This window comes from Gossypium hirsutum, chromosome A07 (genome assembly GCF_007990345.1).
Source record: "Gossypium hirsutum isolate 1008001.06 chromosome A07, Gossypium_hirsutum_v2.1, whole genome shotgun sequence".
Classification (NCBI taxonomy): Eukaryota; Viridiplantae; Streptophyta; class Magnoliopsida; order Malvales; family Malvaceae; genus Gossypium; species Gossypium hirsutum.
This window is the reverse complement of record NC_053430.1, coordinates 9,214,381-9,327,502: the sequence shown is the minus strand read 5'-3', so window position 1 is coordinate 9,327,502 and position 113,122 is coordinate 9,214,381. Positions and strand designations below refer to the sequence as shown.

The 113,122-nt window shown below is 31.6% G+C and overlaps 7 protein-coding genes, 3 long non-coding RNA genes and 1 pseudogene across 13 annotated transcripts; 6 read left to right on the top strand and 5 right to left on the bottom strand.

Moving 5' to 3' along the window:
• Positions 1 to 12,766: 12,766 nt before the first annotated feature.
• Positions 12,767 to 14,517, bottom strand: LOC107941250 (40S ribosomal protein S7). The gene is made up of 6 exons (XM_016874807.2): positions 14,353 to 14,517; positions 14,057 to 14,131; positions 13,892 to 13,965; positions 13,682 to 13,805; positions 13,282 to 13,464; positions 12,767 to 13,088 (listed from the first exon to the last, which is right to left on the bottom strand). The coding sequence occupies exons 2-6, from the start codon at positions 14,129 to 14,131 to the stop codon at positions 12,969 to 12,971; spliced, it is 576 nt and encodes a 191-aa protein (XP_016730296.1). The 5' UTR covers positions 14,353 to 14,517; the 3' UTR covers positions 12,767 to 12,968.
• A 1,429-nt stretch (positions 14,518 to 15,946) lies between these two features.
• Positions 15,947 to 17,282, top strand: LOC107941251 (uncharacterized). The gene is made up of 2 exons (XM_041117506.1): positions 15,947 to 16,263; positions 16,735 to 17,282. The coding sequence occupies exons 1-2, from the start codon at positions 15,951 to 15,953 to the stop codon at positions 16,914 to 16,916; spliced, it is 495 nt and encodes a 164-aa protein (XP_040973440.1). The 5' UTR covers positions 15,947 to 15,950; the 3' UTR covers positions 16,917 to 17,282.
• A 274-nt stretch (positions 17,283 to 17,556) lies between these two features.
• LOC121232084 (DNA-directed RNA polymerases II, IV and V subunit 3-like) lies at positions 17,557 to 19,014 on the top strand. The gene is made up of 3 exons (XM_041117508.1): positions 17,557 to 17,573; positions 17,664 to 17,706; positions 18,490 to 19,014. The coding sequence occupies exons 2-3, from the start codon at positions 17,668 to 17,670 to the stop codon at positions 18,760 to 18,762; spliced, it is 312 nt and encodes a 103-aa protein (XP_040973442.1). The 5' UTR covers positions 17,557 to 17,573; positions 17,664 to 17,667; the 3' UTR covers positions 18,763 to 19,014.
• Positions 19,015 to 25,726: 6,712 nt separating this feature from the next.
• LOC121232083 (MYB-like transcription factor EOBII) lies at positions 25,727 to 27,594 on the bottom strand. The gene is made up of 3 exons (XM_041117505.1): positions 27,273 to 27,594; positions 26,820 to 26,949; positions 25,727 to 26,753 (listed from the first exon to the last, which is right to left on the bottom strand). Exons 1-3 carry the CDS (start codon positions 27,412 to 27,414, stop codon positions 26,237 to 26,239), a joined length of 789 nt encoding a protein of 262 aa, XP_040973439.1. The 5' UTR covers positions 27,415 to 27,594; the 3' UTR covers positions 25,727 to 26,236.
• Positions 27,595 to 32,973: 5,379 nt separating this feature from the next.
• Positions 32,974 to 34,068, bottom strand: LOC121232082 (uncharacterized). The gene is made up of 2 exons (XR_005930299.1): positions 33,605 to 34,068; positions 32,974 to 33,288 (listed from the first exon to the last, which is right to left on the bottom strand). It is a non-coding gene; the product is annotated as an uncharacterized lncRNA (long non-coding RNA).
• A 7,205-nt stretch (positions 34,069 to 41,273) lies between these two features.
• LOC107926665 (transcription factor BEE 1) lies at positions 41,274 to 43,133 on the top strand. 2 transcript variants are annotated; one of them, XM_016857558.2, is made up of 6 exons: positions 41,274 to 41,717; positions 42,064 to 42,183; positions 42,267 to 42,332; positions 42,429 to 42,497; positions 42,615 to 42,692; positions 42,800 to 43,133. In XM_016857558.2, the coding sequence occupies exons 1-6, from the start codon at positions 41,328 to 41,330 to the stop codon at positions 42,908 to 42,910; spliced, it is 834 nt and encodes a 277-aa protein (XP_016713047.1). In that variant the 5' UTR covers positions 41,274 to 41,327; the 3' UTR covers positions 42,911 to 43,133. The 2 variants fall into 2 exon arrangements, with proteins under 2 accessions (XP_016713047.1, XP_016713048.1); XM_016857559.2 differs by having other exon boundaries at positions 41,275 to 41,711.
• Positions 43,134 to 60,150: 17,017 nt separating this feature from the next.
• LOC107926696 (glycine-rich RNA-binding protein RZ1A) lies at positions 60,151 to 63,417 on the top strand. 2 transcript variants are annotated; one of them, XM_016857592.2, is made up of 4 exons: positions 60,151 to 60,383; positions 61,604 to 61,722; positions 62,217 to 62,749; positions 62,855 to 63,417. In XM_016857592.2, exons 2-3 carry the CDS (start codon positions 61,612 to 61,614, stop codon positions 62,733 to 62,735), a joined length of 630 nt encoding a protein of 209 aa, XP_016713081.1. In that variant the 5' UTR covers positions 60,151 to 60,383; positions 61,604 to 61,611; the 3' UTR covers positions 62,736 to 62,749; positions 62,855 to 63,417. The 2 variants fall into 2 exon arrangements, with proteins under 2 accessions (XP_016713081.1, XP_016713080.1); XM_016857591.2 differs by having other exon boundaries at positions 60,290 to 60,436.
• Positions 63,418 to 66,917: 3,500 nt separating this feature from the next.
• Positions 66,918 to 69,798, bottom strand: LOC107926717 (malate dehydrogenase, chloroplastic). Its single transcript, XM_016857621.2, has 2 exons — positions 69,563 to 69,798; positions 66,918 to 68,444 (listed from the first exon to the last, which is right to left on the bottom strand). The coding sequence occupies exon 2, from the start codon at positions 68,436 to 68,438 to the stop codon at positions 67,200 to 67,202; it is 1,239 nt and encodes a 412-aa protein (XP_016713110.2). The 5' UTR covers positions 68,439 to 68,444; positions 69,563 to 69,798; the 3' UTR covers positions 66,918 to 67,199.
• Positions 69,799 to 71,064: 1,266 nt separating this feature from the next.
• Positions 71,065 to 71,864, bottom strand: LOC107926660 (uncharacterized). Its single transcript, XR_001692230.2, has 2 exons — positions 71,668 to 71,864; positions 71,065 to 71,421 (listed from the first exon to the last, which is right to left on the bottom strand). It is a non-coding gene; the product is annotated as an uncharacterized lncRNA (long non-coding RNA).
• Positions 71,865 to 89,223: 17,359 nt separating this feature from the next.
• On the top strand, positions 89,224 to 90,404 carry LOC107926668 (uncharacterized). The gene is made up of 2 exons (XR_001692231.2): positions 89,224 to 89,709; positions 90,087 to 90,404. It is a non-coding gene; the product is annotated as an uncharacterized lncRNA (long non-coding RNA).
• An 18,322-nt stretch (positions 90,405 to 108,726) lies between these two features.
• On the top strand, positions 108,727 to 112,395 carry LOC107926710 (uncharacterized; annotated as a pseudogene). The gene is made up of 5 exons (XR_005930298.1): positions 108,727 to 108,898; positions 108,998 to 109,219; positions 109,809 to 110,039; positions 110,836 to 110,984; positions 111,761 to 112,395. The product of XR_005930298.1 is annotated as an uncharacterized protein (transcript).
• The last annotated feature ends 727 nt before the right edge of the window (positions 112,396 to 113,122 follow it).

Here is a 113,122-nt window from a genome sequence, read left to right as displayed (position 1 = left end):
CGGTTTAGTGGGGTGTTTAATTTGGGCTGGTTTGATTGGGCCCGGGCAGAAATTGGGCTTAACAGCTGCCGCTCTTTGCTCGTTGTCATGTAATGGGAACAAAGCAAAGATTACAAAGGCCAATTTTGCCCGATCCTGTCAAATCTTGGCTTCTCGGTGTAACCTTATTGCAACACACTGCATCCTATTGCTTCTAAATGAAGATACGATTTGTTGGAACTTTATCTGATCCGCTCTTGCTCAACGAAGATAAGATCTGCAATTTTAGCCTGTTACCCTACTGCTTAGGGGGTTATGGCGATTCTTCGACCTGCTCCACCACTGCTTGGAGAGCCAGGATCTGTAAATTTTAGTCTGTTACCCTACTGCTTAGGGGGTTGAGGCGAGTCTTTGACCTGCTCCACCACTGCTCGGAGAGCCCAAGTCTGTAAACTTTAGCCTGTTACCCTACTGCTTAGGAGGTTAAGGCGAGTCTTCAACCTGCTCCGCCACTGCTCGGTGAGCCCAGATCTGTAAATTTTAGCTTGTTACCCTACTGCTTAGGGGGTTAAGGCGTGTATCTTTGATCTACTCCACTATTGCTTAGGGAGATAATATCTATAATCTTTAGCTTGTTACCCTATTGCTTAGGGAGTTAAAGCGTGTATCTTTGATCTGCTCCACTATTGCTTAGGGAGATAAGATCTATAATCTTTAGCTTGTTACCCTATTGCTTAGGGAGTTAAAGCGTGTATCTTTGATCTGCTCCACTATTACTTAGGGAGATAAGATCTGTAATCTTCAGCTTGTTACCCTATTGCTTAGGGAGTTAAAGCCTGCTGTTTTTAATCTGTCCCACTATTGCTTAAGGAGACAAGATATGTAGTTTTTAGCCTGTTACCCTACTGCTTAGGGGGTTAAGACTGGTGGTTTGAATCTGCTCCATTGCTGATACATTGAGATAAGATCCGCTGAAATTTGATCTGTTCCACTCCTGCCAGTGGAATGAGATCTGCTATATTTAGCCTATTCCACTCCTGCTCAGTGAAGATAAGGCTGATGGCTGAAATCTACTCCATTACCGATACATGGAGACAAGATCCGCTGAAATTTGATCTGTTCCACTCCTACCAGTGGGATGAGATCTGCTATATTTAACCTGTTCCACTCCTTCTCAGTAGGATAAGGCTTGTGGCTGAAATCTGCTCCATTGTCGATACATGGAGATAAGATTCGCCAAAATTTGATCTGCTCCACTCCTGCTCAGCGAAGATAAGATCTGTCGAAATTTGATATGTTCCACTCCAGCCAGTGGGATGAGATCTGCTATATTTAGTCTGCTTCACTCCTGCTCAGTGAAGATAAGGCTGGTGTCTAAAATCTGCTCAATTGCCTATACATTGAGGTAAGATTCGCCAAAATTTGATCTGCTCCGCTCCTGATCAGCGAAGATAAGATCTGTCGAAATTTGATCTATTCCACTCCTGCAAGTAGGATGAGATCTGCTATATTTAGCCTGTTCCACTCCTGCTCAGTGGGATAAGACTTGCCGAAATCTGTAATTTTAATCAATTTTACTACACTGTCCATTGGGGAATCCATCTGTAGAAGTGATTTCCTGTGATTTATGCTTATGCTAAACGATTAGGATGCTATGATCAACATGAATCAAATGCCTCTAACTAAATGTATTATGAATGACATTTGTACGAATGCAGAATGTCATGAAAATAATCCCATTTTAATGCTTGGGCTACCATAACTCGCTGTCTGTTAAGGCTATCGCTTCACTGACATGAGTATTTCTTGTTTAGCTGCTACTTTCCGACAGAAAACTCATAGAAACAATCCATTTTCTTCAACTGGTTTGCCCCACTATAATTTCAAGGTCCAGTCCACTGTACTTCATGGGATATAAGGCTTGCACCATCTTCAAACTCTCCTACTGCAACTCGGGGGAATATAATCTGATTCCTCTTCAATTCATTCCCCCCGCAATTTTAAGGGTACAGGATTTGACTCTTCTTCCATTAATTTGGTCTGCTACACCATTCCTTGGGTGTCATGACTAGATGTATATGCTTGATATTTGCATGGATGCAAAATACCATCTTTCTCTTGAGAATGATCCCCTTTTAAAGCTTGGGTTGACATTGCTTGCTATTCGTCAAGATTGTACCTTCGATGCAATATTTGTCTCTGATATATTTGACAGAAAATTTTAAGGGGTAGTCCCTCAGACAATTCCAACCCTTAGGCTCGGTAAATTCTAAACAACAGTCCTGTTTCAGGTTCCCGTATTATTTAGAAACTTCTAGAGTCATAAGCAGAATCTCCTTTGTGGAAATATTTTAATCTATATTTCAATCCGAAATGCTTGAAAGAGATCATGGCAAGGGATAAGAATGAAATTAATTAAGAGCATAGCTCGCAACAATTAAAGTAATCGGAGATATCCAAGGTAATAAAATAAAAATGATTGGGGCGTATCTCGAAAAGAATAAGGCAGCCAAGGATAGTAAACATGGGTAAGATAAAAAATTAAGTGCCCCAGATATCGCAGCTTGAGCTTCTCTGTGCAAACTTCTTGATGACCATTTGAGCTCAACATGTGTTTAGATGATCCGAAGTACTTTGTCAATGCCTCAAGATGTAGCATACTTCCTCATTGTTAACTCAGGCATAGTAAGACTACTGTATGCCCCACTTTTGATCCAAATTTGAGCCGCCATTTTCGGGTTTTCAACTCAAATCCCCTTTGGTCTCAAAGCGCCCTTTACGGGTTTTCGCATTGGCCTTTCCTTTGCTTTTCTTTTCTTTCTCTTTTTTTATTTTTCTCTTCTTTTTCCTTTTCCTTTTTTCTTTGTCCTTTTTCTCTTCTATTTTTTTTGAAAGTGAAGTATTCTTCGATTAAATCCAAGTTCACAGGGTTAAGCAAGTTCTTGCCATTTATCTTAATCAACATCAATGCCCCCACCAGGGATAAGGTCATTCCCAATTTAACATCCATTTTCACTGAGATCCTTTTGTATGGGAAAGATCCTTCTCAAAACTAAGTTTTGTTGATGAAATTTTCTAGAATGATCTTTCCGACATCACTTCGTATCATTTGACCGTAACGGATAATTTTTGACCTCCTTTTTCAATCAGGTTCACTTGATCATCAGAATCGGATTTACTTAACTCTGACGAAACTCGTGGAGAAGAGACCTTGCCAAAATTTCATTCATTCCATAAATCAACGAAAAATGTTGCCCCAGTAGAGGTTCTGATAGAGGCTCCAATGATCTCTTTTTTTTTGCACCGTTCATTTTCGGGCGATATGGTATTTAATATTGAACAGCCCGGATGCTTCAGATATCGTACTGCTATTTAAATTTAGTACATCGTCAGATATGGTCCCTTTCGGTACTCCATACTAACATAGAAAATGCTGGCTATTGACCTCGCATCATTGACATATGAGGCAGCTTCTATCCACTTGGCAACATAATCGACGACCACAAAAAAAATCGATACTCGTCAGAGGCTTTTGGCGAAATCAGACTGACGGCACACATGCCCCATATAGAAGAAGATTATGGGTTTAACTGATTCTTTGCAACATGAGGTTTGCTTCTCATCTTGTTTACCGTCATCAACAGATCAGGAGATAAGCTACAATCTTAGTCATCTTCAAAGTCTTGAGGTCCCACTAAACACATATCTCACTCAAAAGGAGATTCTAAGTTAGCAATAGTGTCAATCATATCATTGATATCTGGAGACCTGTTATAAGGATGAAAGAAAATTTGAAGAACAAGAGAAACCAAGAATATTTACTCGTGTGGTATAATCATGAATGAAATGGTAAAGAACAGATGTTTGAAATAAGAAACAAAAGAATGTATTTCATTGAAATAAAGATGCTAGACATAAGCCTATTTCATAAAAGGATTCTTATTGCCTCTATGCTTAAAGCAACAAGTGTGTTTTGAATATGACTCTAGATTAGCCCTAAAAAATACAGGGATCTCTTCCACCGTCCCATCGTTTAAAACACTCCCAAGTATGTAAAGGTGAATGCCTATCAAAATTTTTTCTCCGCATCATAATTATTGCATTTACCCCCTCATCAGCATGGTTGGGTAACAGATTTTCTACGCCAGACCTGTTGTCGAACTTCACAATACCCATTTCAACGAGCCTTTCGACTAACTTCTTAAAATGGATACAATTTTCTATCGACTTCCCCGTGATTCCCGCGTGGTATTCGCATTGGGCGTTTTCATTGTACCACTTAGGGCATGGAGGTTGCACGGGTTTTGAGTAGAACGGTGCTACAACATGTGCATCAAATAATATTTTGTATAGCTCCTTATATGTTATTGGGATAGGGGTAAACTGTATCATCTCCGTATTTCTTTTTGTGCTGGACTCCTACCTTGGTGCAACTTGTTGGCCTGTGACTACCGTTCTTGATTGATTAACGGTGACAGGTTTTGAATAGCCTGAGCTTACATTGCTTACCTCGCTTTCCTTTTTCTTTAGGGCTGACCTTCTCGTGCTTTCCCCCGTTTTTATCTTCCCGCACCTTATTGCATTTTCTATCTTTTCACCAGACATCACTATGTCTGCGAAACTCTTAGTCGCGCTCCCCAACATATGATTAATGAAAGGTGCCTTCAAGGTATTAATAAACAGCATAGTCGTTTCTTTTTCCAACAGTGGTGGTTGGACTTGCGTAGCGACTTCCCTCCACCTCTGGGCGTATTTCCTGAAGCTTTCACCTGACCTTTTCTCCATGTTCTGTAATGTCATCCTATCAGGCGCTATATCGGTCACATGGCCATACTGTTTCATGAATGCATGCACCAAATCCTTTCATGATTTGACCTGAGCCCGGCTCAACTAATTGTACCATTTGGCTGCGGCCCCAGTTAAATTATCCTGAAAACAGTGAATCAACAATTGGTCATTGTTGACATATTCCGTGATTCTCCGACAGAACATTGTAATGTGAGCCTCAAGGCAGCTGGTTCCATTATATCTTTCAAATTCTGGCATCTTGAACTTCGGAGGAAGTACTAAGTCCGGGACCAAACTGAGTTCCTTTGCGTCAACTCCGCAATAATGATCAGCACTTTCTAGCTCCTTGAACTTCTCCTCTATCCATTTGCACTGATCCTCAAACTACTTTGGGAGCTCCGCCTTTACTTTTTCCCCTTCAACCTCATTGAAATCAGGGATCGTGGGATTTGCCATATTGTCTCCAGGGTTAGAGCATGAGCCCGTTGGGAAGTTTACCGGTGCCGAAGTACCGGCTTGATACAGAGGTTTAACATTAACAGACACCCTTGGTGGCTGTGTTTGAATGTTTACTGGGGCAAAGCTTATAGGACAAGCAGAGTTATCATTGTCATTCCCAGTATCACCCATAGGGCCCTTTCCTTTGTCAAACCCTCCCTTCAGCAGCTGTGTCTGGTGGCTCATCATGTTGTCTAGCATGTTTTTCTAGGACTCCAGCATTTGATCCCTCATCTCCTGCTAGATCCTAGCCAGCTGTTCTTGCATCTGAGCTTGCAGTTGCTCCTGCATCTCCTTTTGTATTTGTTCTAATTTCTCTAACCTCTGATCCATATCCCTTGTTTTCCTCCGTGTATAGTAACGATGTTCCAGGGTAACTAGATAAATTATCACTAATTAATAGGGTTCTTTTGTGAAACTTAATTTTTATGATGCTATGCAATGCAAATGCATGACATGAATGCAAAAAGGAGACGTCGATTCGAATTCAATTTCATTTAGAAAACTTCACTGAAAAACAAAATCTTTTATATAAAATGAATTACATATACGGTCTTGCCCTAGCACCCAAAGCTTTTACTTTCCTAAGAAGGTAGGCTAACTCTCGCCTCCGATCTGACTCTAACTTATATTTAACTCCTAGCACATCTGCTTGGACCGCCAAAGTCTGCAACTGATCAGCCACCTCTCGTATCTGAGCTATAGCTTTGCCCATGAGGTAATCTCTATCTCAGACCTGATCTTGAGATCGATGAAGCTGCTCCCCTAGTTGCTCATTATTTGCTTCCAATAAATCAATTTGATTCTCACAGTTCTGAAGTGTAGTCTCAAGTTCTTCTACTTTCTCCTTCAAATTCTCGATCTTACTTAGGCTAGCCCTTAATTCAATCACTGAGTTACGACTCCGATGTTGTTGTAGTGTCATTTCTAACTCTGTCACCCGAGCTCTTAACATCTGTTTTTCATTCTGGCTATCATCCAAACTCTTTTTACAAGTGACTTCTCGAGCTTGAGCATCATAAAACTTTTTCTCCCACCAATCAGCCCTAGCCTTTTCCTCTTGGATTTTTTGCCTCTATTGTTCAGACGTTTTACCCAAGCCAGCATTTCTCATTAACTTATATAGCTGCTTGTAATCAGTCTTCAGACTATCCAGGTCCTCCTCAACCTCTCTTTTTCTCTTCTTTAAATTCTCAGCCTCGGATTTTTGAACATCAACATCCAGCTTTAAGTACACTTTTTCCTCCTCCAACTACTCTATTTTCCTTTCTAACTCTGAGGTTTTCTTTTCGAAGTCTTACTTTATGATTTCTAATTCGGAGGGGACCACTCGCAGATATTTCTCTATTGGTCGAGCTTCTTCTAAATTTGGCCTCGGGATATTATCGTTAACCCTTCTACTCCACCATTTATTATATTCAGGAGTCACCATTAGATTTACAGCAACTCTCTTTATCCGGCAGGTTTGGTTCCAGGCATTATAAATCTCGCGGCTCTTTTTCTTGGAGTCTTTCTCCCCATACGAAAACCCACTCTGAGCTAACCCATGCATCATCGGTATAAATTATCTCGATCTATATTGTCTCAATACAAGTAGAGGGGCGTATCCAATGGCACCCCAAATCCCCAACAAAAGGATCCAATCATAACTCCCACATCGGTAGAAAATCTCATCGGAAACCATCCAAGGGGCTTTCCATTCGATATCTTCCTCTTGGAGATTTTGAAGTATCGTCATTCATTTTTCCTATGTTATGTCATCTCTTCTTGATATGGTCACTATCTCCTTCAAAGGTGAGTAATCTCTGAGAAAATGTCGGTAAGAGGCATTTTCTACCTTCCAAAAGTGGCTATGAAACCATACTAACAAGATTTGTGCACACCCAATAAATCTGCCTTCACCTGCCCTCCGACATGCACTCAAAGATCTGAAAGTCTCAGCCAAGATTGCAGGAACAGGAGTGACTCCTTTACCAAGTCGGTCAAATAGATCGGTGACTGCTTCATCTATATACCTTAAAGCCTTAGGGAAAATAACCAAACCATAAACGCTTAAGGCGAAGACATTAACTCTTTTCTTCATATCAGGGTGGGTCAGGATCAGATCTCTCTAATTTTCCCAAGAGATGCACTTTCTATTGCCTTTCTGCTGGGCTCGAGTTGCAACCCACTGCTCACTCATCCCAGTGATGTTCATCAACCTCTTTACAAAGGTTGGGGTATTAACAGCTCTAGAATAAATCTTATCAACTTGAAACCTCGGACAACGAAGCAAGGCTGTATATTCCTCGACAGTAGGTGCTAAATCCACCTTTCCGAAAGTAAAACAACTGTAGGTGGAATTCCAAAATTGAGCCATGGCGCAGAACAAATACCTATCTACCTTAACATCGAGGAGATAAGGAATATCACCATAATTACAGTAGAGTAGCTGCTTCATCTCCTCATTCTAGTAACTCTATAATTCTTTCAACTCCTGAAGATCATTCTGAACCACACTAATACGGGTAAAGTCCCATAACTCCTACGTGTACTCCTTTATCAAACTGTCACCTTTCTCTAACTTGCATTTTCCAACCATCTTTAGACAAACACGTTGTCTTTCACTTTATCAAGGAATTCGTTCTTCATGGTAAAACTTTCTATTAGTAACCGAACCGTATATCGACACCTCCTTTTATGATGAAAATGTTATGCAATCACTATTAAAGAAAGAAGGAAAAACACAAGTTAGAATTATGCATAAGAATAGAAATCAAAGCAATCAAGAAATTATCAAACGCCTATTCGGGAAACCACTAGGGCTAGGTGTAATTCTACCTAAGGCGGGTTCCTACAGCTTACTATATGTGGTTTAGTTATAGAGTAAAGGCACCTGAACCAGCAGATTCCTCGATCCTCACCCATTATAGGTTCATATGGATCAAGTTCGGTTCAGGGGAATACATTTCCCTATGCCCATGCGGAGGTGAAAACCTCACGAAGACATAAGTACGGATGTATTCCGAAAGCGATCCCCTAGCCCATGCGGAGGGGAAAACCTCACGAAAGCATAGTTTCTCACTCCCACTTAAAAGGTGTGACCACAACGGTCATGCGATATGATGCGAGAGTATATAAAGAAATTCAACGAAACAACAAACTCAACAAGAACACAGAAAATACAAAGCGAGGATCGTGTATTTTTAAAAAAACTGAATTTCTAACTTTTGACAAGAAGACAGAAAAAAATCAATTTACAGCTCGACTCTCTTATTGGTCCCTAGTGGAGTCGCCAAGCTGTCGAAACCATTTTTTTGAAAACGGGAAATTGACTTTTGAAAATGAAAAGTTGGGAGTCGCCACCAATCATTTTTAATAGGATGTGATTGGATCACCTCAAAACACGGTCGTTTTTAATAAATAAATAAATTTTTCAAAACGACGATTTTGGTCTGCGAAAATAGAAAACCGGTTCGGGAGTCAGTTACGTACGAGGAAGGATTAGCACCATCGACACGCCCAAAATTGGTACTTGATTGATTATTTAGTGTCTTAATGTTGAAAATTAAAGATTTGGACAGAGTTCAAAACACGATCCTCCTTTTATTGGCTTTTAAAACATTTAGGTAAGTCAAATGTGTATTAAAGACCATCTCACCTCAAGGTAAAATATTACATCTAGTACGTTAGGACACAACATTTTTTACCCTCAATTGTGAGCTTGCAGTTAAAACGTGCGTTTTAGCTTTAAGAGGATATTCGAATATTCAAAACAAACAAAGAAAGCGAAACCCAGTACGTTAGGGCACGATTTTTCGAATTCTTTAAATACCGAACATTACCTTTATTTTGAAAATTTTTTAGAGTGAACTGGTAAGAGGATATTCGAATATTCAAGACAAACAAAGAAAGGGAAACCCAGTACGTTAGGGCACGATTCTTTGAATTCTTTAAATACCGAACATTGCCTTTATTTTGAAAAATTTTGAGAGAAGATCAATGGATAAATGAATTAAGGACATAGATTTTTTTAAAAATGATGATAATGACAACATGAAAATAATAATATGAGAATAATGCTAACCATATATAAATAATAAAAAATAATAATAATAGTAATTAATAGAAATAACTAATAAAACAGCAATAATAATAAATACAATAATGTAATAAACATTTTGCTAATAGTATTAATAATAATATTAAAAACATGATGATAATAACAAAAAATATGTTGATGATAATATTAAAAATGGGGGATAATAGTAAAAAAAATTGGAATAACAATGTTAAATTAGTAATAGTGAGAAATAGTAAATAATAATAATTTGATATAAAAATGGTAACCGATAATAAACAATGGTATAAAAAATTTATATAATAAGTCTATGTATAATAGAAATTTATATTTAAAATAATTAACTTCGCTTAAAAATATATATTTACATAATAAATATATAATAATAAATAAATAATATAATAATATGAAACATAACTCAAATTAATTAAATTAATAGAAAATAAAAAAACAAATATAAAAATAATGAGAATAAAGCTCAAATTAATTAATTTAACAGTAAAATAATAAAAATAAAAAAGGGGTTAAATTGAATTAAAAATGAAAACTTTAGGGTCAAATCAGAAAAGAAATAAAATCAGAGGTAAACTCCCTCTCTTTTTCCTTCTTTCGTTTGTGTAAAGAAAAAATATGAACGCCAAAGGAAACAAAATTGAATAATATAAAAAGTTACCTTAAAAATCTGATTTGTATTCTCTTTGATTTCGTATGTGTATTCTCTAAAAAATTTCCCCCTTACGATAGTTTTTCCATGGCTTTTATAGCCAAATTTTACAACTTATAACAAGTAGGGTGATGGAGTTAGTGGGGGTGATGGAGGTAGTGGATGGTTTAGTAGGGTGTGGGGGTGATGGAGGTAGTGGATGGTTTAGTAAGGTGATGGAGTTAGTGGTCGGTTTAGTGGAGTGTTTAATTTGGGCTGGTTTGATTAGGTCCGGGCAAAAATTGGGCTTAACAAAGCAAATATGACAATAACCAACAAATTGCTTTTATTTTCCCCTAGTTTTATTTAGATTACAAAAACAAAGTGTTGAGGCAAGATAAGCTGATTGTTGTTGAGTGGCACTCAATAGTGCACACTACAAGCTATTACTAAGGTAGTTTAAATACTTGTCATATTTGAGTTGGTGATTTGATGAAGAAAATTTTTGGACTCAGTTATGTGATGATATATTGAAGATATTTTGGTTCATCTATGAAAACCAATCCTTGGAGTTTGAATATTAGATTGGATTTGAGTAAATCAAATCAATCCTTGCAATGTGAAGGATCGATCAAGATTGTGTGATGTTTTGGAAATCATATCTTCAATTGATTGTGTTTGGTTGTTAATAATGTAATAGCTATTTTCAATGAGTTACTTTTGTATTCACTAAAATTCTATGTTAGCAAGCCGAAATTGATATATGTTTTGAGGCTTGTCTAGGTTTTGTATGAGATCTTATTGAGTGCATTCTAATCTATTCATTATGGAACTGTTTTGTGAAATAGTGCAAACTGAATTGTAAAACCTTATTGAATGTTTACTGCCAAAGTTCTTAGGACGAGGATTTGGACGTGAGTGTTCTAGTCGTTAGGTACAAATGTGAGATATCTATTCTTGGGGAGCGATAGAGTGTGAATCACTTGTTGTATTGTGGATTAAATATAACGGAATTACTCACTGGGTTAGGCTCTGTAGACATAGGGAAACCAAACTGTGTAAACAAACCTTTGGTGTTCTTTATTTTGTTTGCACAGTTTTTGCAATGTTAAGTCGTAGCGGCCATTTTAGTCAAGCACTTACATTACAATTTTCATTTTAAGCAAATAAGCAATTTAAGGTAGCAACACAAATAAGTTTAGAAAGACTTAAGAGAGATGAAAAATTAAGATTTGATGTTGCTCTATTGATCAAATGACGTCTTAATCTCTTGATGTTCAACAATGTTCCATCCTTGTTGAAGTGTTGGAAACTTGTATGTATAGCTTGAAAGAGTTTTAAGACTATTACAATGGTTTGAAGGTGAGAAGAGTCATTCAACCTACAAAAGTGGAGTTCTGGAAGCTGCCCAGTCATAAGGGAATAAATCCTCTAGTGTCTAAAGGTCATATTTTCTTTACTGTTGTGAATGAGGGATCAATCCTCTAGTGTTCTAGGAATGATAAAACTCAAAATCATTCTAAACATTTATGTTACATTTGAAAAACCAAAAAGTTAAAGTTCACTTTTATTAAAAAGGAAAAAATTAAAAAGCAATGATAGAAACATATAAATTCAAGTTATTTGAATGGAGTGATAGTGAGAGATTTAGTCGGGTATTTAGATAACATCTTTACTCTTAATATTGTGTTTATACAAAAAAAAAAGGCTTTGTTATGTCAAAATAGGAATAAGTTCAAAGTTAATAAAGTTAACAATGACCTATTAATAGAATGAGCTCGATCAGGATCCAACATTTTTTATTCTTTATCTAAACCTATTTTTAAATCAACTCAACCAATCTAACTCAATCTAACTCGAAAGCCTAAATCACTATTCATTTCATATTAAAAAATTAAAAATAGTTCTATTAATATTTACTCGATTATGACCAACTCACTATGTAGATGAAAAAAATATGCTAAAAATATATTTATTAAATGGTTACATAAAAATCCTTGATTAAAATGATAAGCCAAAAATTGAGATACTATGGTATTAGATTAAAACCTCAGTGAGTTTTTAAAATTTTATTGATTTTATATTAAAATATATAAGAAAAACATTTACATTATAGTTACCTTAGAAATGTATGGTGTGTTAATATTTTTTAGAAGAGTGACGGATGAAATCATTTAAAATATAGTATAAATAATTTAATTTGACAAAAATCTTCTAATTATTAGATAATAATTTAGACTATTATCAGATTCATTCGAATCAAAATTACCTTAAATAAACGTAATTTGAAGGTATGAAGTCGGTTTCACGTAAAATACCTACGACTGCTCAATACAATGATACTTGCAAGCAGTTGTCTCAAAATAAATTCAACTCGATTTGATAATAATCAAGCTAAATTCAAGCTAAAGCTATCAATTGAGTTAAATTTGAACTTAATAATATTCAATTTGAACAGCTTATAATCTTATCTAACTTTTTATATTTTTTATATTATTACTCTTAATATATCATTAACCCTAAACTTAAATATGGAACTCAACTCAATATCAAATTAGAGCTTGAGTACAAAAATTAGTAATCGAACTTAATTCCATTGAACTTGATTCAAGCTTGAGCTTAAAAATAGATATTCGATTGAGCTCAACCCGAGTATCGAGCTCTGAATTTTAAGTCAAGCTCAACTCAGACTAATCTTGTTTACCTAATCTAATCGTTTTCGATTCATAGTTTCTAGTATATTCCATTTCCATGTATCTTGTCCCTTTGCTTCAATAACAAAGCTGATGAGAACCAAATTAACAAAACCTTTCTAAAACTCATCTTACACCATCAAAAGCAATACCACATAATCAAAACAAATCCATCCATCATTTCTCTGCTTCCTTAACAACTCCTAAATGTCAAAATTTTAAATACCTCCATAAAAAGCAGTTTCCAGGACAGAAAGGTGTTAAAACACTTAAAATACACACACACACACGCACACAAAATACTTATCTATGCCTCTGTAACTGGGAACTCAAACACAACATCCTTTCCGGCAAGCTTCCGGTAAACCGCAGAAAACGTCTCGAGCTTATACTCAGTGTTGTTCCTTTCTTTTGGGTCCAAAAAGACCTGCCAAAAAGGCAAAGATTGTATGAAAAATGCCCTTTGAAAAAAGCAATTGATGTATGAACTAGGAAAGATGACTACAATCATAACAAGCCTCCTAATATACGTTTAGTTTTTCAACATCACATTGCTTTTTCATCAACACTTAGAAACCTAATTCTAGTATTACTAAGTAGTATGACATTGGAGGTTCTACCTTCATTATCTTTGATCCATCGATTCTATATCTAGTGCGCTTTCCAACAATCTCGGCAGGTAAGACGATATCTTCTAGCATTGCCTCATGTACAGCGGTCAATGTGCGGCTACGCGGCCTCTGAACAGCAGAACCTTTCTTTGGAGGCCTCAGTATCCTCCGAGTGGCAATGAGAATCACATCCTATCATATATGGATAAACTACATTAAAGCTTAACACCAAGAGCATGTACTTATCAATCAAACCACTTGATAATCAATAAATCACCACCACAAGTACAAACTGAAATTTATGTAACACAGTAAAACCATTGAGCTAAATTGTTATTGAACTTGGAACAAAACCTCGATCCCTCAATGTAGAAAGGAGGAAGGAATCTCTTATTAGTCTTTATCATACCTTGCCACTGAACTTCTTTTCAAGTTCCCTCACAAGCTTAACATGAACCTTGCGAAAAGCTTTCCTTAATCTGTAGGGAACATGGATAACAACAGCTTTCCGGCTCCCGGAAACATCAATTTGGCTGCAAGTGAACAGATTTGTATCAATCATATAATGGAAAAATACATATGTGACATTATTAAGAATCCCAGTGAATCATTTTCTTACACTGCTGAATTAATGTAGAGATCTTTGAGGTCACTTTTCAGGTCCTGGTTGGTATTCTCCAAATCGAAGAATGCCTGTTACAAAGAAGCATAATGAAATCATACCCAGAATTTCTATCAACTTTCCAAGTGCAACAAACAAACAAACAAAAGAGCGTTTTAAAACCTGGGCAACCGACTCCTCAAATTCAGTTGGTTCAACATCCTTATCCTTGTGGATCTTCTTCATTGATGTATACATCTTCAAGATCAGCAAAAGAATGTCATTACAAATTAGCTATCACAATTGTTGAACCAATAGTTTATACTTGATGAGACAGAGTAATCAGAGAGCGTATAGATGAAACAAAGCAACATGCAGTAGGAGCGAAAACAGAGAATCAAATCTAGCAGAGTGAAGCAGATAACTCAAAATCTAATGTCTCAAGTAGAAACCAATCTTCAAGTTAAGTTTAAAGTTACCTTATTTGAATTACAGGCTGGCCTGCTCAGGGACCGGAGAAGGGGAGAAGGAGAAGAAGAGAAAGAAAGGGCTGCTGAGAGGCTTGTTTGACGGCGGGCTGTGTAAAGAGACTGCACAGTGGGTCGTTAAATTTTTGAAAACCTAATTTTATTTGCATAATAAAACATTTTAATTTAACAAAAAAAAATAGAACTTAAATTTGTGTAATTTAGAGAGTTAATTGTAACAAACATCCCCAAACTATGAGCTCATTCTAAATTGATCCTTAAACTTTAAATCACTCTAATTACATCCCTAAACTATCAATGTTATATCAATTAGACCCTTACATTACTAACATTGTTAATTTAACCGTTAAATGACAAGTCTGATCTTATATGATATAATTTAAAATGAAAATTTTAAAGAAAATGAATATTGTAAAAATAGATGTTTTTGAAAATTTAGTTATGAGGTTTTTAAAACTTTAATAGAAACTTTGTCGTTCACCCTTTCTCTTTTTCTTTTTTCCAGTTATACTTTATTTTTAAATTTTACTTTTGAAAATTATGCGAAAATGTTATATTTTCTTTAAAGTTATCATTTTAAATTTAGTTACGTAAGATTTGAAGTATCATGTAATGATTAAATTAACAGTTTTAATAACAAAATTAAGGATCTAATTGATATAACATTAATAATTTGATAATGTAATTAAAATATTTTGAAATTTAAGAATCAATTTAAGAATAATGATTTGAAGATGTCTTGTGCGATTAACTCTAATTTAGATGTTGTTGGTGTTTATATTTTGATTTGTATTTGTTATTTTATGTGTTATTCAATAATAATGAGAAACAATTTATACTTTTATATTTTTTTATTGTATAACATTTATTTATTTTTTACAGTTGTATAATATAAAAGTAAATAATTTATTGTACAAAAAGGTTAAATTTTGTGATTAATCCCTCAAGTAAATCAAGTATAAAACATGCAAGTACACGATCATTAACAAAATATATCAAAAGTTCATTAGTCAAGCAAAAATATAAACTATAAACCATGCACTCATCAAATAAATTCACTTTCAAAATCTAAAGAAATGCTCAATATATCAAATATATCAAAAAATATTAAGATATACAAAAAAAACATACCCAACATACTCAATATATCAAATATATTGAAAATACCAAGATATACAGAAAAATACCGAACATACTCAATATAGCAAATATATCAAAACGGTAAAGAAATGTACTCAAGACATGAAAGTTCCCCTAGTGACCTAGAGACATGCCCAAAACTAATTCAAAGAAAGGAATTACAAAACATCAATGGATATAGCTAAGACTCGAGAGGTCGAATGTTGCAATTGACTAACCACTACTTGAATTCACTTCTAAGACTTAGGCACCAAACAAACAATCCACACATTAACACCATGTTTGGTTGGGTGTATTGGCTATGCCAATACACCCCTAATCGGTGAGCCCCACTAATCCCTCTTTATTCCGTCGTTTGGTTCAATGTATTGCTAATACGCGTGTAATACATTACTTTTCTAATCGATGAAAACCACCGATTTCTAATCCCTCTCTTTTGCCCAGATTAGATGCCTCTTCAGTTTCCCCTCCCTGTTTTACCCTCTGCCTCAACCCGAGTCCAACTCCATTTTCTTCTTCACTTTCAACCCAGATCAAATCTGCCTCTATTTCTAAAACTAAAGAGAACCCTTTTTTCTTCTTCACCATCTTTCATCTTTGTATCAATCTTTTCCCTTTCGATTTTCTTAAATTCTGTGGTTTCAATCTTTGATGCTTTCAGTTCAAAAGATCGGGTGGGGACGGTGCTCCAGTTACAAGTGCTCTCACTTGCTCTGCTCTTCTTGCTTTACTCTGCTTTGGGTCTTTTAAATAATAAGAAAGGTTCATACTTTTGGCCTGATCCTGTTCTTGAATTAGTTCTGCTTTTAGCTTTTGTTGAAGAATTTTTGTTGTATTACTTGCAAAGAAAGGATACAAGTGGGATTGAGAATAGATATTTTGATCCTTTATGTGTTCCCATAGCAATTTGTGTGGTTTCAACAATGTTAGAATTGAGATCTAACAGGTCCATTTACTCGAAATCGGTACGAGGTATTGGGTTGATTTTACACGGAACATGGTTTGTGCAAATGGGATTTTCATTTTACACTAATTTGATGGTTCATGGATGTAGCTTACATGAAAAAAGTAGAGGGAATTATACTATTAAATGCAGAAGTCACCCTGATTATCATAGAGCAAGGTTTATTGCCACATTGCAATTCAATTGCCATCTTGCTTTGCTTGTGGTTCTGGTTGTTGGGATGTTATCGCTTATTGGCAAAAGAAACAGTGTTGTTGTTGGTGCTTCAGGGGATGGTTTGCGGTATAAGCCATTAGGGGCTGAAATACAGCTAATGGATAGTAATGGGGGGAATTTCACTTTGGATTCCGATGATGATCTCGATAGTGGGATTAAAGAAGAAGATGGTTTGGTGAAAGAGAAGTCGGCTGTTGTGGAATTGGGTGGTAATGGCCATGCTTCACATGTCTGAGGTAAACATTTAGTGGTTTCTTTCGGATAGCTGGCTGAAAAGCATTGTAATTTTATTCTTTTGTAATGATATTAGTTAATAAGTGATGATTGACTTTGCATAAACTAAAATATACCCGTTTGTTTGTTGTTTTGGTCAATGAGATTTGAGTTCTATTTCGTGTTCTATCTGATTTTGATTCTCGTATGTTAATGCAGTTTTCGAGTTTAAAAATTGTATTGAGTGGTTGCCTATATCATAGTATTTGACATGATTGTAATTCCTTTGGATAGTTGAACCTTTTCCAATATCTAGTCATACTTTGGATAGTTAAATGGCATTCGGCACTTGTATATATTTGGAGAGTCATACTTCATAGTTCATGCCCATATTTGAATGATGTTTATATTTTAAAAACTTCTAAATAATGTTTATTTTGCACTGGTTTGTCATACTGGTCGGGTATTTGTTCTATTCTCATTTCCTGACAATTAAGTATTTAAGTCGTATCTGCTCTCAGTAGGATGGCTATCTTATGTAGAACAAATCGGGATGTTCATCTTGCAGTTCTTTTTCTTTTCCCTCTATATTCCACTGTTCTTTTATTTCCAAATAAATGGCATTTACTTTGTTGCAATTAACTCGCAGATAACTAAGCAAATTCAGGCTGTTAACGAGGTTTACAAGTTTCACAATCTTCCCGAGTTCTATAAGGGCTGTGCCGTTATAATTAATTGCCAAGTCTAATCAATACTTCATAAAATGCAGAGCAATGATCTTATTCTTTGACATTGACCCAAATACCCAACAGGTATGCTATGCCTTTACTTTCTACATCATTACATCTATTCTAACAAAGAAATTGTTTGGGATTAAGCTTTGGGTTGTGTTGGCTATCACTAGAGCTTCTGGATTGTTAAAGCAATTGCTGGTTTTGATTAATTACATCTATGGTCTGTCCAATAGGAGGATTGAATTGCTTTGCACGTCATCAAGGTCTTTTCTTTTAGAGTTTCTAGTTTGCTTGAGCTTAAAATGTGGATGTGTTTTAGTAGCATTTTGTCTTTATATGTTTCTTACAAAAGTTCCTCTTATGTGCCTTTTACTTTTGTGAATCATGAGGATATTGATGGAACTTGAGCTTCAGTTTAGGTTTCTGGATTGGAGTGTTTCTCCTTGTATTAGGGCTGTTAATACCACCCTGTGTTTATCTCAAAGCTAAAGATACGAGGTGTCAAACTACATTTCTTTCTGCTTTCATTTAAATGGGGCCTGCTTGCTACTGCTGCCATTACTGTATTGAAAACCTTGTTTCTATAGGAAGTCTCCAATGATACCGTAATGTTGTTACTGACTATTATTGCAGTGAGTGTTGGAGCATTTCGGAATTAGTTCGTTTGATTAGTGCTTTTTTTTTTGCCTCATATTTTGTGTAGATAGCTGTTCTGACTTGCTTGAGCATCATATGTTTCATGTATGTTGAGTGCATTCGTTCAGTCCCTATATTGTGAGCCAAAAATTGGAGGTTATGCTATTTCACTGCTGCTGCTGTTGGCGCTGCTAACTATGAATTCTATTTTTATCTTGAAAACAGGTTGTGGTGGTTGATCCAGAGGCGTATACCTATGACGATGAGGTGCTAAAGAAAGCTGAAGCTATGGGCAAGCCAGGTCTTGTGGAGATATATGCCAAAGAAGACAGTTTCATCTTTACAGTTGAATCCACTGGTGCGATCAAAGCTTCTCAGTTGGTTCTTAATGCTATAGAAATCTTGAAACAGAAGCTGGATGCAGTTCGCCTGTCTGAGGATACTGTGGAAGCTGATGATCAGTTTGGTGAACTAGGTGCCCATATGCAAGGAGGATGATCTGCTTGTAATTAAGAACTAGCCATTGACATTTGTAGGTTTCAGAAAAGGCGTGTTTACATCTAACTAACTACCTTTTGTTTAAAACTCTTGAGATATTTTGGGTAGAACAGACTACTTGTTTTCCTCGATGAAAATTGTCAGTTATATGCCATCTGTTTTAAACTTAAAAGCCAGCAAAGCATGGACTGGCAAATCTTACTTGTTTTGAACCGATACAGTTGAAACTAAATTTTACTTAATTTATGTAAATCTTGGCGGTCCAAGAATTCTCTTATCAACTTAAACATGAAACAAGCCAAAATAATACAATGACGCGTTTAATAATCGTCTTCCTTGGCACGTATGTTTGGAACTCGGATTGAGTGTTTATGCAGATTATAATTCTCAAGTTATATTTTGATTTTAGTAAATTCATATAAGAACATTTTATTATTAAGAATTTTATGAAATTATATATCATTATTAAATTATATTTAATATTAATTATTTTAAATTGTATAAATTCATATAAGAAAATTTATTATCAAGAATTTTATGAAATTATATATTATTATTAAATTATATGTAATAATAATTATTTTAAATTATACAAATTCATATAAGATAATTTATTAGTTATAATTATTTTAAATTTTATTAAATCATATATTTTAATTAAAATATATTTAATATTAATTATTTCAAATTATCTTTTATAGTATCATATATTATGATTTGAGTAAATTCATATAAGAATATTAATTATTAAGAATTTATTAAATTTTATATTTTAATTATAATATATTTAATAATAATTATGTTAATTTATATTTTATAGTATCATATATTATGATTTGAGTAAATTCATATAAGAATATTGATTATTAAGAATTTTATTAAATTATATATTTTAATTAAAATATATTTAATAATAATTATGTTTAAATATGATTAAATTATTTATTATTGATAATAATAATATTATTAAAATTTAAATAACAATAACAATAATCATTTACCAAAACAAATTTATGCTAAGGGTATTCTAGTCATTTTAGTTTTTTCCATTATGCTATTACACCTCTATTCCATTCAACCAAACACAAGATTACTATTACGCCTCTATTCCATTACATTCAACCAAACAGTGAATTAGCTATTACACCTCTAATCCAATACACCTCTAATCCCAATACACCTCTAATCCAATACAGCGAACCAAACGCACCCTAAGTATTATAAAACTTAGTGGTACTAATAACCAATCTCCTAATATAAAATCATTAAGCAATAGTGAATGCTACCACAATAATAAATCAGTGATTAGACACATTTCCTAGGTTCATTATAACATCAATCATTACCCCTTTTTATAATTCTAAGTACACAATTCAAAACAATTGACATGTTCAAAACATATATCGCGAAATCTCGATATTACATTTCTCTTTTCCACACATTATAGCAATCATCAAATTCATTTAACAAACATCATTGTCATAATAATTATTATTAAATTAAGCCTCTTTAACCAATTATGGATCAAGAATGAATACTTGAATTAATCCCCAAACACTCCACAAAATGCGCACAAACACCAAGAGGCATAAATGTACTAATCTGTGTAAAAACATGACTTCCCCTAACACTTCAAAAATGTACACAAGTATCAAATGTAAGCGCACACAAACACCAAATCTTCATTCATCACAAAACAAATCTTATAGCATGCAGACTATACCTGAACTATTTCTAAATTGTTTAATAGGATGTTTAACAATGAAACATATTATCAGAGCAACAAAGATGTCATCATGATAATATCTCATTAAATTTTAGTCACTTAATTATTGCATCAATTCCAATACAAAACAAGCTCATGTTTTTTTTTCCTAAAACCATCTCAACTCACAATAAACATGTATATGACATAGAATAGATTATGCATTAATAACACATGTAATAAAAAACTCATCACCAATAAAACGATGCTAAATTACTTAATTGAATCTATATTAGAAAATTAAGTCAAGTTAACACAAGCTAAAATCATCACATTTTAGTTATCTTCTTCTTCTCCATAGTCTTGGAGGATTCAATCACTTTTTTTGCTACAATAGTCAATCGAAATAATGAAATAAAGTTAAAAAAACATAATCAAGAATTAAAATCACTTATAACTATCAATGAGATGCAATTTAATATAGTGAGAATTTTACTGCTTCTAACTCAAAACTCAAGAGAATGCTAAACTAATCCATTCAAACTTGAAAATTTTTAAAATTAAAATTAAAAATTCTTAAATACTCAAAATCCACCAACAATACTAGTTCTTACATACACTCTCTCTAGAACAACTTAAGCACAACAATGAAATCTCAATATAACTCCATTAAAATTAAGAACAAACCTTTATTTCTGCCTTCCCATTCCACTCTAAACATAAAACTAAAAAGAATCTAACTCAAGAATATCATAAAAACATTAAATCAAATCTTTCTCATACTATTTTGAAAATTGCTAAAAAATGGGAAAAAATGGAGAAAAATCAAATATCATCTTTTATTGTTTAGAAATCATAGATTAGGATTAGAAAACATGTCACCTTGCTGGAAAATATTGAACAAAGAAATCAAAAAATGTTGAAATTCTTATTTATGAAATCTTGTAATGAAAGGATTTAATGAAAAGTGAACTTACCAAATAAAAGTTGATTGAAAGAAAATCAAACTTGAGAGAATTTTAGAAATAATATTTGGAAAACTACTCTTGCAAAAATGTACTCAACCATTCTCTCTAACAACTAATTCAAAATGTGATTTTTTTTTCTATGAGGAGCTTAGGTTATTGACTAGTTAAAGACCTCCCCTCTTCTAATTGCTATTTTCTAGTTTTCTCACATTAACCTCACTAATATTGCCAACCTTACAATTTAGTCTATAGGCCTTAATCTCCTATTTACAAATTCTCACTAATTTAATAATTTTAATTCATAATCATTTACTAATTCATTATCGTGCCTATTATGGGAAACCTCTTAATTTAACTTCTCGGAGCAACTTAGTTTAAGAAATCCAACCTAAAATTGAACTTCCAATACACTTGATAGATTTTTTTTAGTCATACAATAGTTCAAAAATAAGGTCGCATTGATTGGGATGTTTACAAAGATCATCCCATTTCACAAGATGAATTCTTTTTTTTTTTTCTCAGTGTATCCCTATATGAAATGAAAGATGATTTTCTTCATCTCAAGGCATATATCTTTAGTAAGGACTATAGATTGCATCACGTAACTAGAAACGCCGCCAAGACTACTCTGGTAAACGTGATTTTGTCTACTAAAAAGAGAGTTTTCGCCTTCCAACATGTCAACTTCTGTCTCATGCTTTGAACAAGATGCTGACATGTATCCTTCGTGACATATTGGTGTAATAAAAGAACCCTTAGACACTTTCCCAAATCATCAACATGAAAAATTTTAAGACCACAACTGAGAGATCCTTTTAGAGATAAGGGACACATTATTGGAGAAGAAAATGTGCATCTTTAGTGCACTAATCCAATGTTTAGAACTGCCACAAAAATCATTCAGCACTCTCTTAATAGCAGAAGATTCAATAAATAAAACTAAATCATCAACAAAGAATAGATGAGATAAGCTAAGATCATCCTTGGCAAATATTCCATATTGATACATTGAGCCAAATATTCCATACAAAGAACAAATAGACAAGGTGAGAGAGGGTACTTTTTAAAAAAAAATTTAAATCATATTGTTTAATGTATATTTTCATATTATTATCATTATTTTATTTTGTTGGATTGATTTCTTAAATAGATAGTACCAAGTTTGTTTTTCAAAATAAAAAAAAATTCAATATTTTCAAACAAGTCAGGTACTTACTATTTAATCATTAACATTTTATTTTTATTTTTATTTTTTAAATAATAAATAAAATATTTCAAAATACGTGGATGCTATTTAATTATTAATATAGTATTAATTTCTTCATATACGAATACTAAATTAACTTGTAAATAAGTTTGATCTGACTCCTTAAATACGATTTTGTTTCCAAAATAAAGTTTTTGGAAAAGTAATTCTGAGAAAGTATTTTTTTTAAATATTATTTAACCTCGCCATCCATGTCCGTTGAGGTGTATAGGAACAATTTAGCCTAGACTCCGATGCATAGGGGAGGTGAGGTGCATTTATTTCTAGACTTTCTCAACTTTTAGAATCAATTTTGTCAACTGAACCTTGCCACTTTTTTCACTAATTTTGGTCTTATCATCCACCCAAAGTAAGTGATTGAAGCTTTAGTGCCCGAGGTGTTTTAATTTTATCTAAATTTTTATTTCATAATAATATACACATATTATTCATTATTCATTACTATTATATTGTTAATGATTTGCATGTTAAGCAAATGGTATAAGGAGACATGGCTCATTGATTATCTATGAGAAAATAGCATAAGAAAAGAGTTTTGTATGCGAAAGACAATCAATAATCTAAACATGTTAAAGTAAATGGTACAAAAAATAATGACTTATTGATTACCGGCATAACAAAGGAGTTTTTGTGGGGAAAAGATACTATAGTTGGTAATCTTAACATAATCATTTTTAGTGGGATTATGAGGAGCAAGTAACTCATGTAAGAACTATTAGGTCACTTAAAGTCTTTACAAGAAGATAGTTTGTCTTAGTTATCGGATTGTTATGAGCTTAGCCTCGAATTAGTCTCAAGCTTGGATCTTTTTGGATTTGGATCATTATTGGCTTAGATTGGCATGGTGGGCTTTTGGATTTGGCCCTAGTTTGCTAGCTCTACATTATGCTTTTAACTTTTGAACAAAAAAATATAAATAATAATTGTTATCCTCAAAATACATCAAGAATTGGGTGAATTGGTGTTAAAAAAACTAAAGAAAAAAAAAAGCTCAAAAACTTTGCACAATGATATTAGGGTGATTCGTCCTCAATTGTCTATTTTTACTACCTTAGCATCCCTCAATTAAGGATTTTTCTTAATTCACTAATTGATACCTTACAAGAATAAAGTATAACTTTTACAAACTTTATCTTTTAATTTGGTTATATAGCACCATAATTCCCTTCAAGGTTTTCTACTCAAAACCTTATTTAAACTCTCAAATAAGATAAATAAGAATATGAAACAAATGAAACCTCTCAATGGTGAATATACAAAGTTTAAGAACTCACAAATACAATTAAGCACTTGCATAATGAATAACAAATTAACCCAACAAGTATTTTTGAAAGAAAGATGAGAATAACAAATGAGGGATTGGATTTTTTGCTCTTTGATCTTTATAAGATTGTTTCTTATCGTCATTAAAGTGTTTTCAGACCTTATTTATATACTCTCATTGATTTGTAGTTGTTCGAAGCTATTAGAAAGAGTTTCTAACAGTTGAAAGCATTAAATCTACTCATTAATGATAGCCTGCAAACATAGGTATTAGTATCTAAAAAGATATTATTGATACCTAGCATAAAAATAACCATTGGAATTGTCTAGGTATTAATACCTCCAAGGAAAGTACCGACCTCATGGGTAGGTATAAACACCTAATTGCCCCCTCTTTTAAAATATTGGCTACCAATTCTCAATGTATTGATACCTTAAGTTAAGGTATCAATACTTTACCCTTTCAGAAAATATTTTTATTAATGAGTTGCAATGTATCGATACATTAGTCTTGGGTATTGGTGAACAAAAATCTTTTGCTCCCACCCTATGCCGAATTCGTGCCCCTTCCATTATGTTAAGCAACACACTATTTTTTTTTCTTTTTTTAAATTTTTTTTGCAACTCATTTTTTTATTTTATATTAATTGTAGGACTAAAATTGGTAAAAAGAATAAGATTAAAAAATGCAATAATAAATAAAAATTAAATCAATTCATTATTTTTAATTATAAAATAAAAAAATAATCAAATATTGATATTGAGTTTTGACAAGATAGTTCTTGAATTAAATTTACAACATTAAACTAAGAGTAATTATTTGATACACAACTTGTAAAGTTTTTAGACTCATGGTTAAGAATATGACAAGTGTCTCATTTGTTTATATATTAATTTTTTACTATACCCAATAGAACACATGTCATATCCGTAACCCACTTGTAGAGTTTTAAAAAATCCATAAACTCATTCTAGAATGGTTTTCCTTAAACTAAATAATTAAACTAAATTGAATTAAATTGCAACATTAAACCACATGTAATTATGTATTTGCCAAGGATAAATCTTATCGATTCTTCATCTGCTATGCTTTGTATTAATTAGATTTTGTTTTATAATTGTTTGAATTTATATTTATAATTGTATTGTAATGTATTTATTACATAATAAAAGCTTTGAAAAAGTTATTGTCAAAATTCATGTATAATTGACTAATTGAGTGTGGTTTAATTTTATTTTTATTTTTTTATGAATTTTGAAGGGTCTTGGGATGGAGTACTCAAAAATATTTTTGAATGTTGAAGGTATTTTAAATATTTGTTTTTTATTGAAAAATTGTTTTTGAGTTTTTCAACATTTGAATTTTTTTAAAGATTACAAAATTAATTTTCATTACTTTGATTAAAGGAATGAAAAAAAAAATCAAAACTAACTAACATAACAAGATTAAACTTGGTATTCTCATGGATGAAATATTGTTTAAATGGGTAAAATATTATATGAATGAACAAAAATTGTCTCTCATTTAAATCATGTCATTAAATGTTTATTTTGGAGTTTTATACGTAAGACATGATGATAAATGTAGTACTAAAACTTTATATTTTATTTAGAGCAAATTGACCCGCAACCCTTCATTACTAATGTAACATTATTATTATTTTATTTTATATGACATGCCAATAAATGATTTTAAAAATATAAAAAATCATAAATAAAAGATATTAATTCTCAAAATTATGAAATAAAGCTCTGAAAAAATTTATAATCAAAATACATACTAGTCATTTAACTCCATTAAAGTTATTGTTTTAGTACATATATATTCTTTCCTATTCCTATTTTTTGAAGAAATGCATATATCTAACCAATGATACATAAAAAAGAAAACCTCAAACGATTGGCTATACATGTACTCATGAATCTCACATTGATCTAGATTCATCTTTTCCTTGGAGAAACCAGAAAATAGAGAAAATATGTGAGTTCACTAAGAAAAACAATATGAAACAGCATGATACAACCAAGATCTTAAGCAAAGATGGTAAGCAACAAGGTCGGTTATGTGATTATCAAGCCAATGGGATTGTTAGAGAGAAATGAAACAAATATGAAGGTATTGTTGAAAAGCAATGAAAATATGAGGTAGACTAGTATTTTTTATGCTGAGAAGTTTGGGACCAAAATGCAAAATAGATACTTTTAGCTGCTGAAAAATTATATATAAAAAAAACATGGCAGGGTTCCCCTTCAATGCAAGTCCCTAAGTTTTCATAGTTCCCCCATGCTCCATAGACCATCTGCAAAGCCATCATTAACACAAGTATAATCTTGCTTGTGGCCGTCGCCATCCAGGTATGGTAAATCCTCAAATGCTGATGTGGATGCCAAGTTGTAATAGCAACCGTTTTTATCAATATTGTCATCATGGTAGCAATACTTTGCAAGTGTGTAGTCATCATTGCTACTAATGATGCTAAAAGGACTTGTTTGAGAGTCTGCAACTTGGGATATGGTTGACATGATATCCGTAGATCCTGAAATCTGCTCCTGTACTGGCACTTGTTCCATTGTCATTAATTCTTGATCATGCTGAGAAGTTTGGTTTAGTGATTCCATTTTTGGAAGCAGTCTTGGCATCCAATTACAACATCGAATAACATGTTGAAATGGTGTGCTATTAGCATCAATCTTTAGATGACGTGCTTGTTTATGAACACGGGTTCTCCAGTAGTTTTTTATCTCATTGTCTGTTCTTCCTGGTAAATATTTTGCAATCTTTGACCACCTACAAATCAATATCATATAATGTCAACTAAATAGCAGAATGGGAAATGGTAAAAGAAGTTATTACCTGTTACCCCACTTGGAATGGAGTTGAAGAATCAAACACTCTTCTTGTGGAGTAAGGTTTCCATGCTTAACATCTGGTTTCAGATAATTTAGCCATCTCAGCCTGCAACTCTTTCCAGTTCTCCTCAACCCTATCCCACAAAACCAGCAATTTCTTATTAAGACACACACATATATAGTTCAACTTAGTAGATTTTATTTTCATCTGACAGGTGAATGGTGATTTTGTGTTTTAAGTTTCTTTTTTTTTCTTTTTTTTTGTCCTAATCAGTTATCCATGAAAGCAGTGATTAACCCCTCGTTGTGGTTACAGATGCTTTTTAAAGGGGTTAATGGCTAACAATTAAATGTACTCAATTATCATGAGTAAGAATCGAAACCACAACCCTATTATTAAAGGATAAGATAAGTAATCACTACAATACACCTTATGATGATTCCAAGTTTAATTTACCTGCTCGTTTTGCGAGCAAATTCCAGTGGCCTTCGCCATGGCGAGCAATATAATGAATTAGGAGAGAGTCTTCCTCAGCAGACCAAGTTCCTCTTCTAAGCTGCTCAGCATCGCCTTTACTAGAATTTGTATAGGATAACATGACTCTATCTGACAAAATATAATATTTGCTGAAGAACTTTTGGGTCTGAATCTACAAGTCACGGCCGAGGGAAAGATTTAATATATATATACTCAGTGAACAACTTTTTGAGAAGTACACGTGCAGACACAAATTTGATGCATTGAATTTACTCAACTGCTTTAGGAATGGTCAAATTTTCTCCAGTTTACTTATTGAAATGAAAGTCGGTGGTCTTACGGGAAATGGGTTTGATTCAGTCCCTATTTGTGTTTTTGGTTTCAGTGTTTTTATCAGTAGATACTTCAAATATGCTAAAGCATGAAACGTGCTTTGACTGAACAAAGTATATGTATTATGCCAGCAGCATATATAGAGGAAGACGTGGGAAATTGGTGTTGAAGAATATTGAGGCTATATAAGGAAGTCAAAAGCACGATCTGTTCTTGGTTGCCAAACACACACAAAAGTGTCATTTCCATGTGGTTCCAGTTAGTGTAGAATGCCAGCAATATGAATTGGAGATAAAAGAATTTACAATGCTTTAGTAGTGCATAAGCAGCTAATTTTGACTATAAATATGACTTGTTTGTCGCCACATTATGTGGCGCTGCATCTTCTCCCGATTGAACTTGTTGTGCAGGAATCAGGATGGTGGTGATCAAGGTCAAAGGTTTCATTGATTTTCATATTTGGATGGGATTCTTCAATGGTTTTTAAAACAGAACCATGGAACCGATCAGAATATCCCAGTTTCGGTTTCAATGGTTTTAGGTTTGGTTTTAATTAAATAAATTTTTTAAAATTTTATAAAACTTTTTTAAAAAATAAAAATTTATTAAAAATAGAAAAAATGGATCAACCGATTCAACATGTTCCGAGTGCTTCACTCAAAATTCAGTTCAAACTTTTGTCCAGACTAGTATTATCGATCGGTTCTCAGTCCAATCAATCCAATCAATCAATTCTTAATCTAATTGACTTGACCGATCATTTTGGTCCAATTCCAACAACTATCCAATTTAGATTTTTTTATTTTTTTTTAGATTTAGATTATTTCAAATTTGGATCCATTTTAATTGAAATGGATTTTCATATAAAATATAATAATTAAATCGATTTTTTGAATAGTTAAAAATTGAATGGATCCATATAAAAATATAATAATTATTACATCAACTTTAATTTGGATCCATTTTGAATTTCTTCTCCATGTTTATCAACTACTTTCTTAGTGTTGACGCAGTGGACACTGGTTCAAGCACCAGTTATGACACTCTTTCACCTTCATTAGTAGCACCCTTCTGAATGGATTCATCATTAATAATAACATTAATAGACTCTATTATCTTTTGAGTTTGTTTGTTATATACTTGAAACGTCTTACTTGAACTTGAGAACTCCTCATTCTCAAATTTTCGACTATGATCGCTTTTGGTTTTTACAAGTGTGTCATTGGTGCTTCTGTTCTCATTTATCTGTCTTCTACATAGCTTCTTGAATTCTCAAAAAGCATCTGATTTTTCATTGAGAAACCTTACCCAGGTAAGTCTACAATAATCATCAACAGATACAAGAATGTATCTATTACCACCAATACTCTCAATTAGCATTGGTCCAGTCAGAACCATTGCAGCAACTCTAGTAAAGTAGTTTGCACCAATTGTAACCGCTTGTGGGACTCCCTATGTTGCTTTCCTTTGAGACAGTTTCCACAAACTTTAACTTTAGGCATTGCTCCCCTAACTCAGGCATTCTTCTTATTGCTTCATATTTGACCAAACAGTTGAGCTTTGTAGTGAATTTGTCCAAGCTTTTCATGCCAACTTTACTGCGCCGAGATGGCTAAATCACCCTGTAGCAATTGTCTAATGTTCTTGCTCATTTCATGACACTATCACCCAATTTAGTGGTCACAAACACTTGTTTTTGGTGAAGCTGACATACATTTTCTGATCACATAATTGACTAATACTGATTAAATTTTCCTTGACTCCATCAACAAGAAAAACATTTTTCAATTCAGGTAAACCAGGGACATAAAGAATTCCTTTGCCAAGAATTCTTCCTTTCTTGCCATCACCAAGTGTTACATGAACTCCATGGTTTTCATCAAAGTCAGAAAGACAAGTAGCATTCCTAGTCATGTGACACAAACATCCACAATCGAACTACAATATATGATATACAATAGTCTTTAAGGAATGATGAGCAACAAGCAAACATTTTTTATCCTTCTTCCCCTAGACAAGATTTTGCTTCTTTCTTTGTGCAGTGCTTGGACAAGTGGGCACTGGGGTTGAAACTACTCGCTTCCATCTCAAGTCATGCAACATTTTAAAACATCTTGGCCTGATATGGCCTGGAGTACCACAATAATGACAAATGATTTTAGGTTTAAAGTATACCTTCCTATCAACACTGATGATCGTAGGCTTCTTCGAGCTTTCACCGTGATTTTCATTTGTAGCTCTAACAAAGGCCGTAAGACCTTCAGTAATAGTTTTACCTTTTTCCTCAACATACCCTAGTGTAAGAAAATATAATATTAATATCATATGTAGTATTAATATGTCAATAACAATAACAATGTAATACAATGCAGTAGCAATAACACAACAGAATACTTATAATCGGATAGAGTTGAAAATAAGAATAAGAATTTTGTTAAGACCTACATGAATAGTTTCCTTAGACAGATTTGACCTCTCTTCGGTGCTTTGAGTAACGTGGGACGTCTATCTCCCAGGATACAATAATAAACATTCACAGTAGTAGCACAATAACAGTGATTGATCAAACACAATCTTGTCTTTCTCAATCACCAAAAAGAATGAATTTAGAAGGAATTTTTTATATTAATGGTTTTTGATGATGTGTTTTGAAAGCCTCTTAACTTGGCTTTATATAGAGAAGAGGAAATGAATGAAGAGATTTAGACCGATTTATGAAGAGTTTTGTTGAAAAGTTAATAGATATAAGTGAACAAACACAATAAACGAAAAGATTAATATTAAACCAAAAGCAATGAATTTGTTCACCAAGAGATACAATTGTTCATCAAGAGACATAATTATTGTTTAATTTGAGTATCAATTTATCATTTATCACTCAACAATTTTGAACATATTATATATAATATAAATCTATAATTTATTATTCAAACCTTCAATTTTATCAATAAAATAATATGCCTCAAAGTTTCAAAATATTCATTATTTTCCAACACCCAGTCCTCTTTTTCCAGGGGTCCTTCTTCCTACAGCTAAAATTTCATCTAGTTTTCCACTGCTAGAATTGAATTTCTCTAGCATCTACTTTGTTGACTCAATCTCCATCTGAGTTTTCTCTAGATTTGCTTTCTCAATAGCAAGTTGAAACTCCTTTGCTTCCGCTTTTTTGATCAGCTTCGAGTTTTCTTTTTCTAACTAGTTGTTCTCAATGATTAGTCTAGAGTTTACATAACACACCATTTCTCACTTGTCAAGCATTGTTTTGTAAGTCTTCAAGAACTGAACGTTTGAGTTAACTTCAAATGCTTCATTATTGTCACTTTCGAACTAAAATTAAGGCTTCATTTAAAAAAAACTTTCGAAAAATAATTTTTGAAAAATAGATTTATTTTTTGGAAAAATTTATATTTTCTAATGTCTGGATGATTCTGCGTAAAATACTTTTTGTTATTTGATAAATTTTCCTGAAATCATTTTCTAAAAATTACTCTTAGTAAAACAAACACAACATAAATATATTTCTTGCAAAATATTATAGTAAATTTCTTTTTGACAATCGAAATTTATTTTATAATAATATAATATTGGGTAACAATTAATAACATCTATAAACTTAATAATAAATAATACTTAATTAAAACTTAATAATATTACATATATTACATATATGAGAGTGAATATTAACACATTAAAATTAGAAGGGATAAATGAAACTAAGAATGATTTAAAGAAATACTTATATTTATATAATTAAAATACTCATATTTTATTAGGTTAAAATATGTCATAAGTCATCATACATTTTGAAAATTTAGAATTTTGTCCCTATACTTTTATTTTTTAGGAATTTAGTCAAACTTTTTAGATTTTAAATTTATGTCCAACTTACAACATATTTTTTAGTTACATGACTACCAGGTTAGATTTTTTTTAAAAAAATGACACACCAACAATTTAAAAAAAAAGCTTTAATAGTGTTAATAATTTGACCTGAATTTTGAAATTTGAAAAGTAAAGGGACTAAATTCCTGAAAATAGAAATACATTGACTAACTCCAAATTTATGAAGAGTACATAAATTTACGATATATTTTAATCTTCTACTATAAAACATTTATTATTAATATATTTATAATTGTAATATATATTTATTATTATAATATTAATATAAATATTTTGCAATAATATATGAAGAATATTATTTAAACTTCAAAATTATTATTTTAAATTTTATTATAAAAATAAAAGTTTTAATATTAAATTATTTAATAAAATAGTAAATTATATTAATTATATTAATAATTTATTATATTATTAAATATAAATAATTAAATATGTATGTTTATTAATATTGAAAATTATAATATTTAATATTAATATTTTAAATATTTAAAAATTAAAATTAAACAAATTATTAATATAATAATATTATATTGGATTCAAGTTAATTTTTATATAAAAATAAAACTACTTATAAATGAGCTCTTTTTCGAAAAATGACTTATTTTTCGTTGTGTAGTAAATTATTTTCTGTTGACCAAGCTGATTTTCATTAAAAAAATACAAAAAATGCAAAAAAAAAATATTTTTCATTAAACAAACTCACCCTAAATTGAGTTATGCTCTAGTTACTTTTAATCTAAACCCGACCTAATTCTAACCAACTTCTTGAATATTATTAATAAGTGTTGAACGTAACGACAAAACGCATTGCATTCTAAAAAAAAACATAATAAAAGTATATTATTAAAAAGAGTAATCACAAAGGTTGATAATAATAATAATAAATTGCTAAAAAATTTAAAGGAAATATCTAATTATTGAATGTGTCTTACAAATCTAACCCATACTATTTAAGCCCAAAATTGAAGTTCAAGGCACTCCAACTAAGTCAGTCCATCAATTTGTAAGCCTAGCAGACAAATGATAAAGTAGTCTTAATTTTGATACTTAAAATTGGGTATACTTAGGAATTTTGCTGAAGGTAAAATGTAGATTTCAGAGGAAAGTTGTACCAAGTCTCTCAGTTATAATTTGTAAAGGTAGGATTTAAGATATAAAAATTTAATTTAAGTAATTTAAAAATAATTAATATTTTTAATTATATAAATATAAAAAAATTATTTTTTAATTTTTAAATATGATACCATACTTTTTACTTTAAAATTTCAAATGAAATTGATTACGTATATTTTTAATTTTTATTTTTATATATAGTTTTTTAAATTTAAATTTTTTAATATATGTTCATTATTTAGGATAATTAAAAATTAATAGTTAGTAATTGTAATAGGCCCAATTCGCCCGGCCCATTATAAACCAAAAATAATAAATATAAAAAACAAAAGAAAATAAATGGCCTAAAATTAGTCAAAGTCCAAGTTCTTTTACAAATAATAAAATAACCTAATTAACCCAAATAAATCACCAAACCCAATAAATAATGGCCCAAAACATTAACCCAAAATCCTATTACACCCAAAACCCCTAATTTAGTCCCTGACCCAATTCCTAAATGGCCCAAAGGAGCCCAATAATGTGATAGCACCAGAAACCCTAGGGGTTTCTGGAAGACGCTAGAGCAGCAGCAGATTGATCCCACGAGTGATTCCCACACACGGCTTCCACGAGCGGATTCCTCCGTATTGCCATTTCTCCACACCTGCAAATTGAACACATGAGAAGGAGCAAATAACAGGAATAGGCCAGCAGATGACAGCAAAAATTAGAGTTTTTCTCTATTTTATTTATTTATTTATTCTGTAAATCGGTCATAAAAAGGTCAAAAAAATCAGTGTAAAGTGATTTACGAAAAGATTGAATACGAAATCAAAAAAGAGAAAATTCCACAAAAATTAGAAGGTGATAGTTTACTTTATTTTTTGGTTTTAAATCTCTATTTTCAGTTTTTTCCTTTTTTGTCTTTGAAATACTTTTCTTGTATGCGAATAAATAAAAAAGAAAAGAGAGAGGAATACCAAAGTGGATTCACTCTTCCCTCGTCAGAAACTCTCCCTCTATCGTCAGAGTTGGCCTTTGGGGGGAGAGTAAAGGTCCTCCGATCTTCTAGCAGAGGCGCGGTTGAAACCCTAGAAATGAGGGTTAAAAGAACAGGGAATTAGGAGTTAATTTCGGCAAAAAATGGCAGACTGCCATTTAATTTTTCTTTGATTTTGACCACAAAGCGAAACGACGCCGTTTAGGGAGGGGATCCGCGCGTCAACCCGCTCCCCAACTCGGATCCGCGTTTTTGTGCGTCAAATGGAATATTTACGAAACTAGTCCTCCTATTTTTCACGTTATTTTTAATTGATCCTTATTCGCATTTATTTTGTTTTAAATTTTTCCTAGAATTTGCGTGACACGTCAATTTGGCCCGCACCTAAACGTTGTGCTGTGAGGTCTGGAATATTTTCAGTTCTGACCCCTGCATATTCAAGCGCGTTGCGCTTTAGTCTTTTACGATTTCAATGGTTTAATTTATTAATTATCCCTTTTAATTTTATTTTATTTTAACTGAGTTTTTTCTATTTTTTATAAATTCATAATTATTTTTAAAAAAATCCACTTAACCTTCATTTTTAATTCTTGTTTATTTATTTTTATAGTTTGAGCTACTTCAATAATTTTATTTTGTTTTTTGAAATCATTATTGTAAAGTCAGTATAACATGCTCTTTTAATATTTTGTATAATATTTCATATAAATTTTCTTATGTATTGTTATACATAAGTAGTTCAAGGTAAAATTAATTTTATTCTATATACATTATTAATTTTATATTATTTTATACATGTGATTTCTTTTAAGCCTATCCCTATGTTTTGTTATATATGTTTTTTTTAAAGAAAATCCACATATTTTATGTATCATTTAAACAATTATTATTCACATACTTGGTACATATAATATATAATTTTAAAAAAAAAAAGAAATCTATTAGTCTATATAATTATGTTGTTAAAATATATTACATATATAGCTTATGATAAAGTTAATTTAATCTTATAATTTATATTTTAGTTCCATGATTTTATATAATTTCTACTTGTATTTCCTTTCAAATTTATTGTGTACATAACTTATTCTTTAAAAATACATATATTATTATTTCTTTATTATTTAAGATTCTTTCATGTATATGTAGTTTCATTGTATATTGGTGTGTTCTTCTTTCATGTATATTGTTTATTCTCTGTTATTACATTATATTTTCATTATATATTGTTTTATTGATTTTTATTATTGTATGTACATTAACACCTTTATATATATAGCTTCCGTTTTTAAAATATTCTTGCATGTTATTAGCTCCAAATGTCTTCTTTCACAATATTTATTTTCATATTCATTTACGTATTCATAGTTTTATTTTATATATATGCATCCTTTCAAACCCAATCATGTGTTGATTCATTTTGTAAGTTTTCATATATTTAATAGTTTTCAAATTATTTTCAAATTGTTTTGTGTACTATGTGTCGCTTAGGTTTTCATGTTATTTCATGTATTATTGTTTTATATTGATTATTAGCCTTTTGCACTATTATTTAAATTATGTTAATTTGTTCTTTTGTTTACTTGTATAATATTTCGTACAGTAATCCATGTTTGTAACTTTGATTTTTTTCTATATTGTTGCATCGTGATTCAAATTTCAATATTTTGATTGATATTATTTGTTTCGTTGTTATTTCAAGAAAAATAAAAGCGTTTTGAGCAAATTCTCAATTTTCCTTATTATTCAAAAATTCTGAAATAAAGCAATATCCAATATTTGGGAATTCGAGAAATCGTACTCAATCGTGCTGGGTATGATTTTTTTCGGTGAACTAAATATTTGGGATAACCTTTTATAATGTTAGTGTACGAGTTTTTTGAAAGTCAAAAAATCGATCTTATTCTTGAAAGTATAAAGGATCGTATCCAATCGTGCTGGGTATGATTCTGCATATCTATGAAACGAGAGAATTTTGACAGCTAACTTGAACTATTTACACATTTTAAAGAATCATGCTTTGAAAGATCATTTTTTTTTCTTAAAATCTTTGATATAAGGATAGCATCGAATCAATTTGGTACCAATTTTTGGGCGTAATGAGGGTGCTCACCCTTCCTCATACGTAACCGGCTCCCAAACCTATTTTTAAACTTTTGTGGACCAGAATTGTTTTAAAATGTTTTATTTGGTGATCCAATCACACCTAAACAAAAGATTGGTGGCGACTCCACATTTTTGTTTTCAAAAGTCGATCCCCATTGCTTTCAAAATAAAAAGGGTTTCGACAGTAATTTTTAAAAAATAATGTGTTTGTTATTTAGGTTATACAAAAAATATTTTTAAATTTGAAAGTGTATTTTTAGATAAATAAAATGTTAATTTTGAAATTGGTTATATATTTTTTAATTTTAAGATAAAATGTTTCAATTTTAAATTTGATATATATGTTTTTAAATTTTAAAATTAAAAATTTTAATATATTTAAAAAAATTTAAAGGTTAAATAACTATATAAAAATTTTAAACATAATATTTGAAAATGTTGGAAGTTATTTTTATTTTTAAAAAATTAATAAATAGATAATTATTTGATAAAAAAATTGCCACTAAACTTTTAAAATACATTTTTACATGCAAAATTGTCACCATATTTCGCTTTAATTGATATTTATCATTGTACTTATAAATTAAACGTAAATTTTCCACTTTGCTTTAACTCTATATTAAAGTTTGTCACTTTACATATATTTGATTGAATTTTGTCTCTAAAATTTAAGTTTTTTATTGGAATTTTCTACTCAATTTTAATTTTAAATAACTTAAAAAGAATTTAATAATTTTTTATATTTTATCTTAATATTTAACATCAATAAGTAAAACAATATAATGTCAAAATTAATAAAGTAAAATAATATAATGTCAAAATTAATAAAAAGGGTTATTTTATAAAAATAAATATAGTTTTTACATACATATATATTATTTTTCAAGTAGTTATTTCATTAACTTAAAATTTCTAAGTTAATTTATTAATTTTTGATATTTTATAAAATAACTTATTATTAACTATTGAAAGTTTTATTATTAAAATTTGTTTTCAAAATTTTAAAATTAATATCGAGTGATAGAGTTTAACTAAAAAAGAAAGTTGGTGGCAAAAATTAATTAAATTTAAAGCTTAATGGTAAAATTCAATAACATAAAAATTTAGTGTCAAATTTACTTATATTAAAAAAAACAATGGCAAATATCAATAAAAATGAAGCATAGTGGGGAATTTCAATATTTATGAATTTGCACTTTAACACTTTTTTAAAAGAAATTATTTGAATTTTTTTAAAATAGTATGGTAAAAAAAATTTGTAAAAAAAATAGAATTTTAAAACATAATTATCATACCGGTTGTTTTAAATTTTTTTAGATAATTTGGTAAAAATTTAATTGTATTTTAATTATTAAATAGTATAGCAATTTAAATAGTTTTAGTAAAAAAATCATATATATTTAGAGAAATGATTTAGTACATTAGCAGTGGAGTTTTTAGACTCTACAAGTAAGTTCAAAGAGTTGGCAAACGACCTATAGAAGTATAGTAAACAATTTTTTAAGATTGTTTGTGGAATAAAAAAAATACTCACCCATATATTTAATATAATTACTCTCATTATTTTGAATTTATTTTAAAAAAGTAATTGAAATTAATAAATTTTACTTATAATGTTGATTAATAAATAGAAAGTCTTTCATTAACATTATGAGTATTATATAAATTAGTATAATTAATAATATTAAAATATAAAATTAAATATTATATAATGCTGATAATGTTATATAAAAATTCTTTCATTTATATAATAATCACATACCCGTATTTGTTAAATAATTTACTATATATTATATACACATATTACGTGTACTAATTAAATTTATATAAATTTATTATGAGTTAATTTATTATATATATTTGGACTATCTAATTATTCATGTTGTGCTGGATTGTATTTTAATTATTTTTCTTATATTTGTATTATTTAAATTATTTATTTGTAGGATTCATTAGAAATATTTAAAGCGGTTTTACAAATTATATAATTATTTTAGGTTTTGGTTTATTATTTTATTTTATTTTATTTTAATATATTTCTAAATTTATTTACATAAATATTAAAATATAATCAGATTTTGTCACACCCCAATGTGTGTGAAAGGAAATATTTTTTTCTTTAAAATATTTCCTTTAAAAAATTATTTAATAATGAATATAGATGGATTGATAATAAACTTGTACTTTAATGTTACGAACACAAGTTTAATATTTCGATTTGTAATTTTTATTTTTTTATATTTAAAAATGATATAAATTTATGGAAAGTCAAAAAAGACATCATAGTAATATGTGATATTTTTATAATTTCATAATTGAGTTGGTAAGCATTATAAATAGTATAAATAATTGTTTAAAATAATTATAAGATAAATTTAGTTATAATTAATGGTTGACATCTCAGGGGTGCAAAATCTAGTTATTATAATTTTAAGATCTTCTATTAATTTAAAAATAGATTATAATTTTAAAATATTATTTTCTATTAATTTAAAAAAAATGGATATATAGATGGATTGTGTTACCATGTGTCGATAGGATAAGTATTTCACATGTCAAAAAAATAGGTTGCCATGTCAATTGGAACTCTAGGACTAAATTTGTTTATGGGTAGGCCTACCCGCCCCAAATTTGGAAAGGTTTAGATAAAAATATTAGGCCAAATAAATGGATTTGGGCAAAAAAAAAATTAAGCTCATTTGAAATATATATATATCTCAAAAAATTTAACTATTGAAGTGTTAAAATATTGATTATAAGAAAATATATGACAGAGTTTAAAATTACTTTAGTTTTACACTAATGTAATATGAGGAAGGATCCACTTATATAACTAGTAGTTTTACACCCTTTTGTATCTATTCTTCAATTAATATTTTAACGATCTAACTATTAAATTTCATATTTCATTCATATATATATCATACATGTCAAATTTTACATAAATTAATTTTTTAATTATTTATGTTATATAAAAACCTTTCAACTGTTGAATAAATATTAATATATATAATATTTTAGATTATTATGATAGATATTGGATTGATTCAAAAATTTACATGCAGTATTAGTATAATTATATGCAATTCACGTATATGCTACGTCAAAAAAATTTGTAAATATTAACTTTTCAATTCATTTTAAGGTGATTTGATAAACAATACAAGTTTAAAAGATAAAATTGAAGAAAATTAAATAAATAAATTTTTTTATAAAATTAAAAAGTTAAATGAGTGATAATGCTATATATATTTATAATAGATTGCAGAAGAATCCAATTAATTAATGCATGCCAATATATATAATATCAATCATGCAAGCAATATAAATAAATGAAGTTAAGGTTGGGATTCAGATGATGCGCGGATATGAATGTTTGTAAGCACTATAAGCTAAGGATATGCCCAATTTTTTTTTGTCTAAAATGCACTTAGCCACAATATTAACAGTGATTTTATGAGTCAGGGTGTGTGGTGGTGGTGGTGATAAGGTCCCCCAAAATCAATTTTAGTAATAATTATATATTGTAAAGAAACAGTCGCATTATAGGTCAAGTCCAAATTCTTCCATCCTAATAATTGCATGCATCCTATGCTGAATTACTTTTAGATTAACAATAGAAAAGCATAACCCCACTGGTCTAGGTTTTATATTTTAGATGCTTCTGGCTAGTATTAAGAAATTTCAAAATAGAACCGAATCGAATCAATTGGATGAGAAATTGATTATAGTATCAGTTTAGAATAAAAGATCAGATTGGTTAATTTATGAACGGGTTGAATCGACTGATCAAATAAATTGAAATAATTTTCTCTATTTTCAATATATAATTTTATTTTTTTAATAATTTATTCAATTACACCGGAAAAAACTGATTGGATTGAGAATAGATAGTTTGAATGGTTCGACCATCAATCCACTTTTGAAAACTAGAAAAATTTCAAGAAGAGATGAAGCTCAGATCAACATTTCTTGAGATATTCATCAGTGAACTTAAATATTATTTTGGTTAGCTTCATTACTTTTTGTTGAAGGCAGAGCCACTCCTCGAGAGAAGTCTATAGAGTGTCATCTTTGGGGACACCGATATGGTTCCTCAACAATAGAAAGTATTGTCTCTTAGAGAGGATTTTGTGCCCCTTTGTAGAGAGCCTTGTACAGTTCACGAAGGAGGCGTCTTGATTGTAAGTGGATGTATAACCACCCACCAAAAGGTAACGTGAGTGTCTCGCCCTTTGTGGGATTTGAACCCTTGACCTATGGTACATAGGTACCATATATCCCAATAAATGACCTATATTCCATAGGTCAGGGGTTTGAATCCCACCAAGGCCGAGACACTCATGTTGCCTCTTGGTGGGTGGTCGTACGTCCACGTACAGTCGAGGCGCCCTCCTCCATGAACCGTACACGGCTCATCGTGAATAAGGGACAAAACCCTCCCTTAGGGACAATACCTTCCATTGTTGAGGGGTCGGGTTGGCATTCCCAAGGATGACACTTCGAAGATTTCTCCTGTAGAAGCTAAACCCCCTCAACAAATTTACAATTTTTAAGTTAAAAAATGAAGTTGCATAATATTCATTTAATTTAATTAGTTAGAGCCCTGAGAGGTTTAAAAAGCATAAAAAAAAATTATGGCACATCAGCTATGGGTGGAAAACAAAATTATAAAATAAATATATATATATATTAAAATGAAACAAACTGAATGGTAAAGTACAAATGTTGAAATTCATAAAAGCTTAGGGTTAAAATCTTAGGGTAAAAATTTTATTATGTATATATTTATTAAAAATTTTTGTACATAAAGATATAAAATGATAATAATAAAAAAAACACCCTCAAAATAAACAATTTACTTTGTAAAATAAGGGTATTTTTGTTATTATCTAATTAAGTTAATACTTGACTAACTCGTGACACTAACTTAGTCAAATGCTTAATATATGGTACATATAAACATATAAGAAAAGGTTAAAATATGCTCCAAGTCCATGTACTCTTACATTGAAATTTAGTCTCTTTTATTTTTATTTTCAAGAATTCAGTCCTTCTACTTTTCAAATCTCAAAATTTAGATTCAATTGTTATCACTATTAAAATTTCTTTTGTTAAATTAGTTTATGTGATATTTTTAAATAAAAAAAATACTTAATGGTCATGTAACCAAAACATGACATTGTTATAAACCTAAATTTAACAGAAAAATTTAACGATATCAATATCTAACTTGCTATTTCAAATCTAAAAGTAAAAGATTGAATTTTAAATGTAGAAAGAGTGCAGGGATTTATAGCATTATTTAACCATAACAAAAAAAATTATTGATGGGACCATTCTATTATTGGACATACGAGTGTATCTGCTGAAACATGGGGCCGAACCAGGGAGCAGAATCACAGAAGCCTAAATTGCCACGTGGTCCTCTCAAAATACATCTCTTATTTTATTCTTAAAAATAATGTAAACTTAAAAAATATATATATAATTCTTTTTTACATGGATATTAAAAATTTATCCCTCTCTATAAATACTACTCTCATCCCATTCTTCATCACCCAAAATCAAGAAAAAAAAAATACCAACAGATTCCAATGGCTGATTTCTCAGCGCAAAGTTATAGGCAACCATTTCCTTTCTTGGATATTGATCCTACCATGGAATCACTTACCCAATTTGCTGAGTTAAACCCCCAAAGTTTCATATTAGACAACTCAGCCTTCAATTTCCAAACCTTCTTCCCTCTCTCCATTAATGACAGCTTGTTCAGTAACCAAGCATCTCAAGGAGAAACCATGTCTGGTTTTATCCATAATAGCAACCAAAGTTCAGTGTCTGCTCAGCCCATTTTCAGTGCTAAAACTGAAATGGAGGAGATTAGCAACAAGAGAAAAGCATTGGATATATCAGAGAGTAGTTCCGGGAACTCATCATCAACATCTCCTCAGGTTTCTGAAACTGGGATCAAGAGAAGAAATGTATGTGTAATGTTCAAACTTTTTTTCTTTTAAAAGTTTTGGATTGTATTTTTTTATTTTTATACTCAAAAAAAGTCTAAAAAAACCCTTATATTATATCAAAGAGTAAAATAATTTTTTATTAAAAATTTTATCTATTTTTACTATAAAAACCCATCTCAACATATCAACATGACAGCCTTTATTGGTATAAATGGATGAGATTTTAAAAAAAATATCAATTTATTCTTTACAATGACGTAAATGATTAATTTATCCATTCGGCCTCCACCGTACTTTTACTTCTATTTTCTTTTATGGCTTTTGAAGGGTAAATTTCAACTTTTTTTTATTTGGTATGATTGTTATGCAGAATTCAGGAAGAGGGAAAAGAGCAAAAAGTAATGAGAAGGAAATGGAGAAACCTAAAGAAGTGGTTCATGTCAGAGCTAGAAGAGGTCAAGCTACTGACAGTCACAGTTTGGCAGAAAGGGTATATACATACATACATCTTTATTTGATTGATTTAGCTATGCCAACTTATTGGAAACGACGTATATTTCTGTCAACCATCAGGTCAGAAGAGGGAAAATAAATGAGAGATTAAGATGCTTGCAAGACATTGTTCCAGGCTGCTACAAGGTAAAATGGCTTCTTTTTTTTAAAGTACTGAAAGTAGCAAAAACGACGACGAAGTTTTCACTTACATTTCTCAATGGTGGTTGATAATATGTGCAGACCATGGGCATGGCATTAATGCTAGATGAGATAATCAATTATGTGCAGTCCTTGCAGAATCAAGTTGAGGTGAGTTTGTAACATGTATACACATGTATATATATAAATGAATGCATGATTATATGGATTGTATATGGACATGTTGGTAAAGCTTTAACACTAATTTACTATTTGGAAATGTTGTAGTTTCTTTCAATGAAGTTGACGGCAGCTAGCACATATTATGACTTCAACTCAGAGTCAGATGCCATGGAAAGAATGCAGGTGCTTTCCCAACTCAGAATTATACATATACATATACATATACATATACATATATACATATAAGCTCAAAAAGCTTATGGTTTGTAATGTGTAAAATGGCATTTCAGAGGGAAAAAGCAGAGGAGGCAAAGGAGCTTGAAAGATTGATGAGAGAAGGATATGTTGGAATTGGAGGAGTAGCTTGTTTCCACTCATCATCAACATATGGTCCTCTTTGACTTGAAAATCTAATTGCCTTACAACACATGATCATGAAGATGCTCTAGTTTCAACACTTTTTCAAGTTTAAAAGTATATAAAAATGTACCCCACTACTTCACGATGTGCCTACCATAAGTGAAAAATATTTTATACTTTGTATTTTATTTCCCATCACAATGCATTAATGGAATTGTATTATGTATTTACAAGAGATTAACATAAAAGTACACATTTCTTCAATTCCTCTTCTGCTTTCTACTTAATCTCTATTTGGTTAATTTCCTTTGATTAAATCCAATTAATTTTCTTAAGTGAGTAATATCATCCAAATCTTAATAAAGCATCATTCAACGTGTGCAGTAAAGATGATCAAAGTGAGAATTAGATTTAAAAAAAAGTTACAAATGTGCTAATGCACTTGTTCAGCTAGGGAATCATTTTCAACCTCCTACTCCCTCGGATGGCTTTCACTTTTCCACTTTGTTTAATGTTTATAATACTCCTAGTAGTTTGGACCCTTTATTATTAGTTGATAAGCAAAGGTGTATTATTTACCAAGCTTGACTCTTATGATATGTTTGTGAATTTAGTTTCCTTTCGACCATATATATATAACATGTTGTACTTGGATTAAGTGACAAGTAAAGATAAAAGTAGATATAGATATAGAAAATTTAGTTATGTAGTTCGGTTTCTTCCTATATTTGTGGGATTTTATTTAAAGAGTTAATCTACTTCAACTAAGTACAAACTATAATTTAAGTTCTACAATCTCGCCATGCAACACCTATATTCTAAATTGAATAGCTCTCATCTAAAATTTTTCCATGAAAATTTAGATGTAAATTAAGTGACTCACCTGTACTTTCTTACTTATCATTTTTACACTCAAAAGATAGTTCCTAAAATGGCAAAGGTAAAGTTCTCTAAGTATTTTTTACCTAATACAAGCCAATCATGTATATATATATATATATATATATAGATTTATCAGTATTCATAAATTACAATCACTTTTCTCATAAGTAACAATATAAAAGGTCTTCAATTATTAAAGACTATCTTAATCAATACATCTAAAAATCAATATAATCTGATCTACTCAATCATAAATAAACCATAACCAATTTCTAGTGATCACAAACAAAAGCTGATACAGTTTTGGATTAAAAAAATTTACCAAATTAAACAAAAACAAATCCAGTAATACCTCAAATTGCAATAACTTTGTTTGGTTTTAATAAAACGATAAAAATGACAGCAGAAGAGACAAAAATCCATTTGGACTTTGAAGACACTAAGCTTAAAATGAATAACAACTTTAGTTACATCAGCACCTTTCTGAATAGACTTCACTTGCATTTAAGACAATAGTTTAATGACAAACTTAGGAAAAATCAGTTGTTAAGAAAAACCAGACAAATGAACAAAAACGAGTGAGACAAGAGTTTTCATGCATCCCATATTATTAAATTAATCAAACTTAAGACACTGTAGTTTTGCCTGTATATTAATGGTTTAAATGGATATAGGTAAATATTGACTCCAAGGATAAAGTAGTTTTGACTTCATAGCCCCACATTGTCATCTCAAAAGCTTGAGTAAAAGACATATAACCTTGACATTTTTAAAAGCAAGAAGCATTACATGTTGCTTGCCATCAACATGTTTAGTTGTAAATTAAACTACTTCATGTTTCTTCCCAAATCAAACAAAATCATTTAAACTTGAGTTCTATTACAACATTTATGATTTTTTTTACATTAATAATCTCTTTCATCATTTTCAATTTTAACATCATTTGTTTTCTGTTAATTATGTTAAATAATTTGACCATGCTTATTTTTATTAGTAGTATACATATTTTTATTTTCTATACAATTGGAAAAATATTATAATCTTTCTTTTTTGGTTAAAATATGCTATTAGTTCTTCTACTTTTATAATATTTGAGATTTAGTCTTTATATTTTAAAAGTTAAAAATTCAATTTTAAACACCAATCTTACTTTTTCTGTTTAAAAGTTCTAGTCTAATAACTATCATAGTTGGTTGTTTCTATTAAAATTGATCAAATTTACATGTTTATTTTCCATCAATCATATGACATGTCATATGAGGGTAGCTTAATTAACATATCAAATTGACAAATTTTGAGAAAAAATACTAACAATTTTAATGATTGGATTGGGATTTTTAAATCAAAACAGTGGGAGGACTTAATTTCTAGCTTTTTAAGTATATGAACCAAATATCAAATTTTGTCAAAGTACAAGGACTAATAGCATATTTTAACCTTTTCTTTTGTCTTTTTTAAATATACAAATTAAAAAAGTTTGGTTAGATATACAAAAAATCTCAAGGTGAATTATTTGACGGAACTAAAAAAAAAGTTCGTGTGAGATCTAGAAATACACAATTTCAAAAAGTAGAGAACATGAAATAATAAAAAATATAGTAAAGAGACTAAATTCGCAAAAAATATATACTACAAGGACTGTCTCTACAATTTAACTAAACACAAATGTGTACTATAAACATATACCATAAACACCGGTCTGTTCATCATTGTGGATAAGCTAGCTAGCTTGAAAGAATAAGTTCTTAAAAAAATCCTACTTGTCTATAAAATTATATTCAGAAACTGCTTATCCTAATATGACACACCAACAATTTAGTGGTGTGTCCCATGAAACAATAAGATTTTGATGCAAATAGGCTCTACAATTAGAGAGGCAATAAGTTGTACTTGGAAAGACGGTGAAAACCATGGCCAATTTGTCTAATACATGCTGAATGGATCCCACAAAATAGAAGCATACATAAAATCTAATGGATGTTGCCAATTCATTAAGTGAATGATTGGAGTAAACAAGTTTGATGTATAGGAGGGGGAAACAATTTTTAGTTATTTATTTGTAGTTATATTTTGTTTTGTAGTGCAAAATAAAAAGAGAAGAGGGGGCAGATGCAATGCATTCAAGAAATTGAGGGTGCAATAAGGAGAGGAAGACAGCTTGAAATGGGCCATGTAATGCCCCCAAGAGGATGGGCAACGTGGGGGTTCTAGGACCTCTTTGAATGACACTTGATAAGGGCTTGTTAACCTTTTAAAGCCACTTTTATTACTCTTTCCCCCAATCAAAATCTACCTCTTTAGACCAAGTCTTTTGCTTGTGGGTGAAAGTGTCATAAAGGTACTTGTACTAGGATTGAATTGTATTTTGTCCCCTCTACTAAAAAAAGATAAATTAGTCATTGCACATTAGATCAAAGAGCAAATTTATCTTTCTGTTAAAAAACCCATCCATTTTTGCTATTAAAATTTGATCTCTATACGTCAGCATTAGATACACATGGCGCGCAATGTGTCAATGCCTAGTTGTTTCATTAGTCACACCAATTTTTAACAGAAATGATCAATTTATTTTTTTATCTAATATACAAGGACTAATTTATTTATTTTTTAAGTAGAGGAAGCAAAATACAATTTAACTTCTAGTACAGGGACATCCATAACAATTTTACGTTATGTGTTGGATCTAACATGCATGAACAAGGAAAAAGTCGCCTCAAATTGGAAAATCGCTTTGTAACTAAAAGGATAGGTTTTGATGTAGGTTTAGGGTCACATATTAGGTAGATGAGAAGAGGTAACCACTTGGGGCAAGTTCAAGGATCCAAGTACAGTAGGCTTAGTTAGTGGAGGAGGTGGTTAGCTAGTCATGCTTCTTATTAACTCCCACTAGTATAGAAAAAATGGCATTGAATCTTCTTGCATGCATGCTTCTATACCTTTGTTTTAAGCATTCAAAACCTAAAGCTCAACTCAAAAAAGTTGATCCCAAAGTACCTTTATCAACATTTTTTCAACTACTTTAGCGGGAGTTTTCTGAGGAGGGGAGAACATAAAACAATAACATTATAAATTTCAATATTATTCTGGAATCAATTAGGATACTAATTCGGTAAAAGGTAAAAAATCAATTAACCAGTGAACTTATATAGACCAGTTGAATCAAGCTATAAAATTAGTTGAATCAATAGTTAGATCGAGATATAAAACCGGTTTACTAATGGTTGAATTGAATTTTATATTTTTTAAAATATTTTAATATTTTTTTGAATGGATTAAATTAATGGAACTAAAAATAGTGATCTAATTTCAAAAACATTAATAAACCCATGGCATAAAGGAATTAAAGACCATTGGTCAAAGGAAAAAAAAAGGCAATTACTGCAAATCCAATTATAAAAGTCCTCAATCTCAAAAAAAATTATATAAAGCCAAATCATACAATAAAGATGATGCACTATATATCGTGTTTCATGTTCGGTTTCATGTAAGAGGATCTTCATATTAGGATTTGGTCTAACTTTACGTTAAATTATGTAAACCCTAAACCTACAAAAACATATATTATAATATATGTTACGGATAAATTATATTTGTAAATAAAAGTTATACTTTACATATATTATAATTGTAAACAAAAACATATATTATAATTTTTAGGTTGAATTTTACTATTTGTCCCTGTATTTTGTGAAAACTATGGATTTAGTCCCTCTATTTTAATTTGATCGATTTTAATGCATATACTTTTCAAATTTTGAAATTTGAATCCTAACCCAAATAGTAGCAGTTAAATGCATTTGGTTAAATTAAATTATTGGTCCTTTACTATGTGTATAGTTGTAAATTTAGTTCAAATTCTCCAATTGGATCATTCTAAGTCCCTATATTTTTTCAAAATTTGAAAACCCAATCTTGAAGCAAATTACAGACGTTAATCCATTCACTAAATTTTTAGTGAGTAATATGTGAAAATAACAAAACGATATATCATTACACATATGATAATATATTTGCCGCATCAGATTTTGGAAATAACAAAACTTAACCAATTTAATAATTATCGTTTGGTGAGGACTAAAATTTTAAAGTTCGAAAAGTACAAGGATTAATAGCATGATTTAACCTAGTTTTTAATTAAAAAGGAAATGTTGGTAATGAACTTTGTAACCACATTGGCGTGTGAAAATGCTGACTTTTAGGTTCCAGCTAAATTAAAGTAAAATCGAAATAGATGTTTTAACAAGAGATGTTTCTGAATACGTCCAAAAAAAAAGAACATGTTATTGAATAGACAAATATGGAGATTGAAGTTGTGGTAGATAATTATCCTTAATGAGAAGTCTAGGGAAATATATATGTTTTATCTAAAAAACACGAGCAGTGAAATGAAGTGCCACTAGCTAGCTGTCTTGACCATGCATTCAATCCAACAACATTGAGAGTTACCATGTCTTTGACTCATCATGTATTGTTGTTGGGTTTGTTCTCGAAATGTAACCTTGTGCCCCAGCCACTATCTTTAGACAAAAGAAAGAAAACAAAACTTGCACGTGATGAATGATTTTACAAGGATTTTTTTGTCTCTTTGCTATGTGGGGAAGAAGAGGTGCGGCCAGTAATCCTCAAAATATGGATTTTGTTCTAAACATTTTTGGACCCAACTTGGACTTTAAAGATTTGGATTATAATGAATGACATTAGTAGGCCCTCAAAATATGGGTTTTGAGACTCACTTAAAAGGCACAGATAAGACTTTAAATGGAATAAGCCCATGCCAGATAGAAGAAAGATTACAATAGGTATGAGTGGCAGTGATAAGCATCCTAACTTGATTTCAAGTTCACTTGCACATAGTGAGGTTATTAATGTTGCTTTTAAATATCTTTCATTGATTTGTGAACACTACAAATAAAGGAGTATAAAGGTCTTATACATTGGAAATACAACACAAACAGAAAGCAATATGAACACTTGACAAAAGCCAACTTATATTGGAATTTTTTTTGAATCGAGGATAAAATGCCATCATCATTGGTATCAAAGCCACATCGTCATGTGCCAGCCACTAGGATAAAGAAGACGAATTGGTGTGTTATAACAGTCATCAACGATCTTGTTCTTCTTAGAGCTCAATTTAAGGTTTTGAAGTATATTGAATTATTATGATCAAATGTAAACAAAAAGAGTCAATCAAGTCACCACAGGCTCGAGATAAGCGAGTCATTGTAGACCCAAGAGAACAAGAGTCATTATCGACTCGGAAAACTTCTTTCAAGGGAGGAGTAAAAGGAAAAACTGTAACGTCCCCCTACCCGAGACCGTCGCCGGAGTCGAGCAGGAGACATTACAAAACTTATCTTAGCACTTAAACAGTTTTCGTAGTAAACTATCCATCTGCATCATGGTCGCTAAAAAAATCATATCTCGAGTTACGAAACTCGAAATCTAATTCCGTAAATTTTTCCTGAAACTAAACTCATATATCTACTTACTAATTTTTTTGTAGAATCTTTGGTCAGGCCAATTAGTACAGTTTATTAGAAAAAATCTCCTCTGTTTCAGGGTTCGGCTACTCTGACCCTTGTGCACTACGAATCAAATTTCTTCCTGTACAGAAATCCAATGACTATGCCATTTGTTTCAATTAAAAATATACTCAATAAGGAATCCATACAAATAAAGTTTGAGTCCTAATTCTTAATACACAATTTATGGTGAATTTCTAAAGTCAGAACAGGGAATCCAGAAATTGTTCTAACCCTGTTTCACCAAAACGTAAATATCTCATAAAATACAACTCTTTTACCTATTTTATTTCTTCCATATAAAAATAGATTCATTAAGCTTCAATTACAAATTTTATTCATTATCTAATTCACTTTATACTATTTTTGGTATATTTTCAAATTTAGACTACCGCTACTGTCCAAATCTGTTTTAGTATAAAATGTTGATAACTAAGTTTATAACATCTTCATTTCTTCTCTCTACAATATTTACCAACACTTCCTCTTATTACTCTTCACTAACATATCAAAACATACCATACTTAAGGTTTTGGTAACATTTACAAAACATACCAAAATATCACTTAACAACTTAGATACTTTTAAAATGACCAAAAGACATCCTAGGTACAATGTCATTTTCCAAAAAGATAGAAACTTCACCAATTTGAGTTTGGAGATCGGCTTGTATGCTGAGTCCTTATACTTTCGTACCTAGCCTGCGCACGGAAACAAACCGTACGCTGAGAATACTCTCAGTGGTATTTCTATAAACAATAGCTTAATCAACTTTAAAAATGGTAATTCAAACACATTATTGCTATTATTCAATATCAATCAGTACTTTAATAACCTTTACTTTATTTACCCTTATTAACATAACTCGGACACTGGCGGATACACGGATCCAATCCACACTCCGGGATAAGCACATAGTGCTTCATCGGAATAAATCCGGAACTTTAACATTATAGTACACAAAGTACTTCATCGGAACAAATCTGAAACTTTAACAGTAGTCAACACATAGTGTCTCATCGACTCAATGTCGGAATATCCCAATACTTCCAATTCCTATGACATGTCAACTATATCCGACTAGCCCGACACTGTCAATAGGGTATTCAAAATCACATTCATTTCAATATGGTAAAAATACTTACCTCATTCACATTTTCATACAATATAAATATCAAATATAGCAATAACGATTAAGCTCGGTTTATAGAAATACAAACCATTATTTATCGAATTTAATTGATATCTTCGTTCACTTTCTCTTTTCCCTTCTTTGATGACGTATCCGGTGCTACGTTTGCTACTAACAATCATACAATTAAAAATCATCAATATACTAATTCATAAAACACATTTTCACTTTCTACCAAACTTTTACAAAAATTCCAATTTCGTCCTTTTTCCATTACTAATCTTTTTTTCTTTAACTTAAGCTTCATATTCTCTTTTAATCCACTCATTAACAATTTCTAACTCATAAAACTCATTATAAAATATAAATTTTGAGCTCTATTCAACTTAGTCCCTATTTAGACCTAACTTAGAAATTCCTTTAACTAATCACTTCTAACTTCAATTTCTATTAATTTAACCCATAAACCTCAATTTATTCAACTAAATCAATATCTAAAAATTCTCTATTTTTCTTCATTTTAACCTTATACATGTAGAACTTTGAATTAGGCATCCATAAACATAAAAATCATAAGAAAATGAGCTAAAACAACTTACCAATCAAACTTTAGGGCCTTAATCCTCAAATTTTCCTTTTTTATTTCTTTCTTTCTTTCTTCTTTCTTTTACGTTTGCTCTCTGTTAGTCTTTCTATCTTCTTTTTCTATTTTATCAATTTTACTTATTATACTATTATTAACCTATAATAAATATAAAACTAACATGTGTAATAGCTATAACATAAAATATCTTGTAGCTATTACACATATATACCAACTATTACACACGTTATTCAATATTAACACACACATGGAACTTAGGGTCTAATTACTAGATTAGTCCCTTTTACTTCTTTAATCTATAATTAAACTTTTATTCCTTATGCAATTTAGCCCTTTAAACTAAATTCAAGCTACTTCACTTAATTAAACACTAAATAACCATTCAACTATAATTCACAAATATTTCTAATAAATATTCATGAATAAATTTCACGGAAACAGTACTCAAGACTCAATTTCCGATACCGTAACTTTCGGTTCATTACAAAAACCTATTGCCTTATTATTATTTTGAACAATTCACTTTTTAGAAAAAAAGAGGTGGTTGATGAAGGGAACAAGGGTGGTGGAGGATGAGTAGAAAGATAGTGTTGAAGATCTCCGACAAACAAGGCAAGAAATATCCTATGTAGAGTCGTCACTAATCAGTTTTAGGCTAGTGTGATTAGTCACCTATAAGTATGTTCAATTTATGATTTACCTCAGTGTAAACTAATGAAAACCTTAAAAGAACAGACTCAAGTCTATGTTATCGTTTTTAGGTTCAAGAGTATAGGTATGTGTAAGGAAGGTGTAACAACCTGATTTTCAGTGGTGTTGGAAACAATAGTTCGAGACCACTAAATTTGATGAGTAAGCTCGTAAATCTTATTATTTAGTATTTACGAGTCAAATGTGGTTTTAGAAAGATTTTTGAATTGGCAATTTAAGTTTTATAATAAATTATTAAGTTCAAGTAGTAAAATTCTAGATCAAGTGGTTTTAAAAAATGAGGTATCGAGACCTCGTTTCTATAAATCAAGTCGTAAATATTTTTATAAATATTTACAGAGTGTCATTAATGTAGTATTAAAATTTCATTGGAAAATCTTATTGTTCCGGTAGTTAATTAATTAAAAATGACTAAATTGAAAAAAAAGACTTAATTAATTATAAGAAGTAAGTAATTAAATGGTTTAGATAATAAACATGGGAGGACTTAAAGGATAAATATGCCTAAATTTATATAATGGGACTGCATGTAAGTGTGAAATAATAAAATAAATTAAATGGATGCCAAAATGGTAATTTACATAAAATTATACCTACAATTTGAAACTAAAAGAGAATTCTAGACATTTTTCTTCTTCAAACTTCAGTAAACTAACATGGGAGTGAATTTCTAAGCTGGTTCTTCATATCGTTATATTTTTCTAAATTAGACACGGCTGTGTGCCCTAATTTCAATGCCCATACGGCTTGAGACACGGGCGTGTCTCTTAGTCGTGTGAGCCACACGGCCTGGTTGGACGGGCGTGTCCCCTACTCTTTTGAAATTTTTTGATATTTTCTGAAAAAAATTTTGAGTTTCCGGTTTAGTCTCGATTTATTTTAAATGTGTATTTGGGCCTTGAGGGCTCATATAAGGGACGATATGAGTTGTAATAGGCTAATTTTGGCCTGGGCCCCCAAAAAATAATAACCAAATAAATAAAGCCAAAGGATACAATCGGTCGAAAACAAGCCAAAAAGGGCCAAATTGAAAGACAATCATTAAATTGTGGCCAAATAAAAAAGATGGAGAAAGCCAATGAGTTCAAAATTTGTTGACTTGGTAAAAGGCTAAAAATAGGAAGATATGATTTTTTTTTGTTTTTATTTTATTTTATTATTAAATTATTTAGGCTAATTTTAGTAAACCCAATGTATATAAATAGGGGTATTTTGTTTTTTTGAATGGGAGGACTTTTGTATTCCTACTTCAATTTGGAATTGGATTATTCTCTCTTTTCCTATTTCCATTGGAATTGAATTATTTTCTTTTCTCTTTCAATTACGTGAGAATTTTGTCCATTTCATTTCAATTTCTTTGTTTTTTCTAAATTCGTCCAATTGCTTTTAGCCCTTCCATTTTTTATTGTTTTGCAATTAAGTTTTCATTTTTTTGGCCCTAAAATTTGTTTTGACTGCATTTTGGTCCTCCTTGAAGCTGTGCGGTTTGGAGGGTGGGGATTATTTCCCTTTTGGTCCATCCTTGTTATTCACATGTTCAAATTGGTCAATTTCCTTTTATTTATTTTTGATTTGCCCCAAAATTTTGCTTTAAGGTTCGATTTAATCTTTTTTTTATTTTTGCTATTTTATTATCAAATTAACTAATTTAATATATTATTACTATTATTATTATGTTTCTATTTATATTTATTTTGTTATTCTAATACTATTATTATTTATCTAATTTTTTTTATCTATTTATATTTCTACTATTATTATATTTTTATTTCTATTTATATACTAATATTATTTTCATTATTATTTTTCTTATATATGTTTTTTACTTTTGTTATTAACATTCTATTTATTTATTTATTTTACATTTTTTTGTTATTATCTATTTTAACTTTTTATATAACGCTCATTTCAAATTTTATACATTATTTACTTTAATATTTTCATATATTATGTATTTCAAACTTTTTTTTTTTACACATTATGTATTTTGAATTGTTTATATATTATTTTTAAAGAGTTTTATGTATTATTTTATCTTGAATGGATACTATTTTTTTAAAACTATTTTATATACTTTAGATCGCTTTTATAACATCCATTTTAAATTCTTTTTATGTATATCTTTTTAGAATTGTTTTATATTTTATTTTAGATTTTCTTACTTTGTATTTATTTGTTATTTGTGATTCATTATTATAACATTTTGTTTATGAATTATTACTTTGCGTTGTATATTATTATTCCATCACATTTTATTCGTTTAAAAAGTTGTGTTTTAATATCGTTTAAGTTTTAAAATCATTTTATTCAAAAGTTTTCAAAATAAGACAATACTCGGTATTTGGCATCTTCGAGAAGATTGTGCCCTAACTTACTAGGTTCCAATTTTCCTTGTTGAATCTAAGTAACCAAGTACCCCTTTTTCAATCAAAACGCATAAGTTTCAAATAAAAGCTTATTATCAGGAATTCAAGGTGTTGTGTTCTAACTCACTGGATATGACATTTTGTATCTCGCGATAAGGATTTCTAAAAAAATAAAGGCAATGTTCTATGTTTGGAAATCCGAGAAATCGTGCCCTAACGTGTTGGGTTTTGGTTTTTCGTTGGACCAAATAATCGAATATCCTTTTGTAATTTCCAAATGTATGAGCTTTTGGAAATTAAGAATTGATCGTGGTTTCGAAGGTTTAAAGAATCATGTCCTAACGTGTTGGATGTGATATTATATTCCTTCAAAACAAGAGAATTTTAATGTTCAATTTGAGTTATTCAAATGTTTTAAAAGAAATTGTATTTCAAAATATTTTTTAAAATTTTAGACAATAGGGCATTAATTGATCAATTGGTACCAATTTTGGGCGTTACGAGGGTGCTAACCCTTTCTTGTGCGTAACGGACTCTCAATCCCTTTTTTCTCGAATTTCGTTGACCCAAAATCATTGTTTTAATAAATCAAAATGTTTTATTAAAATGATCAATCTCAAGGTGATCCAATCACACCTCGAAAAAAAATCAGTGCCGACTCCATTTTTTTTTTTAAGTTGACTCCCGTTTTTCCAATAAAAAATGGTATCGACATGAGTAATTATGATTAGTTTCTTATATTTATGTTAAATGATATGAAATGTTCGTATTTATTTGAAAAGCCCGGTAATGCTCCGTAACTTTATTCCAACGACGGATAAGGGTTAGGGGTGTTACATTTAGGATTAGCCCTTATAAACATGTCGTGGTCTTGTAATGTCCAAACTTGAACCTTAAAGTTTTTTTCAATAAAAGGGTAGTTAGGTAGGTAGTGATACCCCTTTTTCCATGTGTAGATATTTGAGTAGTGATACTAATACCACTTCTCAAGGTATCAATTTAGGACCACTCTCAAACGTTCAATTGGTTACTAACTTGTACTTGTATTAATACCTCTATTATGGGTATCAATACTTGATTGTAGAGCATTCTCTAAGCAAGACCAAAACACGTTTATAACTTTCAACATTAGATATTCCCTCTCCAATATTCTTATATACTTCTAAAGTACCTAATGAAAAGAAATGCTACATGAAACATCTTATAATTGGATATAACCTCACATGATATACCCATTTCAATTATTCTTATTACCATGTTACCGCATTCTAGCCAACTAGGAACTTCTCATCTCAAACATATCATTTCATTAGAATAAGCCATCCAATTATCCATGCCAAATTATAACTCATATAGAAACATTATAATGCACCTTATTATGTAACCCAGGGGCAAAGCAAAAAAATTTGGATTGTGAGGTCAACTTTTTAAAAAAATTAAAACGTTTATGAAAGTCATATAAACTAAGTTGACTTTTTTTTTAGAATATTTTTGCATTATTGTTAAACATTTAAAACAAATATGTCTAAACATAAAGGTTTTTATGAAGCCAATATATTACTCGTAATTTTCTTTCACAAAAATAAACACCACTTAAGTACTTTTTGTTGTCATGATAATGCAATATATCAATTTTCCAAACATAAGATTCACAATAGTCACACTACCAACAACAATTTCTAAATAAAAACACTAAATTTCTAATCAATCTTAATTTCTTCAAGGGTTTGTATTAATCAATCTTAATTTCTCCAATGATTAGTATTAATCAACCTCTAAAATTATTACCCAATCATGATGTTAGGAATCTCATACAAATTCAATAATCGTAAAATCATTCAATAAATAAATAAATAACCTAAATCTTGCATAAAAAAATCCTACTCTATCATAAGAAAACACACAATCCTAATTTTCTAGAGATTAATCAATAAAGCATGAAAAGAAAAGAAGAGTTGTTACCAAATTGTGAGATCAACATGAAAGTATTGAAAGATTAACACCTATCTTTTAAAAATTCTAATGAAAGAAATTTGAGGAAAAAGTGATGAGTGTTGGAAGAAATTAAAAGAATTAGGGATTTTTTAGTTTTAATGATGGGGAGAGATTCATTTATTTTTATATAAAATAGTTTATTTTATAAAAATCTTTTTCAAAAATTTTAGTAGGAACGATTTTTTGTGGTCATTTTCAATTTTTTTTTGTGAATTAATGCATAAATTATATAATTATAAGTAATATTTACTTCTTATTTTTTTGTGGAGTCAATCAACCCTACAACTATCAAATTTGGCTCCACTACTGATGTAGTCTATGTTCGTGCCAATTATACCATTTGAGTAAGTAGCAAAATAGATCAAAACCTATAAAATACATTGCCTTGGATGAGGCTTTGATGTTGTATAATTTAAAAGCAATCTTTATGAGTCGTTCTATAACCTATGCAAGGAAAAATAGATTTGTACGCTAAGCATTCAAGAATGCTTAGGTAGTATTTGGAAAGTTACCTAATAATTAAATTTGTGTGTAATTGCTTGTCATTACATGAAGATGACATGTTTCGGCAACCACTGTAATTGTGGGTCCCACTGAAATGGGTGTAATTAGAGCACCGTAATTACAGTTTTCGATTTTACGAGGAGGGTGAGAATTGGAGTAATTATGCAGGTAATTACACTCAAATTTAATTTTAAAAAATTACTTTATACAAGTTTAAGTTATAGCTTTTTATTTTATAAGCATAAACACATATAAGTGTTTGGAATAATTACAAGCATTTAAAATATTTTAAAAATATAAATCATAAAATTAAAACATTATTATTGTATAAAAAATGTTTAAACTTAAATCATATATAAACATGTTTGGAAAGTCATAGAGTAATTGGATTTGAGTGTTATTGTTTGCAATTACCCGCGTAATTATTCAAATTCTCACCCTCTCCTTTAGAGTTGAAAAGTGTAATTGCATTGTTCCAATTACACCAAATTCAGTGAGACATAGTTATTATAGTAGTTACCTAAACATGCTACAAGTTTGTAATTACAAGCAATTACACTCAAATTCAATTACCAGATGGCTTTTCAAACGCACTTTTAAAATTAGTAACATTTATATATATGATAATATATTGTAGTACCTAAAGGAGAACTAGGATATGTTTGAATTGTTTGCTTATCTCAATTCATAAAGTAAATTTATTATTTTGAGCATTTATGTATTATTTTTGCAACTATTTCTCTTCATTTGTAAGCCTCATATGTTGTTTTATTTAATGTGTTAAACTTCTCTAAATGGAATGAACAAGTCAAGCTCCATTTAAGTGTTTTATATCTTCAACTTGGTATTATTAGAAGATAAATTAACTATTATTACTAACTTAAATAACGAGGAAGAGAAATTGTACCATAAGCAATGAAAACGGTCAAACAAATTGAGCCTTTCTTTCTTCCTTTTTATTTGCAAATGAAAATAGCTAAAAACATTAAGACCAATATTTCACAAACTAAAAGTACAAAAGAATATCTTAAGTTTGTAGAAGAACATTTTCATTCTACAAACAAGTCATTTGTTGAGACTTTAATGACAAAACACACAATCATGAAGTTTGATGCATTAAGCGGAATGCAAGAACATATCATCGAGATGACTAATATTGCAACAAGGTTAAATACCTTGAGGATGATGGTGGATGACTTCTTTCTTGGTATGGTTCATTTTGAACTCACTACTTCCGAATTATGGATCATTTTAGATTAACTATAACATTATTAAAGAAAAGTGGGATGTTAATGAATTGGATAGTAAGCTCAATCAAGAGGAAGCGAGATTAAAGAGTTAAGTAAGTCATTCCATCAACCTTGTAGGTTAATAAGTTGACAAATGACTTAAGGTGAAAACCAACAAGTTTAAGAAGAAGAAAAACACATTCGTTAGTGTCTTAAATGGCGAGAAAAAAGAATGAATGGAAGATTAGTGTCACTTCTATTAAAAAAAAAGTGGTACTATTAGAAAGATCACCAAAAATGCAAATCTTGGTTCGAAAAGAAAAGAAAACTTTATGATTTTGTATGTTTCAAATAAAACTTAATTGAAATTCCGTATAGTATTTGGTGGTTGTGCTACTACTCATGTATACAACAGAATACAGGGATTCATTTTGATCCAAACTACAAACCTAAATGAAGATTTTCTATATATGGGGAATCGTATGAAGGCTCTAATTGAATGTATAGGGACTTATCATTTAGTCTTTGATATTAGTTATCACTTAGACTTATTTTAAACTCTTTATGAACCTTTAGGTTTTAGGAATTTTATTGTTGTTTCAAAGCTTGATTTTTTGGATTTAATGTTACATTTAGATATGATTATTTCAGTTTATTTAATAATAATATTGTTATTGATTCTAAAAACTTTATTGATGGATTATTATATTGAAACTTAATAAAAAAAATTCTAAATCCATACTTGTTTAGTTGGAATTAAATGTAGTATGCTAAATAAATATTTTTCTTATTTGTGCATAAAAGTTTAGGTCTTGTTTCCAAACAAAGATTAGAAAAATTAGTAAAGAATTAATCCAAACAAATTTAATTTCATTATGGAAAATTTTAATATTAAATTTCTAAAAATATTAATAATTTGCCCAATATACAAATAAACATATAAGATAACAATATTTATTTATAATATAAGAATTAAACTATTCAAAATTATTATTATTCGTAATTTTTTTAATTTTTTTTAATTATTATCTTTCAATATAAATTTAAATATAAAAAATTTTATAACGACTAATATTACTTATTATTTTTAATTTATTTATCAATTATTATATTTTAACTTTTTATATGACTATGATATAAGCATACTCGAATTCAAGTCTTTCTTGTTATTGTATAGAGTTGTCTATGGGCCGAGTCGGATCCTAACAAAATTCTAGGTTCGACTGATAAGCTCGAGCCTAACCCGAAAAATGAGCCTAAATTTTTTCTCAAGCTCGGCTCAAATAAAAATGTTAAAAACTGAGTTCAGCCTGGTTCGCTCATATTAAAAAATTTTATTTTATTTTTTATATTAAAAATTTTAAAAATATAATTCATCACAAAAATTAAAAACATTAAAATAAATTTTTCCCGCCAAATTGAAAAAAAAAGTCTATTTAAATAACATTAAGATAGGTGAATTTAACAAATAAATGCCTATAAAATAATAGCAAAATTAATAATAAAATAAAAGTTATACAATATTCAAACAACAACAAAAAAATGATACTAATATAATAGTGAAATAATAGCAAAATAGTGGGAAAACGGTAGAAAAATAGTAGCAAAATAGGAAAAACAGAAACAAAATAATATTTTTTTTTTCAATCGGGCCAAAAAAACCTTACTTGAGGCCTAACCCATTTTCTAAACGGGCATTATTTTTTTGTCAAAACCCATTTTTCAAGTCTATATTTATGTCCAAACCTTCTCACTTTTTAGACAAGTCTTTGGGCTGGATTGCGTGGCCTGACCCATGGACAAGTCTATTATTATAACAGCAGTTGTACCAATTGAGATAAAACTCAATAAAAAAACACTTTAATTTTTTTAATTATATAATAGTAGGAGACGAAGAAAAGCGATGACATAATTTGAACCTGTAACATTTATAAGATGAGAACCTTAAAAATTATTTATACTAAAAATCTTATCACACGTGCATACATTCAATATAAAGAATTAATCAATCAATTAATAGATAAGAAACGACTTAATTTAAAAATAAATAAATTTCTTATCATAGAATATGGTTCTCATCAAATTTAACCTTAATTTAGGTGAAAAGAGGCAGACAAAACGAGGAAGTTAAGGTTAAATAAAAGAAGACAAGAGAATAAAATTTTCTGACTATTCACGTATGATAGATACATAGGGGTTTTTCACCCCTTTATGCTATTTTTTGTTTTCCATGTTAAAAAGGAATTGGGAATAGTTTAGTTATTTCCTAATTAGATTAGGAGTTCTATTAATATTATAAATACACAAATAATGAGAGAAACTATTTTTATGGTAAAAATTATTATTTTTTAAATAATTATATAATCTTAAAAAAAAGTAAATTTTATTAGAAATAATTTCAAACCAGTTATAACAAACAAATATTTAGAGAAGCAAAAACCTAATTTTAAGGTTAAACCGTTAAAAAACACCGTGTAGCGCTGTCACTTCCACTTTTGATTCTCTCTATCGCTTTATTTTTTTCCTCTGCCTCGCAGTTTATATTTTAGGGTTCCTTCGAAACAAGGTGATCTTTACAAATCTTTTTAACTTTTCTTATCTTTCGCCTGTTCTTCTTTGGTACGCTAATCTTCTCTATCTCTCTTTTTAATCCTTAATACTTGACATTAAATCTGCATCTTTTCTGCAATCTTCTAATTGTTCTTCGTTATCGATTAGGTTTTACTTAATTGCTTATCGGCTTCTGATATGAATAATTGATTTTTTTATAATGCTTTCGATTGCATTCTGTTGCTTATATTTGGTTATCGGACTAGGACTGTATTAAATTATCTGATTTTTATGTGAATTCTGGAGATATTCGGTTGTATACGGACTGTTTCTAGGGTTTTCCAGAAAAGCCAGAGTTACCTAGGTAAATTCTGAATTTGAATGTATACAACTATACTGCTAACTAACTTACGGTTTGATTGAGATGATACAAATTGTGAGGATTGCAGTATCGACGATAAAGAAAGGGGAAATCTTCTTCTTTTTTCCTTTTTATTAAACAAGATGTGTAACTGGCTATGTTAATTTCTTTGACTAATGTAGTTTGGAGATTTGTGCCTGCTGCAGCCTGTTTTTGGTTGTTGCAGTAAGTGCTTTCACATATGCAGAAGCAAATACCACATGCTTCTAGATGGTTGAAAATTGAAAACTGAAATTTTGTAAACTGCTAAAGCATGATCATTAATTTAGTATTGAGAAAATCGCAATAGAATGTGTTGCATTTGGATTATTTTCTGTTTTTAAAACATGATCTGGTTTTTTCATTATTCTCTTTTCCCTTTTTCCACACTTGTGGAAGCAAAATTGTGACAACCATGGAGTGCATAATGTTATATGTATTAAACTTGTTTAAGCAAATACGATGAATTAATTTTGTTATATGCTGTAGCCAGTCATTTACTTTTTTATTACAAAAAATTTGGTGCCTTTAACCATTTTTAATTTTCACAAAATATTTCTTTTGAATGTGTGGTGGCATCATAAGTCATAAGTTGCTTTAATGTCTGGAGAGTGTTTACATCTTCTGGTTTATTTGTCATAAGTTGCTTTCTATTCTTTGTTGCTCATACTTTGAAATCCTCTTGCTCGATTATTACATTTACTAAGCATGTTTCGTCCATTTCTCAATGCTGATTTGGTGATGGCATGTTAATCTCAAGATATCTATAATTCATTTAACAGACGTATGTTAGTTGATAATTTTGTGTTGATATTCCTTTGCTGAAAAAAATGCAGCTTACAGGATGCCAGAAGACGTTGAGTACCGTTGTTTTATAGGTAATCTTTCATGGTCAACCTCAGATAGGGGCCTAAAGGATGCATTTGAGAAGTTTGGAAATCTTATTGAGGCTAAGGTAATGAATAATGGAACTCTCTCATCATGGTATCTCTTATGTTATTCTTTTTTAAGAAAAAACTTGAGTTCACTGATTTCATCAAATTGAATCCTGGTCAAAACTTGTATTTCTGTATGTTACTTTTACACAGGGAATAGATTTCATTAGTTTATAGGCTTTTTTTCTGTCTTTGTTGTCACGACTATGCTGCCACCTTCTGTTTCTGACCATGCAACCCCTCTTGCTTTTGAAAACTATCCCTTCTACTTGCAGATGTTCACTTATGCTTCAATTTGGGGTGAAGGCAATGCAAAACCTGAAAGACATAATTACTTAGATAATAGGAATATGTTTTATGGAACAAAACTAGTAATTGTAATGTAATTATTTATTTAAAGCATTATAACTGATGAACTGTTATAGAACTTTATTCTTTTTTAATACATTATGGCATTAATTTTTATGGTTTTGGTTTGCACAACAAAATTTGACTGAACTTTTTCTTGATTCAGGTTGCTGTCGACAAGATTTCTGGACGTTCTCGTGGATTTGGATTTGTCTCTTTTGATGAGAAAGCGGCCATGGAAGAAGCTATTGAAGCAATGAATGGAATGGACTTGGATGGGCGGAATATAACAGTTGATAGAGCTAAGCCTCAACAAGGGTCGGGGAGAGATTATGATGGCGACCGTAACCGTGGACGTGATCGTGATCGTGACCGTGACCATGACCGTAATCGGGGCTATGATGGCGGGCGTGGATCTAATGGTGGGGAGTGTTTTAAGTGTGGAAAGCCTGGGCACTTTGCCAGGGAGTGTCCTAGTGATGGGGCTAGAGGTGGCAAGTATGGTGGTAGGGGTGATCGTCATGGTGGAGGTGGTGGCCGTTACGGTCCTGATCGGAATGGAGATCGATTTGGTGGGCGCAGCAGGGATGCAGGTAGTCGTGGGGGATCTGGAAGTGATAGATACAATCGTGATCGATCTGGACCCTATGACCGTCGTGGAACTGGAGGTCCTCGTTCTGGTTAAGATGACTGCTTGTGGTATGCATATTTATTTTCACTGTTCTTCTTTGATTGCTATTCTCCTTTCTTTTGGATTGAAATTTATATTATAACTGGACTGATGGAAGCCTCCTCTGATTGCAGCTGATGAACTAGGTTGCTGCTTTTTGGCAAAGCATGAAGTTTCTTTTTTACAGAATGTGCTCTCTTCATTGTTGTCTGGGTGGAACAATATAATAGTTCAGTCCTTTGAAGTGTGAAACTTGGCACAAACCTACAACTATTTATGTGTTCGTAAAATGCTGTGTTCGATGGAGTTTTGTGCTTTCTTGACATGCACTTTCAAATATGGTCTTATGCTCTCTGCTCCATTTTTTGTGACTCATGCATTACCAACAGCACTTGCCGTTACTTCTGTCCAACTTCTCGTTGACTTTTTCATTGCCCAATTATGGAAGATGGTTTGGTCTTTGCATGGGTATTTGGAAGAATGATGGGGAGGGGTTCACCATTTGAGTTTTGCTTTTTCTCACTTGTGGAGTAGAATCTTTAGTTAGAAGTAATGCCATTTTGTCTGCCCTGTTTTCGCTATCTAGTAAATAAACAGGAGTGAAGCGGGTAATTTATTTTCCTTATGTATTGCTTTGCTCTGTGCTAGTTTTTTAATTAATAGTTTGCGCAGTATTAATGCTGTTGACATTTTGGCAGGATGCTTGGCCGTTTCTGGTTTTTATGGACACTTTATTGGGTTTCTTTGTTTCTAATTGGGCATGGTTTAATAAACTTTAAAATTGCGAGTCCTTTTGGGCGCAGCAAGGCCTCTGCATACTAATTGAATATTAAGCAGACCCAATGTTCATGGCGCGTTGATGAAAGAGTTCCATTTCCACTAAAATACATCAGCAGCCGCTGTTATTTGGTCCCACGTGTCTATACTATGTTGCTCTGTTTGGGTTCAGATTGCCCTTCTTGCCTAGTTTTTCTACCAGGCTCTAGTGTCTCGATCTTTTTGGCTAAGTTCAGACAAGTTGTTGATATATAGTTCTTTCGGCTCAGATCATGCTTTTCAAGTCCTTTACGGTTCGTAGTGTCAAAACTCTTCGACTTTGAGGTACAGTTTGCCTCTGGCTGTGTAGCAGATTGGTACCTTCTTTTCTTAGCCCTTTCTGAAATATCCCTGAAAGGAAGTTGCTCTTTGGTTCCTTTGTCCTTAAATTGCTGGGGTGTGGTATTTGCATGATGAGATATTTTCTCGGTTTACCTGCTTAATTCGTTCTTGCATACTCAATTTGTTTGTTGCGTTTATCATTTTTTTTCCCATTTCTTTTTGTTGATTATACCTACGTCGGTGCTTTTTGTATAGGACCTACCGGTTTGGTACTAGACTACTACTAGTAGATGATTAACTAGGATATAGTTCCATCAATTCATTGAATGAAATTGAATTCATGTTCTTGTAAAGGTATGCTTTTAGCAGTAGCTTTTCTTAGGATCCAACCATCCACAAACTATTTTAACTGAATCAAGATTTCTTTATGTATGTATGCATGCATGTGTATGAACACTCGTAACTCTGATGTGTGTTTATTTAGAAGGGATCCTTTTTTCCCTGCATCTGGATTTATAATATAACGCTGGGAAGTCGTTTAGCAGGGACTAGGGATTGCAATTTGGCAATTCCTATGAAAAATGACTTGGATGCGTATCATGTTCATGGAAATTGAGTGGGTTTTGGTTATTTCGAATGATTTTGATATCGGGTTATATTGGTTTCGTTTTTGGATCAGAGTATTTTTCATTCAAAATAATTTTCAAATTATTTTGAGTTTGGAGCACTTTCGGATACTGATATATTTTACTGTCATTTTTTTGTTTAAATTACAGTAGAAGGTCAATTTCCTTCAATTCATTTGAACTTTTAGAAACTGGCAAGTTGGTTATTATTTTGTTTGACATCTAAAGCAATTTTGGTGAAAGCCTGCAAGAGAAATTTGAATTAGCAAAAATAAAATACTCTTGTAGAATAGATTAGTTGATATTTCCAGGATTTGTGAGATAGGTTTTTAATTTTTGTTAGGATCCACATTGGATTCAATTTGAATGAGTAGAACGAATTTAGCTTTCATGACTTGTGGATTGATTATTTAAGTTAGATCATCTACTAAATTTATTAGAAACTTGAAATAATATTTACTCCTTTGTATAAATATTTAGTCATTTTATTTAAAACAATTTGAATGACTTCCATTTCATTTTTACCATCTCAATCAAGCAATATTTAATTTTTTATTAATATTTTTATATTTATTACACTTTTATTTTCACCCATATTATGGGTGTGCCAAGGTTTAATTTTATTTAATATTTTGACATATTTGCAAGGTTTATTTTTATTTTTAATCTTTGGCTATTTTTGAATTTATTTCTTTTCTGTAATCCATTTGTCCAGAATATTAAAAAAAGTGTTATATAATCTGAAAAGATTAATACACACGAAAACATGTTATACTTAACCTTTTTACTTAATTTTTTTTATTACAAAAGTGTGATATAGATATGAATAAATTTTAATGTAGAATTTAACTAGTACAATATATAGTGGATGGAGAATTGAGCAAAGCTTGATTAATCTAAAAAGAACAAAATAAAATTTACACACGACATAAGTGTATCGTGGGAGTGACACTCAAATGTAATTTAAAGTTTAGGGTCTAAACTTTTACCAATTATGTTAAAGTCTATTGGTCATGATTACTATTTTTATCGCATTTATTTTTTTATTTAGTAAGTAATATATTTTTTATAATTTAAAAATGTATATTTGTTAATTAAAAGAAAATTGGTCAAAGTTATAATAAAAACTCATTATTTTTGAAAAATAATTTAGATAATAAAATAATATTTTAAAAGTAATGAAAATTTTAAAAAATAGAAACAAGTAATAGTAACATATTAAGTAATTAGATAAAATAAATTGAAATTCAAATATGAGTGAGAATTTCACATATAAAAATTATTACTTTAATACTAAAATTGCCTTTGACATAATATTTCACGATATAATGATAAATAACATTAATAATTATATAAATAATAGTAAAATTATCGAATATCAATGACTAAACATCTCAAATAAAAATAAAAATAATACTTTTTTTTTTGTGATGAAAACAAAACCTGTTAAAATATGTTTATATATGTGTGTGTGTCGGTTTGTGAGACATAGTAACAAATAAGCTTAACACTCCCTTTGATTCTTGCATTATAGTTAAATTATCAGTTTGATATTTGTATTATTTTTTGTCAAACTTTTTTACTTTATTTTTGTTATCAATTTGACTCACATATTTTCATTCTATTAATACCCTTACTTCAACTCAAATTTTTATTTAAAAAAGTAGACCAATTAATGGCACGCCACCACATGTCAAGGAAAAAAATCACTTGAAAATGTTAAAAATATAAAAAAAAACTAAAAAGAATTATTAGAAATAAAAAAAATCATAAAACTCCCCAAAATCTTAAAACCTAAAAAATAAAAAAATTATAATCTATTTTTGAAAATTATAAAAATAAAAATATAAGCATGCAAAACATTAAAAAAATAAAATTTTCATAATTTAAATAAAATTAACAATTATAAGTATATGAAACTTCAAAAAAAATAGAATTTTAGGTTTTTAGAAAATTTTAGAATTTTTATGAATTTATTAAAGATTTTATGGGTTTTCTAAAAAAATTTAGGGATTTTTTTTTGCATTTTTTATATTTTAAAGAAATTTTGAGTTTTTTGGTAAAAAATTTTCATATTAATATTGAAATTTCTGAAAAAAGCCTAAAATTCCAAATAAGCAATTTTTAAAAGTTTTATGAAAATTTTTAAAATTTTTTTGATGTTCTGCATACTCGTAATCTTAATTTTTTTATAATTTCCAAAAATAGATTATAATTTTTTTAGTTTTTTTTATAATTTTTTAAGTTTAAATATTTTTTGGGTTTTTAATGATTTTTTAGTTTTTTTATAATTTTTAACATTTTTAAGTGATTTTTTTCTTGACACACGTTACTGGTTGATTTAATTTTTTTTAACGGTAAATTTGGGCTGGGTAACAGAGATTATTGGGACAAATTGATAACAAAAATAAAGTAGCAGGGTCAAACCGATAAAAAAATAAAAAGTAAAATAGGGGGTTAGTTAAAAGTGGTATGAAGCCTAACAAATAAATAGCAGCAACATATTATTTTAAAACTGTCAAAAGTACTACAAAACTCTGATTGAGAGAAATGATTCAATTCTTCTCATCTACAACACCAAATTGCCCTTTTTTTAAGTTCCCTTCTCTGTGATCATCATTCGGGGAAAAAAAAACAAACTGAAAATCTTCCATTCTGCAAAACTGAAAGTTCTGATGCAGGGTTACCCCAGATTTGGTCTACTCTCTCTCTCAACCATGGTTTCAATGAAGTTAGAGCTTCAAAGACCGAGTTTTTAAGCAGTAACCGGTTGCTTTTGCACGAAAGCAATTCCCTTTTCGATGCTGGCCCTTAATTCAGGCTTAAGCGCTTCCAAGGCCTTCTCTTCATACTCGGATAACCCGGAAAGGTCAGATGGAATCAAAGCTTCGATCCCTTTTCTTCCAAGCTTGATCCTAGATGCAAAAAATGGAAGATCGGTTAGGTCGGACTGCACGAAAGAGCACTCATAGACGTCTCCATCTCCATCCAGAGCACGAAGAGATGATTCAACAAATCTTGCTGCTGCATAAGCCATAGATAAGGTGGCAGACCCTGCACCAGCCTTTGCCTCCACAACTTCAGTCCCAGCATTTTGAATCCTAACAGTTAATTGTTCCACTTCTTCATTGGTAAAGTTAACAGAGGGTTTCGTCTTTGACAGAAGAGGTAAAATGGTGATACCAGCATGTCCCCCGACAACTGGAACATCCACATCAATGAGCTTAAGGTTTTTCTTCTGAGCAACAAATGTGTTAGCTCTCACAACATCCAATGTTGTAACACCGAAAAGCTTCTTTGGATCGTAAACACCCTTCTGCTTCAGGACTTCAGCAGCAATTGGTACTGTGGAGTTAACTGGATTGCTAATAATATGGATGAAGGCATCGGGACAATTATCAGCAACCGCCTCAACCAAGGTCTTCACGATGTTGGCATTGATGTTGAAGAGGTCATCACGAGTCATACCAGGCTTTCTTGGAACTCCAGCAGGAATAACCACTACATTTACACCTTTCAAACAATTTCCTAATTCAGAAGCACCAGTGAAATCCTGAACTTGAGACGGAGTATTGCAGTGACTGAGGTCCGCAGCAACTCCCTTGACATTTGCTATATCATAGAGGTTCAGGGCTGAAACTAATGGAGACATCTTGATTAGAAGGGCTAATGGCTGCCCTATCCCTCCAGCAGCTCCAAGTATTGCGACTTTGTAAGATGCCACAGGCTGTAGACCATTCTGAGACTTCTGGTTTGCTTTCTGTGCTTTTGGTACAAATGAGCCTCTAAGAGCGGCGCTGCTTTCCTTGCTGAAGAATGAGGACTCTGACTCACAGTTCACATATGTTGCTGCCTTGAGACCACTAAAACTTGCAAGTGAATTTGGGGAGGTGAACCTCGCAACAAAAGGTTTAGATTGTGGAAGTGGATTTCCCCTGCTTCCGAAGGAGACAGTCGACCCAATTGAGAAGGTTGTTGCTGATGTTGTCGCCATCTCACACTATAAAACAGGAAAAAAATGTAAATGATGGTTTAAAACCAGATATAAGGTAATATAATTATAATCAACAAGCTGAACGACTCACATCCAAATGAACAAATGCAAAAGCAATATATGATATGCATATAAAAGTCATCATTGAGTGTTTAAAGAAGGTCTAATAGTGCTATCATGCATTTAAACCAAAAGGCTCAAATTTTTAGCTGGGCCTTCCATGCAACAAAAGTTATCAATTCTTTTTTCCCTTCATTTCAAATCAAAATGAGCAATGACTATTCTCTTCTTACACAAGATCTCCATTTGTCACTTGGGAAAGTTAGATCATCGAAACCATGTAGATAAAATACCAATGATCCCATTGCTTTTGCAGCACATGTCTAGTTAACAACAAATCTATTCAAAACGACAAATGAGGCTTCTTTACTACATAAACTTTGATGCCGTTGAGTGGCCGTGTTCTTTCTATTCATTATATTTGGTACGTTATATGAACTCTTCATTGATCCTAAAGTGTACTCGAATGAGGCTACAAAGTCATGATCCTTGGAATACATCAAAAATGTTAGAAGAAAACTTAAGCATGCTCATGTCATACACATACATGAACATGACATTTACCCCCAACTCCAGGTAACATAGCGTATTCCTAATATAATTTTCACAAACTTGAAATAAACAATAATGTCGAAGGGATCATATGTCACTTATCCATAATCCATAAATCTTGGGTGTAGAATTCTGGAATTTCAGTATTGAGGACCATTTTATATATCATTAAAAACACTTTCACTAACAACATAGCATATTTTGCAGGAGATATTTAAAATGCATACATTTCTATATTTATATATAAATGAATAGAAATCTCAAGCTCCAATCTGAAAATGAAAGAAAATAGCAATTAAATACAGAAAATGATAGAACCAGATCTAAGCAATACTACACCATTAGTCAATTACTAAGAAAAAATTAGAAAAAAAAAAATGAACACCTTAAACAGTACAATGATAATCAGAAACAAGAAAAGAAAGAAAGATAAATAAACAAAATCTATAGCTTAGATTTTATGAATAATAACCCCATCTGAAGATAAAAAAATGAAAAAAAAAAAACCGGACCTTCAAGATCTAAATAAAGAGAGAGCTAGCTTGAAGGAAACGAGTAATCTATAAGAAAAGTGGACTTTTCTTTTCCTTTTTTATATGAAACTCCACTAATGAAGTTAGAGGAAAGCACCAAAATTTTCAAATCCCACCAACTCTTTTATCTTCTTCTTCTTCCTTTCAGTGTACCCACTACACCGCCGCTCTTTGAAAAGAATCTACCAAACAAATGCTTCTTTTTTTTTTGTTCTTTTTCTTCAAAGCGAAATCGCGACCGATGGTTGAGTTGACCCTTTCTACGGCTAAGATTAAAGTTTGCCTCTGATAGTGATATCATGTAAAACAAAACTGGGTAAACTACATCATTAATTATTAAACTATGAGTAAAATTTTGTTTTGATTACTTAACTAAAAAAGTTACAATTTAGTCATTAGATTATCCGAAAGTTTTTGTTTAAGTAGTTGAATTATTCAAAAAAAATTTATTTAAATCACTAGACTTTTAAGTTTTTTTTTCTTAAGTTCCACCAACAAGCTTCAACTAACGATTCGATAATCATAAATTAGATCAGTACCTATAGACGAGTAGAATAATATAACTTAGATCTAAGTTGATCTGATTGGAAATATCGAAAATCGAAGGAAAAAGCTATTTGAATATTGGTTCGTCGATTCATGAAGTCCAAAGCTATTTAATAAAAAAATAAATTATAAAAGAGAAGGGAAAATAGAGCTTTTATTGGTACAGGCAGTGCAAATAGAAAAAGTCATATAACATCGATTTTAACAATCCAGTGATTTAAATGAAATTTTTTGAATAATTCAGTGACTAAATTGTAACTGTTTTTAGTTAAGTGACCAAAACGAAAATTTAACCATAATTTAGTGACTAATAGTGTAGCTTACCAACAAAATTTTAGAAACGAAAAGGGTAAACTACATTAATAGTTACCCAACTATGATTTTTTTTCTTTTTGATCACCCAATTATTAGTAAATTTCTTTTTTGTCATCCAACTATGAAAAGTTACAAAATAACCACTCAACTATTCAATCTGTATTTTCTAGTCACCAACTAGCTAACATAAAAATGCAAAACACCCGAAAATCCAAAATAGCTGGGTGACCAAAAAATACAAAATAAAATAATTGAGTAACTATTTTGTAACTTTTCATAATTGGGTGACCGAAAAAAAAAACATAATTAAATGACTACTAATGTAATTTACCCAAAAGAAAAATAATAAAGTTAGGAGTGAATTTGTCACCCCTATTTGTTTATATCAAAAATGTTTCAACTTTTATTTTTTATTATTTAAAAATTATTCTTTATAAAAATTTGAAAAAAAAAACTTAAAAAAATTTAGTTCTTATAATAAATTTCAATTAAATAAAATATTTAAAGTAAGTAAGTCAAAGTTTAAAATTTTTGATAAATATCAATTGTAACATTTTAATTGAAACTAAAAAATATATATTTATATGCAAGTATTGTATATAATATTTAATGTATCAGAATTTATATAAAAAATTATATTAATTTATTTTCAAAAAGCTATTTAGTAAAACTCTACAAAATATATAAATATGAGTTGTAGGACCTAATTTTAGCCCAGAGCCCGATAAACAATGGTTCAAAATAATTAAACCAATCCAAAAATTACAACTCAAATGGCTAAACCTAAACAGGCCCAAAATAAAAAACGTAACCCAATACCCAAGCCCACAACCTAAACATGCTTTGAAACCCTAGTAGCCAACACCTTCAGCCGCTGCACCCAAGGCAGTCTCCAGGCACCGCAAGTCGCGCGCCTCTCAGCATCGTGCGCTGCTCCACCACACCACGCCACGCCAGGGGTATACCCGCGCACGTACCTGCAAACATGTGAAAATAGAGAGTAAAAATGACTATAAAAGCCAATATATGATTTTGTAAAAGGGATCCCTTTTTTTTGGATGCATATAAGCAGAGAAAATATTTAAAAAGAAATCAAGGTGATTTTACCATGGTTTTACTTTTTTGTTTCATTTTGTTTTATTTTTCTACCACTTTTTTCTTTTTTCTTTTTTTTAGAATTTTTTCATTTATACGAAACTAAAACATTAAAAAGGGGAGTTTACCTTTCGTTTCACCGGCAAAGGGGGATTTTTCGCACCTCCGACCACCGTATACGGCGGTGCCGATGACGGCACGTGCGACGGCGACTCTCCGATCCCGTGGCTAGATTCTGGAAACCTTAAGAGAAAAGTGGGTTTTTTTTTGTTTTTTTGAAATTTGGAGAGAAGAATGATTTTAAAAAAAATCAGCTTTTAACGGCACTGTTTTGTGCTATAAGCCCAGGCACCAAAACGGCGCCGTTTAGAGGCAGGACCCTCGCGCGTGACCCGACCCGAGGAGGATCCACGTGTTTTCTCTTTATGGTTATTTACCCTTTTGGTCCTCCCGAATTTTTATTTTTATAAAATTCACTTTCTTTTTATTTTCGATTTACACCCAGAATTTGGCCTCATTTTCGAATAGGTCCCTATTGACTGGTGCGTTTTGGAGGGTAGAGAATATTTCCATATTCAGCCCCTCCACGTTATTCGCGCCATTCAAATAGGTCCTTCCTTTTTTTATTTCGAATTGGCCTCAGAATTTCGGTTTTCAAATCAATTTGGCCTTTTTTTGTCATTTTACTACACAGTTAATTAATATGGGTTTTAAATTTATTATTATTTTTAGTATTATCATTTCTATTATTGTTATTACTATGGTTTTAATTTGTGTCATAACTGTCATCATTATTATTATTGTTTTATTTTTATTTTTTACCATGATTACCATCGTATTATGATTACCATTTTTTTCCCTATGTCAGTCATCATTAACTTTTTTTTCTCTTATTTTAATATTAGCATACTATCAAGTTTATTAATATACTAATATTATTTATCTTCTATTTTGTTATTGATATTATTATATATATTGCTATTATATTCAATATTTTATTATTCTTTTTCTTAATATTATTATACTATTATTTTTATATACTATAGTAGTTCTTTAATATTATTATTATTTTTCGTTATTCTTATTGTTTTTTTAAAAAAAACCTTTCATATAATATAGTTTTAAAATTATGTATGATATTTAATTTGATAACCTTTATATATTATTATATACACAAAATTTATATTAAAATTAACTTTGTCTACGTACATTATCAATCTCATGTTGTTTTATATTTGTATTTTCTTAAGAATTTATTTATCTAGAATTCATTTCTTTTAAAAATCCTATTTTACCATATGTCGAAACCATTTTTCGACAATGGGGATCGACTTTGGTTTTGAAAATGAAAACGAACATGGGAGTCGCCACCGATCTTTTATTAGGTGTGATCGGACCACCTCATAATTTAATTGTTTTAAAACGTTTTGTTTTACTAAAACAACGATTTTGGTCTACGAAAATCGAAAAAAAGGGGTTCGGGAGTCTATTACGTACGAGAAAGGATTAGCACCCTCATAACGCCCAAAATTGGTATCAAATTGATTAATTACTGTCCTTATGTCTGAGATTTAAAGTTATTTTTGAAATATGGGTCCTTAAAAAATTTGAATAATTCAAGTTGGTCGTCAAAATTCTCTTATTTCAAAAGAATGCAGCATCATATCCAACATGATAAGCCGCAATATTTTATTCCCTTGAGAACACGATAAATTTTTTACTTTCAAAAATCTATATGTTGAAAATTACAAAAGGATGTCTAATTATTTAGTTTAACGAGAAATCGAAACCCAGCACGGTAGGGCACGATCCCTCGAATTTCTAAATATTGGACATTGTATTGTTTTAGAATTTAGAGAATACGAATGAAATTCTAAAGGAATAACCAAGTATCTTGGACAAACGAGAAATCGAAACTCAGCACGATAGGGCCCGATTCCCCGAATTTTCAAGTATCAAACATTGCCTTGTTTTAGAAAATCTTATCTCGGGATAACAAAACGTCACATCCAATACGTTAGGACACGACATTTCGAATTCTCGAGAATAATTTTTTTCTCTAAAATTTATGTATTTTTTTTAAAAAAAGGGATATTCAGTTATTTAGATTAAATGAGAAAAATCGAAACCCAATATGTTAGGGCACGGTTTCTCGGATTTCTAAATACCGAATATTGCTTTTGCAAAAGAATCATTTTTGTGTCGAATAAAGGTTAATATAATATGAATTTGTAATAAAATGCAAAAACAGGCTACGATGATGATACGTGCAAATAAAATAAATGCATTAATAGTAAATTATATAAGAGACAAGCATAAAGGAATTAGCAAGCATAAAGGAATTAACAAGCACACGAGCTAATTACAGATCAAAGATAACGAAAAATAAAATAAAGAAATAAAATAAAAAATACATAAATAAATGACATATATAAGAATAAATAATGAAAATAATGATACAAATAATGAAAAATATTAAAATATAATATTAGAATATTAGAATAATAATATTTACAATAAAAAAGAAAATAATAAAAATAATGTACTAATAATGTAATAGTAATAATAATAGTAATAATAAAATATAATAGTTAATATAATATTAAAGTGATACTAAATGAGTACAAAAAGTAAATAGAATATATTAATAATATCAAAAAAGTAGCAAATAATAAGTATAATAATAACAATACCTACGGTAACAAACCTAATAATAATAATAATATTAAATATGATATAAGAATTATATTAATATTAAAAATAATTAATTTAATGATAAAGGCATAAAAATGAAAAAAAAGGGAATAAAATCGAAACAAAAACATAGTTCTGGGGCCAAATCAAAAATAAAAGTAAGAGGGGGACCCATTTGAAGTGCGCGAATGACATGAGGGACTAAAAAGGAAATTTTCCTTTCCCTCCAAAACTTTGCGCTTTACAGGGGACCAAAATGTAAACGAAACAAAATGAAAGGGGCGATTTAAAAAGCATAACAAACTTAATTGTAAAATGATAAAAAAGTGGAGGGACTGCGCGCGTAAATTTCTCATTTCCAAAAAACACGCGATTCTAGCTTAACTGGGCCGGGTCAGGTCGGACGCATTAAAACGACGTCGTTTTGGCATTGAGGTTTAAGTCCAAAACTACGTCGTTTTGGCCCCTATATAAAAACTAATTTTCTAAAAAAAACAACAACAACATTCTTCTTTCATTTTTTTTAAAAAAACTTAGCCTCTTAAAACAAATCTCTCCTCCCAACGATTTCCGATGGGGCTCCAGCACATTCCTCCTCCGCACATCGCCATCGCCGGCCACCGTGAAAATTTCAATAATGTATTTTTTTCTCTTTTTTTATATTTTTAAAATAATATGTATTTATATATATGTGTTTGTGTAGACAAAGGAAAGAAAAGAGAAGAAAAGAAAGAAAATAGAAGAAAAAAAAAAGAAGAAAAGATTCAAAACTAAAGAAACTTAAATCACATTTTTATTTTCGATTTTGATTTTCTCTTTTAGGGTCTGTTTTTGTGCTTTTGATTTAGTAGAGTTTGAACCACTTTTTTTAAATTAAAAACCAAAAAAAAAACCCTCATCTACAATGCATTTAGAAGGCTTTATATAGCCGAAAATAAAGATTACATTTGATTTTGATTTTTCTTTCTTATTTTTACTATTTAGATTGCTGTCTTTCCTCCATTAACGTGTGCAGATGGAGTAGGTGGCTCAGCGACAGCGGCAGTGGCAGAGGGTTAGGTTCGGCGCCGTATGCTAGGGGACTAGGGTTTGAAAAATCTTTGTTTTTTCTGATTTGGGTCTTAGGTTTAGTTTAGGTTGGGTTTAGGTTGGTGTTTGGTTTTTAGGGATATTGGGTTGGCTGATGGGTTTAGCTAATGTTGGGTTTAATTTTTGGGGTTATTTGGGTTATTGCTTTGGCCCGGGCCAAAATTGGTGTGTACAGCTGCCCCTCTTTGCTTGTTGTCGTGTATGGAGAACAGAGCAAAGACTTTCAAGAAAGACCAATTTTGCCCGGTCGCATCGAGTCCTGACTTCTTTGGTACTCCTCTTCTTTCTGTAGCCTCGTCCCAGTCTATTGCATCTTGTCACTTTACTCCACTCCACTGTAACTTTATAGAAATAAGATTCTCCATCTTCAGTCCGCTCCACTGCAACTTTAGGGAAATGAGACTTATGACTTCAACCTGCTTCACAGCAACTTCAGGGAGATAAGGTTTGCTTTGATATGCTCTACTGCAACTTCAGAGAGATAAGATCTGTGATTTATAGCTTCAATCTGTTCCACTGTAACTTAGGGAAATAAGATTCGCTAACTTCAGTCTGCTCCACTGCAATTTTAGGGAGATAAGACTTATGACTTCAATTTACTCCGCTGAAACTTCAAGGAGATCTGTTGTGGCTTCTAGCCATTCCAACACCATTTCAGGGAAAAGAGATCCGATGAAACTTTGAGGAGATCTGTTGTGGCTTCTAGCCGCTCCAACACTATTTCAAGGAGAAGAGATTCGATGAAACTTCGAAGAGATCTGTTGTGGCTTCTAGCCGCTCCAATGCCATTTCAGGGAGATGAGATCCGCTGAAACTTCAAAGAGATCTGTTGTGGCTTCTAGCCGCTTTAACGCCATTTCAGGGAGAGGAGATCCGCTGAAACTTCAAGGAGATCTATTGTGCCTTCTAGCCGCTCCAACGCCATTTCAGGGAGAAAAGATCCGCTGAAACTTCAAGGAGATCTGCTGTGGCTTCTAACCGCTCCAATGCCATTTCAGGGAGAAGAGATCCGCTGAAACTTCAAGGAGATCTGTTGTGGCTTCTAGCCGCTCCAACGCCATTTTAGGGAGAAAAGATCCGCTGAAACTTCAAGGAGATCTGTTATGGCTTCTAGCCACTCCAATGCCATTTCAGAGAGGAGATTCGCTGAAACTTCAAGAAGATCTGCTATGGCTTCTAGCCACTTCAAAGCCATTTCAGAGAGAAGAGATCTGCTGAAACTTCAAGGAGATCTATTATGGCTTCTAGCCACTCCAACGCCATTTCAGGGAGAAAAGATCCGCTGAAACTTCAAGGAGATCTGTTGTGGCTTCTAGCCGCTCTAATGCCATTTCAGGGAGAAGAGATTTGTAATTTTCAGTTTGTTACCCTATTGTTTATGGGGTTAATACTCGTAAATTCACCGATTTAAGGACATGACTTGTAGAGTCGATTTCATGTAACTATGCTTATGCTAAATAATTAGGATATCATGATCGAAATGAATCTAATGCTCCTAACTAGATATGCTATGAATGATCTATAAATGCATGAGTGCAACATGTTGGAAGAATGAATCCCTTTTTAATGTTTAGGTTGTCATTGCTCTTTGTTCATCAAGGTTCTATCACTGAAACAGTACACTGTCTTCTTGTTCAGCTTAGATCTTGGACAGAAAATTTGAATTGGTAGTCCTAATTTAACTATTCTTCCTCAAATATTTCCAATCCTTAGGTTTGATTAGTTCTAAATAATAGTCTTGTTTCAGGTTCCTGTATTATTTAAAAACTTTCAGAGTAATACAAAGAACTCTTTTTGCGAAAGTGTCATTAGTCTGTTATTCGTTATTTCAATGCAAAACTGCTTGAGAAAGATCGTGACAATGAACAGAACTGAAATTTATCAGAAGCAAAAGGAATATATTAATCATAGAACATAAACATTGCTGGAAGACAAAATGAATAAAAGGAAACCATGTGCCGCAAATATCACAGCATGAACTTCTCTGTATAAACTTCTTGAAGACCATTTTTTGAGCCTAATATGTGTTTAGGGGATCTAGAGTACTCTTGTTGATGCCCCAAGATATAACATCTCTCCTCCTTGTGAATTCAGGTATCGCAAGACTACTGCATGCCCCACCTTCGATCAAAATTTGAATCACCCTTTGCGGGTTTTCAATTCAAAGTTCACTTGGTCTCAAAGTGCTCTTTGTGAGTTTTCACATTGGCCTCTCTCTTTTTTTTTTGGCGAAGTATTTCTTAATCGAATCTAAATTCACAGGATTGGGTAAAGCCTTGCCATCCATTTCAGTCAATATCAACGCCCCTCCAGAAAAGGCCTTTTTCACCACATAAGGTCCTTCCCAATTCGGTATCCATTTTCCTCTAAAGTCCTTTTATATAGGCAGGATCTTTTTCAATACTAGGTCTCCTTTGTGGAAATTCTCTAGGACGAACCCTTTTGTTGTATGCCTGCATCATCCATTTTCGGTACATTTGACCATGACGGATAGCCCTTAGCCTATTTTTTCAATCAAATTCAACTAATCGTATCGAGACTGGATCCATTCTGCCTCATCCAGCTTTACCTTTGAAAAAACTCTGAGGGAAGGAATCTCAACCTCGATGGGTAAAACCGCCTCCATTCCATAGACCAATGAGAAAGGCGTTGCCCCGGTAGAGGTCCTGATGGACGTTCGATAAGCATAAAGGGCGAACGGTAACTTCTCATGCCAATCTTTATAAGTTTCAGTCATATTTTCTATAATCTTCTTGATGTTCTTATTAGTTGCTTCGACTGCACCATTCATCTTCGGGCGATACAGGCGACGAGTTGTGGTGTCTGATCTTGAACTACCTGCAGACCTCTGCTATTGTACTATTGTTTAAATTTAAAGGATTATTAGATATGATCTTTTCTGGCATTCCATATCGACAGATAATCTCTTTTTTCAAGAACTTGCCAACTGCTGATTTTGTAACATTGGCATATGAAGTGGCCTCCACCCACTTGGTGAAGTAATCGATGACCACAAATATGAATAGATGTCCATTTGAAGCTTTCGGTGAAATTGGCCCAATCACATCCATGCCCCACATCGAGAAAGGCCATGGAGAGGTCATAACATGCAGAGGTGAAAGAGGCACATTAATCTTGTCTCCATAGATTTGGCACTTATGACATCTTTTGGCGTAGTTAATACAGTCTCCTTCCATGGTAGACCAATAATAACCAAACTTCATAATTTGTCTGGCCATTGTAAAGCCATTAGCGTGTGTCCTACAGACGCTCTCATGAACTTCTTCCAAAATTTTCTTAGCCTCAATAGAGTATACACATCTTAACAATACATGATCCTTCCTTCTTTTGTATAGGATCTCCCCGTCCAAGACATAGTCACTTGCCAGTCATCTCAACATTCTTTTGTCGTTCTCAGTAGTTTGGTCGGGGTACTCATGATTCTTTACACACTACAGGATATCATATTACCAATGGTGATCATCATTTTTTGCTTCTTCTTCGAGGTTGTAACAATAAGCTGAAGCCTCGTAAATACTTATTTGGATCAGTTTCACATCCTCCTGTTTATTCACCTTGATCATGGAAGCTAAAGTTGCTAGGGCATCGGCCATCTGATTTTCTTCTCGAGGGAGATAGGAGAAGACGATATCGTCAAATTCTTTAATTAATTCAAGGTTCAGACTTCAGTAATTGATTAACTTGTGATCTCTCGTCTCCCATTCATCTTTGAGTTGATAAATCACTAGCGTAGAATCTCCATATCCTTCTAGTGCTTTAATCTTGCGTTCTATGGCTGCACGAATACCCATTATGCATGCTTCGTATTCTACCATATTGTTCGTGCAATCAAAATCCAATTTACTAGTGAAGGGATAATGATCTCCGTCTGGGGATACCAAGATTGCCTCGATTCTTTTACCCACAGCATTTGATGCTCCGTCGAAATTTAGCTTCCAATGATGACCTTATTGAGGGTCTTCTTCAGTGGTTGCCACGTACATCAGATCTTTATTTGGGAAATCAAAGTTCAGAGGCTCGTAGTTTTCTAGAGCTCTACTGGCTAGAAAATCTGCTATTACACTCCCTTTTACAGCTTTCTGGTTTACATAGATGATATCAAATTCGAAAAGTAGAATTTTCCATCGGGCTATTCTTTCATTTAAAGTAGTTGACTCCATCAAATACTTCAGAGAATCCAGTTTAGAAATCAGCCAAGTTGTGTGGTACAACATGTATTGTCTTAGCCTTCGGGTTGTCCAGATTAAAGCACAACACAACTTTTCAATTGGCGAGTATCTCGTCTCACACTCAGTGAACTTCTTACTGAGGTAATATATCGCTCTTTCTTTCCTTCCTGACTCATCGTGTTGGCCAAGTACACATCCCATAAAATTTTTAAATATTGCTAAATATAGTATAAGTGGCTTATCTGGATTAGGTGGTGTCAACACTGGGGCATTGGACAAGTATTGCTTAACTTTGTCAAAAGTCTTCTGGCATTCCGCATCCCAAACACCAGGGTTATGTTTCTTCAGGAGACGAAATATGGTGTCACATTTCTCGGTTAGTTGTGAAATGAACCGAGCGATGTAATTTAGTCTCCCCAAGAATCCCCGAACTTCCTTTTGAGTATGCGGTAGAGGTAACTCTTGTATGGCTTTGACTTTATCTGGGTCAATCTCAATCCGTTTTTCACTGACTACGAATCCTAGCAGTTTCCCTGACCTAGCCCCAAAGGTACATTTTGTTAGATTGAGTTTCAGTTAGAACTTCCTCAACCTCAAAAATAATTTCCTCAAGACTTGCACATGCTCTTCTTCTGTCCGGGATTTGGCGATCATGTCGTCGACATAGACTTCAATTTCTTTGTGCATCATATCATGGAATAGAGTTACCATGGCTCTCTGATATGTTGCTCCCGCATTTTTCAATCCGAACAGCATCACCTTATAGCAAAATATTTCCCACATAGTTACAAATGTGGTTTTATTAATGTCTTCAGGATATATCTTGATCTGATTGTACCCTGAGAAACCATCCATGAAGGAGAACAGTGAGTAACCTGTCGTGTTGTCCACTAAGTTGTCAATATGAGGCAACGGGAAATTATCCTTCGGGCTGGCTTTTTTTAAATCTCTGTAGTCTACACACATCCGTACTTTTCTATCTGTTTTAGGGACAGGGACGATATTGGCTACCCATTCCGAGTACTTAACTACTTGTAAGAAACCAGCATCGAATTACTTCTTAACCTCTTCTTTTATTTTCAACAAAACATCTGGCCTCATCCTTCGGAGTTTCTATTGAACTGGCTTGCATTCTTCTTTAATGGGGAGCCTGTGTACCACAATATCAGTACTTAGCCCATGCATATCTTGATATGACCATGGAAAGACATCCTTGAACTCTTGGAGTAACTCAATAAGGTCCCGCTTTGTCTCTGTGGTAATGCCAGCTCCGATCTTTACTTCTTTCTTTTCTAGTTCATCTCCCAAGTTCACGACTTCTACTGACTCTTTGTGAGGTAGAATATGTTTCTCTTCTTGTTCTACCATCCTTAACAAATCAGGGGATAAGTTACAGTCCCTGTCATCTTCAAAGTCTTGAGATCCCTCTAAACATATATCCTGCTCAAAATAAGACTCTGAGTTAGTAGCAACATCGCTCATATCGTTGATATCTGGAGACCTATTGTAGCTGTGAAGGAAGATACAAAGATCAAAAGAATCTAAGAACAATGATGTATATAGTATGATTATGAATAAAAGAATAAAAGAATATTTGCATAGGATAAGACAAAATGATGCATTTAATTGAAATAACGATTGTAAACACAAGCCTATTTCAGAAAAGGACACTTATTACTCCTAGGCATAGAGTAATAGGTGTGTTTTGGGCATTACTCTATGTTAGTTCTAAAGACTATAGGAATCTCTTCCATAGTCCAATTATTCAGAACACTTTTCGGCTCATAAGGGCGAATGCCCGACAAATTCTCTACTCCAGTTCCTTCTTCGTATGTGGCGTTAATGCTTAAGTTTTCCAACATTTCTTCGACAGATCCTTTCCTTGTCGATCTTTCTTCAGAGTAAATAGTCCTTCTCGACACGAATATTCTAGATATGTGAGGAAAGGTCATCAGCTCCCACTTAACCTCTTCCCCGCTTAAACGCGTTCTTTTCTTTTTTTGTTTCTTCTCTTGCCCTTTTTTCTTTTGTTTTACATCTGCCTTGAATCTTAAGCCAAAGCGGTCTCATTTGTCCATAATCATAGGTGCTTCAACCCTTCCTTGTAGGCTTCTTCCAAGCCCTTTCCCTGGCAAAACTCATTTCCCAACCGTCAGTTGTAGACTCATTCTTGTAGTTTTGGAGATTCTAGACGTCGAGATCTTATTTCCTTCGAAAACAAAAGTCGCATTTACAAATTCTAACGACCGAAAAAAATATTCTATGGCTTCATCATCTGTCCCCACATACCGTGCATTGCTGGTAACGGATGCAATGATATCTTCTTCCGTATTTATGGTCACCAATCGACCTTCCGTTATAAATTTGAGCTTTTGATGTAACGATGAAGACACTGCCCCCGCTGAGTGAATCAATGGCCTTATCAATAAGCAATTATAAGAGGGCTTGATATCCATTACCAAGAAATCTACCTCGTACGTGCTAGGGCTGATTAGAAGGGGTATTTCGATCATCCCCATTACTTTCCTTTCGGTACCATCGAACGCCCTCACTACATTTTGGCATGTTTTCATATGGGAGCTATCCACGGGCAACCTATTTAATGTGGATAGAGGTAGGATGTTTAGTGCTGATTCATTATCAATCAATACCCCTGGCAATGTGTATCCCTTGCAATGTGTGGTAATGTGCAGAGCCTTTGTAGACCCCATACCTCCAAGTGGTATTTCATCATCATTAAAGAAAATAAAATTATCGGCGCTGATGTTGTTGATCAGACGATCCAGTTTGTTGACAGAGATGTCAGTCGCGACATAAGCCTCGTTCAGCACTTTCATTAACGCGCTCCGATACGCTCCGAGCTGAAAAGTAAGGCTAGCACTGAGATGCGAGCCGATTGCTTGTGTAGCCGTTCAACAATGCTGTACTCACTATACTTTAAAAATTTTAAGAATTCCCTAGCTTCATTCTCGGTTACTGACTCATTGACTGGTGATTCGAACTTGACCGTCTTCTCATTTCTTTGCTCAACTATTGGGGCCTTTTCTTTAACGGTTTTATTTTTTGTACTCGTAGGATCATAACTCTCCCACTGCGTGTATAGAAACCTACATCTTGCTTCTCCTGTGAAGCATTAGCCGGGCTTTCCCCCCGGGATTGTCACGTTACAGTCGTAATTCCAAAGAACCTTTTTGCTATCCTTGTATGGAAAGGATATCGACTTTTGGATTATGACTCTCGGCGCCAATTGTACTCTTGCTTCATTGTTCCTGGGTCACAAAATGATCACTACAGGATGATTAACTCTTTGGACCCCTTCTATTGTTTCCTCATCTGAGGCGTAAACCTCTCATTTCTCTGATCCTCTGATTTCTTCATAAAATTTCATCTCCTTATTGTCCATCAGATTTTGCACTATAGACCTGAACATATTGCACTCTTGGATGTCATGGCCTTCATCGGCATGAAACTCGCAGTATCTTCTCGCTTCTGTGGGCCTTTTCCTTGGATGTCGTGTGACTAAACCTCCTTCCACCATCTTCTTCGAAACCCATTTAAAATGGGTTTTTACCTCTGATACATCTATATTGATTCTTTTGCCCCCACTCTCGACTATCGCGTTTACCCCTTTATTAGTATGGTTAAGCAACGGATTTCCTGCTACGTTAGGACCTGGTGAGTCACCAAACTTTATGACACCCATTTCGATGAGTTTTTCCACTAACTTTTTGAACACGATACAGTTCTCAATCAATGCCCCGTTATCCCTGTGTGGTACTCACATTGGGCGTTTGTGTCGTACCATTTTGGGAATTGGGGTTGTAAAGGCTTTAAGTAGAAATGTGACACCATATGGGCATCAAATAAGTTCTGATACAATTTTTTGTAGGACACCAGGATAGGCGTAAACTAGACTATTTCCGTGTTAGGCCCTCAGTTAGAATCTTGTCTTGCGGAGCCCTGATGGCTGGTAGTCACTGTCCTTGGTTGGCTCACAGTAACTAGCTTATTATAAATCTTATTGTATACGCTCGTGTTGTTCACCTCGTTTTCTTTCCATTTCGAGGCTGATTTCTTGGCATTTTCCCCTGTTTCAATCTTCCCGTATCTTATCGTGTTCTCTATCATCTCTCCTGACATTACTATTTCCAAAAAGCTCTTAGTAGTGCTTCCCAGTATGTGGTTGATAAATGGAGCTTTCAGAGTGTTGATAAAGAGCATAGTCATTTCTTTCTCCAGAAGAGATGGTTGGACTTGCGTCGCCACCTCTCTCTATCTTTGGGTGTATTGCCTGAAACTCTCATTTTGTTTCTTCTCTATGTTTTGTAACATGATTCGATCGGGTGCTATGTCTGTCACGTGGACATATTTGCTTCATGAAAGCTTGTGCCAAGTTCAACCACCTCTTCTAAAGAAAGAAACGACTATGCTCTTTATCAACACCCAAGTCTTTCCATGAATAGATTTGAGCGCGGCTTAGTTGGTTGTACCATTTGGCCACAGACCCGACCAAACTATCTTGGAAGTAGTGGATAAATAGTTGATCATTGTGAACGTACCCTGCCATTCTTTGACAAAACATGGTGATATGAGCTTCTGGACAGCTAGTTCCATTGTATTTTTCAAATTCTGGCATTTTAAATTTGGGGGGAAGCACCACGTCTGGGACCAAGCTTAATTCCATAGCATCGATTCCACCACGATAGTCAGCGTTTTCTATTTCTTAAAATTTTTCTTTCAACCATCTACACCGTTCTTCGAGTTTTTTCGGAAGCTCCACCCTTGTCTTTTCCGTTTCTATTACATTATTAAGATCAGGGACACCAGGATTAGTCGGGTTATCAGCTGGATTAAAGCCTGAGTCAGCCTGATAGTTCATCGCCATCAAGGTATCAGCCTGGAATTGTTGGGGCTTAATTGTGACAGACAGCCTTCGCGTGTGCAGCTCGGGTTACATTTGAGCATTCATCGGGGTGAAACCAGGGGGTAAAGAGGATCCTCAGTAACGGATGGTCTCTGCATGTGTATCTCATGTTACGTTTGAGCATTTTTCCGGGTAAAACCAAGGGGTAAAGGGAATCTTCATTGTTATTTCCAATATTGGTCATAGGGCCCTTTCATTTGTCCGTCCTACTAGTCAGTAGTAGGGTTAGCTCTTCCATCATACTTCTTTGTGATTCCAGCATTTGATCCCTCATTTCCTGTTGGATTTTAGCTAACTGTTCTTGCACTTGTGCTTGCATCTGCTCCTGCATCTCTTTCTGCATTTGTTCCAGTCTTTCTAATTTTTTATCCATTGCTTGAGTTTTTCTTCTTGTACTGTAGGGATGTGCACTTGAGAGATTTTCGTTGGTTTCCAGATTACTGAAACATTTTTAATTAATTAGAATCTTTTTATGGCCTTTAATGCATATGAAGTAATGTAATGCAAATGCATGAATGCAAAGGAGACATCAAATTTTATTAAATTCCATTTAGAAAATAAAAGTCTTTACATAAAACTGAGTTACAAATAAGACTTCGTCCTAATGCTCAGAACCTTAATTTTCTTAAACAATGAGGCTAGCACCTGCCCCGATCTGACTCCAACTCGTATTTCACGCTTAGTATGTCTGCTTGTACTGCCAAAGCCTGCAAGTAATCAGCTACCTCCCGAATCTGGGATATGGCTTCTCCCATAATGTAATCTCTATTTTTGACTTGGTCTTGCGAATGGTGAAGCTGTTCCTTCCAAAGCTCCTCACTTGCTTCGAAAAACTCAATCCGCATCTCACAATTTTGTAATGACGCTTCTAATTCTTTGATTTTTCCTTTCATTTTTTCTACCTTGCTCAAGCTTGCTCTCAAATCTATTGTGGGATTACGGCTTCGATACAGATGAAGAGATTTCTCGAGTTCCGCCACTCTAGCCCTTAGTTCATCTCGTTCATTTCTGCTTTCCGACAGACTCTTCTCTAAATCCTTATGACCTTCTCGAAATTTCCTTTCCCATTGGTCGGCTTTGGTCTTTTCCTCTCGAATTTTCTAGCGTCATTGTTCTGATGTTTTACCTAACCCAGTAGTCCTCATAGAAATGCGTAACTTCTTATAATCTGTCTTCAAACTCTCTAGATCTTCTTCAGCCTTACTTTTCCCTTTTCTTAACTTTTCAGCTTCTGACTTCTGAACCTTAACACCTAACCTCAGATTCATCTTTTCTTCCTCCAATTGTTCGATCTTTTTTCCGAGCTCAGAACTCTTCTTCTCGAAGTCTTGCTTTATAATTTCCAACTCTAACGGAGCAACTTGTAATTGTTCCTCCATTGGTCGGGTGTTTTCTACACTTGGTCTAGGGATATTGTCATTGACTCTTTTTCTAAACCATCCATTATATTCAGGTGTCACAATGGAACCAACAGCCAACCTCTTCATCCAGCGAGTTTGCTTCCAAGCATCCGATAGTTCCCGAACTTTCTTCTTATAGTGGTCACCTTTATAGGAGAATTCACACTGAGCGAGCCCGTAAGTCGTGGGTACAAACTACCTCGATTTGTATTACCTTAATGTAAGCAATGGAGTATACCCGGTAGCTCCCCAAATTCCTAACAATGGCACCCAATCAAAGTTCCCACATCGATACAGGATCTCATCGAGAACCATCCAAAATGCTCTCCACTCTATATCTCCTGCATTGAGGTTTTGAAGAATTTCCATCCACTTCTCCTCTGAGATATCATCTCTCCTTTGTGTGGCTGCCTCCTCTTTTAACGGGGAATAAGCTTCAGAAAAGACCCGATAAGAAACCTTGTCCACCTTCCAAAAGTACCCATGAAACCACACCATCAACAGCTACCCACATCCAATAAACCGCCCATCATTTGACTTCCGGCACATGCTCAAGAATCTGAACGTCTCAGCCAATATCGCAGGTACAAGTGTGATTCCCTTCTCAAGACGATCGAATAAGTCAGTGACTGCCTCATCCACGTACCTTAAAGCCTTAAGAAAAATTACCAATCCATAGATGCTTAAGGCGAATATATCGACCCTCTTTCTTTCATCCGGATGTGTTAAAACCAAATCTCTCAAATTTTCCCAATGGATACATTTACTATCTCCCTTTTGTTGAATCCGAGAAGTGACCCAAGGCTCGCTCATCCCTAAAATATTCATCAATTTTTTCATAAATGTTTAACCATTAAAAACCCTGGCATAAGCTTTTCTAACTTGTACTTTTGGACACTTGAGCAGGATAGTATATTCCTCCACAGTAGGCACTAAATCCACTTCCCCAAAAGTGAAACACTTGTAAACAGAATTCCAAAATTAAACCATAACTCGAAACAGGTGCTTGTTCACCTTAATATCTAGCAAATAAAATATATCACCATAGCTTTGATAGAATAACTGTTTGGTTCCTTCATCCCACCGAGCCCAGATATCTCTCAACTCTTGCAACTCATTCTGTGCTACATTGACGCGAGTGAATTCCTGCAACTCTGATGTATATCCTTCTGTCAAGCTTTCTCCTTTCTCCGATTATAACTTCTCTGACCATACGCGGACGGTCGCATTATCCTCAACTTTATTAAGAAATTCATTCTCCATGTTAAACTTTCTAACTTAGTAATCGAATATGAATCAACACCTCCGTTAGTATGCAATGTCATGCAAAACACAATCAAAACACAAGTTAGTATCGAATATAAGTAATAAAATACAAGCACAACAAAGATAATTATAACGCACATATGGGCAAGTACAAAGGTTCACTATATGTGGTTTGATTTTAAAGTACGGGTACCCGAACCAGCAGATTTCTCGATCCTCACCCATTATAGGCTCATAATGATTGAGTTCGGTTCGGGGGAATACATTTCCCTATGACTTTGCGGAGATGAAAATCTCACGAAATCATAGGTACGGATGTATCCCGGAAGCAATCTACTAGCCCATGCGAAGGTGAAAACCTCACGAAAGCATAGTTTCTTACTTCCACTTAGAAGGTTTGACCACAGCGGTCATGCAATGCAATATTATTCTACAAGACCCAAACCATAACAATCATACAATCGAATACAATTGAAGAAATCATGATTTTCAAAACAAATTTTCAATTCATTGACAAAAGGACAGCTGTTAATCAATTTTATGGCTTGACTCTCTTATTGGTCCCCAGTGGAGTAGCCAAGCTGTCAAAACCATTTTTCAAAAATGGGGATCGACTTTGGTTTTGAAAACGAAAACGAACATGGGAGTCGCCACTGATCTTTTATTAGGTGTAATTGGACCACCTCATAATTTAATTGTTTTAAAACTTTTTGTTTTACTAAAACAACGATTTTGGTCTACGAAAATTGAAAAAAACGGGTTCGGGAGTCAGTTACGTACGAGAAAGGATTAGCACCCTAGTAACGCCCAAAATTGGTACCAAATTGATTAATTACTGTCCTTATGTCTGAGATTTAAAGTTATTTTTAAAATATGATTCCTTAAAAAATTTGAATAATTCAAGTTGGTCGTCAAAATTCTCTTATTTCAAAAGAATGCAACATCATATCCAACACGATAGGACACGATATTTTATTCTCTTGAGAACACGATAAATTTTTTACTTTCAAAAATCTATATGTTGAAAATTACAAAAGGATGTCTAATTATTTAGTTTAACGAGAAACCGAAACCCAACACGGTAGAGCACGATCCTTCGAATTTCCAAACATTAGACATTGCCTTATTTTAGAATTTAGAGAATACGAATGAAATTCTAAAGGAATAACTGATTATCTTAGACAAACGAGAAATCGAAACCCAGCACGATAGGGCACGATTCCCCGAATTTCCAAGTATCAAACATTACATTGTTTTAGAAAATCTTATCTCGGGATAACAAAACGTCATATCCAATGTGTTAGGACACGACATTTCAAATTCTCGAGAATAATTTTTTTATCTAAAATTTATGTATTTAAAAAAAAAGATATTCAGTTATTTAGATTTAACAAGAAAAATCAAAACCCAATACGTTAGGGCACGATTTCTCGAATTTCTAAATACCGAATATTGCCTTTGCAAAAGAATCATTTTGTGTCGAATAAAGGTTAATATAATATGAATTTGTAATAAAATGCAAAAACAGGCTACGATGATGATATGTGCAAATAAAATAAATGCATTGATAGTAAATTATATAAGAGACAAGCATAAAGGAATTAGCAAGCACACGGGCTAATTACAGATCAAAGATAACAAAAAATAAAATAAAGAAATAAAATAAAAAAATACATAAATAAATGATATATATATAAGAATAAATAATGAAAATAATGATACAAATAATGAAAAATATTAAAATATAATATTAGAATATTAGAATAATAATATTTACAATAAAAAAGAAAATAATAAAAATAATGTACTAATAATGTAATAGTAATAATAATAATAATAAAATATAATAGTTAATATATTATTAAAGTGATACTAACTGAGTACAAAAAGTAAATAGAATATTAATAATATAAAAAAAGTGGCAAATAATAAGTATAATAATAACATTAGAAAACAATAACAATACCTACGGTAATAAACCAAATAATAATAAAAATAATATTAAATATGATATAAGAATTATATTAATATTAAAAATAATTAATTTAATGATAAAGGCATAAAAATGAACAAAAAAAAGGGACTAAAATCGAAACAAAAACATAGTTTTGGGGCCAAATCAAAAATAAAAGTAAGAGAGGACCCATTTGAAGTGCGCGAATGACTTGGGGGACTAAAAAGGAAATTTTCCTTTCCCTCCAAAACGTTGCGCTTTACACGGGACCAAAATGTAAACGAAACAAAATGAAGGGGCGAATTTAAAAAGTATAACAAACTTAATTGTAAAATGATAAAAAACCGAAGGGAGTGCGCGCGTAAATTTTCCATTTCCAAAAAAAGGCGGATCCTAGCTTAACTGGGTCGAGTCAGGTCGGACGCATTAAAACGGCGTCATTTTGGCACTGAGGTTTAAGTCCAAAACTACGTCGTTTTGGCCCCTATATAAATACTAATTTTCTAAAAAAAAAAACAGCATTTTTCTTCCATTTTTAAAAAAAAACTCAGCCCCTTAAAACAAATCTCTCCCCCCAACAATTTCCGATGGGGCTCCGGCGTATTCCTCCTCAGCGCATGGCCATCGCCGGCCACCTTGAAAATATCAAAAAGGTATTTTTTTTCTCTTTTTTTTTATATTTTTAAAATAATATGTATTTATATATATATGTGTGTGTGTGTGTGCGCGTGTTTATATGTAGACAAAAGAAAGAAAAGAGAAGAACAAAAAGAAAAGATTCAAAACTAAAGAAACTTAAATCACCTTTTTATTTCCGATTTTGATTCTCTTTTAGGGTCTGTTTTTGTGCTTTTGATTTAGTAGAGTTTGAACCACTTTTTTTTAATTGAAAACCAAAAAAAAAAAAACCTCCTCTACAATGCATTTAGAAGGTTTTATATAGCTGAAAATAAAGATTACATTTGATTTTGATTTTTCTTTCTTATTTCTACTATTTGGATTGCTGTCTTTTCTCCATTAACGTGTGCAGATGGAGCAGGTGGCTCAGCGACAGTGGCGGTGACAGTGGGTTAGGTGCGGCGCCGTATGCTAGGGGACTAGGGTTTGAAAAATCTTTGTTTTTTCTGATTTGGGTCTTAGGTTTAGTTTTGGTTGGGTTTAGGTTGGTGTTTGGTTTTTAGGGATATTGGGTTGGCTGCTGGGTTTAGCTAATGTTGGGTTTAATTTTTGAGGTTATTTGGGTTATTGCTTTGGCCCGGACCAAAATTGGTGTGTACACCATATATTTATTTTTTAAACACTCTCATCCATTATTATTTTATATATATTATTTTTATTAAGTTTTTCACTTCATGTATATAATTTGTTTAAGGTTTGGCATGGGCATACATCATTATTTTTATGTACATAATTGTCATTATATTTGTATTTATTTTGGTTTTAAATTGTTTTGTATAGCATTAATTTTAAATTTCAGCTCATAATATTTTTTTAAAATTCATTTATATGATAAACATTATATTCTATGCATTAATTATTTTTATTTTCATTCATTTTATAATCACCCGTGTTTCAAAAAAGTTCCTTCCAACGTACGGAAATATTTCGTGTTTGGGAGTTCGAGAAATTGTGCCCTAACGTGCTGGGTTTCGATTTTTTGTTCAACCGAATAACTGAATATCCTATTTAAATTTCATCTATATTTTCTTAAATTAAAGACAATATTTTGTGTTTGGAAATTCGGGAGATCGTGCCCTAACGTGCTAGGTGTCGATTTACAGTTTGACCAAATAACCGAGTACCCTTTTTGCAATTTCAATGCATGAATTTTAGAAATTATGAGATGACCTTGGTTTCGAGGGTTTGAATTGTCGTATTCTAACGTGCTGGATGTGACATTTTATTCATTTGGAACAAGAGAATCTTAACATCCAATTCGGGTATAATCAAACACTTTAAAATGGGATTGTATTTTTAAAATTATTCTAAATTTTCGACATTAGGACATTAATTAATCGATTAGGTACCAATTTTGGGCGTTGTGAGAGTGCTAATCATTTCTTGTACGTAACCGACTCCCGAACCTATTTTCTTGAATTTCGTAGGCCAAAATCGATGTTTTAATAAATCCAAATGTTTTACAAGGTGGTTCGATCATATCTAAACAAAAAAAGATTAGTAGCGACTCTATTTTTTATTTTTTAAGTCGATTCCCGTTTTTCAAAATAAAAATGGTTTCGACATAAGTAAACTAATATATATACTAAATTATGATGCATTCATGATGTCATGATGTGAGTGATCTATAAATAAATTATTAAAAAATTATAAAAAGTATTAAAAAAGAATAATTTAACTTTTCCATTTAATCAATCTGTTGAATTCTTAAATCAATTAAATTTATATTTTTTTAAAAAAATTAAAATCTCGATCCATTCTTAATCTAATCCGTGAAGCTTCATGGTTAGTTGCAATCCACAAATGGAAGGTTGGGTCTTCGAGATCTTGCAAGACAAATTATAATTATATATTGTTATCTTTTAATTCCAACTCTAGACCATGATAGTAGAAACCACCGGAATTCCTCTTTAAAAATCAAAACACCACAACCTATCAACCATTTTTAATCATGCCAATTTCCATGCAACAATTATATTAATTAATTCTATACTGCTTCTCTGCTCCAATTAGTCCTTTGAATTTGATTATTGAAAATTTATTATTAAATAATAACTTGAATTTTTATTTTTTTAAAATTATTCAAAACTTAACTCGCATGTCGTATATGTCCGTGGCTGATGATGATATCCCAAATAATGATTTGCTCAAGTATTAACTGAACCATTATGGAAATAAGAAATATCCCAAAGACAATTCAGAAGGTTGAAACCCTCTCAGCAGAAGCATCCTGGGCAAAACTCTCCAAGGAAACATATTAAATCATCGAGATAATATAATTTTTTGTATTTAAATTTAACTTTAGTATTTATGCTTTTAAATTTTTTTTAACTTACAATTAGATTCATTTTGATTTTATCAAAATTTGATGATGTGATCGGTGTTACTAGAACAAGATCAGATTGGACGGACCGAGATTGATCAATATGATAATTTGAACAAAGGGGTTAGACCAATGTAGTCGAAACCACTTAAAACTAGTAAAAATTGAAAATCAAGACAAAATCAACTATTGAACAAATTGATTTGATTTAATTTTTTTAAACTTTTTAAATTTTTTTAATTAATTATTTAAATATTATTGTCTAGCAATTAAATTGATCGAACTAGTTGAATTGAAAATCATTAATCTAACTTATTCAACTATTGATTTAATTATTAAAACACTAAATACAACACAATCTCTTAGTATCATATCATTAAATTTATATATTTTTGAATAAAAAAGTTGACGAAATATTTCCTATCAGATAAGACAACACCAAAATCTTCTTCAAGTTATCTCCTTGGGCTACCGGCAATGGCGATGTCAAGCCCAGAATCCTAGAGGACTTCTCAAAGCCAAGCCACGAGATCCAAAATCCGACACGATTTCTATTTTTTTGAAGTATAAAATAAATCTGATTTCCTCGATTCTATATCAAGGATTTGAAAAAAAGAAGAAGATGGACACGTGGCGTAAACTTATTGGTAGGATTGATAAAAACAATGGATGCTAATGAGTTACTTACCACTTTGGCTCATGTATTACAACTTTCGGTACCAAATCACCTTTTAGTAGTAATGATTAAGAAAATGGGCGGGTTCAGGGAATTCAAGTCATCATTTTTAGGTTGGAGTATTATTAGGCTCAAATCTCTTCAGCTTGTTCCAACTTCAGCTTCTTTTGAGTTGAAGTCTTTTTATGGGGTTCTATTGGTATAAAACTAAACCTAATAAAACATTGCCAAGAGTATTCTTTCATTTTAAAAAATAGTTTTGATAATTATATAAAATTTAATAATGCAATACTCAATAATTAACGCAAATCAATCACAATATCAAAAGAAAAAAAAATTAGGACAAATTTTTACGTAAAAATTTCTTTTAAGTAAAGGATATAAATCACATGATTTAAAATTCACTATAATAATAATAAAAAATCTTACTATAAGATTACAATGCAAAACTACAACATGAGCTTATAACTCGACAAAGATTATCAACAAGTAATCTCAAATAAATTAAAAAGAAAAATTGATAATATTACCAAAAGGAGGATGACTTGAAAAATGAAAACCTAAAAGAAATTCTACCATACATAAATGAGATTCCCAAATCCACTAACCACTGAAAAAAAAAAAACAGTCAAATGAACATCAGATAAATCTCGATCGAAGAACTGACCAAAACTACAGTTAAAGCTGTTTATTTTTTTCACCTTTCTCTGTTTTCATTTTGACATTTGTGGCACACTCCAAAACTTTTTTTAAAGCCGACTAAAAATACTATCCCAATACTCATATATATTAGAGCGAGCAGTTTTACGGTACATTCTAAAAGTATACTAAAATTTTAAACGTTTAATTAATACCAAATATTTTAACAAAAACAATAAAAATTTTGGTACGTGCCAATATCAAATTTTCTAACAAAAAATTAAAAATTTTAATAAATATTAAATATTTACGTTTGCGTTAGGGGTGGATGAGAGAATTTTGCTATTAAAACACACGAGTAAAGGGCCAAAAGCCATGAGGCACCCACATAATGAGACCTTGGGCCCACACCAAACAGGTTCGGGTTGTTTCCATTCGGATTATTTCACATTAGGTGTAAATACATCATCTAAATATTACATTTCAATATAACTTAATAATTTATTTTTAAAGAATATGAAATTTTGATAGGATATAATAAAATAAAATAATTATTATTTAAATTCTAAAATACATGTTATATGTATTTTGATGACATAAATTATATGTTAGAAGTACAAAATTTTAGATCTAAGTTTTATTAACTAAAAAAGTTATTTATCTCGACTAATAAGAGTTTACACCCTATTTTTTTTTACTTTGGTAATATAAAAAATTTACACCCTATTTTTTTTACTTTGGTAATATAAAAATTTAAACTTTAATGTACTTCTGGTTTTTATAATTTCTCTAATCATTTTATTAATAGTTGGAATAAGAAACATATAAATATTTCTTAGTTCCAAATCATCTAAATTAGGAATTAAATGGTCTAATATAAATTGATGTTCCATGATTAGAAGCTAAAATTATGCGATTAAAATGGAAAGAACTAAAAAATTAGATACTAAATCATTGAGGTTTTGTGTTTGTGTTGTAAAAATTACTATTTCAAATAAATAAACAAATAATTCTGTAAGAAAATATTATAATTTTTATAAAATTATTTAATTAGTTTATTTTGATTATTAAATTTAGCTTTGGATTGGGTTTGGATTTGAATTTTTTGGGTTTAAACTTTTACAAGGATTTTTTTAATTTTTGATAAAATTGAATTTAAACATACTTTTTGGCATAAAAGAAGAGGAAATCAGCCTCTTTTGTACCAAAAATGGCACAAACGATGGAAAAGAAAGAAAGTGAATGCTTAACACATCATACTCCACTTGGCTCTACTAGAAAGCACATTTAAAATCTGGCTTAGAGATGGATATTTACTAGGGCTTTGTGAGTGGTTCACCTACAAAGTTCCTTTCTAATCAACATTTTAAATAAAAATATGATGGATTTTTCAATATTTTACTCCAGTGTGCTCTTTTCTTTTACCAAATTAAGTGTAATCACAAGCACTTTTTACGGTAAAGGTTGAACAAATTTGGGTTGGCTACCACCATTGCTCCACTTCACTTGTTTACATCATTATCTTACCAAGAATTATTTATTTAAATATGAGTAGTGTTGATGTAAAAAATTAATAAAGATGAAGTCAGATAATCTATCTGAACCAGTGAGTCAAGAAGAGAGAGGAGATTAAAGAAGGTAGAAGAATAAAGATGATAAAATCGATGCACCTCTTTTGTTCGTGTTTAAGTTTATATAATGGTTATAGGATTATGTGACCGTCGTATTAACATATCAAAGTTCATGGATGAGAAGCTAATCTCTTTTTTGAAAGGAAGAAATAGAATCAATTCCAACATTTTCATTCTTCGACTTCTTTCTCTCTCCTCTTCCTTTGATGACTCTCCGTCTCACACTGATGAACCGACCTCATCCCTCATTTTCATTCCTTTCCATTATGATCTTTGGTATCAACAAGTACAAAAGTATGGTGTACGACGGTTCGAATGTAAAGAAAATGTTTAGAAATTGATCCAACACATTGAACAATCAAAGCAGAAGAAATGAACCGATTTTGCAGCACCAAAATCAAACGACCAATTATCATTTTTTTTAAAGTCAGATTAATTGGTGATTTGCAGTTAATAGTCCATCTCACAAAACTATAATAAGTCAGATTAATTGGTGATTTGCAGTTAATAATCCATCTCACAAAACTATAATATGGAGGATTATCAATTGGTTTTAAAGTATCTAAACATTCATGCTATTACCAGAAACTTACTTCTATGGATAGCTCTAAATACAGATTAACTTCCCAACTCTTAAAACAGACAAGAAACAAATTTAAGAAGCAATAAAATGAGAGATTATGGACCAAAAGCACTATGAGAAAACATACATCTACACTCAACAATCGGCACATCTGCCAAATTGTGGCCTTGGAGTGTGACGATAATTAGCTCCTGAACCTGGATAATCATTCAACTCCATAAAAACCCTTCCTTCCTTAGAACTTTTCTCTGCAATTACCTATGAAAAACAAAAAACAATGATAACCCATTAAAGGTTTGATTCACAAGATTCAAGCCTTTTAAACTGGTTTTATTTATACCGGGTGAGGATTCTCTGGAACATGATGAACTTGAGGTCCATGCACCAAGCTTTCGATTCCTTCAAAGCAAAAACATGAACTTATTAGGGCATGGGGAAGATGATTAATTTATAACAATAATAAAGAGAAGAGATTAAAGGGTATGATTTATAGAGGATTTACTTGTAACCGAGACCGCATTCAAGCTTATAATATGAGAAAACCCTAACAAAACAAGGAATAGGTGAAAGAGAGTTCTTTCCATGGCTGACTTGCTTTCTTAGCTAGCTATAACAGTCTTTTCTTGTCAAGAAACTTCAGTATTGTACACATATAAAAAAGCATCACACTTAATATATACTTTTACATCGTAGAGTTTTCTAGACATTTATGATGAATGGTGATGATGATAATGGAAGCAGGTAATAATTAAACCATATTCCAAAGTCAACTCGTTTCCAGTTTCATGAATGCTTTTAGAACCACTCGTTTATCAACCCTTCATAGACCACATTGTAGTAAGAGTTTAAATCTAGGAGATAATATGATTGAGAGAAATATTATTTATGAATTGTGAAACATATATGAAGATGAAATGTGTGTAAGTTTTATGTAGAATTAATAAATAATAATACGATACATTATCGTTAAATTAAATGAAAAATATAAAAAATTTATAAATAAATGTTAATAATTTTATTTAAACTTAATTAAATATAAATAAATATTAATAATTCTCCAACTTAAGATTTTAAATTTAAAAATTTAAGGTTTAAGATATTAAATTTAAGATTTTAAGATTTATTTATAATTAATTAATAGAAATTATATTAAATCCATAAAAGTTTTGAAAAGATGGAGCACAATGTAAAGGTGGAAGGTGACCAAAGAATGTTGTTTGTGGCAGGCAACATTTAAAGGCCTGCATTTATTTAAGACTAATGTCTATGGTGGAAATTATCATTAGTATTTAATCATTTGGCTTTTTTTAAAGTGTTTTTTCTTTAAATTTAGGTTGATTTATTAGGTTTTATTATTATTAATTAGTGATAATTATATTATATTATTTAAATTTAATTATAAATATATAAATATTAATTCAAAAATGATTTTTAATATAATGAATTATTAGAGATTAAAATTAAATTCTTGTGTTATATAAAATAATAATTTTATATTAAATTTTCGTAAAGAGTTTTTCTTTTTTGAGGAAAAGAGTATTTATGAAAACTTTATTCCATGAATTGAACCAGCATAATCATTAAAGCTTAATAACTTAATATCATGAAAAAAAGGTAAAAAATACTCTCAAAGTTTTAACAACAAAATGAGTTAGTTTAATAAAATTTAAAAATTTTGAATAAAAAAATAAGTAGAGTAAATTATTTTTTTTTAAAAATAATATATAACTTTATTCAGATTATCAAAAAATAATGTCTTGACATACTATGTACCATATCAATATCAACTAAGAACTTGCACTAAACATAAACCTAAGACCTAACCAAAGACCAACATAAACTCAACATGTACCCCAACACCTAAAAAGTTCCTAAAGACCCAAATTAAGCCTACACACATGTAAAGCAAACTAGTATCCCTCAATATTTGACTCCTTGTTCAAGCTCAATCAATCGCCGTTGTCTTCACTCAGCCAATCTAATGGATTAGCTCTATGCTGTCCAGATTTTGCAAGTCTATCTAGATCCCTTAAGAATAGCCTTTAGTATCCAATTTTTATCGAAAGGAATTAAACCAAAATGGCAGCATATGCATTTTTATACTGCCTTGGAACATAATCTTGTCGTGAGACCCAATTGATCACAATATCACTATCTGACTCTAGTATATATAAGATTAACCATCTTGATGCCAAGAATATTTCAATAGCCTCTTTTGCAACAGGAAGCTGTAGAAGACATTAAAATGCCTCGCCCTTCACATTACAAAGCAGGCCTCCGATCCCAACTATCTTCTAACTATATTTCACTGAACCATCCACATTAAATTTCAGAAATCCTTAGTCTTCCACATGGCAACATTTCTTTTTCTTTTTCTCTTCTTCCAAGTTTGAGGATTGCCAATGCTTGTTGATATTGAAGGCCATTTTGCTTGGAACCACCAAGCAGATAAAATTTCTTTATTATCTGAGATGCAGTAAGACTGCTACCAACAAACAAACATTCAACCCTGTAGCACTGACATATGATCCCCCGGTCACTGCACAATTGAATATTCACAGTATCAAGAGTATTAATATTCTTCCTCCATGGCCTAATCCGTACAACATCCTTGATGATGGACTTCAAAATCTCAGTTTCTGTAACCCAAGCTCCTTTAAAATGCCTTCAATTCCTCTCTATCCATATCTGATAAATGAATGCATTCCATGTTAATTTCAAAATAAAAAGTAAGCAAAGATTTCCCCTTAAGACGAGAAATTACCCACTGAACCTCCTGACTCCAACTCATAGCCTCTCTATGAATATAACAGAGATTGAGAACACCCTTCCATATACATTTTCGCATATCCACATCCAAAGAACAAATGATCTCCTCTTTCAACTTCCCTTCTGCAAAAACTACAAGAACTGTTAATGTTAAGTCCTCTAGAAGCAAGTCTTTGCTTGGTTGGTAATCTATCTAAAAGAGCCATCCAAGCAATCAATGAATGGTTCTGAATGTGCATCTGGAACCGGCATACCCTAGCTTGTGCAACAGTATCGTCCGTACCTTTCCCGAAGTACCTCCTACACATTTGATTAATTTTCTAAAGAACAACTTTCGGCAAAATAAATCGTCTACACCAAAAGTTTTGAACTTAAAAGAGAACAGACTGAATAAGTTGCATTCTCCCTGCATAGTTAAGCATCTTAGCACTCTAGCTATTTATTCTTGTTAATATCTTCTCTAACAAAGGAGTACAGTCCCTCATACTCAAATTTCTCCCAGGTACCTCACAGGCAACTCCCTTATTTTGGAACCTGTGATACTATCCTCAAGCTCCTCCCTAGAAATACCAAAGCAAAGGTTTCACTCTTAGAAAATTTTAACTGAAGGCCCGACATCCTGTAAAACTGATCCAAAACACACCTAACCCCAACTACTGAATCCAAGAACCCTTCATCATCCAAAGGAAGGTGAGTCATTTTAATTTTTTAGCGTTTCGATAAAGCTTAAAGATCCCCCTCTTAATTGCAACATCCAACAACCTAGACAACACATTCATAGCAACAACCTGCATAACTTAAAGATTATCTCGGAGGTTTGTCTTTTACTCCGTGGGGAACCACCATCTCACTAAGATCATCTCAAACATCATCATCATCATCTAACAGATCACCTTGGGAATGTTTCGTGTTCACTCGCTCACCCTATCAGCATCTCCCACTCTTGAAAATTGTCCCTCTCAACAATTATGATTTGGATATTTTGAGCAAATTATATATTTATTACGTTTTCATGAATAGCAAAGGAAAAGACAAAGCCTTAGATTGAAGGAATAACTGGTTTAATTTTGTTAAGCTCAAGAGAATTGTAAGTACTCATTTGAATTTTTACTTAGGTGTTTAATAAATATATAAAATGGTGCCATATCTTAGAATATGTATCCAAAGATGGAAAAAGGTTGAAACGTTTGATAAAAACTAATGAGTTGATGAAATTTGTTATAAAAAGAAGGATGTGGATATAGATAATTATATGTCAATGAATGTTTCAATAAGAAATTAATTAAGAATGTGTATTGAATTGGTATGATATATTTGTAATGAGATTTGTATAATTATTTATATAAGTCAACATTTGGCAATTGTGATATTATATGCTTGACATGTTTATGATGTGATTTATTTTTAATACAATATAAGTATATGCTTATTGTGTATTGAATTGATAAATGAAATGTGTAGATTTTCTTGAAAAATGGTTATGATATGATTGACATTTTAATAAGAAATTGTTGAGACATTTTTTTTTAAGTGTTTGGACCAATGTTAACTAATAGTAACACTAGCTACATAGAAAAAGTGTCGTGTTTAGATTGACAGATTTTGGCAACAAATTTGTTTGAGTTATGATTTTCTTAGTTGATTGAGATACTTGGCTCATCCTTCATATCCAAACTTTACTTAGAAATAGATTTGAGAACTTGTATGGGTATCGTATTGATTGAGAGCACTTTAAATTGTTCAATGATTTTTTTAGTGCATTATTCTATAGTATTCGAGTGTAACTGGTGAGCGTTAAGAGTTTGGAAACACTTTTGTACAAGGTGTTAAGATATTGAATATTCTCTCAAGGCAAGTTCCCGCAGGTGTGGGAAAATCGAATTGTGTAAATATTTCTTGTGTTGTTTATTTTCTTTTTCACTTCTCATTACTTGTGCTTGAAGTAGTTGGAACTAATCCTACCACTACTTTTGGTACTACTCGATTCTACCTTCAAATATTAATTTAGACTCAACAATTGGTATTCATATTTGTTAGAAATGGAAAGTGCATTAATGTGACACCCCCTATGTCGGTGGTGCTAATTATGCTTATTGGAAAGGTAAGATGACTACCTTCATTTAAGATACCGATGAGCATGTCTGGAGATCTGTTGTGAAGGGATGGGAACATCTATTTACTGAAGAGTCAAGTATTAAGCCGCCAAAATTTGAGGCACAATAGGCCACTAAAGAAGAGAGGCTTGAAAGTGTTAATTTGAAAGCCCTCAATGCTAGCTTTTGTGGATTAGATAGACATGAATTCAAACGTATCTTCAAATGCAAAAGTGCAAGAAGCTTAGGATATTCTCCAAACAACACACAAAGGTATAAATACTATAAAGAGATCAAAACTTCAAATGTCACTACTAAATTTGAGAATATGAGAATGCGAGAGAATGAAACAATAGGGGAATTTTATGCCAAATTATGTAACCCGTCTAATTAGGCCTTTGCTCTTGGAAATGAGTATTCTAATGCTAAATTGGTAAGGAAAGTTCTTTGATGCTTGCCTGATAGATTCAACATCAAGGCTATTTCCATTGAGGAAGCCAAGGACATTAATACCATGTGTATTGAAGAATTGATTGAATCGCTTCAAACCTTTGAGATCAATCTTGATGAAGTAAGGAGGAGAACAACCCGAGAGAAGAATATTAACTTATAAGTGGCAAAGGTTGTGCCCACTAAGTCAGGCACTGCCATAGAAGTTTTACAAGAACGAATTATTTTGCTCACTCAAAAATTTAACAAGGCATACAAATTTAAATTAAAATATAGTCAAAGGTTTGACTAGTTCAAGATCTCACAACAAGGGAAATCTGAATGAGTCATTATCAATTAGGATACAAACAAAGACAAAATGAATGGAATCCAGTGTCATGAATGTCATGAATTCGGCTAAGTGTCCAAACACTATGAAGAAGAAGTCTCTTTATGTCACTCGGAGTGATGAAGATTCAAACATTGAATCAAACTCTATTGAGGAACAACTAAGTAACTATATGGCTTTCACTTCTAAAGCAAACATAGATGGAAAGTGATTGTGATGAAGTCGTAGAATAAATTTGGGGGGGGAGGTTTGGGTTAAATTATTAAGTACAAAAAATGAGCTTGGACAAAAAAAATTAGGTTCGTTTAAAATATTGACTAAGATTGGGCTTGAATGTTCAAGCCAAGCCCAGCCTATTTTTTAAGTTTGTAATAAATTATATTATGTTATTTTTATATATTATGTAATTTATAATACAAAAGTAAATCTATAGTAATATATAACACTACTGTAATGTAATCACCAGAAAAAGTTAAGATAATTATATATAAAAATTTAATAAATAAAAATATATAAAATTATTAAATATTAAATTAGAATAATATAAATATTTTTGAAAAGATTAAAAAAATAATATAAGTGGGTTTAAAATGAACTTGGGCTATCCATTATAGATGTGCTTAGCAAAATTTTAAACTCATATTTCAAACTAGACTAAACTTGGACAAATATAAAACATATCAATATTATACTGACTCGAACCCAACCCATCCGTAGGAAAAAAATAGAAAAAATGGTAAATTATACCAATAGTCACTTAAATTTGATCTAAATGACAAAGCAATCACTCAACTTTCAATCCAGTCACTCAACTTTCAAAAAGTAATAAATTGGTCACTAACGTTATCGAAAGGTGACAAATTAGTCACCCATTAACATTTTCCGTTACAGGCCTAACAGGACAGATGATGTGACCAATCAACTGGCTAACGTGGCTAGTTAACTTGTCACAGTGGAAATCCAATTTAAGAACCAAACAAAACAGTAAAAGAAAAAGATAAGAAGAAGAAGAAGAGAAGAAATAGAGATGCCAAAACAAGAAAAATCATCAGGGATCCAAACTTTTACTTCTTCACCGTTTAATTCACCTCTCCCACCTTCCCGTCGCTTGACCTGGTGAAGAAGAGCTTCCAATTGAATATGCTTCGCACACCAATTTCGATTATTTCTTTTTTGGGGTTAGAGTTTTCTGGATCTAGATTTCGATTTGATTAGAAATTAGTTTTCAAATGGCATATTTTCTTCATCCGAAGAAAACCCATTCTAGAAAGAGCTTGAAGGAGAAAGGAACACTCGACTCCTTATCGTCATGAAAGATTTGACAAAAATAATTGTAACAGCCCAATTTTCAGTGGTGTCAGAAACAGTGGTTTGAGACCACTAAATCTGACAAGTGAGTTTGAAAATTTTATTATTTATTATTTACGAGTCAAGTGTAATTTTAGAAAGATTTTTGAATTGGTGATTTGTGTTTTAGAAGGATTTATTAGCTAAAGTGGTTTCGAAAACGAGGTATCGAGACCTTGATTTTATAAACCTAGCCGTATATATTTTTATAAATATTTATGGAGTGTTATGAAGGTATTAGTAAAGTTTCATTAGAAAATTTCAACGTTTTGATAGTTAATTAATTAAAAAGGATTAAATTAAAAAATTGTGCAAAACTTGTAAATTAAGAGAAATAGTGATTAAATGGCTTGATAAATAAATAAGGGAGGACTTAAAAAGCAATTATGCCCAAAATAAAAGGGTTGGACGGCACGCTATTGAGAAATAATAAAATAAAACAAATGGAGGGCAAATTTGTAAATTTTGTAAAATTAAACAAATAAAATAGCAATTAAGAGATTTTCTAGACATTTCTTCATCAATATTCAGCCAAAAACAGCCATAGAAGAGCTCCTTAAGCTGTTTTTTCATAATTTAGCTTCATGTAAGTTTAATTCTTGTCTTTTTTTTTGTAATTTTTGTGTTTTTAAGACTTTTACAACTAGGTCCAACTATCTATTTTAATAGTTTTTGATTTTATTGGTAATTTTTAAAGTTACCATTGTTGAATACTAAATTTTTCTGATGAACTAACATGGATATAGAGATTTAATTTTGTTGTATGATGATTTTATAAAGTGAATTTGGTAGATATTGATTTTAGGACTAAATTGTGAAGAATTAAAGAATTAGGGTTTGCTATTAAATTTTTATATATCAATGGCTGTAAGATAGCCTAGAATACTTAGATAAATTTTCAATTGAGAAAAAATAGCTCATTTGATAGGCTAATTGGTGAGGGAATAAATTGCAAAAATTGTAAAAGTTGGGGTAACTATGTAATTTCAAAAATTGAAGGGTATTAATTGTGAAGTGAATTAGAATTGAAATATATGTTAATGGATGAATAATTTTATATGTTTTAGATCAAAAGCCCGTAGATAATAGTAAAAAAGAGAAATTAGCAGAGTAATCCCTGAACTACTACAAATTCCACAATTTAACCCAGGTAAATTGGTATGGTTAAAATTTAATGTTATATGTTAAATTAATGAATGACATTATGTATTTATTCATATCATTTGTTGAAAATATTTTTTATGTTAAAGTTATGAAATTGAATTGAATATTTGAAGCGAACGAAACACGGGATTGAGTACAACAGTTCAGTGCAAAGGAGGGATTGATGGAAAATTACCCAAGTAAACTGAGGTTCAGCATTTGTTGCGAACTTTCGTGTTTACTTTCCGTTTAGCTTTCATAAGCTTCAATTAACTCATATGAGTTTTCATTTAACCCTAATGGGTTTCCGTTCAACTCTTTTGAGCTTCAGTTTAACCCTTTTGGGTTTTTGTTAAGCTCTTACAAGATTTTGTCCAAACGTTATGGGTTTTTGTTTAGCACTTATGTGCTTCTGTGCATCCTTTGAGCTTTTGTATACGATGTACTCATATTCTTAAGATGTTCTCCGATTTGACAAGGGTTGGTAAGTGACATATGGAATTAATGTCTGAAGATTTAAAGTTATTATTGATATCGATCTAAAATAAATGAATTCATGGATTGAAGTTGTGCTTGGCAGGAATAGTATATTGAATGATTTACTTAAATGAATTTTTGTAGTATATTCGGTAAGATTTATGTTTAAAAGCCAACGAACTAACTGAGCTTCATTAAGCTTACTTGTTAGTTTAATGTATTTGTAGATTAATGTGAGATCGGGAGATCGGACCAACACATCGGGTCCAACTATCCAACTTGCTCCGGTGGATTTTGCTGTACATACTATGATTTATATGGCATGTATAAGGATTGAAATGGTTGTGTAAATGTCAAGAATTACATTTTGTTTATGTTTCAAGTTAACTTATATATAAATAGTTCTATCGTGTTTGATATAGTGTTAATGTGGTTAATAGATGGTTAGTTTTGAGGCATAGTAATGAATAAATTGGTAAAACATGTTGATATAGGTAGTTATATATGTGGATTAATTTATGTTCTAATTAGAATGTTTAAATATGTGTGATAATATGACCTTATTAAAGCTAGAAATTGGTTGTTTTGGAGATCTTAATATGGCCTATAAGTATGAAATTAAGGTGTGTAGGTTGAAGTTAAGAATGGGTGAGAAAAGAGGCCATAAAATGGTTTATTTTTGTCCACACGGGCGTGTGTCTCAGCCATGTGTTACATTGGTATGTGGCCTGACTGTATGTCCCCTGCATCTTAAAATTTCGAAATAGAATGCCCAGGTTTTTGCACACGGCCTAGCACACGGGCGTGTGGCTTAGTCATATGACCTAAGTCAGAGAGTTACACAGGTATGGACACGGGCTAAGACATGACCGTGTGTTTCACATTGAATGCCTACATGGCCTAAGACATGGGTGTGTCTCACGGCTTGCCACACAAGCATGTGTTCCTTGCTCCTAAGAAAATTTTTGAGATTTTGAAAAAAAAATTCCCTGAATATCCGATTTAGTCCCAATTCACTCTAAGGTGTATATTGGGCCTCGATGGCTCATACAAGGGACAATATGAGTATTTTATGATTGGTTTCTGATATGTTTATTAAATGTTATAAAATATTCTTATTTATTTCATAAAGTTCGATAATACTCCGTAACCCTGTTTCGATTACGGATAAAGGTTATGGGTGTTATAATAATATATTCAAATGATGAGTTTTTTTGACTAAAGATTTAGCTGCTTTTTTTTTTATCTTTTATGTTAATTGGTGAAGGAGATGAAATTTTAATTTTTTGGGGGGATTTCTAGTTTTTTTTTAATCTTATGTTCTTCATTCAAAAAAGAAAATAGCTCCAATTTCTAAGTTTGTTCTATAACTGTCTCAAGTTATGGCCTTCTATTCATCAATTCCCACACAAAACTTTGGTCGGATTTGAACTAATCTCATTTCAACCTAAAGTACTTGGATCCAAAAGTTCTAAGCTTTTCTGGGAAATATATGTTTTTTTTTTCAGGTTGATCAGTGAAGAATATAATATTTGGACACTGATTGAGAGGAGGATCATTTCCTATTAATTTGTGCTCTTACAGAGGTTTTGGGGTTTTTTTTTTCTATATGAAGAAGAGATGAAATCAGAGACATAAGAATTTTAATTTTGGGGTTAATGATTTAATGGGTTTTTTTTTCTTGTAAAATAGAGATGAAAAGAAATTTATGGGTTAATGATGTTTTTATGGGTTTTAATTTATGGGTTAATGGAAGTTTTTTAAATTTCTTTTAATGAATTTTTCGGGTAATTTTTTTTTCTCTTGTTTTATTGTCTATCTAGTCAACAAATCCTCCAACTGGCCAGTTAAATTCTAACAAGAGTCGGTTAAATGCCAACAGAAAAATAGTTAATAGTACTGATTTGATATTTTTTGAAAGTTGAGTGTTTGTTTTTGTGTTTAAGCTTAAAGTTGAGTGATTTTTTGATGTAATTAAAAAAAAAAAAAACTACTCAAAACCGAAGGTCCTTTTAACTTCAAAATTTCGCCTTTTTTCTATTTTCTTCCTTTTTCCACGCCTCGCTCCTGCGCCGCTCAGCCCTTGCTCCACCACCCAGCTGCACCGCCTTGCTCTTTTTTGTGCTGCAGCTCTCAGCTCGTCACCACAGCCAGCTGGCCATCGTCCCGCCGCTGCACCTGCTCCAGACCGCCACTGCCTTTTCACGCTCCTGCTCCAGGCCGCCGCTGCCTGGCTCGCCGGCCATCGTTCCGCCAATTCCCTAATTGTCACCACATCCTGCCGATCACAGCAGCAGTTTGTTGCACCGACATTTGTAGCCTCCCGACCCTGCTTCAGGTAACTGCTGTTTCCTGTTTAATATATTTGTTTTATTATTACGGGTAAAGAGAAAAGAATTGTGCATTTGTTTATTTTGGGATAATCGCATGCCAAGTCCCTCGTTGTTTTGGATGCGTATAATTGGGTCTTTCGTGCTAATTTTTCAATACCGATAGTTTTGTCCTTGATTTAAGTTATGATTTATTTTCAAATAGGTAAAATATGATCTATATGGTGTCCGATCTTGTGTTATTAATGCTTTAGCATATTTAGTTCAGTTTGAAATTGCATGATTTGAATTGATGACAGTTTTTTATATTGGACTTTTTAAATCAGAGAAATTTCACTAGTATCCAGCCACAATAAGGATTTCGTTGTTGAAAATTGAAGTATTTTGGGTTCTCCGGCGATGGAACATGGTTTTACAGAAAGGGGAAACAGAGAATAAAAGACCTTTCGTTTTTTAGAGAAATTTTTATAGTTGTGTATGAACTTTCCCATGTTTTATTTTATTTTATTTTTTAAAATGGAGATCCTAATCTCCTGCGTTTTCAATTCAATTAAACTTTAAAATTTTTTATTTTTTATTTTTTCTTTGCTTTTAAAATATCATTTTTTTTAATCTTTCAGTTTCTTTGAACCTTTAAAATTTTGAATTTTCTATTTTTTCAATTCTAAGATTTCATATTTTAATTATCTTGTTAATGTCATTTTTCTTTGACATATGTGGTTTGTATGATTAATATGTACAATAAGTATGGTTTGTTGAAATAAGCATGATGTATTGAGATTATGTATGGTATGTATGACTCTTATCTATGTAATGCATGATATATATATATGATGATGATGATGATGATGATGATGATGATGAAGATGGTAAATTTTTTTTAGAATGATAAGCATGATAATTTATATTTTTTATGAATGTCTTGAGATTAATATTATTTTATGTATATCTTTATGTAATTTTTTTATACATTTATGCATAACCTTGTGTTTATTCTTATTTATTATTTTATAACATTGTATGTATATTGTCATATGTATTTTTTATGGATATTTTTATGTATATTTTTCACTGATAAATTTGTATATATTTTTATGTGTAATGTCATTAGTAATTTTATATGTGTATGATATATGATTTTTTGTTTTATGAATAATGATTTATGACGTGTATTAGCATGTATATTATGTAAATTCGTTGTAAAAATGGCTAAGTTAAAATGGAGTCACTAATTTAGAAAGATTTGGATAAAAAACTTAGAAGCCCTAACAAAAATGTTATAAGATAAGGTGATACTGTCTTAGGGCAGGCGTTGTAGGGGTGCTAATTCTTCCCTACAAATAACCTACAAATAACCATGCTCTTGAACTTAAATCCGGTAATGTAGACCAAGTGCATTCTTTTAGGATTTTCCTTAATCTAATTCTAAAATGAGTAGATTCATAAGTGGCTAACCATACATAGCCTAAAATTGATTAGTGGTGACCTATGACGTATGGACACGGACACGCAATACGGGTACGACACGATACGGATACGGCGACACGGTAATTTTTAAAAAATTAGGACACGGATACGGAAATAAAAAATATTTTTATAATTTTTATATAAATATTTTTTATGTTAAAATACTCAATGAAAATATTGATATTTTTCATTAATATATAATCAATTTGTTTTTACTTTCTTACCCCATTATAAATTTATAACTATATAAGACAATACATTAACTATTTTTTTTTCTTTCTTACACAGCATTAACTATTTTTTTTTTCTTTCTTAGGCAGCATTAACTTTTTTTTTTCCTTTGTTATGCAGCCCTTTTATTTTCTTCCCCATTTACCCCTTTTTTCCCCTTCTCATTTACCATCCTTACCTTTGCTCTGTATTTCATTCTCTGCAAAAAAAAAAACCCAGCATCATCATCTTCATATAAGCGAATCAGGTATGTTAAAAATCCCATAAATTATCACGATTAATGTTAAAGTTCTTTTTTTCTGTTTACTAAAGTTCTGTTATTGTATATGGGTTTTTTTTCCGTTTCTGATTCAGGCCAAACTAAAGTCCGGGAGTGTCCTTTTTTGACACGCTTCAAGGCGTGTCCGGTACGTATCCGGCCGTGTCGGCGGCGTGTCCGTGTCAGACACCAGTACGACACTGGTACGAGGGGATTTTCCCCGTGTCGGTGCTTCCTAGGTGGTGACTCTAATTTTGATTTTCGTGTCTAGCATTTCGAAATCACTTTCAACACATTATGACAGTACTAATGTTCTTGTTATTGTCCTTTAACTGGTTAGCACATTTTGATTTTCAAAGATGATAATTCTGACCCAAATTTCTGATTAGGAACAACTAATCCCATTTTCTTCATTCATGTAAATTTTCCCACTTTTGTTCTTTAATGAACACGTTGTTTATCATGTTGGGTGAAACAGGGAATCATGGGCATCCTTTGTTGTGTCTGTTTCTTGCAGGAGAAAAGAAAACCCGACCTGGAATTAAGGTTCTGATTCTAAAATGCTTATCCCTCAGACCAAAAACATTGGCCTTCCATTGATGAATCTTATGAGATTCAAAGGATTGCCCATTTTGCAGCAACTTCATATAGAGGAACAACTACTTCGAACTTCATCGGAGAATTGGTGCATAGTCAATGATGGAACTAATGATCCCACCGTTGTAATGGGTGTGTTAGGGTAAGATATTTCATTATTTTTTGTTCATCTTTCTGTTAACCTTTATTTTCCTTCTTTCCTTTTTGAATTTGTGCTCTTTAATATGTTAATATTGAGTCAACTTAGCTGTATTTTGTTGAATGGCCATTAGTCATTAGCTCCGCTTGTGTTAGATGTTAACTAGGAAGCTAGCTTTCCAGCTTTGAACATCAATGAAGATTTCAATTGAAATGTATATCTCATTTAGGAGTATCCATCAATCCTGGTTGATGATTGTAGAAATTTGGCATTAGCTCGAGTTTCTTGCTATAAGTTATGTCACTTGGATGGTAAATCCTTTATTACTTTATATATATATTCTAATACAAAGGTAAGCAACTAGCTATTCTCAAAGTTGAATTGAGTTAATGGCACTTGGATGGCAATTGGCTTTAGCTGTTACCCTATCAGCCTTCTCTTTTAATTTGATAGGTTCAAGAAGAGTATATATTTGTTAAAATATGAATGGCTTCTCAAAGTTTTGTGACCTCACGCTCTCTCTTGGGCTGCAATATCGTCTGCTTATATTGGACATATGTGATTCATAAGGCTACATAAATATTCTGCATAGGAAACCTGCTGAACTTCTTGAAATTGAATCCGTCTTAGACGATCAGGTTCCTGTCATAAGAAGGGGGAGGTACTGTTATTGTTGACCATGGGACGGTATTTGTCACTTTCATATGCAATAAAGAAGCAGTTCCTAACTTACAACCATATCCTCGACCAATCATGTCTTGGAGCAGCTCATTATACAGCAAAGTCTTTCAAGGAATTGGTGATTTCCATCTTCGTGAAAATGGTAAATTAGATGATGGCTTTATCAGATAAATTGCTCTATTTATATCTATTTATATGCTTTATGCCTCTGATAAATTGTCCTTGGCTACGTAATCTGGAAGCAAAATTCTAGATTCAACATATGCTCTTCACCATTTCAGTTTGTTTATTTATCATCCAATGGTGATTACCAAATTTTGGTTGAAGGTTCTACAAGAAAATTTATACCCGAGTGGCCTTTCACTGGAGAATATATCCATGCTACTTAAACCAAAGATCAGAACCAGTTCTTGTCATGTATTAATCTTGGAATGGATGAGTGGAATGTGTTGAACTTTTATGTTCCCATCTTTTAACTCTTTACTCTTATTGCATGGATATTGCGGAAGTTCCATGTTGTTTAAATCTGTTTGAGTTGATACTCTTGCATTTGGTATGTTCCAGCTGACAGGCTTGGTAGTATTTTCTTTGCATGTAGAAATTCTTATACTTCAGTTTCTTCCTTTGAATTACATTAGAAAATGAAAGAAGTGCCTTTCTTGTCCAACTTCCTATGAATGGCTGCATTTTCATCTTTGAAAGATAAAGAACGGAATTAAAAAAAACTGAGCTATATTGTCAACTACTTAGAAGGGTACAATGGTGTTTTCAGTTGTGAAATACAAACTAATTTCTCTGAAATTTGGAGTCAATTCTGCATATGTCTCATGACAAATGACTTGTCTTGTTTTACAACTGATCATGGAATCACTATCGTAAAACATTTTATGAGGAAGTTTGCATTCTTTAATGGTAAACTTTGGGATGTCTTGTTTTAGATTATGTATTCGGTAACCACAAGTTCGGTGGAAATGCTCAATCCATTACCAAGAATAGGTGGATCCACCACACTTCATTTTTATGGGACTTCAATGTCCAGAACATGTCTTACCTAAAGCATCCTAAACGAGCTCCTGCATATCGATCGGTAAGCTAGCAATACATCAATCTCTTGTTTGCTTGTTTATTCATTTATTTCATCCAAGCTTTGTCAAAAAAGATAGTTCTCTAGATTTTCCTTCGTACCTAGGCTTAGTCTAGCTCTATGCCTCTATCATAATGGTATTGTTGAAAAAGGGTTCTTCATACTAACTTTTTCTTTTTCTCTATCACAAGATTTTCTTGGTTGCCTCGACTCCTCATTTTTCTTGAAGTATCCATAAAAGACACCGGTGTTTAACACATTTCTAGACATGGGTTTGAGGATATGGCCCTGCAAATATATGAGAAAACTTAGAAGTACTTGTTTACACAATACCTTTATCTGACACTCACACCCAAGTCCAAGTAACATAGCTTAATAAAATTATATGGTGTCTTCTTTCTCTTGCTTGTATTAATTTCCCATATGCTTAATGATTCGCCATATGTTTCAATATGAACATTGCATTTGCTACCGTTTTGGATAAACAAGAGCATCAGATGAGTTAGTTTCACACCAATATAGTCTCCCTTCTTAAGATATTTTTTTAGTGGGTTGAGTTCATATCCACCTCATGGAGTTTTCTCCTATTATTTCTCACTATTGATTCATAATTAGGTTGTTAAAAACTTCCTTTTCCATCTTATTACCACAACCTTTCAACTTCTATCCGATTTTTTTATTTCATTTGAACGCGAACACTAAACAAATATGTTTGATATTTACAACATTGAGTGTGCCATTTTGGATACTAATGATCATGCCATCTGTTTTCTCTTTAGGCAAGGAGCCATTTGGACTTCATATGCCGTATGAAGGATTACATGCCGAGGTCAACTTTTATGGATAAAACCGTGGAGGCAACTGAAACCCAGTTTTCGTTAAGGCCCATCCAATTGGAAGCAATTAGAACTTGCTTGGAAGCTGAATTCTGCCCCTCAAGCAGGTTCCTGACAAATGAAGAATTGGAGGCAGCAGCTGTTGCTCTGCAATCGTGAAGCAGTTTGCAGGTCTGCATGATTTTTCTCAAGATTATCATGATTAATGAGGTAAATCCGAACGAAAGCTGTATAAGGTTAATCAAAATATTTCATTGGTGGAAACTGGAATTTTATCAATTAACGCTTGTGTCCATCATCAGCCATAGCAGTGAATGGTATTGAAAGAAATGTTGTTTCCAGTTGAAAATGAATAAATTGGACTATGACAGCATGTAAGGGAATCGTCTTTCACAGCCAATTGCTACGATTTCTGCCTCTTCTTGGTTCTATATTTGAGTTGATGATCCAAAAATATCTATGATCTACGGATGATGTGGGGAAAATGACATGGTACCGAAAGATATCGTGTTATCTGTATAGTTTTAATATTTGTATTCAATATATTATTTTTAAATATAAAGGAAGTCTTAAAAATATTCTTTGACACTCGCTTATAGTTTAAGAACCTAAAAGTTCCAAAAAAAAAATTAAACATCAATAGAAAATTCTCATTTCTTTTTTCTTTTAGATTTTAGTATTTTTTTAATGAAATAAATTTTAATAAAATAAATTTAAACATCATAAATATGTAAACTAAAATTTAAACAGTTTACTTCTCCGATTGTTGACATTGGCCATTAGACTTGAGGAATGTTTATTTATTCGTCAATAGATATTGATTTACTGTATTGATTGTTAAATTATTGTTTAGGGTTTGTTAGCCGGACCTTTTAAAAAAAAAACTAGTGATTTAAATAAATTATTTTGAATAATTCAATAACTTAAATGAAAACTTTCAAGTAATTTAATGACAAAAAGAAATATAGAGTTTATATTACATAAACACGAAAAAAGTGTAGTTTTCCAAAATGATGTTTTTGAAATTTGCATTTAAAAAGTTCTAAAAGGTTTAATACTTTTGGCCATTATACTATAGTTAAATGCTTATACAATCTTCTTATCAGTTTGGTCTTTGTATTATCATTCTATATTTCCTATTACCCTCATTGTTTACTCTCATTTAAAAAAAAAAGATTGATTAACTCACTTGGCTCCCGTGTTATAACTAAATTATCACTTTAATATCAATATAATTTCTTTTTATCAATTTAGCTGTTGTATTATTTTTATATATTAATTATTTAAAAATAATAATAAAATGAA

Excerpts from the sequence above, each read along its gene's own strand:
- LOC121232083 (XM_041117505.1), bottom strand. The coding sequence starts at position 27,414 with ATGTTATCCTATACAAATTCTAGTAAAGGCGATGCTGAGCAGCTTAGA. Across the intron at positions 26,950-27,272 it reads TTTGCTCGCAAAACGAGCAG|GGTTGAGGAGAACTGGAAAG; the intron begins GTAAATTAAACT and ends TTTGTGGGATAG. Across the intron at positions 26,754-26,819 it reads CATTCCAAGTGGGGTAACAG|GTGGTCAAAGATTGCAAAAT; the intron begins GTAATAACTTCT and ends ATTGATTTGTAG.
- LOC121232084 (XM_041117508.1), top strand. The coding sequence starts at position 17,668 with ATGATCTTATTCTTTGACATTGACCCAAATACCCAACAG. Across the intron at positions 17,707-18,489 it reads TTGACCCAAATACCCAACAG|GTTGTGGTGGTTGATCCAGA; the intron begins GTATGCTATGCC and ends TCTTGAAAACAG.
- LOC107941250 (XM_016874807.2), bottom strand. The coding sequence starts at position 14,131 with ATGTATACATCAATGAAGAAGATCCACAAGGATAAGGATGTTGAACCA. Across the intron at positions 13,966-14,056 it reads TTGAGGAGTCGGTTGCCCAG|GCATTCTTCGATTTGGAGAA; the intron begins GTTTTAAAACGC and ends TCTTTGTAACAG. Across the intron at positions 13,089-13,281 it reads ATGGATCAAAGATAATGAAG|GTCTTTTTGGACCCAAAAGA; the intron begins GTAGAACCTCCA and ends CCTTTTTGGCAG.
- LOC107941251 (XM_041117506.1), top strand. The coding sequence starts at position 15,951 with ATGCCTCTTCAGTTTCCCCTCCCTGTTTTACCCTCTGCCTCAACCCGA. Across the intron at positions 16,264-16,734 it reads TCTTTTAAATAATAAGAAAG|GGGATGGTTTGCGGTATAAG; the intron begins GTTCATACTTTT and ends TTGGTGCTTCAG.
- LOC107926665 (XM_016857558.2), top strand. The coding sequence starts at position 41,328 with ATGGCTGATTTCTCAGCGCAAAGTTATAGGCAACCATTTCCTTTCTTG. Across the intron at positions 42,333-42,428 it reads TTGTTCCAGGCTGCTACAAG|ACCATGGGCATGGCATTAAT; the intron begins GTAAAATGGCTT and ends TAATATGTGCAG. Across the intron at positions 42,693-42,799 it reads ATGCCATGGAAAGAATGCAG|AGGGAAAAAGCAGAGGAGGC; the intron begins GTGCTTTCCCAA and ends ATGGCATTTCAG.
- LOC107926717 (XM_016857621.2), bottom strand. The coding sequence starts at position 68,438 with ATGGCGACAACATCAGCAACAACCTTCTCAATTGGGTCGACTGTCTCC.
- LOC107926696 (XM_016857592.2), top strand. The coding sequence starts at position 61,612 with ATGCCAGAAGACGTTGAGTACCGTTGTTTTATAGGTAATCTTTCATGG. Across the intron at positions 61,723-62,216 it reads GAAATCTTATTGAGGCTAAG|GTTGCTGTCGACAAGATTTC; the intron begins GTAATGAATAAT and ends TTCTTGATTCAG.